This window comes from Lynx canadensis, chromosome D1, assembly GCF_007474595.2.
Source record: "Lynx canadensis isolate LIC74 chromosome D1, mLynCan4.pri.v2, whole genome shotgun sequence".
Classification (NCBI taxonomy): domain Eukaryota; kingdom Metazoa; phylum Chordata; class Mammalia; order Carnivora; family Felidae; genus Lynx; species Lynx canadensis.
Genome location: NC_044312.2, coordinates 83835511 through 83979689, shown reverse-complemented (window position 1 = coordinate 83979689; position 144179 = coordinate 83835511).

The following is a 144179-nucleotide window of genomic DNA, read 5'->3' as shown; positions in this document are numbered from 1 at the left end:
AGGCAATAATCACTTTGAGATTGGCCTTAACAACATATTTATGTATATGTCTCTTCAGGCAAAGCAAGTTTATTTTTATTTTAACAAAAATAAACTATTAGGATGATATCAAAATTAAAAGCTTTCGCACAGCAAAGGAAACTATCAGTAAAACAAAAAGGTAACCTAATGAATAGGAGAGGATATTTGCAAATGATATATGTAATAAGGGATTAACATTTGAAATTTATAATGAACTCATACCACTCAACACACACGCACACACTATTCAATTGAAACAATTAAAAAGTAGGCAGAAGACCTGAATAGACATTTTTCTAAAGAAACATGCAGATGGCCAACAGACACATAAAATGATGTTCAACCTCACTAATCATCAGAGCAATGCAAATCAAAACCACAATGAGGTATCACCTTACACCTGTGAGAATGACTAGACTAAAAAGCCAAGAAATAACAAGCGTTGGTGAAGATTGAAGAAAAGAGAACTCTTGTGCACAATTGGCAGATAGGAATATAAATTGGTGCAACCAATATGGAAAACAATATGGAGTTTCCTCAAAAAATTAAAAAATAGAATTGCCCTACATCCAGTAATTCCACTACTGTGTATTTAGTCCAAGAAAACAAAAACACTAATTCAAAAGATGTACATATCCCTGTGCTTATTGTAGTATTATTTACAGTAGCCAAGATATGGAAGTAACCTAACTGTCCATTGATAAATAAATGGATGAAAAATATATGGTGTGTATCTGTAGCTATGCATGTGTATGTATGTGTGTATATATAATTATATATATGTACATATATATAATATATATACATATATATACGTATATATACGTATATCCAATATATATACATATATATATATATATATATATATATATATATATATATATATTGGAATATTACTTGGTCATAAAAATAATGAGATCTTTCCATTTGCAATAACATAGATGGACCTAGAGGGCATGATGCTAAGTGAAACAAGTCACAGAAAGACAAATATCAAATGATTTCACTTATATGTGAAATTTATAAAACAAAGCAAACAAACAGATTTAAATACAGAAAACAAACTAGTGATTGGCAGAGGGAAGGTGAGTGGAAGGAAGGGTGAAATAGATAAAAGGGACTATGAGGTACGAACTTCTAGTTATAAAATAAATAAGTCACAGAGATGAAAAAGACAGCATAGAGAATATGACAATAATATTGGAATAACATTGCTATGATGACTACACTTATGGTGGGTGAAGTAATATACAGAATTATGAATCCATATGTTGTACACCTGAAACTAATGTAACATTGCATTTCAACTCTATAAAAAAGGAAGAAAACTATGACATACACTACAACAATGATGAACCCATTAGACTATGCCAAATGAAATAAACTAGTCACAAATGAACAAATACTGTATGATTCTACTCATGAAGTAATTAGAGTAGTCAAACTTACAGAGACAGAAAGTACAATGGCAGATTCCAGGAACTGAAAGCAGGAGGGAATGGGAAGTTGTTGTTTAATTGGTACATTTCAGTTTTGCCAGCTGAAAAAGTTCTGGAGATGGATGGTGGTGCTGGTTGCACAACAATGTGAATGCACTGATGCACTTAACTATACACTTGAAAATTATTAAAATGGGGCACCTAGGTGACTCAGTCATTAAGCATCTGACTTCAGCTCAGGCCCTGATCTCACAGCTCATGAGCTGGAATCCTGCTGCAGGTGAGCATGAGCCCCACTTTGGGTAAAACGCGAACCCTGGGTGAGTGGCGATTCTCTCTCTCTCTCTCTCTCTCTCTCTCTCTCTCTCTCCCTCTCTCTTTCTGTCTCTCTCTCTCCCCCTCTCTGTCTCTCTCTGTCTCTGTCTCTCTCTCTCTCTCCCCCTCATGGGATTCTCTCTCTTTCTCTTCCTTCACTCACTTGCACCTTCTCACTCAAAAAAAAATATTAAAATGCCAAAATTTGATATATATATATGTTATATAATTAAAAAAATAATACATAGAAACACCATGCATCAGGAGCGGTGTGCATACTTCCTGTGTGGTGGATATTTACACGTTTATCTCTAATATTATGAACACAGTCACACATATTTTTAGTATTATATATATCACATACTTCCAACATTAAATATAAATTCACATGAATAACATTTTACAGGTTAACATGTAGGACTTATAAATAAATCTCAAGTGTTTCATGCGTACAACCATACACCTAGTGGTACATCTATATTTTAATATATACTACATAATCTATTGTCAATGTATATTTATAATATATATTACTGAATATATACATTATATATATTATATGTAAGATATACACATACCATTTGCATACATCCATATAGATTTTTTATGTATATAAAATACATACAAATACATCCCCAGGACCAGCCTAGTCCTCTCACAAGGTGAATACACCACATATATGCATGCATGCATCTTAATACTTGAATATATAAAACCCAGTTCTGTATACACAGCTACATTTTCAGGGTTACATATAATATGCAACTCCAATGTTGTCCACACATATGTGCATACCTCTTCAGTGGTGCATATACACATATGAATGTTCAGAGTTGTTCACATATATGTAAACATATATATGAACATACACAGCCATGTGTAAATACATCCCTATATAGCCATAATTTTTTTAAATGCATGTGCATATACATCTCTCATATTATATGCATACACATACTAATGTTCACTACTACATACATACACAGGCATCTTCAGGGTTTTACACACACACACAGAAGAGTAATCTCATATACACAGAAAGAGAGAGGTTAGATCATGAAATCCTTTTCCTCTTGTGATTTGTGGTATCAGCCTTATTATTTTATAACCTTAACTTGTGTGTTATAATTTTTTTTGTCTTATGGTAAAGGGTTTTAATTTAATCAAAATCTTGGAGATTAAATAATTAAACCTGTCACCATCCATAGTTTTTATTGTTAATTAGTCATGGTGAGGTGCCATTGTCATAGGATGCAGGGTCCCTAAATTTAGCAGTGGAATATTACACTGATCACACACAAAAACAGCCTGGAGTCTCTAGGGATCAGCTGCACGTCAGCAAGTGCGTTGTGGTTGAATCCACCCTTCACCTATTAAAGGGGGTGCTCCTGGAGTTGTCAGCAACAATCTGCTTGTTCTCTGGCTGTGCATAGCAACAACAACAACAAAAAATCTGCCATGCTTAACCCCTTGAGAGTCCCATGATAGCAACTCGGAGGAGGATGATTCTCTTGATCAGCTCTGGGCTGCTTGCCTGCCTGCCTGGCTGAACTAGAGCTTATCTCCCCCAGAGAGACAGCTGCTTCTCTAACCAGAGCCACAGGCTCTCTCCCAACCCTTTCCGTATAGGTTGGAGAAAGGGAACCAGCCAAGTATGTTTCCTTCTCAGTGTGCCAGGTCAGACGCCTCTTTATGTTCCTCTTCTCAAAAAAAAAAAAAAAAAAAAAAAAAAAAAAAAAAAAAAAAAGGAAAAAAAGAAAAAAGGTAAAATACATAGCATGATACTTTCTAGCACTCCAGCTACCATATTCCTGTGTATACATATTCTGGGCCTGAAGGCAGATCTGATAAATATCAATATTAATTAACGCAGCCACAAGATTCCTCCTAATGCCTTTTCCTCCATTTGGTCTCACCCTTGAAGTGGCATCCTGCTGTGACTCAAAGAGTACTGGCCTTGGAGAAAAGTGCTTTTGGGGATTCAGAACCCAGCTTTGCCACTTAATTAGAATTATGATTTTCTCTTATTTTTTATTCTAGCTAAAATCTCAATTTCCTCATTTGTAAAAGAGGATTTTTTGAGCATGAATAAATTTCTACTGATTGCCCATTCTATTCCTTTTTCCCACCGCAGTGAGGTGGAAAAATGTCCTTCTTTGTTATTCTCTTATCTACTTCTTCCTTAAGGAGAATAAACTTGATTTTACCCCCTCACTGCTACCAGTACCATTGAGTAGTCAACAGAATACTTGGATGCATAGGGTCACTGGGAATAGTGACAATAGTTGAGTCATTAAGAGATGCAGGTGTCTTCTTTTATCTTACAAGTAATAAACAGTTAATGAAGGTGTTTAAATATTAAATGTTTCCAGGTACCACTAAGGAATTAACAATAGAAAGAGAACAAGGTTTTTCATGTTATTTTCTTCCATTCCTGTATGCTGGAAACAATGTGGGAGTGGTGACCAAGAGAAGACTGGAAGGGCACTGAAGTGAGAGGTAGTCTGGAAAGATGAAAGTAGCATTATTTTGCCTTTGTGTTTTCTCCTCTCATATTACTTTGTAGGCTTCCCTGATTTCAGGAGTCTGATGTCCTAGTACATTTCCTGGGTACTCAAAGTTCTATCATGCTTAATTTTACCATAGCAGCAACCACTTGTGTAAACTTTTCCCACTTCTCCTAGTGAAGTTGCTATCTACTGACCTGCTCTACCATCTCATGATAAAACCTATTAATGCTGCCATATGAATGATTGACAGTTGACAGATAATAAATACCATGTGTCAGGCACCATTCTAAGCACTGGAGCTACAACAGTAAGGTAATTAAGGTTCCTGAGCTCATGGAGTTTTCATTGTAGTCAGAAGAACATAGAATATAGAGAAATAAATGAACAAAATAATTCTAGAGAGTTGTAAGTTGCTTACAACTCAAGTTGTAAAATAGTAGTTAAAGTAAGTTAAAGTAAGTTAAGTAAGTTAAAATAGTAGAATGAGTATAGGTGAGAATGAAAGATAGAGGCTAGATAATGTAGAATTTATGGTCCCGTAGCCCATAGCAAGAATACTCATTTTATTCTAAATGACACTGGCATTCCACTGTAGGGTATAAGCATAGTGATGTGAACTAATTTGCATTTTCAAAAGATCACCTAAGGAGAGACTTTATGGTACATTGAGAGTAAGGGATTAGCATTAGATCTATCAAGAAGAAGGACAATTAAAAAAAAAAAAACAGATTCCTAATGGTGTCATAGACAAACGCATACACACACACACACACACACACACACACACACACACACACACACTCTCTCTCTCTCTCTCACACACACACACACGATAGCTATATGACACAGTGATTTATCTATGAATTAGTTGTTTGGAAGAAAGGAAGCCTTAGAACCACAGGAATTATATATGATAGCCAAATTTCTCCTGATTCCACTTATTGGAGATGTCCTACAGAAGGAAGATGCAAAAACAAACAAACAAACAAAAAACAACAACAAATTTCCTTCCTCCGGAGACCTCACTGCTTATCTCTGGTAAAGTTTTTCTTCCTTATCTTCATTATATGGTTCCATTACCCAAATGACCTAAGGGAGTTGGTTCATTTGCAGTGAATAGGAGAAGGTAGAAAACTGTGTCTATTCTTTTGGCTATTGTGTTTTCCTTCATCTGTTAACAATGTACATCTTATTCATGTACTGAAAGATAAGAGCAAAACAGAAATTGGGTGAGTATTGAAATATAAGAGACATATTTAATTTTATGTAAATTCAGCTTAAGTCTTCGAAGATGGTGGTGAGGAAATTGTATAAAATTTTCAAGAGCTGTTAAAGATTTCCTTCATTTTTTATATTGTGACTCATTCATTCATTGTGCAGTTGCATACTATGCTCTGAACTCTGGGCTGAACATGTATAGACAATTAGAATTCAGAGATGAACATGGCACAGGTTTTTTTTCTTTTTTTTTATGGGGATCATACTTTAGTGGGAATATGTGAGCGCAGATTAACCTTGACCAAAGATAGGTTTGCAACTTTGTGCCTTGCTCTTGAGAGTTAGTTTCTAAGCCCTTGGAATATTCTACCTGACAAAAGCATTTTTGTTTACATGGAGATCTTTGACCATGACAAATAGTCTATGTTAACCATGTGATTTATACATAATCAGCTCCACCTTTGGAGGGATTAGAGACTAAAGTCAGACATTCAGGTGGTCATCTGTGTCTATGAGGCTGACCCCCAATAAAAAGTCTGGACACCAAGGCTCAGATGAGGTTCTCTGATTGGCAATACTCTCTGCTGTGAGTAATAAATGCTGTTTACATAACTGTACTGGTAAAGGACAACTGGAAGCTCATGCCTGGAACTCTTTGGTACACTGTCCTGTCTGCTTCTTCCTATTGCTTATTTTAATCTGTAAAATAATTGTGTTGTAATAAACCCTAAGTCTGAGTATAAGGGATTTTCTGAGTTCTGTGAGACCTTTTAGCAAATCATTGAACCTGAAGTTGGTTTTGGAGACCTACTGAATTCTCAGATGAACATACATGAATGGCTGGTTACAGAGAAGTTATTAATAGAGCAAAAGATACATGCTTTAGGATCCAGAGGAAGTGCACATAACCTAGTCAGGATGGTCCAGGAAAAATTTGTTAGAACTAGAGAAGTATAAAGTGAATCTTAAATATGACTAAGAAAAAAGAAAAGATATTCTAGGCAGGAGAGAAAAATAAAACTGATGTGGGGGAGAGGTATGGAAAACTAGGGAGTTGCAAGTGGTTGTAGATAATTAGGTAAGTTGACAAGGGGTATAACAATAAATGATTGAAGAATGAGAGAAGATGATAGTAGAGATCTTTGACATCCTTTGCCCCATCAGTGATTGGAAGCTCTTATATGATGTTAAGAATGGAAGTAGTGTAGTCAGATTGTATTTCAGATAGATTATTCCCAGAGGCAGTGGGGAGTAAATACTTGAGACAAGGAGATCACTCAAGAGGATATTACAATATTTTACCCTACAATGATGAAGGTTTAAATAATCGCCATGGATATAGAAAGGAGGCAATGGAAAGCAACGTGTCTGAAATTCTAATTAGAGTTGGAGATTTATTTTAAAAAAGCCAAGTCTAAGGTGAAATCCAGATGTTGGACTTGGGCAATTTGTAGATGGTGATACCACTTCCTGAGGTAGAAATGCAGGAGGAAAAGCATTTTCAGGAGAAAAGTGTTCTGCTTTGGAAATGCTGAGTTTTCAGCTCCGGTGGAATCTCAAGTGTAAATGTGTAGTGGCACCTAAACATAAAGATGAGGAACTGAGACAAGTGGTTTAACCTGTACAGCATGCCAAAGGAAACTAATCTAAAAACTGTGAATTTTATTAAGTGTTTCAAAGGCATAATGAAATGATAGGTTTTTAGTATTACAAATCCAACATGTCTGTTAAAAATGGCTGTGGAGAGAGTAGAAATCAGTTTGTTATTTAAATGTGTGTTATAATTGTTGGTGATAAGGCAAATCTCAACTACATACTAACGAAGAAACTGGCAGATTTAAAAGAAAAATTCTACTCACAAGGGGACCAGATGATAAGGATGACTCAGGAAAGATTTATTCCCATAACTGGCAAAGCAAAACTCACACAGCCGTTTCTGCTGTTGCTGGACTAAGGCAGTCATCTTATTATCCTGTCCTATCTCCCTGAGAACCAATGAATTTTTCCCCGAAATTCTAGCAAATTCCCTTTTAGGGAGAGAGTGTGGTAGTGAAGAATTCTATATGGAGTCATAAGACTTGGGTTTTAGTATTAGCTGTCAGAACTGAAGTTTAAAGAAATGTAAGGCCTTTCTCTAAAAGTACCAGGGATTTATACCTTGTAGGAATTAAGCTTTGGGTCCTCAGTGAACAATTCTACCTGAATGAATAATTTAATCTAAAGAACCTAGAATGTATATTCTTCCCATGTCATGAATTCTACTTTTTTAATCTACGATTTGACCATGGCATTTCTTATCCAACTCCCATTTTGTACAGTTGGTACAAAATTTAATATGGGACTCCAGACAAACTCCACCTGATTTTAGGGGGACAAAGTCCAAACTCTGCCTCATCTCCCTTGCTTTACAACTCCCAGTCCAGTTCTGATAGCTCATAGAAGACTTACTTACCCTTTATGTGGTCCAGTTAGGATGCCAGTTCTAGCACTCCTTTCCTATGTGACCCTGGGTAAGTATCTTATCTCCTTTAAATATTTCTCATCTAAAAGATATTTGAAGCAGAACAACTACTGAAAAATTATCTCCATTAAATATTTCTCATCTAAAAGACAACTGAGGCAGAACAATTACTGAAATCTCTTCTTCCAGCCTGTCATTTTATGAGTCAAGGACAGAGGCAACGGCATTTGAATTGACTCTTTTTTTATATATATATATGAAATTTATTGACAAATTGGTTTCCATACAACACCCAGTGCTCATCCCAAAAGGTGCCCTCCTCAATACCCATCACCCACCCTCCCCTCCCTCCCACCCCCCATCAACCCTCACTTTGTTCTCAGTTTTTAACAGTCTCTTATGCTTTGGCTCTCTCCCACTCTAACGTCTTTTTTTTTTTTTCCTTCCCCTCCCCCATGGGTTCCTGTTAAGTTTCTCAGGATCCACATAAGAGTGAAACCATATGGTATCTGTCTTTCTCTGTATGGCTTATTTCACTTAGCATCACACTCTCCAGTTCCATCCACGTTGCTACAAAAGGCCATATTTCATTTTTTCTCATTGCCACGTAGTATTCCGTTGTGTATATAAACCACAATTTCTTTATCCATTCATCAGTTGATGGACATTTAGGCTCTTTCCATAATTTGGCTATTGTTGACAGTGCTGCTATGAACATTGGGGTACAAGTGCCCCTATGCATCAGTACTCCTGTATCCCTTGGGTAAATTCCTAGCAGTGCTATTGCTGGGTCATAGGGTAGATCTATTTTTAATTTTCTGAGGAACCTCCACACTGCTTTCCAGAGCGGCTGCACCAATTTGCATTCCCACCAACAGTGCAAGAGGGTTCCCGTTTCTCCACATCCTCTCCAGCATCTATAGTCTCCTGATTTGTTCATTTTGGCCACTCTGACTGGCGTGAGGTGATACCTGAGTGTGATTTGAATTGACTCTTAAAAGAACGATTGAATTTCATCACAGGGGAAAAGAAAACAATGAGTTTGAATGGAGATGGATTAGGTTGATAGGATAAATGATGATATGTACGTGAGAGTTAGAAAAACTGGATGACTGAACCTAGACAAAAGATGAGTATTAGGTGAATGGAGACAGAAGTGACATGGGACTTGGAACACTAACATTGCCAAAGATACAAATAAGTTACATAAATTCCCAACCAATCCGTGGTCAGAAGTCCAGGAGATCAAGGCTGGCTTCCAAGAGAACCCTTCTAAGATATTTCATATCAAATAAAGAATTATATGATCAAATAAGCCTAGGAAACAGGCATTCATTATCATCTTCCTGAAAATGCAGAAAGTACCTTAATGTATTTAAGACAGAGGATTTCTGCAGGGAGAAAACCATCAACTTGGTTTAGCCCAGCATTCTCACGTTATTCAGCTTTAGAATAATCCCTCTCTATTTATTTACATTTCATCAACTAACACGCTAGGGAATGTGCTATTTTAGTGTGATGGAGAAGGTATCTAAGGTTTAGGAGCTAGGGCATCAAAAATGTTGAGAAGCATCATCAGGTCTCAGGTGATAGGGCAGAGAAGGGTCAATGTCTAGCTGTTCAGAGCTTTTTCTCAAAGGCAAATTCTTAAAGGTGGGAACCACCCAAGTGAGGTTCTTCCAAAAAAAAAAAAGGCATATCTTTCTATACTCTTATTCCCTCAGTCTTTCCAGCTAAAGAAGTAGTGGCAGTTCAGGAGCCTGTAGATCAACAGAAAGTGGCTTCAGCTGTTTAAAGAAAGGACTTATTGAGTCTAAAGTGGCAAGAGGAGTCCAGATAACACATCTCAAGCCAACTTAGGTAGACCAAGAAGAGACACTGCTTTTTCAAAGTTTTGAAGTTTGCTCGCCTTTCTCTGTGCGATGCACTAACATAATAGGTTTGACTCACCAGGAGATGACGCATACAGCATGGGGAGTTTGAAAAGGCACTGCTTAACCTTGCTAGGAAATGCTGGTTTTAAGAACAGCTGGAATATTCCTTTCTGATCCTCGACCATCAGCCCAGCAAGGACGAGAGATGTTTTGATGAAGAACAAAAAAATAAAAAATACTTCATTGGGCAAATAAATCTAGTGAATATTGATAGCATTGAGAAAACAACTTGACTTAAAATAATCCTTTGTACGTAAGTAAAGGTGGCACCATAGCTGCAGGAATCTGCAGATGCATATTGTATGAAGAGACCATTTCAAAGTGTCTTTTTCCATTGACATTTTAAAGAAATATTTTTAATCTGCTCTTATAAAATCTAGTATTTATGCTTTATCACAACAACTGAAACAACAGGTTGAAGTTGTACATTATCAATCTGGTGACTCAAACGTATATAGGGTTCATTTCCATTTGTTGCATGAAGTGCATACAGTAAAAAACAGAGAATAATGACCTTTGTGGACAAGCACTGAGCTAATTATTAGGGAGGGGGAAGTGTAGATTATAAAAAAATAAACACACTGCCATAGAGTTATTGAACTCCTACTATGTATAAAGCACCTGAACAGATTGGAAGGAAATAAATTAGTAGAGAATTTAGTGTCTATGGTTTCAGTTAAAACCAATTTCTTCCAGAACCAGAAATCCACTTGGGCTAGTTCAAACAAGGAGGGTGGTTCATTGATGGGTACATGGAAGAAAGCCATATTACCCAAGGGCAGAAAGTAAGGTACAATACAGGCTTCTGAGAACTGGAAAACTATTAGGAACAAAACAACCACCCCTCTGTGTAGCCTCAGCTTCCTTATATGTACCTATTCCATAGTCTTTTTTGTCCTATACGATTGGCTGCTACATGACTTTGCCTTATAGTGGTACTGATTTCAGTCTTGGCTTCACACAAATGTTAAACTAGAGGGGAATGCATCACAGTCTCTCAGTTTAAATTCTCTCTTCAGAGAAAATTTGATGGTTGCTGAACAAAAGAATAGACACTTTGGGCAAGGTGTCTATCTCTCCAGAGAGCAAGAACTGAGTTGCGAGCTGTGGCTGTATGTAACATGTATGCCTTGTCCTTCTTTGTACTACAGAACGGCTAGTTTTTTTAAGAACAGGTGTGGAAGGAGCAGACCCACCGAATACGTCTATTATAACTATCCTTAGAAATCTTATACTGAGATAAGAAAAGAAGGCAAAAGATATCAAGGAAGCTATGTTACTAAATAATAGACAATAACATCTTCTGGGGTTCAGACATGAATTGAATCTTTGATTTGGAAAGAGGAATTCAAACAGAAGTGGACAAGTAACAAGGAGAGTATCTTGGACAAAAGAAATGGTATGAAAATAGTCATATAGATGGTAATGCATAAAGAGCCTTAAAGGGAGGCATTGGTTAATTTAAGGTAAAATATTAAAAAATATTTTTTCAGAACTTGTTCTGTTCTTGGCAATACAATGTGTGGATATGACATTCCAAATATTACGTTCAAAATATTTGTTGAGCATCTACTGGGCCAGGCACTATTTCAGGTGCTGTAAACACATTAACAAAAAGTTTTTGCCCCCATGGACCTTATTACATTTTAGTAGCTAGAGACAGAAAATTATAACTTTTTTTTCAAGTGATATTGAGAAGCATACAGTGATTAATTAAATAAATAATTAACTAAATTAACAAAAACATCAACTTTATTCATTTGAACTAGCTTTCTCCATGAAGCTAGCACCTTGATTACACTGAAAATCTGGGTGTGTATCGTCACATTTTCAAAGACTAAAGAAGATAATCTTTTCTGAAAATTGCTGCAAGAAAAAATCTAAGGAAAAACTTAAAAACTTTCCTAGGATTATGCCTATTCCTTGTCTCTCTCCTTCTCTTAAACCAAATGCTGTAGTCAGGAGAGTAGGGTTTCTCTCTCTGTAGTGTCTATGGTCACATGTGTATCTCTCAATTACATGTTGTGGCCTGGGAGGTTTTCCCGATTCATCTTATTTTACTAGCCTCTCTCAATATTGGAGTACTCCATTGCTCAGTCCTGGGACCCCATCTCATCTCAAGTTACATTCTCTTCACATATCATTCCATTTGAGGGCTTTAAATAATGTTTTCATGCGGTCGACTCCAAAATTTTTTATCTGTCCTTTTATGTGAGGCTTGTACCTCCTTTAACTCTCCTGGCTATTTTATGGACATCCTAAACTTGAGTCCAGAATTGTACCATTGAGACACCTGTTACTTCCTTTTGTCTTCCCTTTATAAATAAGCAGTCATACTTTCTACCCAAATAGCTAGACAAAATGAAGGATATAGCCTTCATTTCTACTTCACATCATCTTTCTCCAAGCCACAACCAATCTATTAGCAAGTCTTGTTCACTGTAACTTCAAAATATATCTTGAATTCATCTATTTCCATCTGTTTCCAATACACCATCTTATTCAAAGCCACAGTTCTCTCTCAAATGGAATATTGTTACAACTCTGATTGTTCTCTCTGCTTCTACTCTTATTCTTCTGTATTCCATGGTCTCACTATAGTCAGAGCAATCATCAGGTCATATCATTTCTCCATTTCTCCATTTCCAACTTGTCATGATCTTCTTGTGACACTCAGAACAAAATCCAAATCCTTTACTCTGGTTTGTGAAGCCTGACAGCATTTCTGTTAGGTATACAATGTTGATCAGAAAGGAACATCACAATATTGAAGAAGGAGAACACATCAACGTGCATTGGTAGAAATAAAATAAATAGGTAGATTCATGGAAAACTGTACTCTTCTACAACATATTATAAAGGAGCTGAAAAATAAGGAATTACATACAGTATGTTTACATCTTTCTCATCACAGAATGGAGGCTGACCAATTAAATCTAGGTTCTCTGCAAAGACTCAGCTTCTCATGCTCCACTTCATGTTGCCTTGGTGACAGAACACCTGTGTAATATTTATGCAATAGGTAGAAAAGCCACACTTACATTCAAGGTGCATCAAAGCATGGCCTATATAGGTACACCTTAGAGGAAGGTGTGTGGAAGAGTTTATAGAGGTTCTGCACCAGAAAGCAAAACAAAGCAAAACACAAAGAGAAAAATAATGTAATTTATAGGTTAACTGGGACTTTAACAGCACTCCCACTGACCTTAGTCATAGCACTATAAATAAAATAAATTTTTGTGAGCATTTCTGTTGCAATTCCACTCCTCTCTAATCTGTTGCTGAATGAAATTAAACCTTGGAAAGAATAAGTATGGAATCAACAATTTTGTTTATGAGTATGTATACCTTTCGGATTTCATTTCATACCCTTTTGAGAGTATCTATATCATTTATTTTCCAAATTAGGGCACTATTGAATGTAAAAAGGGGTCTACTGAAATTAGATGAAGATGACAGGAACAAACTGGGACTTTCCAACTAAAAATAGATGAAGATGAAGGAAGAAACTGGGACTTTCCAGAGGAAAATAGAATACCTGTATGATCCTCCAGTTATTCTTTGGTGACCATGTTCAAACCACACCAACTTTCTTCTGATTCTTCAAACCTATCACATTCATTCCTATCTTGAGTCATTGCAATAACTGTTCCTTTTACTTTGAATACTTTTCCTCCACATTATTATACAGAACAAAGCTCTTTTATATTTATGGCTCAGCTTAAAGCTCCCTTTTTAAGGTGGTCTTCACAGCCAGCCCAACTTAAAGTATATCAAGTCATACTTCAACACACCAATTTCTCCATTATATGCTTATCATACCTTGATTTTTTTTGTATTTCTTTTGTTTTTTGATAAATAAATCTCCAAACTATGAACTAGATTTCTTAAGGGTACCGTTCCAGCTATGAGAATAGTGGGCACTTAATTAGCATTTGTGGAATAAGCGTTTGTGAATGAATAAATGACATCAAGTAGTTTTCATGTTGGGTCATATTTAAAACAATAATTTGTAATTAGTGCATGATATTTACTTATTTATTTAATTTTTTAACTTTTTGTTGTTATTTTAGCAAAAAAAAGGAGAGCGAGTGCAAGTGGTAGAGAGGAACAGAGAGAGAATATTAAGCAGGCTTGACGTTCAGCATGGAGACTGACTCAGGCTCAATTCCATGTCTCTGGGATCATGACCTGAACCAAAATCAAGAGTCAGACACTCAATGGACTGAGCCCCCCAGGACCCCGTTTAGTTCATGATTTTTAGATCCAGTACTCACACTTATAATTTTATGTCACAAATCTCCATGGTCTTTTTGTTTTTGGAAGTTATTGGGGATTTTATTTGTTGCTGTTATTTCTGTTTTGCCTGAAATTGCCCTAGGTACTTTTTTTTTGTTTTGTTTTCAAGAAGAATTTGTTAAATTTCTTAGCCCTTGTGTTTTGTTTTGTTTTTGTTTTTGTTTTTTGTTTTTAAATTTCCTTCCAAGATGAAATAAAACTTAGTCAGGTACAAAAAATCACTAGGGGTTTTTCCATTGTATTCTGGAATTTAAATTTATGGAGATAAAGATTTTATTCTTTGGCAAACCCAATTTTCTTCCACGGTGTGTAATTCTCTTCACTGTCACTCCCATTCCTTGGCCTGATTGATTACAGGTGATTTTTTTTTTTAATTGTGGATCTTCAAAACATTATTCTTTAGGCCATTCCTAGGTATTTGTCTTAGTTTGGGGTCCTGTAACAGAATACCATATAAGACTGGGTGACTTGTATGCAGCACAATTTTATTTCCAGTTTATTCCAGTTTTGGAATCTGGGAAGCCTAAGATCAAATTCAGTGTCTGATGAGGGCCTGCTTTCTGGTTCACGGATAGCTACATTCTTGCTGTGTCCTCACATGGCAGAAGGAAAAGGGGAACCCCCTGGAATTTCTTTTGTAAGGGCACCAAGCCCATTCATGAGGGCTCCATCCTCATGATCTAATACCTTCCAAAAGCCCATCTCCAGACACCATCACAGTGGGGATTAGGATTTCAATAGATGAGTTGTGGGGAAGAGGCACTGACATTTAGTCTACAGCAGTGTTACTTATTAACCTCTCAGATAGCTGTGATTTAGAGATCACATTTTATTATTTAAAAATTTTAAAATATCATTGAAAAATTTCTGTGACTATCTTATATTCTCTTTTCTTGAAACACACATTTTTCATCTATTGAAATTCCACTGTTACTCCATTGCAACCTCTCTGCTATCTCAGAGCTGTTTCTTACCATTTGTTGTTTAGTTAGTATTTTCCCTCCTTATTTTGTGGGAGCTCCATAGATTTGTAATTCACATCGTTTTTTATTCTGCACTGTTGATTCTGGATATTATATTCCCTTCCTTCCTTCCTTCCTTCCTTCCTTCCTTCCTTCCTTCCTTCCTTCCTGCTTTCCTTCCTTCCTTCCTTCCTTTCCTTCCAGAGAAGTAGGGGAGTGCAGAGGGAGAGGAAGAAAGAATCTCAAGCAGGTTCTACATGAGGCTTGATTAGAAGACCCTGGGATCATGACCTGACTGAAATCAAGAGTCAGATGCTCAACCGACTGAGCCACCCAGGAGCCCCTGGGGCTTATTATTTTCTAATGCTCATTTTAATCCTGTGAGTGAATTTTTAGCTTCTTTATATTTCCTTTATAAATGTCTCTCCTATTTTATTACTTCCTGTGTTTAAGGTAACTCCTTTACTTTTAATCACATCGTATTTATCCAATTCTTAATTTTTTATTAAAATGTTGCTTTTTATTTATAACACGAAGATCATTTTTAAATATGTGTTTTCTGCAGTAAATATTTTTGAAAATATGCTCTTTCTTGTATCTCAGTGCTACCATAGTTTCTTGTAGTACAATATTCCAATCAAACCCGTGATAGCAATCTAATGGACTAAAATGATAGTAATGGAAACCAAAATAAAGATGGAAGATACAAGAAACCAAAGTAAAGATGGAAAAGAATAAAGACTAGTGACTTGGAAATCTCTGAACCTGTTGATTAACTTTTATGAGTTCACTGACAGTGTGGATATCTTCAAAACCGCTTTTCAGTGAAATTGCTTTATTTGCAATGTATGAGTGAAAAGAGTGAAGTTAAAAAAATTGAAAATGGAACAGAAGTCCCACAATTTTTGGAACAGTGGAGGACCAGAGAGGTAAAAGTTTGTGGATTCTTCTAAGATTTTTCCAATATCAAGTTTCCAGAGTCAGAGCAGAGTTCTTTGCTCCTGGTGGCCTCAACTTTATCAGCAAAGTAAAAGATGAGGTTAAATTCAAAAGAAAGTGGAAGTGGGAATGATATCTCAGTATCTAGAGAGTCTCCTGTGGGCTGTTTCCAGGAAGTTCAGGTAAGGCATTGCTTTAATTTTCATTTCAAGAACATATTCCTTAATTGATAACCAATACACTTTGCCCTGAATATTTTTTTCTTCAGCTTAAAATGCTTCACAACAGATGTCATATCATACCATAATATCCATGAACAAGTTTTAAAATTAATTTTATATATCTCCCCAATAACTGTGTGTAAGTTAAATATCTACCTCTTAAGTTGTTATAACCCTTAGCAGGTTATACATAATCCATAAATTATTTCATAATTTAGGTTGTACAAAACCTATTGTTGGTTTCATTAAATAATTCATCCAAACAGCATTCATTCAGCAAAAAACATAATGAGTGTTGTTCCTATCAGAGAATTCCTGTGTTAAGTGCCTTAGAGATGAAGAGATTGTTACCCTGAGGAGATCACAGCCCATTTTGGAAAGTAGTACAAGCATAACAAGACAGGACAGTGTAACTCTTAAACTGCAAGTAACGTATGAACAACAATTATATTCATCCCCATATTCCTACAACAATTTGTGCAGTGTCAGAAATATAACTAGTATTCTATAAATAGTGGCAGAATTTTGTTTTCTTTTGTTTAAGGAACTCATGTAAGCTCTTTGAGGATAGAGAATTAATTCTGTATTAGTCTCTTTATTTTTTCCCAACTAGTAAAAGGTTGGGCACATAGGAATTGCTTTTAAGGTATCTTATGGATTACATGATCTCATAGCATATGGAAAAACTGTCAGGTAAATACACCAATTAACATGAGCAAAAAATATTAAGAGAATTATTAGATATCTTCCCTTTGTTATGTTTAAATGTTAGGCTTGATATGAAGGCTTTAATCATTAAAGGAGTATTGTGGAAAAAGTAGAAAATACATGAAATAATTATCTTTGACATGTGAGAACTAAACACTACATTTCAATGAAAAGGCTTGATACTTTTTCCATTGCTAATTATGAAGATGGCTATTGGAATGGTGTTGATGGTGTTAATGATAAAGTAGGAAATGGCAGTAATGATTACTGTGATGTTAGGGTGGTGCTAGTGTTAAAATTAATAATGACAATTGTGTAGCAATGTGAACAACGATGAGGTCCTGCTGATGGATGATATTGGAGATAAGGCAAAGATGATTATGATGATAATACTACTGGGAAGATGATCAAATAATCAGGGATGATGTGAAGGTGATGTCCCTGGATGACAACAATAAGAAGGAGGAAGATGATGAATAAAGTCACTGCAAAGCTCTAGTACTTGGAAAGACAAAGTCAGCTGGACAACTGAGTTATTATTATTTTTTTTTAGCCAGTAGGTACTAATAAGTAATGGATAGAAAAATATCATCAAAGTCTTGAGATTAGAAAATCCTTGAGACTTCTGTATAGTCCGTGGATCCAAAAAATAATAAAATTGAATTACTTGATAAATAGTCAGGTTGTGAGCTGATAAATTAACTGTCAATGAAAATAAAAATAAACTGTTTCTGGAATGTTCACAATTTTGAACAATGATTCTCTGCACAAAGAATTTCAGAAATTTAGAAACACCTACAGTTAATTTAAATAACATTTTAGCTAGATTAATTGAGAAACTGAAAAGAAGTGACATACTGTTAGGTCTACCAATGTTTAAAAGTAAACCATTTAACAATATTAATCATCTTAAGTCATTATTTCAGGCAACTAAAATAATTTACAGGTATTTACCTTAAAAGTCAACTTAATGAATTAAAGAAAAGTACCATACAACTTCTTGAGCGCCTAACTATTCTTGGAATTGTTCAAGAGCTATACTTAGTAAAACTGCATCTTTGAAAGAGACCAACAATATTAATGTAAAATCAATCCTCTGCACTAAAATTGCTTCCATGAGAAACTACTGACATCATTCAATGACTGAATGCTTATACAGTACCTAGCAATGCTTTACTTAAGAATTATAGACATGAGTAAAAAGAACTCCTTGAGACAGATGAGAAAAACTGAGTGAAAGACAAGACATATACTATATATCATATTGAAGTGCTTTGGATTAGGAGTCAAATAAAATGGGTTTTGACTCTTATCAACAATAAGGCTGTTCATAAAAATTACTCAGTTTTCTTATTTAGGTAATGCATATAAAAATACTTGCTCTGCCTAATCATGAGGGCATAGGAGTTTCAAGTAAGATTACATATGAGCAAGTTCTTTATGCATTTTAAAATATTGCAATTTTTAGGAAAAACTGATAGAAGGTAATTGCTTTCTCCAAACTTTAACTTTATGAGGAAAAATAATCTTTAAATCTAGTATTTGTCTCTTTTTACTACTTTATTCTCACTGCCAAAGGGAAGCTGAAGTGACTTATTTGTTTCATAAATTTGGGATAAAAAAAAATTGGTCGGTCAGATCAGCTCTGTCCTTCATCTCAGGGGCAAATATTCACAATGAACATGAGTTCTCCACTTCTTCATGCTGTGAATTCTACCTGGGCAGATTGGGCATGTCTACCCCAGTACGGTGCTAACTGGGACTGGGTATAGAAATGCATGATTCTTGGGTCAAATGTTGACAAATGTACTTGCCATTGATTGAAGACAGATACTCAAACCCAGCTTCTATCAGTTATAAGGTGATCCTTTGATATCCATGTTTAATTTATGATGTTATCCTGATTTGGGGGTCTGAAAAAATCTCAAAATTCACCAGGAGTTATATTGTAATTAATATTATATAATAAATTAAAATTTTAACTCAAAAAATTCTACCTTGTATCTAAAATACATTACATAATTGCATAGTGTAGGTATCATGGTACAAATTACTCTACTCAGCTAAAACCACTGAATGTCTAATGAATAAATCAAGAATTCCCCTCTGAAAAAAGTAATTAGCCAATAGATTTTGATGGTAATCAGTTCTGTAGAAGATGAATGGTGACATCTATGTCATGTATTTGCCATCATTGGCATAGATAACAGGTACACTGTTAGGGTACTAAAAAAGAAATTGCCTTAAAATATGCATTCGTAGACTCTATGCAAATCAACACATCATACAAGACATCATATGACTCAAGTTATAAACAGGCTCCATCTGGAGATCTTTGAGCTTAGCAGGAAGGTCATTATTCTTCTTAAAGGACCCTTCCTCCTCACAAGTCCAGGCAAAGATTCACAAATCGACAGTAGTTTCCTGACCTTCCTACTGTGTGACCCAATGACTATGATAATCTTCAAAGTGGACTAGAATCCTGCAGGAAGAATTTACTGGGGACACAATTAAATTCGATGCAATAGAGCCAACTTAATTGTATTTCTCCCATGTTTCAAAAATAGCTCTGGGGAAATGGAGATAGGACACAGAATTAATACTAAAGAACCCACCAATCTAAGAAATTAGTCCAAAAAGGCAGCAAATACTTATAGTTAGTATAGTAAATGCAATAATAAGTATGCAGAAGCTATAATAGGGGCATAAAAAAGAATGATTTACTCTAAAGGGGTTCATATGACAAGAGAAAAGAAAAGCATTAGAAACCAAAGTAATAACAAGTACAAATGCTTTCAGTGGATAAAACAAAATGATGAGCCACACATATTTTTGATGTTTCTAAAATATAAAATGAAAGAATGGATTTGGAGAGAAAATCAGGGTCCAGGTTATGAAAGGTTTTGTCTACAATAATAAATGACTTGTAATGAGGCACAGACATTGGATGGGTTTCAAGCATAGTATTGGTATCATATTTCCATTTTAGAAAAATCATAGTTAAGGAAGAGTAGAGAATGGCATAAATGAGGTACAGACTGTACCCAGGAATGCCGGTTAAATGGTTGTTAAAATATTCCAGGTGAGAACATGCATGGCTGTTCATGTAGGAGATTAAACTGGAAGCCAGCTTTTGAGGCAAAATATAAATCTGGGGAAAAAGGTAATGAATTATGGGTAATGGATTTCTGCTCAAATGGCATCTCCATATACCCTCATTTCTACATACATACATACATACATACATACATACATACATAATGTGGTTTTTTTTTCCCATTTGTATTTTTTAAATGTGAATGATAAAGGAAAAGGACAAGTCACCTTATGATTCTTTGTGACAGGGCTAAGTCTGAGTTAGGAAACCAAACTGAACTAGAAGAAAAAGTAGTCAATGGAATATCATTGGAGTTCCACCACAAAGATTCAATGAATCAAACAACTGCAGTTCAAAAGTCACTTTGGGATTATCTGACCCATGACTTTTGATCATCTGACCTATAATTTTTCATCCTGACCCAGGACCTTTAGACATAGAATTTATCATAACATCAGAAAATGCCTAAAAATAATATCTCTATACAGAGTTTAGTTTCTGAATGAGCTCATGCTACTTTCTGTTCTGAATCAGATTTCCAGGTAGGCAACTCTACTCCACATTTTCCACCTTACCTCTGGAATTTGTTGCTATCTGCCAAAACATTTGCCCTCCTCTACTATTTGCATAGTAGTCATCCTCAAAGGGCCCTGAGTTGGCCTCATGTTAACTAGGGTTCATTACAAACCGTTAGCCAACCAGTCATGACACTCCTTAGTGTTGTTATGTTATTAAAATGTATAGATTATTATTTTAGGTTATTATAATAACTGTTATAATGATATATACTATTTTATTGATACAATATTTTGGGTTAGGCAGCTTTGATATAGATTTTTAAAAGCTTTATATTTAAAAGTTTAGATATGTGATATCTAAACAAATATATATATATATATATGTATATATATATATATATATATATATGCATAGATATAGCACTAAGTTTATGCTACATAATTTAATTCTTACAAAAACCCTATAAAGTAAGTGTGTGCTTTTGTCATTTGATCTATCAAAAAAGTGAAGCTCAGAGAAATAATTTACCTAAATTCAGCTAACAAGGGGCAGAGTTATAAATTAAGCCTGGTTTTGTCTGATGTCACACATAGCATTGCCTTATTCTTTCTTTTTCCTGAGAAACTGTTTTCCTGACAGTTTACTGCTGTCCAAAAACACCGAGCAATCAGAATACCTTTGATAAGTGTTACATCAAAAATGTTCCAAGAATGTGGCCAATATCCCAGCACTGTATATAAAGATATAACGTTGATATAACCTTTAGATAAAATGGTTTAGATTTAAACTTATCTGAAGTGAAGCACACACTGATTTTTTTTAGCTGTGTTATTTCAGGTAGTCAATACCACTGATTCTATTTTTCACATGTGAAATGAAAGCAGGAATATTTATCTTAGGGAAATGATGTGTGTGGGTGGGTGGGTGGCTGAGGAGCTAAGCATACTACCTGGCACATTTTATGTTATTATGAAAATTCATACAATCACTTGACTTGAAACTTTTCTCCAGTGAGTTTAAAAAAATAACACTAGAAACACTATGTTGAATTATATGAAAATAAACCATCTAAATTATTATAGTGTTTTATGCTACGCTGGCTATTACTTTGCATATGAATAATCTGTTCTAAGATATTCCAAGATTTAAACAAAAATAAGACAGTCTATTCCATGAACACTGTCGTATTTATCTGCATTTTTTCAAGGTTTTACAAACACTTTATAAATTTAGACATGCAATTTGTTGGCTTAAAACAGGTATCAGTAGCTATTGGATTATATGTTTTACATCATCCTTTATTTTCAGGACACTTTTTAAAAGAGTCGTATCATTAAATCATATTCCAATGGTGGGACAGGATTTTGAAAATATTCACTTTTTTCTCCAATAGCAGAGATAACTGGGAAAATACTAAGCACATCTATTTGTTCACAGAGAAATACTTGACTTTGCTATGAGATTTGCAACTAGGAATAAGGAATTTCAACTGAAAGAGCCCCTGGGAAGCTACAAAAAGGGTAAACATGACAGGGAAATGTGAGCAAAAGATTTTTCAGTAGTTGCAAGCTTTTTCAAACCATTTCAGAACATGATATATTTCCTTCTTCAGATTGGGATGTTTTGGAAATGTGAGTGGTCGGTTGGTCTCGCTCTCTCTCTCTCTCTCTCTCTCACACACACACACACACACACTTTTTTGCTCATTGCAAACTCTCCTTTTTGATATCAAATCTGTTCCAACTTCCTGTTATGGGAAATTGGGAATTGAGAACCAATGTATGGAAAATTCTGGCTATCAAAAAAAAGAAGCTACAAATGGCCCTAGAGCCTTCCCAGCCCACAATGCTCAAGATGAGCATAAACAGGAAAGTGGCTTAGATGACAACGACTGACTCACCCTGTGCGCCTGGGACTTGTTTTGCAGTTCACCTGGCAGGTGCAATTATGTCGGCAAAGAACGGGATGAAGAAATGACCTTTGAAGGCAGCTCTGGGGTGTGGGAGTTATGTGTGGAAACCTTATTAGACATCGGAAGCAGAGCTTCTGAAGTAATAGTCCAAGTGTAAAATAGCACCTCTGGATAATTGTAGCGTAATACAATAGTTTTGGCAGGAATATTTGAAAAGAGATACTGGATAAAATATGAATTGAAACTCACATTTATACAGGAAGTTCATTGAAGTTCCTGAGAGTTTTCCTATTTGAAATCCAAGAAATTTGGTTGGATTTTAATTAGGTACATTTATGCTAATTTGTATATTATTTGTATTATATCAGGGAACTCAAGTATTAGGTTGACTTAACACTAGTTGTCACATGTATGCTATACAAAGCACACTGGGCTAGGCAATATAGTAGTATAAAGGTAGATTCATTATTTATACATTATACTTCACCGACTTCCAAAATATATTTTGCAATAAATACAAGCATACCATTTCCTTAATAAAATAGAAATATATTAAACAAATTATACTGAAAGAAAGGAAATTATTTATACCAATATCCCAGCAATGTCAACATTGTTTTGAACATTAAATTTTACCCAGATCTGGCACATCTAAGGTAAAGAGTAAAACAGAAATGATAATATTTCCCGACAAGATGAAAAAAATACAAGTTTTTCAGTAAATACCAATTTTTTTTCAGATAATTAGTTCTTAAAAGATTTTACTACGTGTGGCCCCTTATACAAGAATAAGAACAAGAATAAATATTATCTACCCTCAAAGAAGATATAATATAGTGCCTGAATTGCATGGTATCTAAAAGTACAGGCTCTAACTGCTACATCACTTTCAGATTTTTTTTCTACATCTTATTGCTAAGTTACCTGTGGTAAATTCTAAACCTCAGTTTTCCCCTCTATAAAATGGGGTACTACTATCTTAAAATTTGTAGAATGCTTATAATGTGCTAGATTCTTTTCCTTTTTTAAAAATATAATTTATTGTCAAATTAGTTAACATATAGTGTGCTCTTGGTTTTGGGGGTAGATTCCCGTGATTCATTGCTTACATACAACACCCAGTGCTCATCCCAGCAAGTGCCTTCCTCAATGTCCATCACCCATTGCCCCCTCTCCTAGGTTCTCTTCTAAGTGTTTCCCATATATTATTTCATTTAATCTTCACATGACTGCCTGGTCAGAATTATTATTTATACTTATTTTAATGAGGAAACTGAGGTACAGCCTAATTAATTAACTAACACATATCACACAGCCAGCAAGGATTTCAGTAACGACTTCATGGAGTTATTGTGAAATTTAAATGTGATAATGGGAAATGTTCAATATGTGGTAAACATTCAATCTATGTTAACTGTGATCTTATTGTTGAAAAATAAAAATAAATCGACGTGAATTATAATGTGATACAATAATACAAGTGAACTATACATTCTGGTTCCAAATATACTGAAGGTAGTTAAGAAAGAGATTACACTGCTCATCATAGTACACAAGAAAGTGACAGAACTTGAGCTTTTTGTGAATTGGGTTGAATATTGAAAGACAAGGAAAGGTAGTTATTGTAGGGAAGGAAAACAGAATGACCAAGGCTCAAGGGTGAAAACTCACAGCAGGTTCTCCAGAGAAAGAACTGCAGAGAAATAAGGATTGAGAATGTGTCACATGTGTCACATGGACAGCACACATACAATGCAGAGACAACATAAATACAAAACACACATAGTACACATCTACTGCATAAACAACATATAGATCTCTCATACACACACAGCACATGCATTGCACAGATGTCACACACACAACACATATACTGCACACTCTACACATACATCACACAGATGTCCAACAGATGTAACACACACACACAACACATATAAGACACACATATCACACTTACATTCACACATATATACAACACACACAGTACCCATGCAACACAGTCCACGCATACATGACACACACCACACACACATCACATGTGCAAATACACAATACATTTCAGGGGAAAACCAGATGACCTCAAACATCAAATTAGAAGATTTACATGATTGGGGCTCCTGGGTGGCTCAGTTGGTTAAGGATCCGACTTTAGCTCAGGTCATGATCTCATGGTTCATGAGTCTGAGCCCTGCATGGGACTCTGTGCTGACAGCTCGGAGCCCAGAGCCTGCCTCAGATTCTGTGTCTCCTTCTCTCTCTGCCCCTCCCCTGGTAATGCTCTGTCTCTGTCTCTGTCTCTCTCAAAAATAAATAAGCATTAAAAAAATTTAGAAGATTTAAGTGATTCTGAGGTAATAAGGAGCCACTACAGTTTGAACAGGACTTGGCATAAGGCAGGGATAATCTAAGATTAATTTATTATAAAATATAATAAATATGAGTAGGAATTTGATAGGTGAGTACATGGATAGAAGGATAGTCACAGACTAAAGAGTATATATTTTCCAAAGCTTAGTCTGGAGCCTGCTGATGTCTGTTTTGCTTTCCTTTTCTTTGTTTTGTTAGTTTTGTTTTGCTCTTTTTTAACTCATGGTACTAATTACTTTCTCACCTAAAGTAGTTAGGGTTCCACAGGACACAGTTGACCTGCTAAATGAACAACTGAGGAAAAGTTAATAAAATGGCTATTTATTAAAGTGTGGATAGGGTTAGGGAATCAACAAGGAACCATGCAGTACTCTAGGCCGACCTACAACAGGAAACATATGCTATGTCTCAGGCCTCAATAATTAAAATGAATAGTTACTGGAACCTGCTGTGAGTAGCTATAGTTGAGCAGAGGACTGCACAAAGGAACCATGGTCCTCACAGAGGAACAGCTTCAAGCTGAAGCCATCTGTAAGGGAGAGGGCTGAGGGAGCCACGACCCCAGCTTCACCCCTCTCCCTCTCACCAATTTTGCTAGTGCCTTCTATTGGCTGAACCCATTCAGAAGCCAGACAAGAGGAGGCTGTGGAGGAAGTCCATAAAGATCAGTTTCTGGAACACAGAGCAGGGACAAAGAAGGTGAGGAATAGATCTGTAGGGGAAAACAGAAGGTTTGTAGCACAAAAATAAACCTCAAATTCAATTTGATGCCCAACTTTGGGGATGGCAACGGCCACCATGATTGTAGCAGGTATGTATGTATGTGTGTATGTATGTATGTATTAATAAAGAGGAGAGAGAGAGAGAGAGAGAGAGAGAGAGAAGAGAGAGAGAGAGAGAATGAATATCTTAAGCAAGCTCCATACTGGACTTTATCCCACAACCCTAGCATCATGACCTGAGCTGAAATCAAGAGTTGGACACTCAATAGACTGAGCCACCCAGGCACCCCAAGATGTAGCAGTTGTAAAGCTGGTATAGACCCTAAACTTCTCTAGTTTACTTTTTTTATGGTTTTACTGCTATCTAAGAAATAATAAAATCAATACTAGGTCCCCCCAAAAGTTACATAGCCTATCAGTCAAAATACAATTCAAGAAACAGAAACCCTAGATATTTACTGCAGAAAGAGATTTGTACAAAGACCTGGGTATTCACAAAGCTGGAAATTCTGGAGGAGAGGAAGTTCAGGAATAGTTATTGGACTACCAAATTCAAATATACACAGATGAGGCTTATACCCAGAGCCACCACCGCCACTGATTCCCAATACTCATGAAACAAATTTGCAATCCCAGCTGCTAGAACTGTCTCTCATGGCTCAAATTTCTTTGGTTTTTGCTTCTGGAATTCTAACTGAATAAAGGACTGGTAGCATCTAATTCCCATACAGAACTGTAACTACAAGAGACATTTAGAAAGGTAGTGCTTTGCTTTTCTAGACTCAGAAACATGAGATGCTTAGAAAGAGAATGGATGCTGAGTCCCTGTGTCCCATACCCCCGAATCACAGCTTGTATCAGGTAGAGCTAACTACCTATTCAGCTCCACAAATGGACTCAGATTCCAGGGTAAATAGAAGAAAACTAATACAATCACTATTAAAGTGATATTTCAAAGGGTTTCTACTTTAGGAGTATTTTAATTTATTGATAAAATGATGACTATAAAATCCCAAGATACAACGGTTGTAGAGAAAGCTTTCAGAAGATGCTATATTATACCCATAGAACCTTAGTTTCTGTACCAGAAAACCCAATGCAAAGACAATCACTAAGTGCTGTGAGAACACAGGTCACATCTATGTGTTGGGCATCTTAAGCTGAAATTTTCACACAATGCTATACACTTAATCTATGCTACAGAATTAATTCTTACAAAAAACCTATAAGTAAGAATGTGATTTTGTCACTTGATCTATCAGAAAAGTGAAGCTCAGAAAAATAAAGTAATTTACCTAAACTCACGCAACTAACATGGAACAGAGGTATAAATTAAGCCAGGTTTTGTCTGATGCCACACATAGCATTGTCTTATTTTTTTCTTATTCCTAAGAAACTTTGTTTTTCCTGTCAGTTTGCTGCTGTCCAAAAGCATTGATCAATCAGAACACCTGTGATAAGTGTTACATCAAAATGTTCCAAGAATATGACCAGTGTTGACATCAGTAAAGCACTTCTCTTTTCATGCTTATTTCCTATTGTATATACGACCCTATCCCAGTTTCCACTCCCCCTGCCAAGGTGCTTTCATTTTTATGAGATGGGATTCCCCTCTTTTTTTTTTTCCTTATAAGTGAGTAATTCAATATTGGTTTCAAATTTGAATGAGAATACTGTGAATCCTGTCCACACATTTCACTTTTAATTCTATTGTAAAGGATTGTGGAATTGGAAGTGAAAGAAATGATGTTGACAAATGTACGCATAAGAGCCTCAAGCAGTTGGACAGTCAGTCCCCTTCTGGGCAGAGTGGCAGATTAGGGGGGGTATTGGTAGAATAAGTACAAAGGAATTCAATAGAATTTTTTTTCCCATTGCACAATTCAGTCTCCAAAGCCAAGCCAGATAAGCCACCCACACTATTTAATATTTTCCATCTGTTCAACTTTACAACTTTGAAAACAATGACAACTGATGTATAAAAGTGTTTAATATATTAATATGAGATACAAGTAATTTAACAGTGGAGATGAAATTTAAAGCAATATTAGCAATACTTCTCAGCGACTGTATTAATTTTATTACTACTAACACTAAGGACAATTGCTTTCCCCGAGCCTCTAACTATTATTCTCTTTTATTATCTTTTTGTAAAATCTTGATGTCTTGCTTTCCTTTTTACAGTTTTATTGTTTATATGTCTTTTATTGTCAATCTTCTCAAAATGTTTAAAGAATGTTTAAAATTATGATTATTTATATATTTTTAATGTTTATTTATTTATTTTGAGGGAGAGAGAGAGAAGAAGGGAGAAAGAACAAGTGGAGGAGGGGCAGAGAGAGAAAATCCCAAGCAGGCTCCACAGCTGTCAGGGCAGAGCCTGGCATAGGACTCAAATTCATGAACATGAGATCATGACCTGAGCAGAAACCAAGAGTTGTTGTTTAACTGACTGAGCCACCCAAGCACCCCATGATTTATATTTTAAATGAGGATGATCTGTAAAGAAAATTTGGATAATAAATGTAGAGCTATGGTAGAGAAATATTAACTCCATAAATTTTAAACAGAAGTACTAATGTATAATGTCTCCTAAATTGAAAGTTATGTTAATACAATATTTTGTACTTACAGAAGTGAATATATCATTTAATACCTTTACTTTTTGAATAAACTTTAATTTTATAACAGTTTTAGATTTTCACACCAATCATAAAATAGTAGAAAGTTTTTGTATACTGACCTGTATCCAATCTCCTCTATTATTAATATCTTACATGAGTATAGTATTTTTGTTATGATAATTAAACGATATTGATGCACTTGTATTTCTTTGCCTTTATTTTATTTTTATTTTTAGAGATGAAGGGGGGAAGGCATGGGGTGGGGGAGAGAGAGAGAGAGAGAGAATATGAATCCTAAGCAGGCTCCATGCTCAGCGTGGAGCCCAACACAGGGCTCTATCCTATGACCCTGGGATCATGATCTGAGCTGAAATTAAGAGCTGGACGCTCAACTAACTGAGCCACCCAGGCACCCTATTTTATCTTATTTTATTTTATTTTATTTTATTTTATTTTATTTTTATTTTTATTTTTATTTTATATTTTATTTTATTCCAGTATAGTTAACCTACAGTCATATATGATATATATATAGCCTACGGGAATATGTTAGTTATATTATATTAGTGTTATATAATAGAGTGATTCAACAATTCCATACATTACTCAGTGCTCATCATTTAATTTTTAATCCTTATCAGTTATTTCATCCATCTCTCCCCCCCTGCCACCTCCCCTCTGGTAACTATCAGCTCATTCTCTATAGTCAAGAGTCTGTTTCTTAGTTTGTGTCTCTTTTTCCATTCCTTATTTTGTTTCTTAAATTCCACTTATGAGTGAAATCTTATGATATTTGTCTTTCTCTGAGTGACTTATTTTGTTTAGCATTATACTCTCTAGCTCCATCCATGTTGTTGCAAATGGCAAGATTTCATCCTTTCTATGACTGAACAATATTCCATTGTATGTATGTATATGTATATATACTGTTGGGCTTCTTTATCCATTGATCTATTGATAGAAACATGGGGCTCCTTCCATAGCTTGGTTACTGTAAATAATACTGCTATAAACATAGAGGCACATGTATCACCTTGAATAGGTATTTTTGCATACTATTTATTTATTTATTTATTTATTATTATTTATTTATTTATTATTATTTCTTGTAAATACCCAGTAGTGCATTACCAGACCATAGGGTAGTTTATTTTTAACTTTTTGTGGAACCTCCATACTGTGTTCCACAGTGGTTTGCACCAGTTTGTATTCCCAAGAATAGTGCACAAGTGTTCCTTTTCTCCACTTCCTCGCCAACATCTATCATTTGTGTTTTAATTTTAGCCATTCTGACAGGTGCAAGGTGATAATTCATTGTAGTTTTTCTTGTTGTGTTTCAAGTTTTTATTTAAATTCTAGATAAAATATAGTGTAATATTAGTTTCAGGAGTAGAAATTCAGTGTGATTTGTATTCCCTGATGATGAGTGATGTTGGTCATTTTTCCATGTGTCTGTTGGTCTCTGTATATCTTCTTTCTTTTATTTTTTTTAATACGAAATTTATTGTCAAATTGGTTTCCATACAACACCCAGTGCTCATCCAACAGGTGCCACTCCTCAATACACATCACCCACCCTTCCCACCCTCCCACCCCCCATCAACCTTCAGATTGTTCTCAGTTTTTAAGAATCTCTTATAGTTTGGCTCCCTCCCTCTAATTTTTTTCCTTCCCCTCCCCCACTGTCTTCTGTTAAGTTTCTCAGGATCCACATAAGAGTGAAAACACGTGGTATCTGTCTTTCTCTGTATGACTTATTTCACTTAGCATAACACTCTCTAGTTCCATCCACGTTGCCTCAAAAGGCCAGATTTCATTCTTTCTCATTGCCACGTAGTATTCATTGTGTATATAAACCCACATTTCTTTATCCATTCATCAGTTGATGGACATTTTAGGCTCTTTCCATAATTTGGCTATTGTTGAAAGTGCTGGTATAAACATGGGGTACAAGTGCCCCTAGGCATCAACACTCCTGTATCCCTTGGGTAAGTCCTAGCAGTGCCATTGCTTGGTCATAGGGTAGATCTATTTTTAATTTTTTGAGGAACTTTCACACTGTTTTCCAGAGTGGCTGCACCAGTTTACATTCCCACCAGCAGTGCAAGAGGTTCCTGTTTCTCCACATCCTCTCCAGCATCTATAGTCTCCTGATTTGTTCATTTTAGCCACTCTGACTGGCATGAGGTGGATCTGAGTGTGCTTTTGATTTGTATTTCCCTGATGAGGAGCGATGTTGAGCATCGTTTCATGTGCCTGTGGCCATCTGGATATCTTAGATCTGTATGCTGAAACTATAGAAATCTTATGAAGGAAATTGAAGAAGATATAAGAAATGGAAAAACATTCCATGCTTATGTATTGGAAGAATAAATATTGTTAAAATGTCAATACTACTTAAGCTATCTACACATTCAATGCACTCCCAATCAAAATCAATCAAAATTCCACCAGCATTCTTCTCGAAGCCAGAACAAGCAATCCTAAAATTTGTATGGAACCACAAAGACCCCGAATAGCCAAAGTAATATTGAGAAGAAGATAAAAGAGGGAGGCATCACAATCCCAGACTTTAGCCTCTACTACAAAGCTGTAATCATCAAGACAGCATGGTATTGGCACAAAACAGGACACATAGACCAATGGAATAGAATAGAGACTCCAGAATTGGACACACAAAAGTATGGCCAACTAATCTTTGACAAAGCGGGAAAGAATATCCAATGGAAAAAAAAAAAAAAACGAAGCTCTTTAACAAATGGTGCTGGGAGAACTGGACAGCAGTTCAACAGAAGTTTGAAACTAGACCACTTCTTACATCATTCACAAAAATAACTCAAATGGATAAAAGACTGAACGTATGTCTTCTTTAGAGAAATGTCTGTCCATGCCTTCTGCCCACTTTTAATTGGATTATTTGTTTTTGGATGTTGAGTTTTATAAGTTCTTTATATATTTTGATACTAACACTTTATTGGATATGTAATTTGCAATTATCATCTCCCAATCAGCAGGCTGCTTTTTGATTATTTATTATTTATTGTTTAAAGTTTTTGTTTAAATTCCAGTTAGTTAACATACAGTGTAATATTAGTTTCAGGCATACAAACATAGTAACTGAACATTTCCATACAACACCCAGTGCTCATAACAGCAAGTGCTTTCCTTAATGCCTATCACCTATTTAACCCATCCCCTCACCTGCCTCCTTTCTGATAATCATCAATTTGTTCTGTATAGTTAAAGTCTGTTTCTTAGTTTGCCTTTTAGTTTTGTTAACTGTTTTCTTCACTGTATAGAATTTTATTTTGATGTAGTCCCAATGGTTTATTTTTCCATTGCCTCAGGAGACATATCTAGAAAAATGTTGCTATGGCCTTGATGCTCTTGTATTAACTTAAAATATTTATTCAGATTTCCTGAGTTTTTTATTTAATGTCTTATTTCTGTTTGGGGATCCCATCCAGGATACCACATTACAGACAGATTATTAACTCTTGGCCATGAGTTAGTGTAGTTAATTTTTAGCCAAGAGAAATGATTAGTTTCTTTTGAGACCACATGGGAGTCAAATAGCAAAGTATTTTTATATATATAAAATACAACCTAGCTCTGTTGCCTCTAACTTTTCTGCGCTTTCTTTTGCTGGTTAAATCAAAATAAAGCTGGCCTCCACCCGTGTGACTTTCTTTAATTTACAGTTGAGGTTTTAGGGCATAGGTTCTCAACTCTATCTGTACACTAGTATTATGTGGGTAGCTTTGAAAAACATTAATGCCTAGGTTCTACCCTAGAGCAATTAAATGAAAATCCTTGAGTGAGCAATCCAGGAATGGCATCAGTATGTTTTACAGCCCCCCAGGTGATACCAGTGTGCAGCCAGGATTGAGAACTCCAGCTTTAGCGGTTGAGTATTCTCTCCTCAAGTTATATAACTACTCTGAGAATAAATATGAGTGAAGTTGACAGCTACTGGTTTGATCTTTTACAGCATTGGCTCTAAGTGTGGCAGAACTGGAAATTTCTCTGGCATCCACTGAGCAAGACAATGTGCATATTCAAAGGCATTGATCTAAGAGTTGGAGATACAGTTTTGTTCTATGTGGATGATTTGAATGTGTGTACCATAATCTCTCATGGTTATAGTTAAGTATTACAGGATTGGGGTAGATAGTGCCTCGTATGATATGGTAATTATAAGTTTGAACATTTCTAGCTTCATCATACTACTGCTAGCCTCATTATACTTACTGCAATTATTATTCCTGAAGGCGATAATGGGGCAGAGTTCTAACACTCAAACCAAATATACAGAAAAGGAAGGAGAGTATAGAACTACTCCTATTTTTTAAGCTAAATAAAAGTTCAATTTTATACCAACTACAATGACAATTAGAAGATCGTCTAGATGCATACATAAATTTCTAGGAGTGAAAATCTACATGTAATTTAATCCAAAGAGTTTAGTTTGTAATTACTTTTTTTAAATATTTTTTTTTTTTTACTTTTTAAAGTTTTTATTTATTTTTGAGACAGAGAGAGACAGAGCATGAGCAGGGAGGGGCAGAGAGAGGGAGACACAGAATCGAATCAGGCTCCAGGCTCTGAGCTGTCAGCACAGAGCCCGAGTGGGGCTCGAACTCACGGATTGTGAGATCATGACCTGAGCTGAAGTCGGACGCTTAACCTACTGAGCCACCCAGGTACCCCTGTAATTACTTCTTATTAGTGTACCCTCTTAGTTGATGGAGACTGAGAGTTAGTTATAATTACTCCAAGTGCTGGTTACCGTGTGTATATGTATGTATGTGTGTATGTTTGAAAATTAATACAGTAGAACGAAGGATTACTTATGTTCTCAACAGCTCATTGTGCTGAGGAGAGTTTTCAAGCATTCATGCAATATATTCCCGCTTTTTTAAAACATTAGGTTGTAAACATATATGTAACAGATAACATAAAAATATACATTCCTTTATAATAAATGTGGTGAAATTTGGGGAAATCTAGATCTTCAATCTGTCACAAATATAAGTAAGTCATGAGAAAATCAAGTTGTTATTAGAATCAGGGTGTGTGTTCTAAACACTATAAAATCACATCATCTACACAGTTAAATGAATTTTTCCTTTTGTTAGACACTGCATCAAGAGAATCCAATCACAGCATCAAAGAGTATGTATATATACTAATATACACACTCAATCACACACATTTATGCAGCTACTGGGATAAAAACGTGTTTTATAATTCTTTTTAATAAAAATAATAACCTTATAAGACAATTATGGTTAATATTTTACATATGAGGAAACTAAGCCAGAGAAGTGATATAAAACTTATCTGAGTTGTCAGAAGTAGCTTGATAACTGATTTTAATAGATTTTAACATTAATATCTCTGGACTCCAAAGCTCAGACAGTTAGTCACTATATATACTATTTTACTAACTTTTGAGTGAAAGGATAAACAATGCTAGTTATTGCCTTTTAATTTGAAAGTCAACACATTAGTTAGATGTTTTGTACTTAAGAATGAAGGATAGCCAAAGCTTATGGAATAGAGATGTTCCTTTAAGGAACGGAAACAAGTATATTAGTAGGGAAATATGGTTAATGGAGACTTGACTTATATTTGTATTTAATATAATACAAATTGTTTAATAATTTAATAATTTTAAATATTTTTTTAATAATTAAAAATAAAAATTTACACAAAATCAAAAGAAATATAAATTAACAACAATATATTAATTCTGAATAGTGAGAATATGAACATTTGCTATGCATTCTTTATACTTTTGTTTCCATTATAAGTGCCAGAAAAACATTCTAAATTTAAAATATGCAAAAATAGCTCATTCTGCTTATTAGTGACCAACCCTTTTCAAGTCTCAGACTTCCTTTCAAGGGAACCATGGCCCAGCGGCTTCAACTGACTCTTAGAAAGACCTTTATTCAGTGTCTTAATTCAGGAATGAAATGCAACAAATATCTACAAATAGAAGAAAATGAGAAGTGCCAATAACAATGACCTGGCACATGATTCCTATCTGCTTTTATTTCAAAACTCAAGATGTAGATTGGTTTATTTATTGTTTGTTGTGATTTTTCCTTCATTGCATTAAATGGAGTCTTTGGATTATTTTATGGAATAGGAAAATTGACTCCAAATTTGAAACAAACTCATCACTCTAGAAATTAAAATTCAAATTTTGAATTATAAACCAATTTGTGTATTGCTATCGTTTGGCCAAGGTTTCAAAGATATTTCCTGATATGCAGTTGTGAGTCAATGGGGATTCTGGTGTGGAAGGATAAATCTGGGCATGGTGGATATGCTGATGCAGAAGTAAGGTGGAAGTTGGTGATGTATGGCAGTGCTATGAAACTTTAGCCAGGAGGGACTGGCTGGTGACCAGATGATAGTGGGTGGGTGAGACAGAAGAGTAACTGTTTAAGTGCCAGAAACATGTTTGGCCAGAACTGTGGATAGCAACCCCCAGTTTTTATGATGGTTGAAACATTCTATCTTTTGTACTCAGGACCTGTTCTGGTCCAGTCCTCATATGAATGAAACTTTCCAATCATCTATTCCAAATTCTGATTTTAGTTTACCATTCAGAATAATAACACCTAATTGTGCCATGAGTATTATTTTGCCACTGTAGAGTCATCTTTGAGGACACAATTGAATATTCCCTTAGTGTAATAGTATAACCAGAGGAAACCCCAAGACACCTGTTAAGGTGTGGCAACAAGTTTTGACTTTCTACTTGCACTTAAGAGGACAGATTGAGCGAACTATTGAAATCTAGGCTGAAATAATGAGAAATGGATACCCCTATGGCATATAAAAGGAAAAAAAGCATTACTTCCTTTGATAATGTGAACTTAAGCCATCATTGAGTTGGCTTTTCGGTAATCTCTTTTGGAAATGGGGTCTTTCATAGGAGTAAATAGGTACATACACTGCATTTTCTCAATAAATATAGGAAGTAGGAAGGCTTTTAACCTCCTTAAAAGAAAACTTCTAAGTTAAATAAAATTTAAAATAATGATATGAGGAAATACATTCAAGAGAAATAAATGTGCACAGTATGTGCAACCTGAATTATCCCTATCAAGGTTGAAGTGTTGGAAATACCTGTGCTCTATTTTTTCCCCTCATCTTACTGCTTTCTGGCTTACTTACCATTCAGCTTTCTCTCTGTGGAACTATACTCCCTCCATATCAATGGATCAATTCCCAGTTTCTCTCTCAAGCACAGACATGCTTCTGATATTGTGTAGGATTTTACTTTAACTACTTGTAAATTCTGAGAAGTAGTCAGTAGCTCTGTCACACCATAAGCTGGTGCCCCTACATACTAATTTCTTACCACCCTCTCCTTTTCTCTATTCAGAAGCTAGAAATCCCAACATTTACTTTTATAGTCTCCTTTATGTTAAGTACATGTGACAGTGTAGGTAAAAGTAATTCTGTTGAGGAGGCTTCTGGGAAAGTTATCACTCTTCTAATAAAAAGTGGGCAAAGATTTGGCTACTAGTCTTTTTCTTTTTCTTTTTCTTTCAGCCAGAACACATATGTGATGCTTCAGGTTATAAACCATCTTAGAAAATTAGATAATGTGCTAAGGATGAGAAAACTGAATAAAATTCAGCTTTATGAGAAAACTGAAAATTTGTAACATCTCTGTATGCTTATTTTTCAAAAGTCCTAATATGTGAAAAATATACTTCTATTTAACACAGTGTGTTTTTGTTTTTGTTTTATTTGAAGCTCTGACATATTCCTACCTGATACAGTGACTAAAACTAATGATACAAATGTTAAAAGTGTTAGAGTACCTAAATGGCTCTAATGGTCTTTCAAGACAAATGGCAGACGCCCTTACCTCCTCCATCTCGTTGAACCATAATTAAAACACTCAGAAGGGAATGTGTAAAAGCTACAAGAATAGGATGAGTGGTAAAATACATAAGGCAATTTAAATAATTTCCGTAACTCTTGAAAAAAAACCAGAGTAGAAGAAGCTACATCTCCAACATCAAGTAAGTAGCAATACTCACACTGGTGGAAGCTAGTCTTTTAGCAGAATCTCATAGAGACTCCAAGCTTGAAGAAAGCAGACACAGACATCAATAATTGACTTTTAAATGGTATTCAGTGTAATGAATTAAGAACCATATATAGAATAGTTGAGTCAGATTGCCAACGATAGTTACTGTATGCATATAGAAAATCCTCTTCAAATATCTGAAATTTGTCCTAGCAAGTTGTCTGGATTGGAGACCAAAGATTAGCATTGAAAAACAAACAACAAACAAAAACACTCCTAGGTTGTATAGCTTAGGGTTGAGAATTAATCGTCTAGTGGGAAAGTGATAATGTATTATACATAATCTTATCGTATAACATATTATTGGTGGTGATAATTATCAGATGCTATAGGACCAGTGAGCAGACTCGCAGTAAAGGGAAGGTTCTCTGACATCTAAGACGCCTCCTGCTATACCACTCTCTCCTATTCTTCATGTGTTCATGTTATCCTCTCCTAAGTTGCAAAACGGATGGAAGATCATTAAAGTCACGCAAAGCAGAGATAGCATGGCATAGATAGACAACTACCAGGCATTGGGGTGTGGCTGGGGGCACATGGATATAAATGACATGACAGAAGCTCCTAGAGAAGTTCAGAGGCATTAGCTTATAAGCGATATATCTAAGGAACTGTGTAAGCATTTTATTCATAGGAGTGATATGATCGGGTCTGAATTTTAGAGAATAACGACGAGTATACAACATGAAAGATGGAGAGATCTGAGGGGACTTCTGCAAATGGCCCTTAAGAGAAATAAAATGGCCCAAAGTATGACAATTAGAGTGGAAGGTGGAGATGGATTCCAAACAATTTAGGAGACTTAGCCAGGCTTCATAACACAATGAAATGAGGACAGGGTGAAATAGATCACAAGGAAGCAGCAAACCTATTAGAGATTCTGAGAAGAAAAATATTTCAGTGAATGAATTTTGAGTTCAGTTTTAAAACATTGGAATTTGAGGGTCATCTGGGTGGTTCAGCTGGTTAAGCACTGACTTCAGCTCAGGTCATGGTCTCCCGGTTCATGGGTTCAAGCCCTGCATTGGGCTCTGTGCTGACAGCTTGGAGCTTGGAACCTTGTTCGGATTCGTGTCTCCCTCTCTCTCTGCCCCCTCCCTTGCTCGTGCTCTGCCTCTCTCTCTCTCCTTTCTCAAAAATAAATAAACATTTAAAAATATGTACAAACTTTGAATTTGAGATGATATATAGAAAAATCTTTTGAACTGATGTTCTGAATTCTCCTTTCTCTGGTTAAAAGGGATAATGGCTGTTATCTTCAGTCTCTACTTGCTATCAAGAAGAGAAATTATCTTTTGTCAATAAATTCAAGGAAGCTAATAGATGTTTTAGGAAATCTCCCAATTGCTTCATTTCCCCTTAACCTTAGATCATTATTTGATACATGATTCCACCTGCTGACCATAGAGTAGTGAGATTCACTTTTATAAATCACACAATCAATGTCTTCTCTTCTCTAAGCTGATCGCAAGCATAGGTCAACAAAGGTGCTTTGAGGTGTAAGCAGTTTAATCTTCCTCAGTGGTTCAACTATTCCTTTAGTTGTCATACTCCCTATTCTTTCCTTTTTTCCTTCCTTTTTAAAATTTTTCAATGTTTATTTATTTTTGAGAGAGAAGAGAGAGAGAGCGCATGAGCAGGGGAAGGGCAGAGAGAGAGAGGGAGACACAGAATCTGAAGCAAGCTCCCAGGTTCTGAGCTTTCAGCACAGAGTCTGATGTGGGTCTGGAACTTGCAAACCACAAATGAGCCAAAGTCAGACACTTAACTGACTGAGCCACCCAGCCTTCCCTTTTCGTTTCTTTCTTATTTTATTTTAAGTCCAATCAGTTAAACATGCAGTATTATATCAGTTTCAGGTATACAATAGAGTGATTCAAGAATCCCATACAACACCTGGTGTTCATCACAAGTGCACCCCTTAATCCCCATCACCTATTTCACCAATCCCAAATGAAATACCATCAGTTTGTTCTCTATAGTTAAGAGTTAATTTCTTGGTTTCTCTCTCTCTCTCTTTCTCCTCTCTCTCATTCTCTTCCTCTTTCCCTTTGCTCATTTGTTCACTAAATTCCAAATATGAGTGAAATCATATAGTATTTGTCTTTCTCAGACTGACTTATTTCATTTAGCATATACTCTAGCTCCATCCATGTCGTTACAAATGGCAAGATTTTATTCTTTCCTATGGCTGGATAATATTACATATGTAGATATCTATATCTATATCTATACATCTATATCTATATCTGTATCTATCTATCTATATTGATATCTAATCTATCTATAGATATCAGATATTCTTTATCCATTCATCTTTAATGGACACTTGGGCTGCTTCCATAATTTGGCTATTGTAGATAATGCTGTTATAAACATAGGAGTGCATGTATCCATGTATTATATCACATCAATAAGAGAAAGGATAAAAACTATATGATCATCTCAATAGACACAGAGAAAGTACTTGACAAAGTACAATATCCCTCAACAAAGTAAGTTTAGATTGAACACACTTCAGCATAATTTGGCCATATATGAAAAACCCACAGTAAACATCATACTCAATGGTAAAGAAATGAGAGCTTTTCCCCTATAATTAGAAACAAGACAAAGATGTCCATTCTCACCACTTTTATTCAACACAGTACTAGAAGTCCTAGCCATAACAGTTAGAAAATAAAAAGAAATAAAAGGCATCCAAATCAGTAGGGAATACGTAAAACTTTCACTATTTTCAGATGACATGATACCATATACAGAAACCACTAAAACCACCACCAAAAAGCTGATAAATAAATTCAGTAAAGTTGCAGAATACAAAAATCAATGTACAGAAATCTATTGCATTTCTATACAGTAGTAATGAAGCAACAGAAAGACAAATTAAGAGAACAATCCCATTTAAAATTGCACCAAAAATAAGATAAATAGGAATAAACCTAACCAAAGAGGTTAAAGACCTATATTATGACTTATAAAACACTATGGAAGAATAAACATTGTTAAAATGTCTATCGTGCCCAAAGAAATCTACAGATTTAGTGCAATCTCTATCAAAATACCTATTATTTCTTAAGAATTTAAAGCCAACTTTAAAATATAAACATCTCCTAGTATAGTGCAACTCATTAAGCCATCATTAAGCATTAATGTTTTGGGTACAAAAGAGTTTGCCACTTCAGTTTGAGAGCATATTCTGAGGTTTGGGGACTAGGGAAATAAGTATCTGTTCATCTGAATGGAGAACAAATATATATATTTATCTGTTAGAAAAGCATTTCAGCCAAAAGTAATGGAATTTCCTACTAATGATGGCTTAAACAATTGGGAGTTTATTGATCCTACATAGCAAGAAATGTGGAGGTAGGCAGCTGTTGGCATTGACTCAGCTGCTCAACAATTTAATCAAGAACCCTGGGGCCAGGGGCACCTGGGTGGCTCAGCTGGTTGAGAGTCTGACTCTTGGTTTTGGTTCAGGTCATGATCTTGTGGTTTATGGGATAGAGCCTCATGTCAGGCTCCTTGCTGACAGCGCAGAGCCTGCTTGAGATTCTCTCTCTGCCCCTTCACCCACTCATTTCTCTCTCTCTCAAAAATAAATAAATAAAACTAAAAAAAATTAAGAATCCCAGACCTATTGCTACATTTTCTCCTCTGTTCTTTGTGGGTTGGCTTTTCATCCTTGAGTTACTGCTCCACAGTCTCTAAGAAACATGACCACAGTCAAAAGCAGGAAGTGAGGCAAAGGGAGGGACAAGAGATGTAATTATGCTTTAGGGAAGAAAACATTTCCCAGAAACACATTTTTTTTCCTCTTACATTTTAATTGCCTAGAAGTGAGATTGTAGAAAAAAAAGAAGTTGAGATTGGGCCCCTCTTCACAAATATCAACAATTTTGGCCTAATATTTGAATAAAATATGGGTCTCCTAACAGGAAAATGAGGTAGGTGAAATTTCTGTTGGGTAAAAACAGGAGGTTTCACTTAGGTATCTGGATGTTCTGGAAGCAATGTAAGAAAAAATTTCCACCTACACAGGCTTTTGCCTCATTTTCTTTCATGCAAGGAAAAGGATGTATTTGGGTGGTAGGACCACAGAATGTAGTGTTTTGTTTTGTTTTGTTTTGTTTTCTACCTCAAGAGGGTAGGATTTAAGGGTTTAGAGGGACAGTGTTCTGATTTTCTTATAGGCATCAGTTTCTAAGATGTATATATTAAGTTTTTTTAATGTTTTATTTGTGAGAGAGAGAGAGATAGAGCATGAGGAGGGAAGGGGCAGAGAAAGAGGGAGGCATAGAATCTGAGGCAGGCTCCAAGCTCTGAGCTGTTGGCGCAAAGCCTGACACAGGGCTTGAACTCATGGACAATGAGATCATGACCTGACCTGAGCCAAAATAGGATGCTTAACCGACTGAGCCACCCAGGCACCCCATTAAGGTATATATTTTAAAATGTGTATTCTAGATATATATCATGGCAAATTCTGTTCTTCTTTCTTTGAAGCGTGGAAGATTAAGTGGCTAATCTAAATACAGTTCTTAAGAAGTAGATAGAGAGGATGGTGATTTGGAAAAGAAGATTTACTTTAAATGGACAGACTAATGGTGGCTTAAGAATCCAAAGAAGAAGCATACTTGGGAGCTTACAAACATATTCCTGCTCTTGCTGGGAGTGGGGGCATTCTGGTTGGGGGAGCAACAAAGTTCTCCTTCTATCTAATCCTAAAAACAGAAAGTCATAGAGGGCATAAAGTATGGGTGTCATTTGAACAGTGGCCTCTCTTGTTATAATCAGGGTGAGAAACCAGGAATGTCAGTACAGAGTGCAAGCTACTATTCAGAGTCTGAAAGAAACATGGCAGCTTATAGTGGTATTCTAAACCCTAGAGCGTGATTCAAGATATCTCATGTTGGACACTGCTACTCTGGCTCCTCACCCATGTTATTTATTTTCTCTGTGTCATTGGTCAACTATAGCTATGCTTAGAGGAAAATATATAGCCTTATATGCATATATTTAATAAAGAAAAGCTGAAGATCAATTATCTAGGTAACTATCTCAGGAACATAGAAGAATAGTTGGAAACTAAACCCAAATAAATCAGAGCAAAGAAATAACATGGATAAAGCATCAATTAATAAAACAAAATAAATGCACCATAGAGAAAACACAGAAAGCTTGTAATGGGTTCTTTGGAAATACTTTAAAATGACAAATTGCTCTTTATGTGGACAAGGAAGCTGTTTGTGTATTTCAGGCAACATAGAAGAGATTCACAAGATTTAAAATAGTTTTTCAACATCAGAGTCATGGGAATATTAACAATTCTTTGTAATATCTCAGTTTAGCACAGGAAAGAAAATATGGCCATGTTCCTGAATAGCTGAGTCTTACTTCTGGAATCTCAGTTTCCTTCTCTTTCTGATGTATCTTGTGTTTTTATTGTCAAATCATTTTAGAACATAATGTAGCCTGAGTCTAATGGGTCTGTTGTCTTCTGGACGTCTGCTCGTTACCTTACATGGTCAGAGTAGGGCAGAATATTAGATATAAATGAACATGTTACTTCATTGGAAAACAATGGAATCTGGGCAGAACATATACTTACTTTATTAAGACTCCATTCTCCCTCATGGCTGTGGTATTTGGCTTGTTAATATTCTAATACAAACAAAGGGAAGTGTTTAGGCTCCCAAATGAAGTTGGAGTGATAATGTCCTTAACAAAAAGGGTGAGAGTTTAGAGAAAGGAAGAAGAAAATGGATCTTGATGGAGGCTTTTGAGTTAACCTCAAATAGACTGACACTAGAAGGAAACTGGAATGCACTTTGGTCACAGGGAACAAAGCCAGTTAATGTCATATTCGTTATTGTCTTGAAAAATGCCCTTGACTCATAGAGCTTTATTAAATTCTTGATATAGTTGAAGATTAGCCATTTTTTGAAGAATTCTTTGTGAGTACATTTTGCACATAATGAATGAATGAATTTTCAGAGTGGGCCATTCTTGCCCCTTTAGGGTCAGCTAGCAGTCTTCAGATTTCGAACTTGCTGTGGCCTGTTAGAGGTAAGGTGGTGGCAGATAAAGACTGAGCCAAAACTCCAGTTATAAAGGGAGAATATCAACAACATGCCTTCAGGTAGAACAAGAAAATACTGTAAGGAACTTGATGCAGGATCTTGCCTTAAACATCTTTGTATCATATTGTAGAAGCCACACAATTTGTTTTTCTTTGAACTAAACTGAATTGAATTAAATTGGATTGAATTGAATGAGGCTCTGGATCATGAGAGACAGCCTGAAAGTAAAATCAGACCTTTGAAAATACACCAGGTGTGACATGAGCCTGGGAGGCGGGGGGGGGGGGTATTTGGAGGGGTAGTGACACAAACTGGCCCATGACCAAACTGCCTCTCTCCAAAAACAAAAACTAATGAAGGAAAAATGGATGGGATGAAAGGGAGAAACATAATATGCAGAAATCACATAAACAGAGATGAATAACATGTTAACTACCCTGTTCTCTAAACCCAGTGGCCCTGTACGTAGGTAGAGCTCAATAAACATTAGCTGCTTGTTTTTCCTACTCTAAAAAAAAAAAAAAAACATTAGTAAAAATAATTAGTTTAAATATATAATAATTGAGCCATACTATGGACCAGATTGTGCATACATGCCATATCTCAAATCTCACAAAAAAACTTATATCTACTTTTAGTATTTCTGTTTTACAAAAGGTTGAAGAATCTTAGAGAGATTGGAACTACCTTTCCAAAGTGGCACATGTAGGTGACGTGTTCTGAATGAAGGAATGAATGGTCAATAAACACATGATGTATGAGTTTATGATTCAATGTTCATGTGTGTGTGTGTGTGTGTGTGTGTGTGTGTGTGTGTAAATGTATTTCTTCTTTCAGCTCTCATTAGCTTTCTACTTGGCTCACTCTTCATTAGTTAACTATATTCGTTAGCACAAAAGTCTTTAGTAGTACTACTCTAATATTCTGAGAAATACTAAAACAAGTATCTCTGTAAAAAAGCCATTTAGCATATATTCTTGGAGTTAGACTAGCTTTAGTACTAGCTACACCACTTAATACTGTTGTAAACTTGGGCGAATTTCTTAGCTCCCACATGCTTCAGCTTCCCTACCTATAAAATGAGGATAAAAATAGCATTGACCTCAGCATTTTGTTTTGTTGTTTTTTTTTTTTTATGATGACTGAATGAGTTATTCTAAGTAATTACTTAGACAAAAAGATAGGAAGCACACTACATAAAAGTTAACTGTTTTTATCATTTCCCTAAATCTATTGTCTTGCAGAGCGAGGGTGTCCCAATTTTCTCCCAAGACACTCAGAAAATGTGCCATAGATGAGGAATGGGGAATGAGAGAGGAGAAACAAAAATATGAAACCAATAAGAGAGGTTAAGTTCTCCTGTTTGCAGTGACAGATTTGACATCTGACCCATGTTTCAGTTGAGAAAGACTTGACACTCTGGATTGGATTTGCCAGGGAACTAAACGTCCAATTCTCTCTCCAAAAGACACGCCCTGAAGTGTGAGAGAGCACATTTAAGGAACTACAGTGACATAGGTTCATTTCTCTTGGCACTAAGTAAGACAACAGCAATTTATGGGGAGAACAGAAATTTATTCAGACCCATGACTTTACATTACATTGTGTTTTCTCTCTTGGGGAGAAGTTTGGAATGCATAGCAGCTCTGTGATCCAAAGCAACTTGCTTGTCCCATAATATAATACAAAGTGGTAATAGTCAGGAGTCTTGAGAAATGAGTCAGAAGGAGATATTGCTCTTTTGGTTCCGAGTTGCGGAAGCTTTGCTGGCATCCACTGCCTGCAAAGATGCTTCTGTCCCAGATAGAAGTGAGATACATGAATGTGGGGGAGGACACAGAACACGGAAACACTTTGGAACTAATCTGATCAATTAATTCAATAAAGGATGCCATCTGACTATGGAGCTGTCCGGCAGGAAATGTGTAAAAGTCCCACAGTGAAAACATGATTTCTGTTAATCGCCTGCTTTCATCATGCAGGTCCCTCGAGGCAGCCACGCTGGCATACGAAAGGACCTGTCACTGGCTCCACTGCTGCCTAATGTCCTTCATGGGAGAAATCTGGGCCTCAGATTTACCTCGAATATGAAATACTATTAACTTCTCTATCCTCTTATTAATCCAATGTATGGCCAGGAGCCAGGATTTTCCAATATTCCCCCTTTTGTTGTCAGTTACTCCTTGGTTACTCAACATATGTATCTTTCCGTCTCTTCCTTTAAGAATGACCATAGTTAAAAACCAGAAAAAATACTGATGTTACCTTGGATACGGGCCACATTACTGTTCGTTACTTGCTTGAAAAGGAAAAAAAAATGCAAACAAGAATTATTCTTCATAAACTTGGTTTAATTCTTGCGAGCAAGTTTGTGAGTCATTTTATGAATGGCTCCCGCTTCAAATTAGGGCTCCTGTTTCCGCTTCCAATGAGCCTCTAGTATTACATCTAATATTGTTTCCTCTCAGCAATTGAAATGTACATCCCTGCTGGGTTGGTAAGAATAGAATTTCTTTCCGGAATTCTTTCTTCTTTCTGAATTGCTTCATTTTACTTCCCCCAAAACTAAAATAAAGTAATTTGTACCTAAAACTAGACAAAATTAACCTCATGACTTGTTCTGCTTTTAGTTTGAGACCTGACTGCTTGGCACAGAAGGCTGCTTTCACTCATGGCCCCACTTCTTCACCTCTCCTCACTTTCTTCAGGCAGGAAGAAAATGGCTTCCAGGGGTAGCAAATGGCCTCAGGCAACAGAAACTACTCAACGGGTTTTAGAACTCACTAAAGTGAAGGCTGATAAAAATGAAGGTTTTGGTGTCAGAGTCTATGCCCCCCCATACCACGGGTATCACCCTATTCCTTCGCTCCTGGTTGTGTGTTCACTGTCCTCAGGTCTATCTGCTCAGACTGGCAACTATGTAAGTCAGGCTTCTGAGTGCTCCAAGAACTATCTCACCTTCCTTTTGTGTTCTTGAGAATACAAGCCATAGCTAAAAGGACTGCTTCACTTTCCTTTCTTAAATGGTTACATCATGATGACAAAAACTATTTGTTGTAAATCTACCTTTCTTTGTACATGGCAGACCTTACTAATTAAGACTATACTCTTTCCTGCTGATACAGAATCCTCCTCAACATAATGTTTGGGGATGCTAGTACCAATTGATTAGCACTGTCATGCATGAAAAACACTCCCCTCCTCACCTCCCCCACAAACCCCTATATTCAACCTTCTGTAGGCTTGAAGAACCCAAGCCTTTCAACATTGTTTAGAGAGTGGATAAGAGTCAGAGAGCACAGATATTTGATAAGATGAACTATACCATGCCTGATGAACCTTTTGTCTCAACTTATGTTAAGCACTGGGTTGGTGGGTGGGGGGTGGGGGGAGTGGTGTGAAGAGGGAGGAAAAAGTTCCAGGTAAGTAACAATCGATAATTATTATCATGTATTCAATTTTAAAAATAAGTAACTAGTTGCTATGCCAACATAAGTTTTGATATTGTCACTAATTCAACCATTATCACAGGTACTAGGCGGGAAAAAGAAAGAATGCAAGAAAGACAGGCTATAATCAAGAAAGCAAAACCTTCCTAGAAATACCCCGCATGCTTCCACTTATATATCACTGGCCAGAACTGGGTCACATGACTGCCCCTAACTCCTAGGGAACCTGGGCAATACTGTTTTTAAAGCTAACACATAGGTATCCCTAACAATGGGAATTTCTGTTAGAAAAGAAAAAGAGAAGAGACTTGGGGACACAGTCACCTTTCATAATAATAACTATCTCTTTTTTCTTATAATTTATCAGAGACAAAATTGTATATTTGCTGTCTATGCTAATAGATTGTGAGTTCTGAGCTTATTGAGTATATGTTTGATTTTTACTGCCCATTTTACTTCCAGAAGTGCCTCAGTGTCTATAATAGGCACTCAAAACATATTTGTTAAAAAATGAATAAGCTTCTACCACACTTTCCTAGTTTAGGCAAGCAGTATCTCCTACTTGTTTTACTACATATCTGCCTAACATCTCAATTGGTCTTCTTGCTTTCACTCTATTTGCTGAGTGATCCCTCTAAAATGATCTGTAACATGGGGCGCCTGGGTGGCTCAGTCGGTTAAGTGCCCAACTTCAGCTCAGGTTACGATTTCATGGTTCGTGGGTTTGAGCTCCCTCCCACCCCCCCGCAGTCGGGCTCTGTGCTGACAGCTCAGAGCCTGAAGCCTGTTTCCAATTCTGTGTCCCTCTCTCACTCGTCCCTCCCCCACTCATGCTCTCTCTCTCTCAAGAATAAATAAAACATTAAAAAATTAAAAAATAAAATAAAATGATCTGTAACAAAGCTAAACCACTCAATAGTTTACCATTACCTTAAGGATAAAGCTCGGATTCCTGAGCATGATATACAAAGACCTTAATAACTTGATACTCATATATCTTTCTTGCCTCATCATTTACTTTTCCCTGCTTCTCACTGAATTTCTATAGTAACTATTTTTCAGTTCCTCAAAGAAGCCATACTCTTTTTTTTTTCACTTGAGGTATAATTTACATACACTAAAATTCACCCTTGTTTTTTATACAGTTTACACACTTTGACAAAATGAATAGAGTTATATGACTACACTATGATCAATATATAGAACATTTCTATCACCCTCCAAAATTCCCTCATGTCCAATCAACCTCTTCCTGGTAACCAATGGTCAGATTTCTGTACCTATGGTTTTCTTTTTTCCAGAAAAATATGTAGATAAAATCATGCAGCATGGAGCCTTTTGAGTCTGGATACTTTTATTTAGCATAACACTTTTGAAATTATTAATCCATATTGGAACATTTATTAGTAATGAGCTCTTGCTTATTCCTGAGTGGTCATCCATTGTGGATATACCACAGATTATCCATTCATCAATTAAAGAACATTAGTATTATTTCCAGTTTGGAGTTATTAGGAATAAAACCACTATAAACATTCACTTACAGGCTTTTGCATAATATAAATTATCATTTCACTTGGATTACTAGATTGTATGTTGAGTGTTATGTTTAAATTTATAAGAAACTGCTTTCTATACTTTTTCCAAAGTGACTCTACCAGTTTGCATTTCTACAATATTCTCTTTTAATTCTGGCCCTTTTGCTTGTCTTGCTATTATTTCATTCATCTACTTCACTCTACTCACTAATACTTACACTTTAGGCTTCATTTTGGTAATTACTTTCTTTGGGAAAGCCCTCCCTGCTCCCAGGTCTGGATTGATGTATCTCCTGTATTCTGTTATACTATTGTATATCTCATCAATTAATGTTGCATAATCTAAAAGAACACAAAAAAAGGCTATTTCAATCTCAATTTGAACTGAACTTGCAAGATCACAGATGCCAACTATCCCAGGATACAAAAGAATGTGCCACACTATATTAGTAGAATTTATAAAGGAGGTAGCCCATGTCTATTTTTTCAACTGTGGCTTAGCACTTATTGAAGAATATGTAAGAGAATTGATGTGACACATCAGGGAGATAAAATTTCCTTGGAAAAACAATATGTAATGAGGCTACAGACTCTGTTCTTTAGGGGGCAGAAAGAGAATGCCTCCATTCCCCATCAAGACAAGTGAGAGAAGAATCCAGAAGAGCAATTCAATAGCTTGATCTTTGTTCATTAAAATCTATGAAAGCACAGCAGATGCAGCTAGTGATGAATCCTTTACCAGAAAGGCCTAACATTGTGAGAGTTTTACTAGATGACCTCTGTGATGGTAAGGAAACAGGTGTGAGTCCATGGGAAAATTACGAATACCTAGAATTTTCAGGGCAAAGGATATGTGAAAATTTCTCTTGGACCAATTGGGGGCTATATAATAGCCTTCCTGCACCCATTTAAAAAAGAACCAACCTAAGTGTACTGCCTGAAAAGGTAATGAATAAGATTTCCAACAGAGTCTGTGTCAAGTGGATTGTCTCTAGTAGAGACACTGATTGTAGTAAGAGAAGTAAAGACAAAGATCCCCCAAAATGATGCTGGTTCACCCACAGATGTACTCTAAAGGAGATCAGATAGAGACCATTACTGCACCAGCAGAGAATGACCCTTCCTCTCGTTAATCTCATTTTCCTCACAGAAACACCATCAAACTAGAAGAGATAGAGAGATATCTATGGGGGTGGGGCCTGGGGGGGAGTGTGTAAATGTTAGGAAGATGAATTAGAGGAGAGGATATAAAAAATAATAAATAATTTATTTAGCCCTTATATTTTGACATTCAGCTTGTGGTCAATTATTTACTACTATAATTGATGACATGATACAAATAAACATTTTGATGTATAGATCTTCATCTATATTTCCTATCATTTTCTTAGACAATATTACTAGATGCGGAACAATTGGCACTCAAAGTCCTAACAGTTTTGAAAGTCTTGAACATAATTTTTAAATTATAGTCCAGAATGGTTTATGGTTTACATTCATAAGGGTATATTCCTTGATAAACCCTCACCAACAAAATTAATTTCAAGAAATATCTGTTAAATTGATTAATGCAAAGAGAAATATCATTGTTTTGTTGTATTGTTTATTTTCCACTATATTTTCTCTGACTAGCTTGTTGGTTAATATCTGCTAACATTGTTTCTAATCAGAAGACTATATTTTTACCTAGATGAGATAAATTAAGGCAAGGAATGTACTTTTTGATATTTCTTGGCCTCATCATGTCCTATGTATTTATTCCTGAGAAAAAATTGCATTTTCAAACATAAACAACTGTGTTATCCTATCAATCTTTCTTTAATGCATATTCTCCCTTCTTGCTCATCCAGAAAATCAATCCAACCAATTAATGTGTTGGAGAATGGAAAAAAAAAAAAAGATGATGCTTCTGTATGGCAGCCCTTCCTGTCACTTGGAAATGCATCTTAAATGTTTAGAGGAACATTAGCATGAGTGTATGAATGGACATCCCCAGAGAAAGAGAGGGAAGAGGAAGGAAGGAGAATATATAGATATTCATGTGGGTGAGTTGGAGGTAGAAGAAGTAGAACAATTGTTACTTAAATGCTTCTCCCATTTTAATTAAATTATGACATGCAGGGCACAGAAAGGAGGGAGAGCAAAGCTAAAAATTTTATTTCCTATTTTCTGAGATGGTTGATGAAAGTATACAATAAGAAACTACAGATCCCTTGAATTGATTGAAGAAATAGGAAATCAAATGAGTTTTCTTGGGGGAACCTAGACCATAATTGAGAAATAAGAAGGGGCATACCTCTCAGCAATCATTTCTTTTTTATAGGGTCTTGGTCAAATACTCTATTGCAAAAAACTTGGTCTCAGCTCAGAGACACAATGAGTCAAAAAGAAAATAAAAATAGTATTTTTTTAAAAAAATTTTAAACATTTATTTATTTTTGAGAGACAGAGAGAGACAGAGCATGAGCAGGGGAGGGGCAGGGAGAAAGGGAGACACAGAATCTGAAGCAGGCTCCAGGCTCCATACTGTCAGCACAGAGCCTGCTGCAGGCTCGAACTCACAAACTGCAAGATCATGACCTGAGCCGAAGTCAGACACTTAACTGACTAAGCCACCCAGGCGCCCCAAAATAAAAATAGTATTAACCACATTTATCTGGTGCTTACTGCCTTCCAGACATTAGTAAGCAATTGTTCCACATACACTCTCTTATTTAACCTTATGTCAGTCTCATGAGGTTAATATAATAATTATGTTAAGGTTATAGGAGAGGAAACTGAGGTTTAGAGATGGTGAGTTACTTATCCAATATCACACAACTAATAAGTGGCACAGGTGGCATTTACATTGAGAATATTTAAAATTCTAGAGCTCATGGTTCTAAACACTGGGCATATCATTTCGGCTTCAGTCTCACTCATCTAGCCTCAAGTTGCCCTTGTCCTTTCCAACCATACCAAGCCACCCTCCCAAACCCACCTTATTGGGACTCTTTCATATTTTGTTATTAACATGAGGGTCTAGTGTAAAAGGAAAACGTGGGGTTCCAGCTAGCATTGAAAATGACAATCTTTCCTTCCCATGAGGATGCCATCTCAAACTAGAGCAGATGAGTGATCCTGGAGATTCTGGAGATAACAACTACTATATCAGGAGATATGAGACATCTAAAAAAGTAAGAAATAGGATAAGCAAGAGGTCCATGCCAAGTCATCTGCTTAATAAGCCACGGCACTGGCAAGTAGAACTGGAGATGACTGCCTCCTTGCTTTACCCAGAGATGATGTAGGATATGTGCCAAAACTTGACTGCCAGAGGCAGACAGTCATGGTGAAATCTAGGCTTCCCTAACCCCAAACAAAGTGACCAAGTCACCAACTTTGGTGGAGGAAAGGAGCAGTAGGGGGAAAAGAACATGGCAGCAAAGGAGTGCCTGGGTGGCTCAGTCAGTTAGGCGTCAGACTTTGGCTCAGGTCATGATATCACGGTTTGTGGGTTTGAGCCCCGTGTTGGACTCTGTGCTGGCAGTGTGGAGCCTGGACCCTGCTTTGGATTCTGTCTGTCTGTCTCTCTCTCTCTCTCTCTCTCTCTCTCTCTCTCTCCACCCCTCCCCCACTCACACTCTGTCCCTCTCTGTCTCAAAAGGAAATAAACATTAAAAAAATTAAAGAAGAAATAAAAAAGAACATAGCAGCAGAGAATGAGTAACTAAGAACTCATCCCAGAAACAAGGTAGGGAGCAGGGCAATGTGTAAGCTAAGCCTCAAGTCTCCAGTGCTTCCTCCATTATCCTATTAGATTTCACTTATAAAACGTTAAGTCCAAAGATGAAATTATTAAGTATTTCAAATGCCAATTGCAAAGTGTTAAATCTCAAGCATAGGGTTCTTCTGAGTGCAGGGCTCTTCTGAGTACTAATTCCAGTGCAATTGCACTGCATGGCTGCACACATATGAAACTAGTCCTGGTTTCCATTCTCTGAGTTTAGTCAAGGAGGAAGGAGAGAGGGTGCCTTGTTTAAAGAGACTATATATTGATATTATATAGATTTCTTATTCTGATGACAATATAATTAAAAATTAGAAGTATGAGTTTAGATATATTCAGACATGGATTTGAGTTCCAACTCCTCTTACCAGATTGGGAAAAAAAAGTTTCAATCTCTCAAAATTAGGTCTTCTCTAGTAAAAGTGGCTTAAAGCACATCTTGAAATTTTGAGCAAATCAAAAATATAATTTAAGTAAAAGATTCAACAAAGAGCCTTACATATATTATTGCTGTTAATAAATGTTTGTAATTATTATTATTGATATTTGTGATATATTCAAATTTGGAACTTTAAACTATTAATAAAAATGTCTCCTAACTTGTGTATTATCATAGAGACACGCCTAAAACTCACAATAAATATAATCATTACACTAAATAATGTCTTGAGCAATAAGTAAGAACCAGGCACTTCCTAAGTATGTCATGTTCATTATTGTATCCTATACCCATAACAACTTCTCAAGGAAGTGCTGCCAAACCATTTTATAGATGAAGAAACTTAAGATGACAAGAGTTACACACATACCCAAGATTTAATATCTGATGTGAGAGTAAGATCCAATCTTCAGTCTTCCTGACCAAAAATCCTATGTTCTTAACCCCTGTGTCACATCGTCTAATTAGTGATTCTCAATCCTGGTTACACATTTAAAATGTTAAATACAAATACTGATGCTGAGAACCCAATCTAGATTATTTTAATTAGAATATTGAGGACTTAGAACTAGAGGTAAAAAAAAAATGTGTATCTATCTATTTAGATATCTATCAATTTAGATAGATAGATAGATAAACATAGATATAGATGATGTAGATATAGATATATTTCTGGTTCTCAATCCTCAATGGCTGCATATGAGAATCACCTGAAGCCCTTTAATATCTATATATCTATCTCTCTAGTAAGATTCAATCTAGATAATATTTATTTAGATAAATATCAACCTAGATAGATAGATAGATAGATAGATAGATATTAAGGGGCTTCAGGTGATTCTCATATGCAGCCATTGAGGATTGAGAACCAGAAATATATCTATATCATCTGTAAATATGTTTATCTATCTATAGGTATATAGATATAGATACAGATATAGATATATTAATGTGCTTCAGGTGATTCTCATGTACAGCCAAGGTTAAGAACCAATTGGTCTAGACAGTATAATGCACCTAGAAAGGTCTTACTTTTAATATAGTATCGTTAACTCATATTAGCAAACCATTCTGAATTCACGAAGGGAAATGGAAACTCCAATTTATTCTTTTTTTTTATCCCAAGAGTATTTTTAAGGCAAACAACAAAGAATATCCACTATAAGAAAGTAAAGTAATTCTTTTTGCACAGGAAGAAAGAGCTGTTATTGTCATGACCTTGAATAATCTTTTATAGAGGGGTGTGGGAGTATAATTTATTTTTTCAAACTCAGAGAAGTAAAAGCATCTGTGTATTGACCTGAAAGAATGTGTGGAAAACATAGGATGAGGATAAGAATTACTACACAATTTGGATCAGGAAATGTCAGGGTGGGCGGATGTGGGATGATGGAAAAGGAGTATGTCATGAATACTTCATAAGTGGGCCCCCGCCTCCTTCACATTTGTAAGTGTCATTTATAATAGGATGAATAATAGTGTTAAGATGTATGCTCTGTGATATGTCCCTTTATCCAAACAAATACAAGGCAGCCCAGATAAAACTATTATCCAAGGCCAGCACATGCAAACCAGAGATGTGATGTTGATGATTTAAGCTTCAGTCCCAACTGGAAGGTAATATTCCAGATAATTGCCTCAATTTCTTCACCTAATTCAGAAAAAAGAGGGTTTATAGACAACGTTATGAGTGTCCCAAATGTTCTACCCATTCATTTTACTCTCCAGTATACCTGACTAAAATCATAAAATCAAGGGTCTGATGTGTGCAAAGAGATACAGGTGATAGCTACAGATAGATGCTTCCATTAATTTAAAACAGATAAAAAACCTGACCAAATCATGTCAAAGGCCACCAAGCCAAATAAATCTCTACTATAAAACTGCCATTATTTTATAATTTTTACATGTCCAAATTAAGGAAAAGAACTGAAATAAGGAGTGTGTTAGGGAATTAAGGGCAAGACGTTGACTATAGATATTATGAAAAATTGACTAATTTGTTTTTGGAAAATAATATCTCCATTACATCGAACAACAGTATCAATTACATTGGAATTTTGCTCTATCAGCATTAAAAATGGAGCATAATTCATGACACCGTAGAAGGCATTGGTAAAAAGAACATAGGTTTTTGAGTTGTAATTGGCTGAATTCAATTTTGATTTTTCCACCACTAACAACAACATATTTCTGGACAAGTAGCTTAGTGCAGTTGAACCAATTTTCCTTATCTGTAAAATAGGAATAATGATCAACATTTAGGATTATTCTGAGGCTCATAGACAATATCCGTGAAGCAAGAAGTGTAATATACCTAGGATGTTGATTATTATTGTATTATATTCCTATTATTAGAAGTTAATCCACTCTTTTAATGTTTTACCAAAGGCCTGTGCTTTCATATCCTGGGACTTGGTCATGAATTGTCCATTTTCTCTTGGAAGAACAAACAATTTCTGGCGTAGAATGTAGCTCTGAAACTAAGCCTATACCTAACCAAGAAAGGACATGTGCTGGGGAAATTGGCCAAAATACAGAAGTCAAGAAAAAATTCTCACTGGCAGGTAAAGTCCAGTGCCCGCTATGGTAATAACTGGCAAAGTCATCTAAGTTATCAGTGACAGTCTTAAAACAATGAGATAGGTCAGTAGGCAGGAAAAACAATGCCTAGGAAGTCACCAGGGCTATTGGCTTACTGTATTATAGTTAAGGTAAGAGTTCAAAATCCAGGTTCTAGGCAGATGAACAAAACAGGTTCATAAGAATAAAAACCAAGGGAGGAGGTCAATTATAAAATCTCAGATATGACTTGGAATTCAAGCAATGAGACAACATCCCAATTTTCATTTTCAGCTAGAAGACTTGCTATAGAGACAGCAAAGATAACCTGAGGCAGAATTACTACTGTTACTATTACTATACAGGCATGATGTTTACTCTTCCTAACAAATCCAGAAGAAAAGATTTGGCATTGGAATTTCCATGATCAAAGAAACTGTAATTCAGTAAGGGCAAGTTAATTTTCCATGGTCAGATAAGCAGATAAATGAATTCCAGATCTGATATTCAAATCCAGATTCATCTGGCTTCAAAAGAATGGGCTGAACCAAGGCATAGCATGCTACTCCTGAAAGAAGAAAATAAAAAGCAAAAAACACTAAAACCCCCTATTTCAACTTACAGTGGTTCTGGCAACTAGAGAGAAGTTTGAACATGCATCTGATGACCAATGTGCTCTTGCAGTGGAAAACCAGATCCTAAGAGCCTGACAGGGTAAAACAGCTTGGTCTCTAACCCAAAGGACTTTAAAGTCCTGAAGCTGGAACTTTTTGATCAGATTGACAGGAGTCTTCATGATTTCCTATCTCTCACCATTGTTAGGAATCTCTAAAATCTTATGAACGCTAATGGAGTTCATATTTATATACTGTGAAATATGATAATATATAAATATGCAACTTAATCATCCTGGTCTGAAATTAAGCCCATACCTAACTAGGAAAGGACATGTGCTGGGGAAATTGGCCAAACTCCAGAAGTCAAGAAAAACTTCTCCTTGGTAGGTAAAGTCCAGTGCCCACTCTAGTCATAACTGGCAAAGTCACCTAAGTTTACAGTGACAGTCTTAAAGCAATATTTAATATGTTTCTCACCACAATATTTAAGACAGGAGTTGTCCTTGACTCAGTGATAGGGAAGACTCAAATACTGATAAATCCACCAGATTACTTCTTTTTCAGTACAAATTGTTTGCTATTATCCACGATGCCAAGGGTTTATTTTACTTAGCCTGCCTGGGATTTCTGAACTGTATTTAGAGAAACACTTTCTTCCTTACCTCATTGTAATTAATATTCCATGGTGCCTCTGGCTCTTCTTTGTGAGTTGTCTGAGGCATGTGCAAATGGCCAGAGGGAAAAAGCTAGGGACTCTTATTGTTCCACCCAGGAAATGTCAGGAAGGCACTTAATTTCCTTCTAGAGGAAGAGGAGCAAGTAAGAGAAATTTAAGCATTCTTCATTCCTGTGAAGTTTGTGGGGAGGAGTTTGAAGAGAGTGGAAAAAAGCCACCCTTACCTCCTTTCTGTAATTCTCCTGTTTAAAAATTCTTACTGGGATTTTAGAAGAGGTGATGAGGTAAGAAAACAAAACCTCTCACCTACTAAGCAGAAAATCTCTTGAGTGAATGCTAAGGGTAAATTCTGTAATTTTTTGTAATCATATTTTATGCTACAGGAACATTCACTTACTTTATTTACCATTCTCTTGTCTATTTTCATTGAGATGTTCTTGAAGGCATCAAAATAAAATGTAATTATTGTTATTTATGTGGGTGACACCAGGAAGAACTTTTCCCTTGGTAGCTCCCCCACCTCTTCCTATACTTCTGGTGGCCTAGGACACTTAAACAAACACATCTATTAAGATACTTAACTTTCAATCTCAGCAAAATATCTGCATGATGGAGAATCTGGTTCAATAGAAAAATTAAAGAGCAACAGCGAATACACTTTCTATGGTATATTAAGGGAGGTAAGACAGCACTTCCCAGCAAACAAATAATTTTACAGAGTAATTGACTCATAGTTTATTTCCTTTAGGAAAATATATTTTTCCCATTTAAAAACATATTGAAGATCATTATTCTCAGTGGTATCTAGCATTAGCAGGTAGACAATTTACAGGAGATGAATTCCCACTTTGGATGCTGTAGAGGGGTAAAGGGCTCTTGAATTTACCGAAATCATCACATGCACAAATGTACTGAATGCTATTTGTGTGTCCTTGTAGCTTATAAATTTAATGAGGGTGAGATCTGAAGAATAAAAAAAATATTTCCACTACAAAAATGAAAAAAATGTCGGAACGAAATCTAGGTTCATTGCACGCCTAAGATCCCAAGACCCAAACAACATTTTTCTTTCATAAGATCACATGGAGTAAAAATAAGTAAATGCTCATTAGGATCGTTGTTTAAAAGACATCAAAGGGATGCTGACAATCTCACCATTTCACTCCTCTGACTATCATCTGTTGTAGACATAATATGTTCTACTTTCAGGAAACCTGGGGCATCTTATAAATTGCTGGTACTCCTCATGGAATGTGGACCGTGTAGTTATTGGCCTTGAATTTATAAACTATGAATTAAGTGTCACTTGAATGGAAAATTATTTGAAGAAAGTACCCTATGATTCACTTCTAATGAATGCTTTCATACATCCCTGCAAATGTATTCACCCAAAGAAGTTCTCATAGAAGCAGGCCAAGAAACTTCTTTTCTGTGATATTTTATCTAGAAAATTTTAAAGTCAAATAATTCACTAAAGCTATGAAATTTCCTTTTATTTTTAAGTAGCACACATAGAAATTTCCTGTGCCTGGTTACAATCCTACCAGATAACCAACTGAAATTAAAATATTTTCCCAGCCCACAAAAGCATGTATTTTAAAAAATACAATGAGAATATTTGATAGAGACATAAAAGCATAAACGAAATGTTTTGCTATTCAACTACCTCCCTCTACTAGTATGTATCTTACCGCCTTTTAGAAAGTAAGTGCCACCCAGTACCTACTGAAGTAAACTTTCAGACTGATTATTTTTATGTTTCAAGGTTATGGTATTTTCCAATTAAAGAAAACCTGTCAATCTTGTATGTAATAGGGGTGCCTCAGTGGCTCACTCAGTTTAGTGTCCGACTTCAGCTCAGGTCATGATCTCATGGTTCATGGGTTTGAGCCCCACTTCAGGCTCTATGCTGACAGCTCAGAGCCCAGAGCCTGCTTCGGATTCTGTGTCTCCCTTTCTCTCTGTCCCTCCACTATTTGCGCTCTCTCTGTCTCTCAAAAATGAATAAATGTTAAAGAAAAAAATCTGTTTGTAATAAAGACTGAAAACAATTAAAAAAAAAAGTAAACTACATTTTTAGTTCCTAGTATCTACGACTCAGCTCAGTGTTGTTGGCTGATGGTTATGTAACACTATCAAGGACAGATTTTTGTGCTGCACCAGATTGGAACTTCCCTGTGAATAAGGATTAATCCAAAGACAAAGAGCCAATGGTAAATATTGACCAAAGTGTGTTGTGATCACCCTGTGTTAAGGAACAAATATTTGTGACAATTTTTTGTCATTTGGAAAATGAAATGGCATTTGGAGCATTTGGTTATAACTGCAGGTTTTCAAGTAAGATGTTAAGTGACTCAATTTAACATAGCAGCATTTGGGGTAGACAAAGGAATATGGATCTAAAAAATCTCCACATATAACAGACACTCTATATTTTTCTTAAATGGAGAAAAAGGGATAGAGAAGACAAGCATCCAGAATGATATCAAATGCCCTAGTTGGGGAGGCAGAATCAATGATTTTAAGAGAACAAGGTAGAGAATGATAGAAAAAGAGAAAGTCCGTTTTAAAGGTGCACAATCATAGATGTCTATAATTAAAAGTGGCTGCATCAAAGATGCAAATGATTAGAACTCTGGTGTAAAATCAAGTCTGGAATATAGTAAGAAGCACTATTTCCTTCCCCTATTCCTTCCTTTCTCTCTCTTGGGAAATTGATAGGACAGCTTCAAAGGATGAATCTAATACCCCTGAAGAAGGTGAACTTATGACTGTAGTTGCATAATGCCTAAGGGTCTCTGTTCTTATTTCAGTTAGATTAGGTCCTATGTTCAGCTCCATCATGCCCTGCTCTTCCTCTGGATTTCAAAAAAGCAGAGAATGCTCTCTGATCATATTTCCTCAACGACTATTGCAGGCAGGTATGTCTTTACAGTAAAGGCCAGAGAAGATTAGAATGTTTTATTGTTTTGAATCCTAAAGACCCAGCCACATAGTTTTATACCATTATTGTCATAGTCTGATAATTTTAAATGCTTTAATTCCAAATGGTTGAGTGGAAAGAGTACTGAATTAATACTGAACTATTTTTGTTCTCAGCAATTTTACTAATAAACTGTGCTATTACAGTTCTGTTTTAGTATTTTCTTTCACCTTTAATACTTTGACTGCTAGGCGCATAACTTTCTTTATCTTATTTAATTCTCACAATGGAATTGGTATCTTGTACTTTTTAAATCTGTACTTGGCTTAATTTTCTAGTTGCAGAATGGCTGTTTTTTAGTAGGTAAAATCTAAGGTAAAAACTTTCTAGTTCTAATATCATTAATATATAATATACACAGCTTGTAGACAGACGAAAATTAATGGGAAAAACACAAATTATATATACATTTTTATTAAGAAAAGTGTCTATGTTTGCAGTTTCTATGATAGAAAATGTGAAAGCTACTCACCAGCCTTGGGAAGAGAATTCTCACAGGACTTCATTTCTGGAAGATTTTTACTGTTGGAGGTAAGATTTTAGAAAACCTTTTAAAAAGAGGAAAGAAGGTAGACTTATAGTAAAAGATTATTCCAAGAATAACAAATGGGATGAGTGAGAATATAAGTGAGAAAGGACTCGTAGCAGATTAGAGTAGGTAGGAGGTGAGAATACAGAGAGAGAACACTGGTGTCTTTGCTCCTTCATACCTCTGTATAGCAATTAATCTAAAAATGCAAAAGAGTAGAGAATAGGAAGGAAGAGTGGCCAATTATTAGGAAATCTAGGAAAACCTGTGAATTTGGTTCTTTGAGTCTGGACAAAGAAGCAAAAACTTTATGGTCTTCACTAAGGTCAAGGAAATAGGTGGAGTCTAAAGGAAGAACTTGAGCCATGATCTGATTGGGAAACCAGAAGGAAGGCGCAGTAATAGAAGACATATAAAGTCCAAGGATTAAGGTACATTCACAACCTCACCTACAGAAAATATCAAGTAGGCTTGGAGGGCTGAGTTTCCATAGGATACTGGAGAAAGGAGCTCAGCTGTAGGAAGAAATACTCTTTTTTACAATAGGATGAAATTGGACTCAAAGTAAGTGGATTATAAGCAGCGGCTTTGGACCAGACAATTTGTGGCCAACTCTGCTACACCTGAGAGTTTGTTAAAAATGCAAATCTCAATCTGTACTCCAGACCTACTGATCTGCATCTACTTTGAGAAAAATTGTCCGAAAGTCTTATTTTTAGTTTTCTCATCTATAAGACATGACAGTGGCTTCCTTATAAGGTTGTTATAAGGATTAAATAAAATAACATCCCCAAAGTGTTTAGTAGATACTTGGCACAGTGGGTACTAATAATTGGAAGTTAATATATTAACATGAGCAATAGTATATACTGAAGAATTATTTTTTAATTAAAATAAATGTTGAAAAGACTAGCTAAATCCCCCTTCAGAGTTGAACATTTTAATTTCTTTTTTTAATGTTTATTTATTTTAAGGGAGAGTGAGCACAAGGGGGTGGGCAGAGAGAGGGAGAGACAGAATCCCAAGCAGGTTCCATGCTGTCAGTGCAGAGCCTGATGAGGGGCTCCAACCCACGAACTGTGAAATCATGACCTGAGCCAAAGTCAAGAGTTGGATGCTTAAATGACTGAGCCACCCAGATGCCCCTGAACATTTTAATTTCTAATCCATAAACATAATTTGACCTTGCAGATTATAGATTGCCTGCAATTTGACCTACTTTTAGTATAAAATGATCAGATGAGTGGATTTATTTGGCCAAATTTTGCTGAGAGATTATTATTACATGAGGTGCTGAATCATTTTCAGTATCAGTGACTAAGAAAGGGAATTGTGAACAGAGAAACCAATTGTCAGATTAACACAGTTCTAATATGCAATGCAAATATTATGCTACTGAAATAAAAGTGCAAAACTGCCCTTAATTACTCAAACCATCTCTCCCTAGGACATGAAAGGGTTTATTTTGTCACTTAGCTTTAATTTATTCCAACTGTTCTGATTGGGTTTGCAAATGGGTTCAAAAGAACTTTAGACCTGACAATGTTTTAATCAACCCCAAATCTTCTTTGCTCTTCCAGCTACAATTTATAGAATTGCTGCACTGTCTATTCCCGGTCCACATTTATGTCTACTTTCTCTTAATCATCTAGACCAAAGAGAGCATGATTCTGATAGCCTCACAGAGGAACACAGGGCTAACGTAATGATCAAAATGACGATGATGATGACGACGACAATGATGACGATGATGACGATGACTGTAGGAGTAACAACCTCCAATAGTTATGAAAGTTTAATTCCATCTCCTGGCTTGGAATACCATATTTTTTGGTATACGTCCATTTTTATCTTTAGTGGGAAGTCTCTCCTCTGAATTCCAGGGACATATATCCAATTGCCTACTCCACATCTCTAACTTGAATGTCTGTGGATCATTTCAAACCTCATCTAGACAAAGAACCGGTTTCTGTAAAACAGTGTCTCTCCTAGAGTCACTCCATCTTCATAAGTGGCATATACATTCTAAGTACCTTTACAGTCTTATTGTTTTTTTTTCCATACATTCCTTCCCATCCATCAGCAAACCCTGCTATCTCTGTCAGTCTGATATTAGTACCCATATCTTTCCCACTATGTAATTCTGCTTTTCGGGAGGAATTATTACTCATGTCTTTCGTGCCACTGAGATATCAAAATAGTTTTCTAATTTAGACATATATGGAACTCACTAAAGAATAAATGTGTTTACTAGTCACAATTCATAAAAGGAAAAATGAAACATAGAATATCTAAACAGCAATTAATTACAGGACAAATGGATGAAATTCATAATAATTCAGGCATCAAAAACTCCTTTTGGACCCAAAATGATGTGTGTATGCATGTGTTTTGAGTGTATACATGTGTGATAGTAGGGAAAAAAAGCATATAAGAGTATGGGTACTCAAGAACAGTTTCTAAGGCCAAGTCTTTATTATATACTTAATGCATGTCTAGTACTATGCATTAAGAAAATGGAAATACAAGGACGCCTGGGTGGCTCAGTCGGTTAAGCATCTGACTTCAGCTTAGGTCATGATCTCACAGTCCGTGAGTTCAAGCCCCATGTTGGGCCCTGTGCTCACAGCTCGGAGCCTGGAGTCTGCTTGGGATTCTATGTCTCCCTCTCTCTCTGCCCCTCCCCCACTCATGCTCTGTGTCTCTCACTCTCAAAAATGAATAAATGTTAAAAAGTTCTTTAAAAAAAGAAAATGGAAATGCAAAGATGAATAAGGACAAGACTACACCCTCAAGGAACTCTTATTCTAGGAACAGAGTCAAGGAAATAGTTTCAATAATAATTGACTCAAATGCCCACACTTACTGTATCCGTAATGATTCAGAGCACTATTCACCTGTTGGGAACAACCAAATGGATAAGGAAATAACTAAAATCTATATGGTAACTCAATCAACCCAACTACTACAAGCAATGCCAAACATCACAGGGCTTATTGTCTACCAAATTCCATAGCTGTTCATATTAAGAAAATGAAGAACGGAGGCTTATAAATGGCCAAAGTATTGTTTTTTTTAATCCCCACATATTTAATATAGCTTTGTTGTGCTAAAAAATGCCACCTCATGGTGAAAAGGTTTCCAGAACGGATGTTAAAGTCTCTATTAGGTTTATTTCCCAAGAGTGTCTGTGTATTTGGGTGATCCATCCTTTAAAGACATGAACATTGCACTGGGTTATTCTAGTAAATCAACTAAGCCACTGAGTGATATAGTGCTGGGAGCACTAATGTCCTTGTGAGCTTTAATTCAAGAATGACACAGAAAAGATGGAGCACCAGAACATAAGCCAAGCTTTAGAAGCTTTTCTCATACACTTAGTTGTGTTTTAAAATAAATTTATTATCACTGACAGGAAAATGCTTCTACTAAAATGCAATCATCATAGAAACTAAACACAGTCATAACCACAAACCACTGTTTACATTAACTAACCATTTATTCATCAAATATATTCAAAGGCCTACTATGGATTAGGTATTCTAACCCATAGATAGAAAGAAGGGATACAAAGCTGAAAAGATGTGGTCCCAGTTATCTAAAAGTGAATAGATTAGTGACAAACACACTCTTGAACAATCAATTAACACACAAAATACTTCCTTGGATGGATGTAAATATAAAGTGTTATAGTTGGGAGACTTGCCTCACAGATACCATGAAGCAGAGTTTAAAAAAATAGACAACAGTTAAGCCAGCAGACATGTGACAGAGTGGATGGTTTAGGAAAAGAGCAGAATTTGTAAAGGTCTAGGGTATTAGAAAATTTGCTTAGAGAGCAATTTCTGTGTTTCCTAACATCTGACATTCCTTTTAAACTGATGTTTAATTATGACATTTAGCAGAACTTTTAGTCATGGGATAATCAGAATGATTTGTCATGGTAAACAGGATGGAATGGATTCCTAGTCCCAGACTATGTAGTCATGGCTACAGATTCAGTAGTTGTATCCAATTTTCTATCACAGGTATTATAAGAGGCAATTCTTAGAAACATGATTTTCATTGTTTTTGTGGATTGTTGAATCTAAAGGACATAAAAGAACAATCTGGACTCAAATAAAATCTCGTAATAACTTACGTGAATTCTATTAACTGATTTTTTGTTTATTTATTAAGACCACAAACATCTACTGAGAGTTTACCAGATACCAACAACCATGCTAAACTCTGGAAATATACTCTGGAAATAAATAACATAGAGCCTCCACCCTCAAGACTCAAAGTCTAGTGGTATTTTCAGATACATTTAAAGAGATATGTATATAATAGTGTGATCAATGTAAAAAGAGAAGCAAATGAGTAACAGAAACATGGACAAAGGGGATCTAACAAGAATAGATAAATATGGGGATGGGGTGTAGCTTGTAAAATGTGACCAAGCTTTTGAATGTTTGGACTGATGCTCTAGGCTACAAAATAGCATAAACAAATATACAGAAGGGGTAAAATGTCAAGGATTGTTAGGGAAATTCCGTATAAAATTTGTTGTGCTGGACTACCAAGAAAGTCTGCTACAACCCACAATATAGATAATGACTTGAAATTTATTTACTGTTTCAGTGTTCTGTGTTCTTTTTGCCTTCACTGATAACCTCCTCTCAGCCAAGTAGCATGACTGCATTGTAAGCTGCTTTATAAGGCTCTGGGCTCTTTAACATGAAACAAAGAAGCAATGCTTTTTGATACAGTTGAACAGCTGCTGTTAAGAACAAGATTAACAAATGAGTCAAAATGTGCTGCTGAGGGTTAGTTAATGCATTATATCAGTGTTAATTAAGGTATTATTAAAAGGCTGACTGTTGCCTCTCATATTCATGGAATTTACACACACACTTCATTAATCTTTGCCCTCCCTGCGGGATAAGTCACTGCACCTGTTCATCTTCAAGAGCAGAAGTATTGCCTGCCAGATAGCTGGTGTGCAGCTCAAGACAGGCAATGGTGACATGTGGCAGATCAAAGAAAAAACACCCTGCTGTTTGATAGGGATTTTACTATTCCTTCATTTGATGATGCATGGAGGTCCTTTCTTATTGCTTGTTTGAGTGAAATTGTAAATTAAATTCTTTCTATCCATGATGCCCTCATCAATGTCAAATATGCATTTTTGTGCCACAGGTACATTCCTCAAGATTTAGAATTTAAAATACATGACAAGAGGACAATTATTGGAAGAATGTCTCTATTTTACACCATGGAAAACAGAAAACAGAACAGAAAACTGAACATAAAACAAAATAAAAAAGAGAAGTAAAATATTGATAGGGCAGACAAAGTCCAGTGTCATGTACAAAAGATTATTTGGAAGAATGGGAAATAGAATCTCTCTAGATACATGGAGGTAATATTTCAGAGCTTTGAGGGGTAAAGTAAATAAAAATAGCGGCAATAATGGTAGCTATTATTTATGGAAAACCTATTCTATCAGGCATATGTTATGAACTTGTTTCACCACTTAATCTCTGTTGATATTTATTTGAGGTCAAAATTATTCCCCATTTATAATGGAAGAAACCCAGACTCCAAAGAGTAAATGACTGTTCATTATTCCATTGCTAGTAAGAGGCAGAGTTGAATAAGTATAGATGGACCTACCTCCAGGGACTGTGTTCTTAGCCACTATCTTGAATTGTTTACATATTTGGGAGCACCCAGCTATCAGCAGAATTCTAATTCTATGACTTTTATTCAACACAAGGGACTAGGCTTTCAGGAATTGTAAACACCAATTATATAAGTTATTATGTTCCTGTGATGACTGCTTGGTTAGAAAATTTTTGCTAGAATAATGGATTTCAAGGTAGATTGGGAGGCAAAAGGATGATGGCTGTCAATCATGAAGAGTTTACAGGGAAAATATTTGAGCTCCCCAAACTCCAGAATCTGGTCTTCAACTTCTAGTCTTATATCCTTAACTTCTTATATCTGCTGAAAAGTGACTAGTCTTTTGAGATCAGAGGGACTCATTAAATTAAATCTACAAGAGACAACTATGCCCATTTAATAATGTCTAGTGTTAAATATAACTGGAAATCATCAGAATGGCTCATTTCAACTGAGCAGTATGTTCTTGTCCTGTAGGATAGTAATCAGGAAGACACATTATAATCAGAAGGCTGCTTTGGTCACAGAATCAGAGCAAAAAGGATTGAAAAATCTATCCATCTCCTCTAAAGAGATATACCTTCCAATTAGATTAGAATGCAAATGATCAGGGTACAAGACCTCTATCAATGAGAAACACCCTGACAAAAATCTTGCTTTTAGCTTTTACTCTGGCTCTATATTGGTCAGTCCACCCTTGGAAAAGTTGTAGCTTCCCGAAACACACTCAGATTCCACTTATATATTTCTGAAGTTACATTCTAGTTATTACAATTATACTTAAATGACTGCACATTTTCAAAGTATTATTAAGTATGTTCCTTCTACAGATATCATGCTCCATTCATTTCTAGACAAATTTTTAAAAAATTATCTCATGTACTTCCAATATGTTGGGAAATGGTCACTATGCGGACCACCATTATATGAGGTGATAGGGTGCATGGTGAGTGCTTTATGAGGCTTGTGATCAGCATTCATGAATTTTCTGTTGCTATTCTAGCATTATTTTCTACACTGGAGCCAGAGTAATCTTTCCAAATGGTATTCCATACACACAACTTTTCTGTTATATTTTCTGAAATATATGGTTTCCCTTCATGCTTATTATAGTCTCAAAAATCCTTAGTGTGAGTTAAATGCTCTGTAGTATTGGCCCCTACCAGCCATCTCTCTGACCAAGGTCCTTTGGTTCTTTGTGGTCCAACTACACTGACTGTCTCTTAATCACCTAAATGTACCAATGCATTTTCTATCAGAATTTTTTTTTTTTCTGAGAGAGAGAGAAAGATGAGAGAGCACAAGGGGGAGAAGGCAGAGGGAAAGAGAGAATCTTAAGCAGCCTGCATGCCCAGCATGGAACCCAATTCAGGGCTCAATCTTACAATCCTGAGATCATGACCTGAGCCAAAATCAAGAGTTGAATGATCAACTGACTGAGACACCAGGTGCCCCAGAAAATCTCTTTACATGCAGTTTACCTTACCTAAGGTTCTCTTTTTCCTTTTTGCCCATTTGATTCCTATTTATACTTTATATTTAGATCCCATTTCATTCCGTAGAGGAAAAGTTCTCTGACCTGCTGATGTGGGTCAGGATCCCCCATTATACACTCTTATATTACCAGGAACTTCTCCTTAATACGCTTGCTCTAATCTATAATTTATAGATATTCATATAGTTATCTGATCAATATCTGTTTCATCCACTACATGCTCCAAACTACACAAGGGTTCTATTTGAAAAGTAGCATATCACTGGTGACCAGCACAGTGATTGATGCATAGCAAGTCCTCCCGAACATTTATTGAGTAAATAAATGCAAGCCATGGCAGTTTTTCTGTAACTTACTTGGATTTTTTTCAAAACTGAACTATTAAAATATTTATATTATTATAAAATGACTTCATACTCATTATAAAAACTTCACCAATATAGAGAATAACCATCTGAAAAAAAAAAATCCTGCTTCTCTCCCATGTAAAAACTATTTCCAAATATCCTTCTAGTCTTTATTTTCTCTGTGATATATATATATATATATATATATATATATATGTGTGTGTGTACATATATATACACACACACACACACACATATATATAAAGTGATATATATATGGATATATATTTATATATATATATAAAGTGATATATATGGATATATATGGTTTTTACATGAATAAGACCATATTATTTGGACAGTCTCTTTTTCAATTGAACATGATGTGGAGAACTTCCAATGTCAATACATATAAATCAATCATATTTTTTGAAAACCATCTAGAATACCATCAAATGAATGTTAAAAATTGTTTTACCAGTTCCTAATTGATATACACTTAGCTTAATTCTAATTATAAATAATTCTTATCCTTATAGGCCCATTATATATACTTTTTTAAGCAATGCATTTACATAGATTCCTAACAATGACATTGCTGAACAAAGGAACACCTGTCTCAAATGTTGAAATAATTTTTTTCAGATCTCTTTCATAAAAATTTCATAATTTAAATACCCACTAGTAGAAGAATATCTTCATATTTAAGTTGAATACTTTCACAAATGGAAAGTTTTCCTTAAATCGTGAAATAAAGTTTCCATATTCCCCTAAACTTGGTATTCTTAGTCATGAGATAACTCACATAAAGAAAACATAATAATTATATATGAAAAGGTAACAGCATATGTCCTTTTGATTCTTGGGTAGATTCTTTAGAATGTGTTTATCGTCTCTGAGGTACCAACTGGACCCCTTTCTACACTTGTTGCCTCTCATTATGACTATTATAACAATCAAAACTTAAGTAATCACAGGGAGTTTCAGAAATACTTGCCATCTACCAAACATATTTATATCCCTTTCTCCTTTGTTTAGGAGCCTTCTATAAATTGCCATGGATATACAAAGCAATAAGATAGCTGTTGAAGTAATATGATGGGAAGAAGCCAATCAAGAATTATTTGAAGGAAAGAATAAAGAAAATTTTAAAAATGAATTTATCCATGACTTTGTTATGATGTAAAATGGCACTTTGTTGGGAAGTCAAAGTGTTAAAGACAGTAGAATTAGGGGTGCCTGGGTGGCTCAGTCAGTTAAACATCTGACTCTTGATTTTGGCTCAGGTCTTGATCTCACAATTTGTGGGATTGAGCCCTGTGTCAAGCTCCATGCTGATAGCACAGAGCTAGCTTGGGATTCTCTCTCTCCCTCTCTCTCTGTCCCTCCCCTCCCCCCATGTCTCAAAATAAATAAACTTAAAAAAAAGAAGAAGAAGAAGACAGTAGGGTTAACCAGCAGCTTCAGCTGATGAAAGCTTATGAATCCAAACCAGGCTGTCTTGCCATCTAACTAATTTTTCTGATCATAACCAAGTTGGGTTACAGGAAGATAGGATGACGACCAATGTGAAATAATGCAAGGAAAATAATTTCCCTAGTCTATCTTAAAATTCCAATGTCAAGGTTAACAGCATTATACTTCTTTACTAGAAGAAAGCTATCCCTCAATTCAAACTAAGCTTCTTGTACCTCAGACCTATTTTTACTTGATCAGTCTGAATAGAAAGAAAGCACAGCTGATCACATCTCTACTCAATAGCCATGACAACCCCTCCGACTTTGTAAGCCTCTGGCTGTTTCCACATGACATCAAGAAAACATTTCAAAAGTATTTGAAACACTTGAGGGGAAATGGTAATGTTATCAGGCCAAAGTTCTTCAATAACAGTGCCGCTGAAATTGTGATCCAGATAATTATTTGTTAGTTGATGTGTCCTGTGCATTGTACAATGTTTAGCAGTATTCCTGATACCAGTACTACCCCTCCATTTGTGACAGCTGAAAACATCTCCAGCCATCGCCAAATGTCCCCTGGAAGGCAAAACTCACCCACCCTCTATTGAGAACCATATCACTGTTTTAAAGAAGATTGCTCAGTTACAATTAACAAGGAACATGTACACATACCAGAAAGGGTCCTAACATCTTCAGTTTTTCAGTCAGATATACCAGATCTTAGATTCTAGTTGCCAATATATAGAAAAGTTCTTCATAGTTATTAGGCTCTTCCAAGGCTGAAAATTATATAGTTTTCTCTGAGAAGTTCATTGGGGTGTCATAGAGGTAGGCATCTTCCAACACATATTCACATGTAGACCCTGTTTCATTTGTATGCCTTATGCCAAGTAGAGTTCATGAGAAATAATCCCACAAATTTTGAGCAATCAACTCCTAGTCTACATTTAGAATTTTACATGTGTCCCCAGAGGCATGCAAACACAGATTTAAATCCACACAGCAGACATGGGATATTTAAAAATCAATTCATCAGCCTCTTGATTAATTTTCGTTGGCACTAAAAATATAAAGGCTCTGTATCTCCATATTAGCAGAGAAAGCAAGGGAGACAAACATTTGTTGGACTCCTACTATTTCACATGCTTTAAATACATTAACTTATTTAATCTTCATATCAGTGCTATTGAATTACTGTAATTATTCAGACTTCATTAGAAGATGAAGAAATTGAGACTTAGTAGGTTTAAGTAAATTAACCAAGATGAGACTGTTGGCAATGGCTAAGGTACATATCTTAGGTCTAACTGCAAACCCAACATTCTCTATGATATTATGGAGTCTATTTTCTTCAAAAACAAACAAAAAAAAGTCAATAACTTTCTTAAAGAATCCTATTTGTGGGGCGCCTGGGTGGCTCAGTCAGTTAAGCGTCTGACTTCGGCTCAGGTCATGATCTCGCGGTCCGTCAGCTCGAGCCCCGCGTCGGGCTCTGTGCTGACCGCTCAGAGCCTGGAGCCTATTTCAGATTCTGTGTCTCCCTTTCTCTCTGACCTTCTCCCGTTCATGCTCTGTCTCTCTCTGTCTCAAAAATAAATAAACGTTAAAAAAAATTTAAAATAAAAAAAAAGAATCCTATTTGTGAAGAAAGATATTACATGAGATAAAATAAAAATCACTCTTGCTTTTAAAAAATAGTTCTTAAAATATAAAAAGAACATTTACAGGTCTGAATGATATGATAATGAATACACATTTTAAGAATTGAAATTTAGAACCATTTAAAATAGAAAATGAATTCTTAGCCAAAATATGTGCTCCTAGAAAATAAAAAAAGAAACATAACCAAAAGGCATTGAAACTAAATCACTTCCTGAGCCATAATGAGCTTAGGTTTTTAATCAGACTAATGAGAAAAGATCTGTAATTCAGCATGGCTCATGAGTCATACCATAAAGTTTCTCCCTACAGTTTCATGGCAGCCCTTGATGTATCATTCATTAGGTACTGGAAAAGTAACATTTTCAAGAACACAATGAACTACAGACAGACAGGAAAAACAATGAAGGCGCAGCTCCTGGTCTTCTCTTCCAAACTGCCCTTTATTTCTTCAGTCAGTGTGATCTCATTCCCTCATCTCCGAGCTGTGATTATTACCTCTTGTCTATATTAATCTGATGAATTATTGGTGGGTTCAGAAATCATGCTCCTTAAGACCTATATAATAGAAGTGTGGGATGGTAGGGAACCTCCTGTGGGGTTGGGGTGGAGGTGGACACAATCAATTAGCACTCAGTTAGGTACTATGTCCCTTCCCAGGAGATCAAGAACAGATTTTTTAAATTCATTGATAACTATCTTTGTATAGTCTGTCCAGCATAACTCAAATTTCCTAAGTATGCATTATCTGAAGGTGGGAAAAGCATGGGTGTTGGTGGTCTGGATGTGAAAATTAATCACACATGAATAATTGCCTTGTAGCATAAAGACTAAGAAGATGCAACTAGGCACTAAAGCAAAAAAAAATCTATAAAATGCAGAAGACCACCTGGAAAGAGAATCAGGTTAAAGATACTTGAAAAATGAAAGATAGGGATAACAAACATATATCAGGAAAAGCACAGAGTCTCAAAATGGGGGTATGAAGTATTATCTGGGTCTGACAGTTCTAACCAAGTGATTTTGGAAAAAGTCTAAATTTCCCTAAACTTCAATTTTCCTATCTGTAAAATAGGGATGATGAGAATTCTGTTTCATAGGTTTGTGTAGATAATACAAAGCAATAATGCATCTAAAAGTTAATTTTACAGTTATGTTTTATATTTATAGCTATTGTTTTGTAATTAAATTATACTGAATAATAATCTTTTAAAAGGCCTGCCCAGTCCTAATTATTTAGTAGATTCTTAGCTATTCTACCAACTTCCTCATATTCTTTTTAAGCCAGGAAAGCAAAGGTCTTTTCATCCATACCTGTCTGATTCCTCAAGGAGTTCTAGTCCTTCATGTAGAATGTATTCCCCTAAGCTCTGGGTGGGTTTTCTTCTAGGCAGGCCTGGATAAAAGACAGCTGATCTATACCAGCATTTTGGCATCTGATCTGACCCCACATGCTTTCATTTCCCTTATTTAATTCCTTCCTGTCTTCCTTAAAAAATATATAAAATAAAATAAATATTTATTTATTTATGTATTTACTTATTTATGTATTTATTTATTTAATTTAGCAAACCCTTTAATTCCTTTAAGTGGCTGATGTGCCTATGTTCTTTCAGACGCCTACCTCCTTCCCTTGGTAACTGCCCAGGGCTGTAGGCTTAGCTGCAATTACAGCTATGGACATTAGGGGGCAGCAGAATGCAAAGGAGCATCACTGTACCCTAGGGAAAAAGTAGGCAAGTCCCGGTAAAACAGGAGTCTGATCCACTCTTGACTGCAAAGTCAAGAGTCCTGACTCCAAACCTATCTGTCATCCCAGGGAACAGTATGGGATGGGGACAGCCACTGAGGTCAGAAAACCTTGGGTTTTGAATGATCTTCCAACTATATGAATTCAGGAGACATACTTAATACGTCTGGGCCTTAGATTCTGTTACATAAGATGTTAAGATTATATCTTCCAAATAAGATTGTAATACCGTTTTTTTTTTAATTGCAAAACTACAAACAAGGTGCCTGAGTCATAGAAGTCATTTAATAAATATTATTTCCCTTACATATTTTTTTAAATGTCATACTTGTATTGGCATTTCCAAATTTCAGTTCAGGTCAGCCTAACTCAATAATCCACAGGCATACCTAAACACTCAGCTAGCTTATCAGCTATCCATAAGCCTGATACACCTTCCCTCACAATCTATAGTCTTTGAGCTTTGTCTACAGTTAACTCTCACCGTATTGTGACCTACCAAAAGAGAAGTCAGCTTTATAACAACCTTGGATCAGGTACACAATGAATAGTAAGAACATCAGTGTGATAAGCAGGCTTTAATATGGACCCCAGTGATTCCTATCTCTTGTTACTCAGGGCCTGAGGTCATGCCTTTCCATCAAGTAACTTGCTTCTAACTAACAGAAGATGGCAACATTAAGAGGATGTTACTTCTGGATTGTGTCATAAAAGACTGTGACTTTTGTCTTGCTAGCAGATTATCTCTCCCTCTCTTACTAGCCTTGATGAAACAAGAGACATGCCAGAGAGACTTCTGTGGCAAGGAACAGAGGGTGCTTCTTGTCAACAACTAACAAGGAACAAGGCTCTCAATCCTACAGACTTTATGGAACTGAATCCTTCCAACAGCCATATAAGTGAGCTTGGAAACAGGTATTTCCCTAGCTGACAACTCAGCACTGGCTAACACTTGGATTGCACCTTTATGAGAGACCTTGAAGCAGAAAACCCAGCAAAACTATGCCTAGATTCCTACCTCCCAAAAATTATATATAATGAATGTGTATTGTTTTAAGCTGCTAAATTTTGGAGTGGCTTCTTGCACAGCAATAAATAACTAACACAAGGAATGAAGAAAGATGAGATGAAATTAGAGACTATGTAGGGGCCACATCATGTAGGACCTGGCAAACTGTAGCAAAGATATTCATTTTTATTCTAAGCGCAATGGGAAACCACTGGGGATTTTTCAGCATAGGAAAGACATGATCTCAATTACATTTTGTAAATATTACACTGGTGGCTCTGAGGTGATTAAACTTTATAGGACCACTTTAATGATATTTTACATGTCTTCTTACCAAGATTAAAACTGTTTATTTTTTCTTCAGAGGAAATGGAAGCACACTCTTTCTGTACCATCTCTTTAATCATACTTATGAACAGGACAGCTTTGTTCCCCTTGGAATCATCTACTTCGAGATAAAAAAAAATTCCAGTCTGAGAAGTTTTCTTTTGTGTTATTTTTTTTTTTTGAGGTAAATCTAGATTCACATACAGTTGTAAGAAATAATACTGAGTGAGTGATCCCATATGCCCTTCATCCAGTTTCCCCCAGGGGTAACATCTTGAATAACTATAATAAAATATCACAACCAGGAAACTGGCATTGATGCAGTCCACTGACCTTATTCAGATTTTATAAGATTTGCATGCGTTCATTTGACTGTGTGTCTGTGTAGGTGTGTGTGTTTAGTTCCATGAAATTTTATCATGTAAGTTTTTGTAATCATCACCACAATTAAGATAAAGAATAGTCTCATCACTGCAAAGATCCTCTGTGCTACCCTTTTATAGCTACACCCACTTGCCTTCTCCCCACCCCCCACCCATCATCTTTGGCAAGCTATCCTCCTTTATAATTTTGTCATTTCATAAATGTTATAGAAAAAGAATCATATGGTTTGCAATCATTTGCAATTAGCTACACACACGCGCGCGCGCACACACACACACACACACACACACACACACACTCAGCATAATTCCCTTGAAATCCATTTAAGTTCTGGTGGTATCAGCTGTCTAATCTTTTTTTATTGCTAAACAGAATTCCATGGTTTAGATGTGCCATGATTTGTTTAATCATTCACATGCTGAAGGGCATGTGGGTTGCTTTTCAGTTGTTGACTATTACTAATAGAGCTGTTATAAACATTCCTGAGTAGAACTATATGTGAATGTAAGTCTTTCCTTCTCTGGAATAAATGACCTAAAATACAAATGCTGGGCCATATCATAGTTTCCTGTTTAGTCTTATAAGTCTTATAAGAAATTGCCAAATGATTTTCCAGAATGCCTGTACCATTTTACATTCTCACCAGCAGAGTATGATCCTGTTTTTCTGTATCCTCACCAGCACTTGGTATTATCAGTATTTTCTATTTTTTTGCCATTTTGATAGGCTTATAGGATATCTCCTTGTCATTTTAATTTCTATTTTTCTATTAGCTAATGATGTTAAACATCTTTTCATGTATTGGCCATTTGCATAACCTATTCAGTGAAATGTCTGTCATGTATTGTACCCATTATCTAATTGGATTCCAATTTTTTTAACTGTTCAGTTTTGAGTATTCCTTAAACTTGCCTAGACACAATTACTTTCAGATATGTGGTTTGCAAATATTTATACTAGTCTGTAGCTTTTGTTATCTTAACAGTTTCTTTCATATAACAAACATTTTAAATTTTGGTAAGATTACTTTATTGATTTTTCCCTTTAAGTGATACTTTTCTGTCAAGTCTAAGAACCCTGTCTAGCTTAAGATCCCAAAAATTATTTTCCATTTTTTTTCTAAATTTAAAAATTTTGTTTCTAAATGCTTTTTAGTTTTATGTTTTACATTTAAGTCCATGATCTACTGTGAATTAACTCTTACATAAGGTATAAGGTTTAAGTTGTTGTTAAGTTTTTGCCTGTGGATATCCAATTAATCCAACCAGCATCAGCATCATGTGTTGAAAAGTCTATCCTTCCTCAACTGAATTGAGCAACTGTTGGTGGATATCCATATGTAAAAAAATTCAGTTGGTGGATATCCATATGTAAAATTTTTAAAAATAATAAAAGAGAAGTTAGATTCCTACTTCATACCATATGTACAAATTAATTCAAAATAGATCATAAAACTAAATATAAGATTTAAAAGTATAAAAATATTAGAAGAAAACATAAGAGTAAATCCTCATAATCTTTGGTTGCCACTTAGATATGACATCAAAAGCATAATGAGCCAAAGAAAAAACTAGGCAAATTGGCCTTCATCAACACTGAAAATTTGTGCTTCAAACACACCATCAAGAAGTGAAAAGATAACCCATGGAATGGGAAAATATATTTGAAAATCATGCATCCCATAAGGGATTTGTAGCTAAAATATATAAAGAAGACGAATAACTCAACAGGAAAATAAATAACCCAATTTAAAAAGTAGACAGTTGATTTGAAAACACAGTTCTTCAAGGAACATATACAAATGGCAAATGAGCCCCCCCCCCCCGAACACACACACAAATTGCTCAAATTCATGAATCCTGGAAAAATGCCGCTCAAAACTATAGGAAAATATTACTTCACAATACTAAAATGGCTAAAATTAAAGGGACAGATATTAACAAGTGTTGATATGGATGTGGAGTAATCGGAACCTTCATTCATTGCTAGTGGAAATGTAAAATAATGCAGCCACTTTGGAAAACTACTTGATAGTTCATCAAAATACTTAGTATAGTTACCATATGGCCTAGCAATTCCACTCATAAGCATATATCCAAGAGAAATGAATGCATATGTTCACGTAAAAATGTGTACACAAATATTCAGAGCAGCATTATTCATAATAGCAAAAAAAAAAAAAAAAAAAAAAAGAGAAAGAAAAAAGCAAGCTGGAGCATGAGAACCAGAATACCAGAAAGTAGAAACAACCTCAAAAGATGAATGAATGAATATGTATAGTCACATAATGTTACATTTATATCAATAAAAGGAATGAAGTACTGGTAGTTGCTGTAAGATGGATAAACCTCGAAAACATAGTGCTAAGTGAAAGAAGCCAGTCCCCAAAATACCACATATTGGTTACTTCACTTACATGAAATGTCTAGCTTGGGCAGATCTATAGAGACAAAATGTAGATTAGGATTTTCGGGTATTGAGGAGAAAATAGTTAATGACTTCCAATGGATACAAAGTGTCTTTTAGGGGTGATGAAAATGTTTGTTCTAAAAATAGGTAGTGGTGATGGTTATATAACTATGTGACTATCCTAAAAGACACAGTTTTTTTTTTCTTTTCATTTTAAAAGGTTAACTTTTGTAGTAAACAAATTATTATCTAACTAAATATGTTACTTAAAAAAATAAAACCAAAAATACCAGTTGAGCATATTTATATGGATCTGTTTCTGGCTTTTCTATTCTATTCCATTGATTTGTCTATCCATGTTTTAGCCAATACCATTCTCTTTTGACTATTATTGCTATAAGCTAGAATGATTCCTCCCACTTTATCCTTCTATTTCAAAATTGTTTCAGCTATTCTAGGTCCTATGGATTTCCATATTAATTTTAGAATATTCTTGTCTACGTCTACAAAAATCCTGCCTGTGACTTTGATGGAAATTACATTTAAGCTATAAATATATAGATGGCTATATCATGTTGTATTTTCCAAATGCATTTGGCCCTGAACCCCCTTTTAAGCAGAATAACTAATATTATACAGAACATAATTTAGGAAATTTTCATTTAAGTAAATTTGCCAATAACAGACCCAAAACTATAAATGGAATTTGAAGATGTCTGTAATCTATATGTAACTTCTGAGGACTGCCACAAATCCAAATTTTATTACAGGCAACAGATGAGATGATTTATTTAAAATTATGATTTTTGGCTAGTTTGAATTTTATATTTTTTTAAATATACTTGACTCTTTAAGAAATTTATCAGTCTGTAATTTTGTGAACGTGCTAGAGGTCACTGATGAATAGAGGACTATGGCAGAAATTATGATTTATATGAGCAAGTCAACATTCCTAAGCTTGATCAGCAGAGTGTGATTAGAGAAATACTCTGTCTAAATTTAATAAATAATGAACAGCAAGTGAGAAAAATAAAAGAAAGCTGACAGAGGAATAATCAAAAGTTTGTTGGACAAGGAGCCAAGAGACATTTATTTATTGGCCTTATTTATTGGTCCTCTTCCTTGTTACTAACTAGATGTGTGAATTTAGGTCAGCTTCTTAATTTCCAAGAGTCACAGCTTCCTCCTACATATGATGAAATAGTCAGCATTTAGTGTCATTATGAGAATGACTTAGGAATTAGAAAGATTTAGGACTGAATCCTGACTCTGCTACTTCCTTACTCTGTGACCCTGGAAAAGTTACATGATCTCCTTAAGCTAGTGTACTCATAGGGTTCTTATGAGGATTAAATAAGATAATATATATAAAGTACTTAGTGAACTCAAAACACTGGGAGCTATTATCACGTAGAGACTGAATTCTTTAATGATCAAAAGTACTTGTTCTGGACTTAGACTATCTTGAGTTTAATCCCATATCTATCATTTATTACCCACAGAACTTCAGACAAATAAATATTTTGAGCCTCAATTACCTAACCTATAAAATGGAGATAATGAAGCTTCTATCTCTTAAACTTGCTGTGAAGATTAAAATAATGCATTCAGGTAGATGTTTCACCTGGAACCAGACACTTATTAAACAGGAAAGAAATGTTCAAGCTAACTATTATTAAAGATATTCAAGTAAAACTAGTCCCTATAAGCTAGTAGTATTAGGCCTACAATCTAGTTACTGAGTAGTCATCTTAGCTGTAAATCTTAATACACCTCAATTACTAAATAACTGAAGAAACAGACATAGAAAGACAGAGATGGCCAAATTAAGAGTCACCAATTTTCACCAGCCTCCCCTGTGCAAGATGTAGCAACAGACACTACCTGATCAATAAAGGACAAGCACATTTTAGTAATAGAACTTGAACTGTCACCTTTGTTAACCCTTGACCTTCATTTTTCTGCCAGACTGCATTTCTCACAGTTTATATCCCAGTTTTCCAATGTCTCATATTCCGACTTTTCCATACTGGTTGAAAAGTCTAGGTTTATGTGGTATCCCCAGAAATCACATGAGAGTGTTTGCATTTTTCTGGGAGCAATGGTCTTATTATTAGGTGCAGTAATGTTCACAGATGATGATGCTACAAATGCCGCATGGAATCTCCTGAGGCAGAATACTAAATCCTTTTCGGGACATGGGATTTTTCTCCTAAAGTTAAAATAATCTTTTTTCATTGTGACATTGAATTATTTATCTCAATATTAACTTGGTGGAAAAGCCCCCTGCACATGCACTGCATATCTTTTCTCCAGACTGGCTCATTATTATTATTATTATTATTATTATTATTCTAATTGGGACTTTAAGATCTAGGGATAATCCTTGTTAGAGAAATAAAAACATACTTCCAAATATAATTCTTCTGTTCAACTGTCCATCTACAGTTGTCAGAATACAGAATGCAGAGAAAAATTTGAATTTCTAATAAATAGCATTTTAAGTATACCACATATATTACAGAGGACATACATATTAATTTTTTTTAATCTGCAACTGAAATGTAACTGTGTCCTGAATTTTTATTTTCTAAAAATGGCAATCCTAGGATCCAGCAGACTAAACTCACTTAATACCTTTTTCTTTCACTATCTTTCAACTCTGAAAGTGTAGAGAATGTATCTTCTTTATGCAAAACTTTTCCCTAGTGTCCATCATAGAACCTGAAATATCATCGACACTTAATATGTACATATGGATAAAAATGAAATAGATGAAAAATTCTCCTTTAATCAAAGATGTTAGGTTTTCAGGAAACGAAATGTTTCTTTAGCTAGAAATTTAGATGCTATCAGATGATCCCATGGTTTTAGCATGAATCCTACAAAAAGTAAAAGAGAAAGAGCATGCCTGTCTAGTCACTCATATTTGGGAAAATCTCCTCTAGCAACCAGTGGGGTAGCATATGTCAAAGCCACAGAGCCCATAACACTTTTGTTAGTTTATGAAATAACTAATAACCCTATTGTTTTACACACATTTTCACCTTTTATCAACTATTCATGTATCCTTGACTCACTAGAACTTCTTTATTTCTTTTTTTTCATGTTAGCAAAATTCATGGTGGAGACCTAAAAGAATTTCTGACCATGAGTGGCAGTCTCAATTCATGTGAAAATTTTCAAAGTGTTATTTTCTAGAATGCTTTTTATCTTTAAAGGTTCAAGTAAGTCTTTGACTATATTGTTGGCCTTTTATTTTATTTTTTTTTAATTTCTTTTTCAACGTTTATTTATCTTTGGGACAGAGAGAGACAGAGCATGAACGGGGGAGGGGCAGAGAGAGAGGGAGACACAGAATGGGAAACAGGCTCCAGGCTCCGAGCCATCAGCCCAAAGCCCGACGCGGGGCTCGAACTCACGGACCGCGAGATCGTGACCTGGCTGAAGTCGGACGCTCAACCGACTGCGCCACCCAGGCGCCCCAATTGTTGGCCTTTTAAATTCACAAACAGTAATCAAAAAAAGAAGCAAACTTCTATAGCAAAATATTAGCTCTTGGCAAATGGGATGAAGGCAGAACATAGGGTGGGCAATTAGAAATAATAGGACCTGGGTTGTAGGAGTTCAAAAGGTATGGGTACTGGTGATACATATTGAGCACACCACATCTATTTGAGAGAGTGGACTGGGTCCTAGGCAAAGGGACTTATAAAAGAATATCAGAAGAAGCAATTTACAAGTAGGAGAAGCATACATTTATATTCCTTTGGGTGATGATCATCACAAAGTATATTACAAGAGGTGGTAAGTTATTTTTGTCAGATCAGAATTTATTCCCCTTATATCTCAAAGGAATATTCTGATTTTCCTTAAGTAAACTACCCTTCCTCCATTTCATGTTATCTTAGAATGCTGTCATTCAAAGCGTTCTGTTTTCCCAAACAAAATGTTCGTGTGAACAACCTAAATCAGATTCCCTGCCTCAAACCTGAATCTTATTTGTGTGACACAAAGGCTGAAAAGGATTTTAAATTCACTCGTCCCCACATAGTACACTGAAGAGAATATAAATTCCAACTACCCAGATCCAAGAGATGTTCCAGTTCCTGGGGTATCCTTCTAAAACATTCTTCTTTGCCTGAGTTAGCAAGAGTGTCTGTGAATCCATGAGTCCTAATTAATAGAAAAGTTATTAGTGTAGTGGGGATAAACTATGAGTATAGAGGGGACAGGAATTACCTCTAGCACAGCGGAATGGTATTAGCACTGTGTAGTATTAGCTCACTTGAAATTCCATGGGCTCTTTTAGTAAGAAGTAACCCTACTGCCAAGAAGCAGCCCCAGTAGCAGAAGCATTTGGGAAGCCACTATCTCTCATTTTCAAGTTCAAATGTCTGTAAACAGCTAGAACAAGAGAGGAATAAATATGGTGAATGTCACACAGTAGCTCGGATGATGTTACCTATTTATTTACAGAACTGTCTGGGGAGATGCTTTGAGTGGAGATTGAGTTAGATGTACCATAATATGGGTTTGATAGTTATTAAGCTATATTATCTAAGCTCCAAATCACTCTTATAGGGGGCTCCTGGTGAAGCATGTATGTTTTACCAGGTGGTTCTCTGTTAGGTTCTGCCAATAAATGGTACTAAAGGGACATTACAAAGATAAAGTGACTTATTCCTTCTTGTTCCTGAGTACCATAATCAGTTAGAATCCACATTTCTGATGTCTATCTGCAAGATCTACAAAGACTCTCCTGTAAGCTTCAAGGTTCTAAACATCACAGGGTCTTTTGTTTCTCCTTTCCCAGAACGGTGGCTGTTTCTGGAAGTTAGTATCTCTGTGCCACTTCTGAGTTCTCCTTTTGCCTTTCCAGTCCTTTAATGTCCATTTAACCAGTTCCTTACACTAAACTTTTGCTGCTAAAATAACTGATGTATACCTATTTCTTTGTTTGCACTCTTGCAATACTTGATATATATACAAAGTGGTCCCACCAAATAGACCCTCACAGAAAATTCTGATATTAATGTGGTTGTCTTGATCTTGAATACATACTGACGTTCTTGACAACCAGAAACCAGCTTCCAGTTACTCTTGTTTCTATTGTCATGTAATAAATTACCCCAAGACTTAATTTTATAAAACAACAATTTTATTTTATGATTTTTTGGGGGTCAGAAATTTAGGAAAGGCTCATATGGTTGATTCTTGCATGAAATGTCTCATGCGTTTTCAGTCAGATGTTAACTGAGGCTGCAGTAATCTGAAGGCTCAACTAGGCTTAATCTTAGATCAAGATTGACAAATGTTTTCCCCAAAGGGAAAAGTAGTAAATATTTTAGGTTTTGTGGCCCTGATGGTCTCTATTACAGCTATCCAATTCTTCCATTTTAGTATAAAAGTAGTTATATACAATGTGCAAATGAATGGATGTCTTTATTTATTCTAATAAGATAGTTTGAAAAATAGGCAGAGGGCTGATTTGGCCCGTGGACCACGGTTTGTTAATCCCCACTTTATATGGATCTGTCAGATGAATGGCAATGATTACTAGGTATGACCTGGGGTTTAATCTGGAATGCTGACAGGAACACCTGCACATGAATACACCATCACAGTCAGCTCAGAGTAGTCAAGAATTTTATTTGGGAAATGGCTCCCCTCATTTCAAAAGAACAAGATGAATGATCCTATTTCCATTTGGACTATGGAAAGCTAAAAATAACTTGCTCTCACTCAAACATCATCATCAACAACAACAATAACAACAACAACAAAAGCATAAATTAACAAAAGAATGGAAAAGAAATATTTGGGGGAAAAATGATGGCTAATAGCATCATTAAAAGTTAAGAACAGGAACAAAATCACAAAGCCAGAAAGCTCAGAAAACAGCAAGCAGGGTCAACAACAATAAAAAGACACCTATACATACTGCAATCAACCTGCAGAAAAACAGAGAAAAATATCTTGAAAATAGCCATAAAAAAGAAGACCTCACCTATGAGAGAACAAGGGTAAGAATTAAAGTGAAATTTTTATCAGAAGTCATGGAAACAAGAAGAGAATGAAGGAAAATACTTAGTTTTGAAAGAAAAAAATCTAGAATTCTGCACCAGCAAAAATTATCCCTTAAAAGTGGAAAAATAAATAAATGAACAAAGATTGTCTCAAATGAAAACAGTAGGAATTCATTATGAGCAGGGTTACTCTGCAAGAAATGTTAAAATAAGTTATTTTGGGAGAAGGAAAACAAAAGTTCTTTTGGGAGATCTACATAAAGAAAGGAAGAAGATCAAATTAGAAATAAAATAAGGTAAAATATTTTTTCTTGATCTAAAAATTAATGTATAAAATAATAATAACATTATGGGGGTTATTATAGCATAAGGATAAGTGAAATTAACAACAGGAATGTTACAAGGAAGGGATTGGAAATACTATAATACAATATCATAAAAGATCTACACTACCTGTGAATATAGTGTAACAACACAGTTACTGAAAGTGCACAGACTAGGAAAAAATGTACATTGAAAATTCTAGAGCAACCATTAAACTTTTTAAAAGAAGTATAACTGATATGGTAAAAGAAAAGATAATATGTAATAGTAAAATTCTCAGTTATAACTAGAGAAGGCAGAAAAGGAGATAAAAAAGCAAAACAATAATACACAAAACAAGCATAACAAATAAACAACAACAACAAAAAAACACACAAAGAACAAACACTACATATAGAAAGTGGTTAGCTACAACCATGGTTGATATTAATCCAACTATACTAATATTCACTTTAAATATGAATGGTATAAATACATCTATTAAAAGGCAGAGATTGGCAGATTAGACAAAACAGAAACAAAAAACAAGACCTAACCATATATTGTCTACAAGAAACTCAATTTTAAATTTTTTAAAGTAAGTCTTTTTTGTTTTGTTTTATAAACCCCTGTGATGAGGGCTGACTTTCAATAATTTGCAGCAAGGGAGCTGCTCTGATATGTACAAAACCCCAACACAGAAGCAGGTCATCACAAATTGCATTTAAATGTAATCAGATAGGTTAAATACAAAGAGACAGAAAAAGATACACCATGTTAATATTAACCAAAAGATCTTAAGAAAGCCAAAGGAACTATATTAATTTTCAACAAAACAGATTTCAGAACAAGAAAAAGTATATGGTTTAAAGAGGGGAATTACATTGTGATAAAAGGGGAAATCTGCCAAGGAAGTAACATAACAATCCTTAACATGTATGTCCCTAACAACCAAGTGTCATAATATGTGAGCCAAAAACTGATAGAACTGAAAGAAGGAAAAGACAAATCCACTACTACAGTTTGAGTCTTCAGCACTCCTCTTTAAGTAAATGATAGATCAATCTGGAAGAAAATCAGTAAGGACATATTTGACCTGAATAGCATTATCAATCAACTAGACCTAACTGATATTTATAAAATATTCCATTATAGAATATTCCTTTCAACAATAGCAGAATACACATTCTTCCCAAGCTTATGTGGAATATGAATGAATATAGAATAAATATCTCATTCTGGGCTAAAAACATACTTTAACAAATTTAAGATGATAAAGTCACACAAAGCATGGTCTCAGACCATAATACAATTAAACTAGAAATTAGTAACAAAAAGGTAGCTGAAACATACCCAAATATTTAGAGATTAAAGTTCTAAATTACCCTTGGATAAAAGTGAAAGCCACTCTGAAGAAGAAAAATATTTAAATGTTTTAAATGTAAAGAAAAAATAAAGATTGAACTTGTCAAAAGCTGCAGGATGTTGTGAATGTAGTACTTAAAGGTAAATTTATGCCACTAAGTGCATATTTTAGAAAAGAAGTGAGATCTAAAATCAATAATATACACTTATATTTTAGGACTAGTGAAGAAACAGCAACTTAAGTCTAAAACAAGAAAATAACTAATAAAAATTAGAAAATAAATCAATAAAAATAGTACAGAAATCATAAACAGATTTAAAAATAAAGAAAATCAATTAAACCAAAAATAGGTTCTTTGAAAATGTAAATATAACTGATAATCCTCTATACAGGTTGTCCAGAAAAAAAAAAAAAAAAGAGAGAAACACAAATCATCAACAACAAAATGAAAGAGGTACAATTATGACTGGCTCCATGGACATCAAAAATTAATAAAGGAATATAACAAACAACTCTATACCCACAAGTTTGATAATGAAATAGACCAATTCTTTAAACCCAAAAGCTACCAAAACTTGCACAAGGAGAAATTGATATGAGTAGGCCTATATCTACTAAAGAAATTGAATAAAAAATGAATACATCTTCAAAGAAGAACACACCTGAAATGTATAGTTTCTCTAGTAAATTCTAACAAATATTTACAAAGAAATAATTTTTTCCAGAAAATAAAAGTAGAAGTAACACTTTCCAACTCATATATAAGGCATTACCTGATACCCAGTCAGATAAAGATATTTACAAAAAAGGAAAAGTACAGATAGTATATCATGCCCATAGATGCAAAATTCTCAACCAAAGATCAGCGAATTGAATCCAACTATGTAGAAAAATATTATGCCATGACTAAGTAGAATTTATTCCAGGTATACAAGACTGGTTCAATATTCAAAAACCATCAATTAGATCCAAAAAAGAAAAAGCATATGATTGCATCGATTGACGCTGAAAAGCATATGGCAAACTACAATATTCATTCATGATAAAAACTCTGAGCAAACTAGAAATAGAGGAGAACATTCCAATTTAGTTAAAAAAAATCTAACTCCCCGCCCCCCGCAAAAAAACCCTACAGTTAACACCATATTTAATGCTTATTAATTAGTTATTTTAGGGAGAGGAGGAAATTCAAAGACATGAAACACTGGGGATTTTCTAGACTGTTGGAAATATTTTGTATGATCTATAGTGATGGATGCACAAAAGTATGTATTTATCAAAACTCATACTACTTGACAACACAAAGACTGAATTTTAATGTACACAAAATTTAACACCCATTTTCGAGATTAGAAAATCTCATGCTAGAATGCAGAATGTGACAAAACAATGTAACTATTAAAAATGTATGAGGGACGCCTGGGTGGCTCAGTCGGTTAAGCATCCGACTTCGGCTCAGGTCATGATCTTGCAGTTTGTGAGTTTAAGCCCCGCATCATTGGGCTCTGTGCTGACAACTGAAAGCCTGGAACCTGCTTCGGATTCTGTGTCTCCCTCTCTCTCTGTCCCTTCCCCACTTGTGCTCTGTCTCTCTTTGTCTCTCAAAAGTGAATACATGTAAAAAAAAGTTTTTTTTTTTTTAAATGTGTGAAATCATTTCACTGAAGGAGGTGGAGAAAAAAGATGATGATCTAAGTAATTTTGGAAGTATGCGCAGTCTGTAAGACTAAAGGCAAAAGGAAACGTACATAAGAACACTTCAGTCAATAAAGTTTTTCCCACAGAGGTATAGACCAACAATTATAATAATGCTTTAAATGTATATTTACATGTATGTATGGCACATGGTGGAAGCCAGGTTTACTACTGGATTGGATGGTTAAGAGACAAGCAAGAGGAAGAGGAGTCTATGTGAGTCATGTGACAATGAATTAGAATTGGAGACGTGAGGATGAATTTATGTTCAGTTTGATATAGATACCAGTGATTGCACAAGTAATTAAACATTAATAGACAAGTAAATATACATTTGTTAGCATAAATATTATATTTCTTTGGTCTGTCAACTGAGAGAGCCTGTAAGCAATAATATCTCAGTAGCAACAAGCACACTTAGCACTCAGACCTTTATTTCTAATAACATGTTCTCATGTAAGAACCAAGAGCTCCTTGGAGAAATGGCAGATCTGAACCTAGGGTAGGATATATACAAGATAAGCTTGCAATTACAGGAAGTTAGAACACACATGCACACACACACACACACACACACACACACACTGATGAGAATATGTTAAAGAAATATAGAAGACAACTGAAAGAATTGCCAATAGCCATAGCTAGAACACTTTGAGCAACAAAATAAATATTAAATAAGTACTCAATTTTTAATCCCAAACTGTACAATAGATACCCATATACTTATAAAAATACCCAATATTGATACCAACATATGATTGAATAAACAAACAGGGAAGAATGAACAAATCTCCCATGCAGAAGAATTTGAAGAATCAAATAATTTATGGAGATACTCTGCCCTCAGAGAGGTAGAACATAACTCTCTGAAACTTAAGTAGGCTGTGCATAGTCACTACATCCTTCCACAAAAGTACAGTAAAAAAGGGCAGAGAGAATCTTAACAGCATATAAATATGGCATACAGTATCTCGGTCATGTGATCAAGTTATTATCAACAATGTTAAGTCATGTTGATAGTAGGTATCCTGGATATGATGTAAAAAAAAAATGGCACTTTACCTCTCTATTCTTCTAAAATTGCATAACTCTGGTGAAGTCATGAAAAAAAACATCAGATAAATCCCAATTTGGGTACATTCTAAAAATACATGGTAAATATTCCTCAAGAGTTTCAAAGTCATCAACAACAAAGTAAATGTGAGAAACTGTCACAGCAAAGGGGAGCTGAAAAAGGCATTAAGATTAAATATAACATGGTATCCACAAAGGGATCTTGGAAGTGAAATGGACATTATATAAAAATTAAAGGAATCTCCAAAAAAAAGCATGAAATTTAATTATTAATAATATATGACTATATCAGTATTGTCTCATTACTTGTGACAAATTTATCATAAAATTTAAGATGTTAAAAATAGGGCAAGGCAGTCTGGGTGGCTCAGTTGGTTAAGCATCCAACTCTTGGTTTTGGCTCAGGTTATGAGGTCATGATCTCACATCTTGTGGGTTTAAGCCCCATATCAGGCTCTGTGCATTGAGATTCTCTCTCTCCCTCTCTCACTACCCTTCCCCCACTTATGCTCTCTCTCTCTCTCTCTCTCTCAAAAGAAATGAATAAACTTAAAACAAAAATAGGGCAAATTTAGTGTGGGGTATAACTCTCTGTACTATCTTTGCAACTTTATTTTAAAAAATAAAGCACAGACCAAATGACCACTTGGTAGAATACTATAATACATCATTATTAATTGTATAGTCCATCAAATTAAATGACCTTCAAGTTTCTTTGCATGATTTTCAGTTAACCCATATTCTCTATAGCTTGTCTTGATATTCAAATGCAGAAAAATATGGGAAATATATGCATATGCTAATTTCAAAATTAAAAAGAGATTATTAACAAATAAAAATAGTTAACAAAAATATCTGAATCAAAGAAATGAAGTCTAGAGACAATCCTGTGACCTGAATTCCTAAAGAGAGATGGAATTCATGAAGTGGCTCACTTGTGCCCACCACAAAGTTGCCATCAGGAAAGAAGAAATCAGCTAGAATTTTAATGAATTGTTAAAGGCCAAGTATAAGCTTGAGTTAGTTTAGAAAAATGAGGGATGGGAACTCCAGACACAAAGGAGTTTGTTTACACTCACCAGCTCTTTTCCTTAGGCTTCTACTTGGTCCTCACAACAAAGATTGGATGCAGGTCAAGAGACCTGAAAAAGTCCCCTTTGATGGTGCAAATCTGAAGAAGGTTACCTGACCAGCGACTGCTAAGGGAAAGGTACCTATCACATCTTCTTCCCTGGACCCTACCTTTCTACAAAAAAAAAAAAACAAAACAAAAAACAAAAAACAATCTTTATGTTCCATTGGGGCAGCAAATGCCCACACAAGACCAAGCACAGATATAAGACAGAGTTGGCTGCCATGCTGAGGAGAGGCAAATATATTAAAATATTCTACCTCCAGAAGCCTACATATATAGAACTAACCTAAAACTAAAGCTGGGGCCAGGACAACAGAGAAGTCCTGTCTTCCACCTTGAGAATATCCTACAATAGCCTACTGCTGAGGAAGGGACAAGAGCACAGAGAGGGATCTCTTCCAGCCTGAATATGCCAGGATGACTGAAAGCCAAGGATAAAGCACAATCACTGAGCAAATTCCTCTGTTGCTCCGACTCATATCTTAAGCACAGAAAACCAGTACCCACTTCAAGAGAACTTTGAAGCCCACAGTGCATGTGGGTTAATAACAACACCACAAAAACCCAAACCCAACTCAATTCCTCGAGTAGACTGATTCAACTTCCTACCCTAACAGCCTGAGCAAAGAAGAAAATATACCCATTTCCAGATGTAAATATTCTTCAGCTCAGTCTCTGCTGAGACACATTTTAAAAATAATAAAATCAACTAATTAATGAGACAAGCCAAGAATAAGATGTGTGTTTTTTTCCTGCCTAATTCTGAAGTCATGCAAGGACCACTTATGAAGCATTCTATTTGTTAAAAATAAGTCATTTAGCCTCGCCAAGATTAAAAAAAAAAATATTGAGACCTGGAACCAATTGGTCTTTAGCAAGAATGGCAAAGAATTGGTGAACATGTTTTCAAGCTACCCTACTTGCAAGCATCTTATAGAATCATAGTAAGAATTCCATTAGATGATATATCTAAATTTTAAGATATACATTAGATTATTAATAATGAGCTGGTATTGACACCATCACCACCACCACCATCATCATCATGCCAAGTTGATACCCACCAGCTATGAAATATACTTCTTATAGATATAGCACAATTGAGTTATTTTTCTCTAGTGCTTTACAATAATAAATTAATGGCAGCAATAGAAATAACAACTATTACTACTATAACAACAGCACTAAAATTATTGATTGAGGACTAAGCAATCACCACATAGTAACCCAAGTGGAGTATATGTTTCATGTATATTTCCCCCTGTTTTTACGCAATTTTGACTAGGGTCTGGCTTTCATAGATGGTGAAATATGATCATTTAATAGGTACATCTGTTGAAATATAAATAATCCAAGATTAGATAGGCCACCCATAAATTTATATTCATTATATCATTAAATATAAATCAAAAAGGAGAAATAACTTTTGCAATGCAGTATGGTATCCATGAAAGGCTACTCAGTTTCCTAAAGAGATTGATTTACTTCCATTTCTGAGTAACAATATAGCAATTGGTAAAAAAAACAAAAACAAAAAAAAAACAGGTTTTGTATTTCTAATTTATTTAATATTCTGTAATATTTATTAAACACAAGCAGAATGATTTCTATTGGTTTAACATCAGTTGAAAGAAATAATCTTGGTGTTCTATAATGCTGGTAGGCTATTTAAAAAAAATTGATTATCCTATAATTATCCTAAAATTATTATCCTGTTGATTACCCGCTAATAAAAAACATATAATCTAGTAATGCCACTATTAGCTATTTACCCAAAGGTAAAAAATTCATATATATATATATGCACCCCTAGGTTTATTGCAGCACTATTTACAATAGTGAAGATATGGAAATAACCCAAGAGTCCATTGATAGATGAATGGATGAAAAAGATATGATATATATGATACATATAGTTATGATATGATATATGTAATTCATACATATAATGGAATATTACTCAGCCATAAAAATGAATGAAATTTTGCCATTTGTGACATGTATGAACCTAGAGGGTATTTTGCTAAGTGAAGCAAGTCAGAGAAAGAAAAATACCATATGATTTCACATATATTTAGAATCTAAAAAAGTCTAAATGAATAAACAAATAAACAAGAAGCAGCATCAGACACATAAGTATAGAAAACAGATTGATGGCTACTTTGGGAAGGTGAGTAGAGGCATAGCCCAAATGAGTGGAGCTTAGTGGGAGATATAGACTTCCATATATGGAATATACAGTTGTCACTTTCACCATAGCATGTAACATATACACTATCATTGTGTTGTATAGCTGAAACTAACGCAACACCATGTGTCGGCTATACTTTCAAAAAAAGGGAAATAATTGACAAGATACTTCTTTATACTGCAAGTATATTTACATAGTTTTACTTAAAATAATTTTTTTCCCTTTACCTAAAAATATCTCTGAAGTCTTTGTTAAACTTCACTTGCAGAAATGGTATTATTTCTTTTGTACCCTTCTAGTTGTGACTGAAAATAGTGTGGATGACTTATCTTCCTTCTTCAGTTCATCACTTAGTGACACAGCATCCAGCTTTGTCTAAAGTGGCACCATCAAGAGGAGCATGGAGGGTGGCTTTTAAATCATATTTTTCTGGTTTTATTTTTATTTTTATACACTTTTTTCAGTTTTATTGAGATATAATTGACATGCAATATTGTATAAGTTTAAGGAGTACAACATAATGAATTGATATATGTATATATTGTAAAAAGATTATCACAATAAATATAGTCAATTGCCATCACCTCATATGGTTACACTTTTTTTTTCTTGTGATGAGAATGTTCAAGATCTACTCTCTTAGCAACTTTTAAATATTCAATGGAGTATTGTTAAGAACTTATTTATCTTAACACTGAAAATTTATACCTCTGGACACCTTCACTCACACCCACCTCTGGATATCACCATTCTGTGAGATTTTTCTTTTTCTTTTCTTTTTCTTTTTTCCTTCAGATTCTGCATATGGTAAGATCACATAATATTTGTCTTTGTCTGAAAAATCAGATTTGTTTCAATATAGACCTAACCACTTGTGCGCTCTATGACTTGGGGTAAATAGCTTAGTGTCTTTTTTCCTCAGCTATAAAATGGGTGTAACAATTCTACTTACTGATCAGGAATGTTGAGCTGATTAAAGATATATATTTGCAAAGTTCCTACTTTCTATGTAGTATAAAGGCATTCAAAAGGGATTAATTCTATTTTCTTTTTAATTTGTAACTGAATCTTCAGTGTATCTGCTACAAGAGAAGAAAGTTATATCTCTCTGATATCAATGTAGACTTCATACATGCATAGGTATAAACTATTTGCAAATACTCTCTATATAATTTTGCCAAATGAATATTCATGGCAATGCTGAATGGTATGTATCCTTTTCCTCATTTTATAGGTCAGTAAACTATGCTTCAGAGAGCATTAAATAACTTGTCTATGCACACCTAAGAAGTGCTAAATATTCGAAGTCGTGCTCCAGAATTTATGATGTGGAGTCCCCTAACCTGACCTTAAAATGCATTTAGCTAACCACTTTAACCTTTGCAGGTTGACTGGAAATTTAATTGCTCTTCCTTTGAGGCTGGAATCCAGAAAGCTTGTGGCTCTTTAGGTCTTCTCTACCTCACCACCCAGATTTCCTGCCACATTATGTGATGATGATCCTGCAAATTCTGTGAAGGTATCACCTTTCAGGGCCCCAGAAAGGAAGTAGAGAACATGTATCTTTTACTTTCCATCTCCATTCATTTGGAATATTTATTGACCCCATTACCTGGGAAACCCTTGGGTTATAGAAATTGGCAAGTTAGCACTTCTCAAGCACCCACTAACATCTGTATTGCAAACTGCCATTAGCTAATTTGACTATTCACAATTTTAAGGTTGTTTTTTCTTTGGTAATATAGAATTACCCTGATGATTAGAGATGGAGAAGTTCCCTATTTCCTACATGTACCCTTTACCATATTTTGTGACAATGTGAGCAAGTCTAGAATGAAATCTGCAACAGCTATGAACATTTCTTAGCAAACAGGTCTAAAGACAGTTAGCCAGTCTATTCTGCATGGTTGATACTTTCTGATTTTTGACCTGTTAATTCCCTAACAATCACCTTGACAAAAGGCTTATTATAAGGTAGAAACAGAAATTATTCCCAGGCAGAATCAGATATGCCTATAGTTATATCACACAGGATAGATTTGTACTAGTGAGCAAAAGGGGTAGAAACCTGGACAGTGTGGACTTTTATACCAAGGATACAGTTCTAAATTTTGGCTAGTGGGTTCACCAGTTTTTCATAATTTTTTAAAATTCCATTCATGTAAGAAGAGACATACCTATATAGTATTTGTAGCCATTTATATTGTGAATACTGTTTACTTCAACACAAAAGTCACTGCTAATATCACTTAGTCTAAGTCAAATTGCTAGTGCATTTTTAGAAGTTTTTGAAGTACTTGTTATGAAGTTTGGGAAACATGGGCCCTTGATTCAGTTTTTTTGTTTTTTGTTTTTTGTATTTTTAATTAACTGCCATTGATTGTAGACTACAAATAATTTACAAACACATCTATCTAGATCACTCTTATGGTTTTCCAAATTGCTGGGTTCATTGATCCATTAATTAGTAATGAAAACAACTTCATGTATCAAGAGCAACATTTAAATATATATTTCTATATTATAAGAAATGTGTGTATATATATAATATAATATAATATAATATAATATAATATAATATAATATGTACATTATATATGTAAGAATTCTTACATACATATGTAAGAAAATGTAATTAAATGTAAATTATATGTGTATCTGTGTGTCACATATGCATATGTGTGTTTTGTGTATGTGGATATATATACTAAATTTCAATGTATAATGTACTTCCAACATGCATTAGGTTAAAAAGTTTAAAAACTATTTATTTTTCCAAAAGTACTTTAAAATAAAGAACATACAACACAACCATACTCTATTGCTCTCTTACATAATACTTTCTTCTTTCTCTCTCTTCTAGTTCAGAAAGGATTTATCACTTTTAAAAGCAAAACAAAAAAAGACTTGTGAAGTATTCTCACAAAAATCTCCCCTCTATTAACAAAAGTCTCTGCTTTTGAACATTTAAAATGAAGGGTTTTTATCTTTTGTTCCACTCTGATCAAATTCTCTTAGACAATGGAGGTCTCATGTCTACCGATAAAAATAGGTAAAGTTATAGATTTTAAAAAGTTCATAGACAGAGGACTTACCAAAATCCCTCTGTGCAGAGCACCCCAGGACCCTTTGGCCTATGCTCACCTTGGCTTGAGCTGCTCTACCAAGGTACCCCTGTGCAGAGTACCACAGGATCCCTAGCCCATGCCACCTCAGTTTCAGGCATTCCACCAGGGCACTCCCTATGTGGAACAACCCAGCACACCCCATGTTGCACTCAGTTCAGCTTCAGTTGTTCTCCCAGAGTTTCTTGAGTATGGAGAGAACAGGACCACCCCAACACATGCCCATTTCATCTTTAGCTGTCCTGTTAGGGTACTACCAGAGCAGACAGCACCAGATCCTCTGACTTGCACCCACTTCATCTTTAGCTCTCCTGACAGAGTGTCCCCAGCATGAAGCGCCCTAAGACCCAGAGCCAGTGAAGCCACAGGTGCAGTCACACAACCAAAGTCACCAGGCACATACACCTACACAGGGGAAGACCATACACACAAGCATTCCTTCTAATTTAAGAGAAGTAGCTTCTCTAATGCATAGAAGCAAACACAGAAAGTCAGGCAAAATGATGAGATAGAGGAACATGCTCCAAATCACAGAACAAGACAAAACCTCAGAAAAAGAACTAAATGGAACAGAGATAAGCAATATGCTTGAGAAAGAGTTTAAAGTGATGATCATGAAGATGCTCACCAGAGTGGAGAGAAGAGTGGATAAACTCAGTGAGAACTTCAACAAAGAGATAGAAAATATTAAAAAAAAAAGAGCCATTCAGAGTTGAAGATTGTAATAGCTGAAATGAAAAATACACTAGAGGGAATCGACAGTAGATTAAAGGATGTAGAAAAATGGATCAGTGATCTGGAAGACAGGATAAGCACCCCTGCTGAACAGCAAAAAGAAAAAAAGAATTTAAAGGAATAAGGATAGGTTAAGGAACCTCTTGGACAACATTAAGCAAAGAATCATTCACATTATAGTCATCCCAAAAAGAGAAAGGAGAAAGGGGCAGAAACTTACGTGAAGAAATAATAATTGAAAACTTACCTAACCTGGGCAAGGAAACACACATCTAGTTTCAGGAAGTACAGAGAATCCCAAACAAGATGAACCTGAAGAGGCCCACACCAACACAGAGAATAATTAAAATTTCAAAGGCTAAAGAGAAAGAAAACTTTTAAAGTAGCAAGAGATAAGCAAAAAGTTATCTACAAAGAAAACCTCATAAGGCAATCTGCTGTTTTTCAGCAGAAAATTTGCAAGCCACAAGGGAGTGGCATGATATAGTTAAAGTGATTAATGAAATAAAACAAAACAAAATAAAAATTACAACAAAGAATATCCTGCAAGACTGTCATTCAGAATTGAAGAGATAAAAATTTTCCCCCAAAAAAGTTAAAGGAATTTATGAACAATCAACTGGTCTTACAAAAAATTTTGAAGGGGCTTGTTTATGTAGAAAAGAAGTGATGCTAAGTAAAATAAGTCAATCAGAGAAAGACAGATATCATATGTTTTCACTCATATGTGGAACTTGAGAAACTTAATGGAAGATCATGGGGGAAGGGAAGGGGAAAAATAGTTACAAACAAAGAGGGAGGGAGGCAAACCGTAAGAGACTCTTAAATACAGAGAACACACTGAGGGTTGATTGGGGGGTGGGTAGGGGAGAGGGGAAAATGGGTGATTGACATTGAGGAGGGCACTTGTTGAGATGAGCACTGGGTGTTGTATGTAAGCAATGAATCACTACCCCCAAAAGCAAGAGGACACTGTATACACGTATGGTAGCCAACATGACAATAAATTATATTACAGAAAGGAAGGAAGGAAGGAAGGAAGGAAGGAAGGAAGGAAGGAAGGAAGGAAGGAAGAAAAAAGAAAGAAGAAAATTATGAAAGAAAATAAAATTTATGAGTAAAAGCATACATACAGCAAAGCTAATATAGCAATCAGTTGCAAAGCCAATACAGCAATCAGTTATAAAGCTAGTAGGAAAGTTAAAAGACAAAAGTAGTCAAATCAGTTATACTTTAAAAGTTAGTAAAGGGAACTAACAAAATAAAAAGATGTAAAATATACCAACATATACATAAAATGTGGAGGGAGGTAAAAATGAAGTTCTTTTACAGTGTGTTTGAACCATCAACTTAATATAGACTGCTGTACACATAGAATGCTACATATCAACCACATAACCAAAAAGTGAAAACTATAATTGATACACAAAAAAATATACAGTTAGTCAATCATAACACTAAAGAGAATTAAAGAGAGAGAGCAAGATAAGAAAGGAACAGAAAACACCTGCAAAAACAACCACAAAGCGAGTAAAATGGCAGTAACTGTATACCTATAAATAATTACTTTAAATGTAAATGGTTTAAATGCTCTAATTAAAAGACATAGGGCAACATAATGGATAAAAAGCAAGAACCATCTATATGCTGCCCACAAAAGACACACTTCAGACTTAAAGACATATATAGACTGAAAGTGAAGGATGGAAAGAGATATTCCATACAAATGAAAAAAAAAAAAGCTGGGGAGCAATACTTAAACTAAATAACATTAAAACAAAGACTGTAGGGGCGCCTGGGTGGCGCAGTCGGTTAAGCGTCCGACTTCAGCCAGGTCACGATCTCACGGTCCGTGAGTTCGAGCCCCGCGTCAGGCTCTGGGCTGATGGCTCGGAGCCTGGAGCCTGTTTCCGATTCCGTGTCTCCCTCTCTCTCTGCCCCTCCCCCGTTCATGCTCTGTCTCTCTCTGTACCAAAAATAAATAAACGTTGAAAAAAAATTTAAAAAAAAAAAAAAAGAGGAAAAACAAAGACTGTAACAAGAAACAAAGATAAGCATTACATAATGATAAAGAATCAATCTAAAAAGAAGATATAACAATTGTAAATACCAATACAACCAATATCAGAGCACCTAAATACATAAATTAAAAATTAACAGAAATCAAAGGAGAAATTTGACAGTAATACAATAATAGTAGAGGATTTTAATACCCCACTTACATCAATGGATAGATCGTCCAGGCAGAAAATCAATAAGGAAACATTGTCTTTAAATGACACATTAGAACAGATGGACATAACAGATATATACATCCATCCCCAAACAACAGAAAACACATTCTTTTCAGTGTATATGAAACATTCTTCACTATCAATCACATGTTAGGACACAAAACATCTCTCAATAAATTTAAGAAAACAAATTATATCAAGTTTCTTTCCAACCACAACAGTATGAAACTAGAAACCACTCAAAAAATAAAAAATAAAAAAGCCTTTGAAAAAAAACACAAACACGTGGAGGCTAAAAAACATACTACTTAAATAACCAAATAGGTCACTGAAGAAATCAAAGAAGATATAAAAAATACATTTTGGAGACAAATGGCAATGAAAACACAATGGGAAAAACCTTTTGGACACAGAAAGGGCAGTTCTAGGAAAAAAAAATTTATAGCAATACAGGCCTACAAAAATAAACTAAAAAATCTCAAACAATCTAAACTTACACCAAAAACAAACAAATAAAAACAGAAGAAAGGAGGAAACAAAACACAAAGTTACAGAAGGATGAAAACAAAGATTAGAGTAGAAATAAATGAAGTAGAGACTAAAAAATGAAATAATAGAAAAGACCAATTAAACCAAAAGCTGGTTCCTTGAACAGATAGTCAAAATTGATAAGCCTTTATCCAGACTCATTAAGGAATAAAGAGAACCCACATAAATAAAATCAGAAACGAAAGAGGAGAAGTAACAACCGACACCATAGAAGTACAAAGGATTATAAGAGGCTACTGTGAAAAATTATATTCCAATGAATTGGATAACCTAAAAGAAATAGATAAATTCCTAAGAACATACAATCTTTCAAAACTTAATCAGGAAGAAATAGAAAATCAGAACAGACCAATTGCTGGTAACAAAATTGAATAGGTATTCAAGGAACATTCAACAAATAAGTCCAGAACCAGATGGATGCACAGGTGAATTCTATCAATCAGCTAATAAAGAGTTAATACCTATTTATTTCAAACTACTCTAAAAAAATAGAAGAAGAAAAGCTTCCAAATACATTCTATGAATGCCCTTATACTAAACCCAGAGACAAACACCACAAAAACAAACAAAACAAAACAAACAAAACAAAACAAAAAAACCACTATAGGCCAAGGCAAATATCCCTAATGAATGTAGATGAAAAACCCTCAACAAAATATTAGCAAACTGAATTCAACAATACATTAAAAGAGTCATTTGCCACAACCAAGTGGGATTTATCTTGGGATGCAAGGATGGTTCAGTATCAGCAATTCAATCAATGTGATAACCACATTAACATAATGAAGGATAAAAATTATATGATCATCTCAATAGATGCAGAAGAAGCATATGACAATATTAAATATCCATTTATGATAAAAGCTCTCAACAAAGAGGGACTAAAAGGAACATACTTCAACATAATAAACTCCACATAAGACAAACCCTCATCTAACATCATACTAAATGGTGAAAAACTAAGAGCTTTCCTTCTAAGATGAGGAACAAGACAAGAATGTCCACTCTCCCACTTCTATTCTACCTAGTACTGGAAGTCCTAACCACAGCAATTAGACAAGAAAAAGAAATAAAAGGCATTCAAATTGGTAAGAAAGAAGTTAAACTGACACCATTTGCAAAAGACATAAAACTGCATTAAAAATTTCCAAAAGGTGCTACAAAAAACTATTAGAATAAATGAATGCAGTGTAGCTTCTGGATACAAAATTAATATACAGAAATATGTTGCTTTCTACACACTAATAACAAGGTAGGAGAAAAAGAAGTTAAGAGAACAATTCCATTTATAATTGCACCAAAAAGAATACTTAGGAATAAACTTAATTAAGGCGGTCAAAAGACCTATACTCTGAAAACTATAAAACACTGATAAAACAAATTGAAGACACACACAAATGGAAAGATATTCAGTGTTCATGGATTGGAAGAATTAATATTGCTAGTGTCCACAACTACCCAAAGCAATATACACATACAGGGTAATCTCTATCAAAATACCAACAATATTTTTCTCATAACTAGAACAAAAAATACTAAAATTTGTATGGAACCACAAAAGATTCCAATTTTGAGAAAGAGAAACAAAGCTTGAGGTATCACAATCCCAGGTTTCAAGTTACACTAAAAAGCTATAATCAAAATAATATGGTAGTGGCACAAAAATAGATGCACAGATCAATGAAAGAGAATAGAGAGCCCAGAAATAAACCCACTTGTATGGCACAAAAGAGGCACAAATATACAATGGGGGAAAATATAGTGTCTTCAATAAAAAGTGCCAGAAAAAGTGGACTGCTATGTGTAAAAGAATGAAGCCAGATTATTTTCTTACACCATACCTAAAAATAAACTCAGAGTAGATTAAGACCTAAATGTGAGACCTGAAACCACAAAACTCCTAGAGAAAACATAAGCAGTTATCTCTCAGACATCAGCCTTAGCAACATTTTTCTAGCTGTATCTCCTCAGGCAAGGAAAACAAAAGCAAAAATGTTGAGAGTACACCAAAAGAAAAAAGCTTTGAATGGTGAAAGAATCCATCAACAAATCAAAAAGGTCACCTATGAAATGGGAGAAGATAGTTGCAAATGATATATCCAATAAGGGATTAATATTGAGAATATCTAAAGACCTTACACAACTTAACACCAAAAAATATCCAATTAAAAATGGGTAGAGGGCCTGAATAGACATTTTCCAAAGAAGAAATAGAGATGGCCAACAGACACTTGAAAAGATGTTCAACGTTACTATCAGGGAAGTTAAAATCAAAACCACAAGAATATCATCTTACATCTGTCCGAATGGCTAGTATTAAAAATATAAGATATAATAAGTGTTGGTGAGGGCATGGGGAAAAGGCAACCCTCATGCACTGTTGGTAAGAATGTAAATTGGTGCAACTACCATGGAGAGCAGTATGGAGGCTTCTCAAAAAATTAAACCTAGAATTACCATATCATCCAGTAATTTCACTACTAAGTATTTACCCAAAGGAAAAAAAAAGTGTTAATTCAAAAAGATATACAATTATATATTTATTGCAGCATTGTTTACAATATGGAGATATGGATATGAGCTATGGAAACAACATAACCGTCTACCAATAGATGAACGGATAAGAAGTGTGTATACACACACACACACACACACACACACACACACACACACACACACACTGGAATATTATTCGGCCATAAAAAATAATGAGATTTTGCCATTCACAACATGTGTAAACCTAAAGTATATGATTTTAAGTGAAAAATCAGTCAAGAAAGATAAATACCATGTAATTTCACTTATATGTAAAAACATAAAACATATTTCACTTCTATATGAAAAAATAAATGATCAAATAAACATAAAGCAGAAATAGACTCATAAATACAGACAATAAACTGATGGTTGCCAGAGGGGGTGGGGTTGGGCAAAATGAGTGAAGGGGAGTGGGAAATACAGGCTTCCAGATATGGGATGAATAAATCACAGGGATTAACGGCACCCCAGAGGGAATATAGTCAATGGTATTTTAATAGTGCTGTATGATGACAGATGGTAGTGATACTTGTGGTAAGCACAGCATCATATATACAGTTGTCACTATCACCATAACACATAACATATATGCTATCACTATGTTGTATACTTGAAATTAATGTGACATTGTGTATCAGCTATACCTCAATAAAAATAAATAATAAAGGAAGTTCATGGATAAAACAAGTAAGCACAGTTTAATATTCACATTATCATCTAAGTTAGCTAGAATAACACCATCCATGTAGGTAACAATTCCAGAAATATATGGTAGGTATGCATGTGAGGCTAGATTAAGAGAACACTCAGGAGTGGAGAAAAGGGAAAGATTTGGGTTGTATTAAAAACCGAAAATTGGTAGAATTAATCAGTTGGAGTAGGACAAGTTATGATAACTTTAAGATTTCTGACTTGAGGGACTACTTAGGAAGGAAATGTCATGAATGAGAAGAGAAACTGTATGTGTACTTGCATGTGTATGTTTGTTACAGAGGAATGAAAATTGAGATTATGTTCACTTTGAGGTATCTATGGAAAACACCACTGAAGATACCCAGCAAACAGCTGTCTCAATGAGTCTATAGACAGAGAAAAGTCTTAACTACAGATACATAGTTCAGTGTCATCAGCATATTGTTGAAGCTCTAGAAGCTAAGCAGATTTCTTAGAGCATGTTGATTTAGACGATCTGAAGGGTAGTGGTGCAACTTGAGACAACATAACATTTCAAGTATGAACAGAAGACCACTACCCTTTAAGAGAAAATGAAAAGGAATCATGAGATGACAGAGAAACAGAAAGAGAGAGAGAGCTTCCTTATGAATGAAAGGAAGACCATTTAAAGGAGAATGTATTCGACACTGCCACATATCACAGGGGGTCAAGTAATATAAGAACTGAAAACTTTTAGAATGGCAACAAGTATATTACGTGTTAATTTAGGAGGATTAGTTTTAGAGAACTGGTAAAGGAAGAAGTCTGATGGTCATAGAGTAAGGAGTGGGATCTTTGGTGAGATGGAAATAAGGCACTTTCGAAAAATGTGCCTGTGGAAGGGAGAGATAAATCAATAGGTGAAGAGGCCATAGGATCAAAAAAAAAAAAAAAGGCTGATGGCACCCTCTTTAATTTTATAGTTCCTGGTATATAATGCAGTGTTGTACACATTAAAAACTAAATAAAGTTTGGATTTCTGACTTACATATGTGTCAAATTTAATACCCAAAATATAACTTAAATTTAACAAGCTGATATTCCACTTCTAATCCTCTAATCCTTATTTACCACACCATCACTATATCAAATTATAGCAACAGCTTCCTTCCAGCTGATCAGTAAATCAAACACATGCATTGAAATCATCACTGACTTCTCCCTTTTTAATTTCTACCATACTTCACATCTCTAAAGATATTTTTTTCTGTACTTGCAAAATATAGGGAGAATCTTACCACCTCCACTTTGACTACCCTGTTCTGACTCACCACCATCTCTCTCTCTCTCTCTCTCTCTCTCTCTCTCTCTCTCTCTCTCTTTCTCTCTCTCTCTCTCTCTCTCTCTCCTGGTCTGCTGCAAATAGGTTCCAAACCTGCATTATTACAGTCTATTTTCAATCCACAACAGCCAAAGTATGCCTTATAAATTGTAAGTCATGCAATATCACAGATATGCACAAAGTTATCTAAGGGTCTCCCTTTTCTTGGTTTGAAATAAAAAATAGCTACGATGGACTACACAACTCTGCATTATGTGGGGCTTGCTTCTGTGTTGTCTGGCCTCACCTCCTGCTCATGCTGCCTCAGCCATGCCCACCCCCACATTGTTTTTTGAATGGCTAAGCAAAAAATCCCCTCAGAACCTTTGAACTGCTTACTGTCACTTCAGAGAATTTTCTTCTCCAAAGTATTTATAAAGCTCTCTCTCACTTCCTTCAAATCTTTGCTCAAATCTCACTTTAGCAAGGACTACCTTGACCACCTTATTTAAAAGTGCCAGATCTACCCAGTAATTTTGTTTTGTTCTCTGATGTGTTCTAAGTACTTAGGACAGTGCCAGGCACACAAAAGGTACTCATAAATATTTAATTATGGAATGAATATATGAATGTGCAAATTTAGTCTTTTCTGATCACTTCCAGCTTCCAGAAGAATACCAGTCAGTGTGGTACTGATACGATATGTATATATAGGTAGTTTGGAATATATTTATTTTGTAAAATAAACATAACTTTAAGTGCCAAGATGCCAAAACAGTGTCAACTTAGAAAATATCTTAAAATAATTACTGGGAACCAAAGGCTATTTCTGGAGAAAAGAATATTCACAGGAAGTCGAATCAATTCCAGTGCAGTAATGTACATCCCTTTCTCCTGCCCCAAAGGACTGTCTGACTCATCTTCATTCAAAGGAGTCCACAGCTTCAAGGAAAATCACTTTGTGTACTAGAGTAAAGCTGTAAGACCTACTCCATAGGACACCAGTCATACCGAGAGCCTATTATTATGTGCCATATTTCAGAACTTGAGTAGTTAATACTTTATTCAGCTAGGTGGATTTGGGAACTGAGAAAAAGTTTATATTCTGTTTTCCTTTTCCAATCTGGAACACTGCATTCATTCAGCATGGATAGGGTAGTCATAACATTTATCATTCAACTTTGGACATTTTTGTGATTGAAAAGGAACACTATTAATAATGATGTTGGTACAAACCAGGAAATGATCACCCTACTATGGGTATGAGGACTCCAGTGAAGTCATGGTATACAGGGTCCCAGTCACTGTCCTTTCATTTGCTCAATCATCAATTGATGTTATAGGACTTAGGGTATGAGCTGAAGTGGTTCAGAAGCATTAAAAAGCACTTAGAGAAACTGGAGCATTGGGCATTTTCTAACAGTTGTAGAAAAAGAACTTATACATTTTAGCAACTATACTGACTAAATGTTCTCCACGTGAATTTACTTTTCAGTTTGCCTGGAACTGTCCCATTTTTTGCCTATTATCACAGTGCAATTATTAACCACTCCCCTTTTATTTTCAATTTTTCACAGTTTGGAATATAAATTATTGCTATAATTTACTTATTTGAAAGACTGATAATTTATCAAAATCTGCAAATACTGGATCAATGGCAAATGTAACTTGGTGATCAAAAAAGAAACAATGCAGAGGCGGGGTTTCAAGATGCTGTACTAGATTGTACCCATGCGCTAGAGATTTAACTCTCCGCCCAAAGTTACGTAAATAATATGGTCCATTTCTCACCTCATTTCTGCTAAACTAATGTGGTCTTTGCTAACAGATGCATGCCACTTTCACTTCTATCTATTTTCTAACGTATATTACTAATTATTTATTGGTTTTTAAACTTTAAATCTTTTTTCTTTAAAGCCTAACTTCTAAATCCTAACATTGTCATAGAACTATAAAATCTCTGGGCCAGTTTTATAAATCCTTTTTGGCATTACTCAAACATTATTATGAACTGGAATACTTTTCCATGTTAAATTATAATCAAAATATATATTTACTTAATCAGTTCTATAAATAATAAAAATGGTTTGTACCCCTTTGCATAGCCTTCTAGGAACACCAGCACTAAATCATTTCTCTGTGTCTCAAGTGGACAACACCAAAGCCTTTCATCATGACTGTTATGTAATAACTACACAGTGTTGTCCCACCATTATTTCCCTCTTTTTTGATTTAAAAATTTCAAGTTTTTATTTACCTCACTTAAAATTCACTCCTTTAATCATATAGATTTTATTAAACTTTGTAGCCACATTACCTTAAAATTATATTATTGTTATTAATATTCTATATTTATAGAAATCGTATCATTTATATGCATATAATTACTCTTATTCATATTTTAATGAGGCTTGACATATGTACTTAAGTAAAAACATAAGAAAATTTATATTCATAGCCACAAGTTGTCACTAAATATTTTTATTATTTTGGACCAGCGAGCAAACATGTCTTTCCTACAAACCTCTGTGCTAAAGAGTCTTTTGAGTCAGACATTACAGTTGAATCCTGTCTCCATGTTTTACAAGTTATATAATATTGACCAAATTACTTAACCTATTTTGCTTTAGTTTCCTCTTTCTTAAAAGGGCAGAAATAATACTTACAGGGTTACAGTGAAGATTGAATTAGTCACTACATACAGTGGTCTGAGAAAGTTACCTGGCTCATAATAAGCATTTTATAAGTTTGATCTTAAAATACTTAAAGATGCAAAGTGGTATAGTATAATGTGAATGAAGTTAGTTAGCAATTTGAGGATAAGAATTTGGATTCACATCTTCACTTACTGGCTTTGTAGCACTGAGGATGTTAAATCTCTCAGAATTTCCTTCTTTCCCTTCCCTTCCTTCCCTTTCTTTCTTTTTCTTTTTGTCAATTAAATCACCAGAGTGATGATAGGAGAGTTAGTATCATTTAAAAAAAATATTAAGATCTTAATTTTCCAAACTGTGCTCTTAGAATCATAGGACTTAAAAGGTGTTGGAATTTCTTTAATATAATCCTCTGCAACAAAATCCTTCCAATTGCATGGCTTGATGGATCACTGACTCTCTGACCTGAAGGTTGAAAAGAATTCAGCCACTTCCCTCAAAAGTCAGTTTCAACAATGAAAACAGAATTGTCACATAACCAAGTTAGTGTTTTTTCAAATATTAGTTTGTGATACATCAATACTCCTAATGTCAATCTGGTGGATGGTCATCATAATAACAAAATAAAATACAGGAAAATACTTTTTACAGAGTACATACAATATAGTATAGGCAAGCATTTTCTTAGAAACTTGCATTTCTTTCATATTTACACATACACATGTGCATATGTGTGTGTCTATATATATGCCTATGACACTGTGTGCATGCATACATAAACATGGTAATTGGTCATGCCAATGTATGGGTAGTATGATATTATGCCCATGTGGTAATTGGTCACGATGTTAAATGTGTTATCTTATTCTGTGGGATGAGCCCAAGGTTTTAAAGAGAATATATTATCTTCTCCAACTTTTTTCTTCCCTGAATTTCCTTCTTTCCTCTTCCGACATTAAGGAAACAGTTCTTTGTTCACCGCTTCACAGGGTAGATGATATAACAAAATAGAACTCAAAAATAAATTCATAGTCTTTCTGATTTTCTGTTCCAAAAGCTGAAATCCTCAATATAATTTAGAAGACTGATGTGAGAAGTGACAAATAAGACCTTAAGTCAGAAACACAGGTAAGAAATTCTCTTCCAGCCTAAGATATGGGGAGGAAAAGAATGGGAAGAAGAATTGCATCAACTTCTCAGTAGCTTCCCTGGAAAGTAGTAATATCTGAGAGAGGAAATTGATTAGCTGAAGGAAATTGGATCATGAGGGATCACATAAAGAGCCTCAAGGCTCACTCAAAGGACACAGAAGCAGAGCCACACAGTAGTCACTGAATTGACCAGGGATGTAGACATTTTGGTGATTACCTGTGTATCTAGATATCTCTAAGAGCATATACTTTCTTTTGTTTCCTACAAAACCCTAGAAGTACACATGTACTCCTGAAAATCATAATACATTCCAAGAGGAAGTGAATTAGAATCCCTCCCAGCCTACCAGTGTAAGGGTTTGAAATAGAAGCTTTGTTGAGTTATAAATAAGAAAGTTACATATTTGTACACCTGTATTTCAGGATTGAGGATCTTCTCTGATTCATGACTTATGACTTATAAATTTGTTGTTATATTCTTAAGATATAGCTGGTCATTAGCTCCAGGATGAAAGGTAGAAGCTACAGGAAGGGTAGCAGAAAAACAAAACAAAACAAAACAGTGCTTAAAAAAAAAAGGCATTAGTATTCCTCCTGACCAGCTATTCTGTATAGTTTTTTTCAGTTAGTTCCTGGACCCAACTCTGGAAAATTATGTCTATTTTCTAGTAATGTAACTAAGGTATGCATAGTTCTAAGTCATGTGCAAGTGACCATCTTTGGATAGCACAAGACATAGGTAGCTCTTGCTTTTATTATGAAATGATGTAAGGGTTATAGCCTTTCTAGTAAAAAAAGGGAAAACAACTCACGTAAGGTCTATTTCTAATACCCTTATAATATGTTTGTTTTATCTTCTTCCCATAATCACCCAATTCTGGCTGGTAACAAAGGAAAGAAAATTTACTGCTCTCGTAGACTCAAAAGTCCTGAGTACAGAGTAATGATCTATAATGAGAATACACTCAACTGATCCAAATCATGGTCATTAAAGTCATCATGTATTAGTTTTAGCCAACTGAGAAATAGAAGTAACATTCTCCACAAGATCACCCTCATTTCTGACATCAAGTTTTGGGGTTTCCCAAAACAACCCTCAAGTTTGATAATTCACTAGAAGAACTCACAGAGCTCACTGAAAGCTATTATACTCATGGTTTATTAAAGGGAAGGGTTACAGGTTAAAATTAGCCAAAGAAGGGGATTCATAAGGTAGAGTCTTGGAGGGGTCCAAAAATGATCTGGATAGTCATGGATAGTGTTACTTCCTCCTGGCCATGGCATGTGGCAACACTGCACAGTTGTGCGAACCAGGGAAGTTCTCCCTAGCTTTCGATGTCCAGAGTTTTTACTACAGCTTGATGATATATCCTCTATATGGGAGAATTTTAGTCTTCAACCCCTCTTGGACCTCTGGGTGATGGTTGTCAGTTCTCCCAGAGATTGGAACTGAAAATTTGTATCTCAAAGCTCCTTTCATAAATCACATCATTAGATAGTCGGGTGGTGAAAGCTCTCAGGCAAATAAAGACACTCTATCAGAGAGAACATTCCAGGGAACTCAAGATTACCTCTTAGTAGTCGAGGATAAAAGCTAAACCTCCCTTTGAGTAAAGTGTATTATTCACTGCACAGGGCCACATATGGATCTTTGACCAGCTGTCCTAAGAACAAGAGTCTTTACTGGACTCAGCTGAATGACACTGATGAAGAGTAAGCCCACAATCTTTGGAGAAAAATAATTGCCTATGCTCTTCTCACTTTGATTGGTTATTCAAGCATGTTTTCTCCATGACAGAAATATTCCAGAAAGATCATGAAGACTATACACCAGGGGGCAATTTTCAATAACTGAATTTTAAAGCAACTTGCTAATGCTAAAATTCAAAAACTGAATAACACCCTGCAATCCAAGAAGCTATTTCAATAAAGAAAAACAGTGAAGCAGACAATTTCAATAGAATAGAATAAGTTGTGAAAGAGATGATTTATATCTGTGGAATCACAGAAGAGGGGAGCTTAATCCATCCTGGAGATTCAGGGAAATCTTTCCTCAAAACACCCTTGAAAAATAGTGTTTGGCAAAAAGAGAAAGTAACAGTAGTGGCAGCAGCAATGATGATGAAAGCAGTTGACAGTTACATAGAATTCTTATGTCAGACACTGTTCGAAGCCCTTTGAATACATTATTTAAATTATTAATTTAGAAGTAGAATAACTCATAAACTCATAAACTCATAAACTCTGAGCCTCTGCTCTCTCTAAATTCATGTCTTAAGGTAATATTTTCCGGGAAATGTCACCTTTTCTCAAAATGGAGCTGTGGGAGCTTATACACCCCTGATCCAAGAGGAGAGGATGCCACTTGGCTAGAGATATTACTCAACAAATGCATGTGAAAAAACGTAAAGTGTTTTTAAACTTCACTTGCATTGCAGCTATTCTACAAACCCAGAGAGATTTTCCTTAAGCAAGAACATGCCTTTTCTCCTTCCTCCTTCTCAGACTCCCCTCCCACCCACTATAAAGTAGGAAGCTGTGTTTGGAGGCAATGACAAATCCTGGAGCCTGCGTTTCACTCAACTTGCATGCAGTGCTCCCATTGAGGCCACTTAATCCGATTGACGTCAGCCGGCGCTCCGTGCACAGAATGTGCCACTCAGAATCTAGGGGAATCGATCATCCCTCAACTTACATTGCCATGACACCTACAGCCTCCAATTTATTTCAGGTTTGGAGCTTCTTTTTCTTTTCCTTCTCTCTCCTCTCCTACTAAAAGAAGTATATCTTTTCTTTTTCACAGGAAACACTTATTAGAGCTCAAGCTTTGTCATTGGAAAATTCAGACTATCACTTTGCTCTGTAATTAAGGTTTTCTGAGTAAAGCTGTTGCGGAGTGCGAGGCAGGGCTGATAAAAATTTCACACACCGCAGGTTAAACATTCACTGGGATGTGGCCATTAACAGACATAATTTTTTTTTTTCCTGAGGAAATAAATACTTGGTATAGAATTTCATCAATCCCATTAAGGAAGGGAAGGAAAAGGACATTAAGAAAGCATCTACTTTATGCTGGGCATATCACATATATGATCACATATAAGTTGTTTCTCAACCACTGTGATCCCCTGCCCCCTCTCCCTTCCCCTGGGGAAATTTGGTAATAGTTACATATATTGTTAGCTGTCATACTTACAGTGGGGTGGGTGCTAGCATCAGATGGGTAGAGACCAGTTATGCTGCTGAACATCCTGCAATGAATAGGATACCCACACACACAACAAAGAAATCCTCCACCTAAACTTTTAATAGTGCCAACATCAAGAAACTCTGAAACTGACTCTCATAAAGTCTTATGTGGTGAGTATAATATTCTCACTATACGGGTTACAGATGAGGCCAATGGAAGTGACTAAATGACTTGTGTGTTTACAAAGGTAGCAAGTGGCAGGATTTGAATCCAGACTGGTCCAGCTGCAAAAACAGAACCTTTCTGCATCATGCTGTACTGGACAAGCCATGATGATAAAGGAAATCATAACTCTGAAAGCCTTGTCTCTAGAGGCATTTGACTTTTTCATGTATAACAAACTCTTTTTTAAGAATTTAATTTCATAAGGATGGGAAGGCACCTCTCTGGTAATGAATTATGAAGAATTACTTGGCCTTTGAGAACTCCATGGTGTATACAGGCTGCATATATGTAAGATAATTTCACCTAACCCAAGAAAAAGTGTCTGTTCTGGCTGTATGTACTATATATTGCTAATCAGTATGCATGTATGTATGTATCTATGTACGTTTGCATGTGTGTGTTTGTATGTGTATTTATGTATAGATATAGATAGATATTTGTAAGTATATATATATATATATATATATATATGATTTATTCTTCTACTTTTTTCCCTTTCAAAACATAGACATGCATAAGTGACACTCTACCTTAACATGCCTAATATAATGGAGAAAATATGCAATATAATATACTAGCATAAGTGATATACTTAGGGCTATGAAACCAATAGCTGCTGACTTTCACACTGGAAGATTCATTCATTCATTAGTCATTCATTTAATAAATGGTTATTAAATTCTTGGTATAAAACCAATTACTCTAGCCAGACACATAGAAAATAATTACAAAAATCTGATAAATGCTAAGACAGAGGTGAGAACAAGATGGTGTAGTAACACAGAGGGAGAAACACTTAACTTTCTTTGGAGGTGATGGAGTATGTCTCCTGAGAATGGTCATATGTATAAGGTGAGGGACATATTGAGGATGGAGTTCACTAGGTGGAGTAGAGAGTGATGAGGGTGAAGGGGACAGAAAAGCCAAGCCATGAATCTTGTGGACTAAAAGTTTGAATTTTATTCTGAAAATCAATTGAAATCAATAAGAGTTTCAACATGAAAATAAGTAATCACATTTACATTTGAGAAAGATATTGTACCATTGGATTTAGAGAAGTCAGGGAGGGGGGGTAGAAAGACATACTTTGAGTTTATTATAGTAATCTGGATAAAAAAATGATAAAGAGCTCAACTAAGGCAAGAACAGTGAATATAGAAAGAAAAAATGGGTGATGGGCATTGAGGAGGGCCGTTGTTGGAATGAGCACTGGGTGTTGTATAGAAACTGATTTGACAATGAATTATATTAAAAAAAAGAAAGAAAAAGTCAGAATCAAAATAGAATTAGAGGTAGAATTTATAGGTCTTGGATATGGAAGTTAAGACAAAGGGAGCATTTCTCCCTTGGAGAATCAGAGTAGATAAAAAGTCATTTATATTAGGACAGAATTAACTTTAAGATACCTATGTTGAATAAATAATATTGTGGGCTAATAACAGAAACTCTGTTGGACACTTCATGTATCAATCATCACAAATATCTGGTGATGAAGATATTGATCTTTCTATTTTAGAGATGAAGGCTCAGAAAGCACCTGGACGGCTCAGTCAGTTAAGTGTCTGCCCCTTGATTTTGGCTCAGGTCATGATCCTAGGGTTGTGGGATCTAGCCCTGCAACAGGCTCCACACTGGACATGAAATGTGCTTGGGATTCTCTCTCTCTTTCACCCTCTGCTCCCCCACCCCGTTTGCTCTTTCTCTCAAAAAATAAAATAAAATAAAATAAAATAAAATAAAATAAAATAAAATAAAGATGAAGGCTCAAAGAGATGAATTTGTTTTATTTAATATGGTTTAAGTGCCAGGGCCAAAATGTTACTAAAATTCTAGATATCTTCAAGTCTATACTTGTTAACCACTATGCAAGACTTTCTCACTTTGTAAATTTGATGCTCAGGAGGACTTAAAATATACATATCAACTACAAATACAATTGTAGAGATACTGTTCCTATATGGGACAGTTAAATTATTTATGGAGAGCATTAATTAGGAATGAGTAACAAACAACCAGAGATTCAGAGGATTTAGGACAGAGTCATAGGAACACACGAATACTTAAGATGGGTTCTTCAAGAAGGTTGACCAAAAAGCAGTCAAAAAAGTGGGAAAAGAGGCAAGGGGAAGGTAGTGTCACAGATGCAAAGGGGGGCACTGTGAAAAGTGTTGCTAAGGAGTTAGATTTGTTTTGCACTAAGAAAATGCCTCATTGCACAGGCATAGTTAGGATCCCTACTGGGAAAACCTCAGTCAATTGATCCTGTTCCAGAGGAGGTGATGTCCATCCTCTGCTCTCATGCCACTATAACCATTCTAATCGAGGTCCTGTTTACTAGGTGAAATGATATTTGTGAAGTCACCAACCAACAGATTGGAGGCACTCAAAAATGGTATACTCTTCCTCTCCCTCTGCCCCAAATATTAGACTGCAACTCTGACAGCTAGGCACTTCAATATTAGCAGAGAAGAACACCAGAAACTCCAGCAATTTATTAAACATTAGCAAAACTATGCAAGTTAACTATTACTATTTCCACTGTACAGGTGTTGAAATTTACAGAGAAGTTACAAGCATTTTCTAAGGTCTCAGAGCTAGTAAGTGATTGACTACACTTTCGAATTCAGGTCTGTCTAGCACCAAAGTCACTGCTTCTTCCTCAGTTCACAAACTCCCTCTTTACGAAAGAGATACATCCTGACAAGATATCTGCAACCCCATGTGAATTGCAGGGTTATTCACAATAGACAAGGTATGGAGTGTCTCCCATTGAATTAATATAGTCATTTATTAAAGTTATTTATATCTAAATAACATATATATAGATATATGAATACTATTCATCCACACATAAAAAGGAAATTCTACAATTTGCAACAACATGGATGGACATTGAAGGTGTTACATTAAGTGAAATAAGTCACCAACAAAGACATATACTATATGATGTCACCAATAGATAGAATCTAAAATAACCTGAACTATAGAAACAGAGAACTGATAGGTAGTTGCCACAGACAAGAGTTTGGGGTGGGGTGGGGTGGGGAAATTGGATGAAGTGGTCAAAAAGGTACAAACTTCTATATACAATAAATGAGTTCTGGAGATGGACTATATAGCATGATGATTCTACAGGCATATATCACTTCAGTGTGTTTTGCTTTATTATGCTTCACAGATATGCATTATTTCCAAGTTGAAGATTTGTGGCAACCCTGTACTATAACAAACAAGTCTTCCAGTGCCATTTTTCCAACAACATTTGCTCATTTCATATCTCTGTGTCACACTTGGTAATTCTCACAACATTTCAAATTTTTTCATTGTTATTTTAGTTGTTATGGTGATCTTTGATCAATGATCTTTGATGTTGCCATTGTAATTGCTTGTGGAGACCACAAACCATGCCTATATAAGATGGTAAACTTAATGGACAAATGCTATGTGTTCTAATGGCTCCACCAACATAACAGCTCCTCTCTCTCTCTCTCTCTCTCTCTCCCCCCCCCCCCCCCCCGCTGGGTCTCTCTATTCCAAGATACAACAATATTGAAATTAAGCCAATTAATAATCCTACAATGGCCACTAATTGTTCAAGTGAAAGAAGTTGCATGTCTCTCACTCTAAATAAAAAACTAGAAATGTTAACCTTAGAGAAGAAAACATGTCAAAAGCTGAGAGGCCAAAAGCTAGGCCTCTTGTCCTAAACAGTAGCCAAGTGGTGAATGCAAAGGAAACATTCTTAAAGTAAATTAAAAGTGCTACTCCAATGAACACACAAATGATAAGAAAGCCAAAGAGTCTTATTGCTGGTATGGAGAAAGTTTTAAGGTCCGGAGAAATCAAACCAGTCACAATATTCCCTTAAGCCAAAGCCTAATCCAGAGCAAGGCCCTAACTCTCTTAAATTCTATGAAGGCTGAGAGAGGTGAGGAAGCTTTAGAAGGAAGTCTGAAGTTAGCTGAAGTTGGTTCTTGAGGCTTAAGGAAAGAAGCCATTTCCATGAGATAAAAGTACAAGGTTAATCAGCAAGTCCTGAGGTAGAAGCAGCAGAGTGTTATCCAGAAGATCTAGGTAAGATAATTAATAAAAGTGGCTACACTAAACAAGAGATTTTAAACATAGACAAAACAGCCTTACATTGAAAGATGCTACCTAAGACTTTCATAGCTAGAGAGAAGTCAATGCTTGTCTTCAAAGCTTCAAAGGACATGTTTGACTGTCTTGTTAGGGGCTAAAGCAGCTGGTGACTTTAAGTTGAAGATGATGTTCATTTACGATTCAAAAAAATCGTAGGGCCTTAAAGAATTATGCTAAATCTGTTCTGTTTATGCTCCCTAAGTTGGACAACAAAACCTGGGTGACATCACATCTGTTTACAATATGGTTTACTGAATATTTTAAGCCCACTATGGAGAACTACTGCTCAGAGAAAAAGATTCCTTTCAAAATATTACTGCTCATTGACAATGTACCTGGTCACCCAAGAGCTCCAATAGAGATGAATAAAAACATTGATTTTTTTTTTATGCCTCCTAACACAACATCCATTTCTCAGCCCATAGATCACGGAGTAACCTCAACTTTCACATCTTATTATTCAAGAAATACATTCATAAGGTTATAGCTGTTCTAGATGGTGATTCCTCTGATGGATCTGGGCAAAGGAAGTTGAAAACTTTTTGGAAGGAATTTACCACTCTAGATACATTCATGATTCATGGGAAGAAGTCAAAATATCAACATGAACAGAAATTTGGAAGCAGATGACTACAACCCTCATGGATGAGTTTGAGGAGTTCAAGACTTTAGTGGAGGAAGTAATCCCAGGTGTTGTAGAAATAACAACAGACGTAGAATTCAAAGTGGACCCTGAATATGTAACTGGATTGCTGCATTCTCATGATCAAACTTTAATATATGAGGAGTTGCTTCTTATGGGTGAGCAAAGAAAGTGGTTTCTTGAAATAAAATCTATTCCTGGTGAAGATGCTCTGAAGACTATTGAAATGACAACAATATTTAGAATATTACATGAACTTAAGTTGATAAAACACCAGTAGAGTTTAAGAGGACTGAGTGAGGACCAATAGAGTTAAAAGGACTCCCATTTTGAAAGAAGTTCAATAGGTAAAATGCTATCAAACAACACTACATGCTACAGAAAAATCATTCATTAAAGGAAGAGTCAATTTATGAGGCAAACTTCACTGTGGTCTTATTTTAAGAAACTGTCACAGCTCCCCAGCCTTCAGCAACCACCACCCCGATCAGTCAGCAGACAGCAACACTGGACCAAGAACATCCACCAGCAAAAAAGATGTTGTCTTGCCAAGAGCCCAGATAATGGTTAGTATTTTTTTTAGCAATAAAGTATAAGTTATATACATTGTGCTTATAGACATAATGGTACCATACACTTAATAGACTAGAGTTTAAATACAACTTCTATATAGGCACTGAGAAACCAAAAAAATCACTTGACTTACTTTATTGGAGTATTTGCTTTATCACAGTTGTCTGGAACTGAATCTGCAACATCTCTGAGATGTGCCTGTAGTTAACAATACTGTATTGTATATTTGAAAGCTGCTAAGATAGATCTTTATAGTCCTCATCAGAAATTTTAAAAAAATGTAACTATGTGAGGTGATGAATGTTAACTAAACTTATTGTGATAATCATTGCATAATATACATATATATTACATCATTGCATTACACACCTTACACTTACATAATGTTATATGTCAATTATGTCTTGATAAAACTGGAAAGAACTTTAAAAAGAAAGTGATATAATTTAACTTTCAAAACAAGTACCACTGGGGAAAAGAAAACACTGGTGTCACCAAGGGTTTGGAGACTCCAATCATATTGCTCCATTCTTCCATCATGGTCCCAAAGTTCAAACTCTAATTCTGAATGGGACTGGGTACTCTCTCTTCATTTAAAGCAGGGTTTCTCAATCTCAGCATGCCTGAAATTGAGGCAGTTATTTCTGTGCTGGGGTGGGGCAGGAGGGTGTTGTCATGTGCACCATAGAATGCATAAAGCATTTCTGACCTCCACCTACTAAATGCAAGTAGCACCCCCCTCCCGATTTTGACAAGCAAAAAGTGTTTCCAGATTTTGCCAAATGATACCTAGAAGACAAAAATGCTCACTGGTTGAGAACTATGGGGTTAGATGTGTACTACTCCCATTTTAAGAAGCAGTGTATAAGCTGAGCTCTGTGTTTGTGATCTTTCTATAGACTGCATCCACTTGCCCTCATACCCTTGTCTCTACCCTCTCTCTTAGGCCATCCAGCCATCCATGTCTCCCTGTAGTGGAATGGTCTCATTACAGGAGCTCAGTGAAAGGATCCAGAGCCCCTTCCCTGATCTGCTTGCTGAAACCTGTTCTGGATCTGGAGATCAATTCTGTGAAAATGAGCTTCCATGATTGTGTAGCATTTGGGTGGAAAGGGCCTCATAAATCACCTTATGGTTTCATGGGCCTTTGAGGGTGCTACTGGAAATGGCAGGGAATGTGACTCATCCTGCCGTGCTGCTGTAATATTAAAGAAAATAAATAACGGAACTAAGAAGGCATTGAGTGAGGAAATGAGGCATGGGTACGTGAGGCAGAGGTGATCCTACTGCACTGCATCTAAGTGAATATCACCCAATTACTGGGAAGCAGAACTTAGGAAAGGAACTGCCAAATCACAGTTTTCTGAATGAACTGCAGAGCATACAGTCAGATGGTAGTGAATTCCCCAGGCAAGCCTTTTCCTCTGAGCTCCCTGACTGAATAACAAGGAAGTACATGCAATTTGGCTGTCATGGTTTGTTCTCTGTCTTAAGTAATAATGGTAATAACCAGACTTTATGTTTGTGCAGTGTTTCCAAGTTTACAGAGCACTTTCCCAAATGTTATGTCATCCTGCTCACAAAGCAATCTTGTAGACACTCAGCCAGGAGGAAGAGAGTACTCTAGAAGGGGAATTTACACAGGTTTGAGATAGCAGAGCATGCTTATAAAAACACATCCTCTGGAATCTTACTGGTAAGAATAATAGCTCAGACCAGCTCTGGAACCATGAGCTTTAAACTGTCAAACTTCAGTGCTCTCCTCTGCACAAGAGGGATAATAGCATAGGTATAAAGTATTCAAATAAATCAGATGTATAATTGCTGAGTACAATACCTATCTTACCATGGACAAAAGACTCTTAACAATTGTGGAAGAAATCTTTAGCTCAGGGTGATCTGAAGATTATAAGCATATGAATAGCATTTTGTATTGTGTAGTAGTCAAGATTAGACTTTAGAGCCAAATGACCAAGGTTTGAATATCAGCTCTGCCACTTGAAACTGTGTCACTTGAAACAAGTTTCCTAACATTTTACATCAGTTTCCACAACCATAAAATGGGTGTTTTAAGGAGTAAGTAAGTTAGTACGTGAAATGCAGTGTCTTACTGTCTGAGTTGTTTGTACTTCAATACTTCCTTTTTCTGATACCTATTTTCATATTACTTCCACCTCAACTAATGTGGCTACTCAGAACTGACTTTAAGAGCTGTATTAAGGTAAATAACACTGGTTGCTATTAGCAATAAATTCCCAAATTTCAGTGGCTTAACACAACTAAATTCCAGTTCATGTCATATGCTAATACATGTAGAGTTAGTGAGTGAGTGAGTGAGTGTGTGTGTGTGTGTGTGTGGTGTGTGTGTTGGGGTTTACTCCATGCACAAATTTAGAGATCAAATCTCCTACCATGCTGTGTCTCTACCCTCTCGTAGGTCCTTAGATTCTCTACTTTTGGCAGATGAAGAAAGCATGGGGGATTAGGCATGGGGCTTTCTAAGGGTGAGAGGGCTTTTACTCTCATTCCATTGTACAGAACTCAATCATATGGCTGTACTTAACTCAAAGAATTCTGGGGAATGGAGTTTAGCCATGTGCCAAAGAAAAGGAGAGTTCATATACTAGAGAGTTCTAGAAATCTCTGCTACAAGTCCTGAGTTCAGGGAATCTTAGTCACCCAGCAGCAGGCTTTGTAAAGTGCTGCTCTAATAATGAGAGCCACGGAGCCACACTGCTCTCTGATCTATGCAGTCTCTCCATAGGCAGTATTCTGGCCTGACCGTGTGAGAGGGGCTTTATACTTATGCTGCAAGATGGGTGCTACCTTTGATTGGGGTCCAAGTCGAAAATAGCCTTCCTTCTGAATGGAAACATAGCTCTCTTGATGTATTCTAGGTGTTTAAGAGATCTACTGAGGGCATGACCCACGATGTAGAAATCCAGAGCCCTGTAAAAGACAGCTCATATGCTTTCAGAGGTTGAAAATTAGAGCAATGGGTTTTACCTTGTCACGGATACAAGGTCAAGGTGGACCTACAGGAAACAGCAGACAAATGGAAATGAGCTAAAAGCTAAAAAAGTATGATCAGAGACTGCAAGGCTACACACAAGTTTACAGCCTGGGGGAAATACACAGAGTAGAAAACTTTAAAAAACTGAGCACCTAAAAAGGTGCCTAAAAAGTACTGACATCAAAAGAGTATAAAAGAGTATATAAAGGAATGCACTGGTGGAGGCCCAGAGGAGATACCCTCAGGCAGGAAAAACAAAAACAAAACAAAACAAAACAAAAAAATACAAAACGGAGCAGTACAGAAGAGGGAGTTAAAGACATTGGTTTTGTGTTTTTAGGCCAAAGTGCAAATCCAGAGCTCAAATCCTACTAACTGTGACTCAGAAAAATTTTTAACATCTCTGCACTTCAGTTTTTCTGTCAGTAACTTGGAGAAAATAATAATTATCACTTATCTCTCAGAATTGCTGAGATGAAAACCTGACATAACATAGTGTATCTAGAAATGGGGTTTTCAATCCTGGCTTCATCTCAAATTCACCTTATTTTTTTACCTTATGATTTGGTTTGTTTTTGTTGCTATATATATGTATATATGTATATATGTATGTGCGTGTGTGTGTACATGGATGGATAGATAGATAGATAGATAGATAGAGGATTATTATTCAGTAGCTCTAGGTTGGGTCTCTGCATCTGTAGGTTTACCATAGCCCTATTTTCTCAGTTGACTACCACTATTCAATTATCAGGGATCAACAAAGGGCTGGATAATAAATGGTTCGGTCTTTGCATGTCATAGAGTCTATGTAACTCTTCAAATTTAGTATTTTAGTGTGAAGTCACCATAGATGATAACATAAATGCATGGGCATGGTTGTGTTCCAATAAACCTTTATTCATGGACACTGAATTTGAATTTCATGTAGTTTTGACATATCATAAAATACTACCTTCATTTGCTTTTTTTCATCTTTAAAAACGTAAAAAACAATTCTTAACTAATGAAGTGGTACTAAAAAATTCTTGCAATTTTTCCAACTCATGCAAGAGAGCAGAGGTTCCTGGACTTCGATATGCATCAGGATTATATAGGGGCCTTGTTAAAACCCAGATCATGGGGCACCACCTCTGTAAGTCTGTGATGTGGTAAATGATTTGCATTTCTAACACATTCCCATGTGATGCTGATGCTGCTGGTCTAAAGACTACATTTTGAGAATCATTGCTCTAGAGGAATGTCCAGACTACCTGTTCTTCAGATAGTCTCTCTTGAATATTATTTCCCATTCTGAGTCTTGGAAAACTATTTGTGGTTGAACATCTTATGTATACCCTTTAAGAAATGTCTGAAATGAAGATATTTTCTATTTCTTTAGCAGTTACTCCATAGTCAATAAACTTTGCTGGTTTAAAGCATGAGATGTGGAGCAAAATCAGCTTTGGCTTGAATCCTGGCCACCTCCCTCAGTTGTACAACCTTGAGTAAGTATTTATCTTCTCTGTATCTCAGTTGCCTCATATGTAAAATGAAGGCAATAAAAAATACGTATGTTGCAGACTGTTGTAAGGACTAAATGAGTATGAAAAGCTTTTAGACTAGTACCTAGCCTACTGTAAACATTTATTAAATGTTGATTATTATTGTGTCTATAGGTAAGTTATGGCAGTTAATATGTTTTAATAAGAACAGTGTCCTAAATTAAAGGTCCACACTGAGGTGAGCCAAGTGTATATATGCCAAAAAGCCAAGATCCTCTTTCTCCATAATTTCTGATCTATTATTGAATATGTAGACAATTAGTGATTCTATGCCCCCACATGCACAAGAAAATTTTAAATTGAACGTTTTTTTTTTAAAGCAAATATCGCCAAATCTTCAAGAAGTCATTCAAAATAAAATGTATAACGTACCCACAGGATAGCTGAAGTTAAAGTTTTAACTTTACTATTAATCCTTCAAGATAAATCAGTTACAAAATACATATCTAGGTTAAGTCTGCTGGCTTAAATAACTCATCACATAATTATTGCACATCAAGTGGTAGAGTTGTATGTGAAGCATTAGTGGTAAAGCAGGGTAGCCAAAGAGAGTGGTGTTGCCTTTGCACTCAGTGAACACAATCATTGAAGAAATAATCATTCAATTAATTCTTTACAACTGTAATTAAATATGAAGAAAAAGTGCAAAGTACCACGAAGAAATATCGCTGAAGGAATTATTCTAAGGTGATGGTCACAGAGAAGTCTTCCCTGAGCAAGACACATCTATTTAACCTGAGATTTGATGGCTTGTTAGAATTTCAGAGGCATTCACTAAAATGATTGTGATCTGGAAGTGTCTGACAGAAGTCTATAGAAAAATACTTAATTTTCTATCTGCTTGTGTGCACAGAAGAAAGGATCATAAATCTCTTCCATCAAATGTGTTAACAAGTAATTTATATACAAATAGAGGAAGAGGTTGGGAGGAGGAGTTGCCAAGAATATATTTATATATAATTCCACTGGAAATTATGTTGCCTGCTAAGAGACCATTTCTAACAAATCTGACACTTAAGGTGCTATTGATAAGCAAGTTCTGAACATGCATCTATTTCTATGGATCATTTGAACCATACATTTCAAGCAATAATCAATACCTTATGTTGTGATACAGACTCATGAAATGCTTATAAATCCTTCAAATAATGTGTGTGTATGTGTGTTTACCTATTTTTCCACAATGTGATAAAATACGCAGAAATTGATAAAGGAATAGACCTTAACATTAGCTCATTGGCTTCATTTTCTTGTAGGATATTGGCCTGAGAAACTTAGTTTATAGATATGTATGATAGGCAAAATAATGTTCCCCCAAAGATGTTTGCATCCTCATCATGAATCAGTGAATATGTTATGTTACATGGCAAAGGGGGGATTAAGGTTGCATGTGGACTTATATTTGCTAATTAGCTGATTTTAAGATCGGGAAATTATCCTGGATATCTGAGTGATCCCAATATGGAAGAGAGGCAGAAGAGTCAGTGTTTTGAGTAAGATGCTTTGAGAAGGACTAAGCCATCATTGCTGGATTTGAAGATAAGAGAAGGTCATGACCCAAGGAGTGCCAACAGCCTCTAGAAGTTGAAAAGACAAGAATATGGATTCTCTCTTAGAGCCCCCAAAAAGGATAACAACCTTGACGACACTGACTTAATCCAATGAGACTAATTTGGGATTTCTGACCTCAAAACTATGTCTATAAATATAGACATAGACATCCTTAAGTTATCACATCTAAAATAAAACTCCTGATCCCTAACTTTGTTTCTTTCCTAATTTTCTCCAGTTCACCTCAGGCCTAAACCTAAGAATGATGCTTGCCACTTCTCTTTTCCTGTCACTCCATCACAATTTTTTTTTGTTTTGTTTTGTTATTTAAGACTATATATCTGTCAAGGATTAACTATGTCCCACGTACTGTTCTTGGCTCTTCATGGAATCAGGAGCAAGACCATTGGTCCTACTTAAAAATGAATCTGAATATAACCACTCCTTATCTCTGCCTTAATCACACCATATCCAAAGTACCATTTCTCAACTAGAAACTTGCAAAACCGCCCTACTTACATCCTCATTCTATTCTTGGCCCCCGATAATCTATTTTCTATATGGAGGTCAGAATGATTAAAAACAGATCCTATATCTTGATAATCATAATTCTCATCATAATTCACATAATTATCCTGCTATGACAGTTTCTTATCCTAACCAAAAAACAAAAAACAAAAACAAAAACAAAAACAAAAACAACCCAGACTCTTTATTACAATCATGACTCTATACAGTCTTTCCCTCTATTTCTGATCTCATCTTTTACTATTCTCTTCCGTGCTCACACCACACCATTCACAGTGGCTTCCTTGCCCCTGGAACATGACTGGAATTTTCTCACTTCAAGACCATTTCCCCTTTGGCACTATGTTTCTTTTCTTTTTTTTTTAATCAGATCTTCACATGGTGCACTCACTTGCATCATACATGTTTCAACTTACTCTATACTCCTCAGCTGCAAAGTCTCTTCCTTTTATCAAATAGTTTGATAAAATTAAAGCATTTTAAATTTATAGTGCTTTATGAACAGACACAGTAGTTTAAAAAGTTTTATTACTTTGACATATCTTTTCCTTAGGGAACTCATGTTGACTCTTTCTGTTCTTAATGCTTGTTATGCATAACCTACTCTAGAGTTTTGTTAAAGTTTGACATCAGGTTTACCAGTCAGTCACACATTACGCCACTTTCTTCTGTTCTGCCTTTGATCAGTTGAGGCATCGGCCTGTCCAGTCATGTGGTAGTTCTTCAGTTAATAATTTCTCCAAAATTAAGCATTAATGACATTGAGATCTTAATGGAATGTTTATTCTTCACATTCTTGTGGAAAATATCTGGGGCTTTAAACTTGAGTGGCAACATTATGTTCTTAATATATTCTCATTGATAAAGGGTTATACTGAGGGACTTAAAAATAAGCCTATTTGAATAGAAACAGAACAACATATGCTCTTCAGATTCTTTGAAAGCCAACAGTGTTCTTTGGGATATTTAATTTTGCGTCAGTGGCTTGACCTTCGTAGGCCTGCCCTTGAGACTGTCTTGTGTCCCTGAGTGATATTATTACTATTATTGGTAAAAAGTTGTACATGTTGTATTTTTGGCTAAGCATATTTTGTGAGATTCTGAATTCCATTCAATTTCAGAGCATTTCAGAATTTCAAATTGTGATCTTAGTGTCAAAGTTAAAATTCTTTACATTTTTGAAATAGATGTAGGATATATGTAAACTTGAAGTTTATTCTTTAACATACTAATATATTGAAGTTGCAAAAACTTGTTCCTTCTACTAAAGGTTAAGATATTCTGTTGTCTATTCCTGTGATGCAGACATTCATCATGATGTCAACTAATTTTCAGATCTGGTAAACTACATTAATTTTTGTCTTCACTATAAAACTGGTGTCACCAGGGAGGCCACATCTGCTGGAGATTTCTCATCCCATTATAGCTGTCAATTCTCTCTTTATGATAATTATTATACCATTCATAGTTTAGCAAACTGTTTGTTTACACATTCAAAAAATATTTACTGAGTACTCAGGTTAGGGACTAGCTGGATGCCAGAAATACAGATATAAATAGTCATGTTGATATACAATTTGTAATGGTATGTAACGTAAAAACAGTTGTAGTAAGAGCATAAGAGTATCCTAAGAAATACTTGGATAGTAGGTAACCCTCAGAAAACTAATTTGTAGTGATGGAGATTACTTTGGTAGTAGGAAGAATCCCTATCTTTTTCAGAATAGATATTGATATTTCAGAATACGATATAAGGTGTTTCTCCTTCCATCATGGAGAATAAATTGGCTCTTATATTTTCAAAATGCATTACTGATTTATAGACATTACCTCATTAAAATAATCAATGAGGTAGATATCATCATTACTTCTTATTACCCAATTTTGTCCTATAGCAACCAAAGGAAGAAGATACTATCATTACTTATATTTTATACAGAATAAGAGCACAGAGGTTAATAGAAGTTAAATAGTTTGCTTTTGGCCACGTGCCTCTGAGCACTATACTATAGTTTCTCTTAATGAAGTTGAAACTAAAGAAGTTTTTCTTTCCATTGTAATCTCTTCAGATTATACCATACTCACAGAGCATAGAACTACCTCTCCATGGACCAAATCACAACTTACAAAGTCAGTAATTTTATTAGTGTTTTCCTTTAGCATGCAAATTTCATCTGTTCTGGACCTTAGAATTCCCTGACTTCATTTGTACAATCATACTTGTATCATCTTTATCCCATTGTCTTATTTTAAAATTTCCTTAAAAGCAGTGCCAGAAAAAACGGGCTGTTGTTCAGGTAGTTTATTTTGGGAAGTGATCCCAGAGAACAAGAGTGAGGGGTCAGGAGATGTGCAACAGGAAGGGAAAAAAATAGTCCAAAAAGTAAGTCACAAGGTGATCCTATTGTGGGCAATCAGGATTCAATCCTGCTAGAACTCTTTGGGGAGTCATATAATATGTACTTCACATTGTCTGCCAGGGAGCCCTGGGTGATTCAGTCAGTTAAGTGTCCAACTCTTGGTTTTGGCTCAGGTCATGATCTCAAGGTTTGTGAGTTCAAGCCCTGCACTGGGTTCTGCACTGACAGTGTGGAGCCTGCTTGGGATTCTCACTCCCTCTCCCCCTCTCTGCTCCTCCCCGGCTCACGCTGTCTCTCTCTCAAAATAAAAAAATAAACTTAAAAAAATTGTCTGCCTAAGAGGCAGAAGAGGTAAGGGTTAATCCACTGGGTTCTATTTCCCACCAGTTAAGAATTAACCCATAACTACCTCATATTTGTTTGCAAAAGCATTAAAATGGCTGAATGGAAGCCTGGAAGCAGTAAGTGAGAGGTATATAGTGCAATTGAGGTGAGATGCTATTAGTTTATACCTGTGCAAATCTGGATTCCACACCAAAGACTGGAATAAAAGGGTAAGCAGAGATAATATGAAGATGGATACAGAAGTCATCTAATATGTACATCTTTTGCCTTGAAATCTTACTTCATCTAAGCCTTTCCCTTGTAACCACATTAATTTCTTCAAATGTTTATTGACTATTATTTTCATTTCCATAACTTTTATAATAGAAAAAAATACTTAATTTTGAATGCTGCTTAAAAATGAGAATGTTTGACTTCTTTATTAATAGAAATGCTACTTAATTATTAGCCCATCCTCCATGGACCACCTTCTTTTTCATGGTCTGTTGACAGTGTGGCTGTTTAACAATAGTTATGAATTCTCACAGAGATGAGACGTAGAGGTATGCCATACTCTGTGGGCGTTTCCCTTGTGCCTGGAATATTTGTGATTCCCCACAGATAGAGATGCACAGAGTTACAATTAGCACATAAGATTCCATGTGTCCTTTCCATCTCAATTGAAAAATTCTCAGATCTCCTCATACCATACGTTTTGCTTGTTCTCTATAAATAGCAAAGTAAAGTTTATAATTTGGGATTTATCATTACCAAAACTAAAGTATTCACTTGGTTGTATTTTCTAAATATCTTAATCCCTCCATTCCTTACTGCCATTCAGTTGACAAATTGCTGTTGTATTTGTCCCATCAACACTTCACTAATCTTCCACTTCCTCTTTTTCAACTATCAGCTGTCAACTGTCAATTGATTACATTCTCTTTCTGGAACTATTAATAACAGCTTATCTTTACTCTGCATTTTAATTTTGCCTTTTATCAGTACATTTTTGGACATTGTTCCCCATTTCCTAGTTGCAATAAACAACTCCTGAGTTGAGCTGTCAAAGAATCCTCTTCCCTTCTCCTGGTAACTACATACCCATTATGTTAGTGAAATACTTCTCCCTCTCTACAACAGTTATTTCACATGCGAGCTAAAAATCATGACATCCCACTCTCATAGCCAAAGGGCAGATGTATGACCCACCTTGCACCAAAGGCAACATTCTGTCTCCAGAACAAAATATTGATGACTGTGATAGACGCAGGACTCAAGCCAGATCAATCTGGTCCTTACCTGCCCCGCCTCCCGAATGGAATTACCAGTGACTGGGACTTCATTTTCATGGTAAAAAGAGTCCTAAAAGATAAAAGCAACATGTAGAGAGAAGATGAGAAAGAATGGCAAGAGAATGATAGAGACTGAGAAGTTTTGATTCCAATTATGGGGATTTATTGGATCCTAAAATTAAACAACAAACAGGGTAAGAGTACAACCATCACTATCTGTTTATTTTTTACTTTTTAAAATCTTTATTTATTTTTGAGGAGACAGAAAGAGAGAGTGAGACACAGAATCCAAAGCAGGCTCCAGGCTCTGAGCTGTCAGCACAGAACCTGATGTGGGGCTGGAACTCACAAACCGCTAGATCATGACTGAGCCACCCAGGCACCTCTCGCTATTTCATAAATTACTTTAAATTGAATTTTTGTCACATGCAACCAGAGAACGGTGATCACATCAGCCAAATGATAAGTGTCAAAAATCTCTAAAAATTCCTAGCTCCTTTACCACACAGAATATGAAGTCACCAGTCAGAAGCCTTAACCTTCTGCTTTTACTTTGGAACAAAAAATAGTTTTCTTTATTCTAAGAACATATTAAGTTTTGGAAAATTAGAAAATCTTTTTATCCTTTGTGCCCTGGGTCATCTGTGCATATAGAAGAATAGGAATTTAAAAAAAAAAAAAGGAATATCATGTTTGGGGGCTGTCCTCTTCAGTTCCCCCAGGCATTACCTATCTTTCTCTCTCTCTCCCCAGAAATCCATCTTTGCAACAGAAGGGGCTCCCATTTCCCCTTCTTGTCTGGAAGAAACTGTTTAATATTTTCTTCTCCTTTAGGGGCAGTATTACTATTTTTTTCTGAGGCTATAAGTCTTATATTAATGGTGGAAGAACTTCAGAAAAACAAATTACTGAGAAGGGACCATTTGCAGATGACACATCACAAATATCATCTCACCACATTTGGGGATCAATTAATATGTTAATATTAATCCTACTGATTAACATAGAGAACAATGTTATCATTTCAAAACAACAATAAAAAAGCATTTAAAGGCATGAAATAATTACTTCTGGGTAAAAAAAAAGTAATATGGGGAAATGTCAGAATAGAGAGTTACTTCCTTGATATGATAAAGAATTTTTTTTAAACCAAATGCCAACATCATACTTAATGGTGAAATACTATAGTCATTCCCATTAAAATCAGGAACAAGACAAAGACATCATTATTTTTTAACGTTGTCTGGAAGTTCTGTCCAAAGTAATAAAGCATGAGACAGAAATAAGAGATATAACTATTGGAAATGAGACAAAATTAACATTATTTGCAGGTGGCCAAATCGTATATAAGAAAATGGTAGAGAATTGAGAGATAACCTTTTAGATTGAATTCATCTGAAGAACAGTGGTTATATTCTAGATTAATATAAAAATCAGATTAATATAAAAAATCAAGTACATCAGATGTACTTAAAATACAGTACCTGAAATATTAAAAAAAAACATTTCAATCAAATATCATAAAGCCAGAAGTATTCCACACTGAAAACACGCAAAACAATGTACTGTTCACACATATACACATGGAATTATTGTCTAGTTATATCATTATATAAACTTATATGAAAAAAATTATAAAATGCTTGAATTATTCTGGATAGACTAGGTTATACTTCAGTGACAAATAATCCCCCTAAATAACCTTGATTTCTCATTCATGTTTCATATCTTTGGTCAGTTGGAAGGGTGCTCTGTTCCATATGGTGCTCATTCAGGAACCCAAATATTGATATGCTCTGTACTGTGGCAAGGAGAAAGGAAGATAGAAATTGTTCAACAGAATTATGCACCATTTCTGCTTACATTTCATTGGCTAAAGTAAAGCATACGTTATGCCTAATCTCAAAATGGGAAGGTGGTGCGCAATACTAAGAAAATAAAAGCTAATAGCCTAATAGAAAACTGAGGAAAGACATGAGCAGATAATCCTGGAATTAGGCACACCTATGCTTTCTCTTCCTAGTAAAACTTCCTGTAAACAAAGAAATGTGAATTCAAGAATAGTTAATAATTAAAAAAAATTGTTTAATCTCTATAAATTTTTGAGTGAGAGAAAGAGAGACAAAGCACAAACAGGGGAGGGCAGAGAAAGAGGGAGATACAGAATACAAAGCAGGCCCCAGGCTCTGAACTGTCAGCGCAGAGCTGGATGCAGGGCTTGAACCCACGAACCATGAGATCATGACCTGAGCCCAAGTCAGACGCTTAACCAACTGAGCCATCCAGGAACCCCTAAGAATAGTTAATAATTTTTAAAAATATTTAATGTTAGTGAATTTACATAAAGCAAATACTCTTTCATACTTTCAGAAGTTAATTCATAAAACTTTTCTAGAAAGCAATTTGGCAAAACAAATCCAGAGATCTAAAAGTTGTAAATGCTTTAATTACGCTTCTTGGACTTCATCCTAAACACATAACAAAAAGGTAAACAATAATTCTATGCTAAAGGATTTTACTTTACTGCAATGTTACCTTAACAGTGCGCAGTTGAAAAGCATTCTAAATGTTAAATAATAAGGAATTACTTCAATAATTATCAATACAAACAATATATAACCACTGAGAATGATATTTTCATATTATTTTAATTAAATAAAATGCTTTCCTATTATTCAGTGCATGAATAGTGCATGAATCTTTAAATATATGTATAGCCATATATGCATATATTATCTATATATTTATATGTAATATGTAACATGTTATTTCTGTGTTGATATGATTATTTTTTCCTTTATATTTACATATTGTGTGCCTTAAATTTCCCTATCTTGCATATGCATTAATTTTAAAATAAAATGAAATTGGGTACATATAATATATAAGTAAATATATAAGAAGCATGGGGCGCCTGGGTGGCTCAGTCTGTTAAGTGTCCAACTCTTGAATTCGGCTCAGGTCATGATCTCATGGTTCATGAGTTCAAGCCCTGCATCAGGCTCTGTGCTGTCAGCGCAGAGCCTGCTTGGGATTCTCTGTCTCCCTCTCTCTCTCTCTGCCTGTCCCCTATTCTCTCTCTCTCTGTCTCTCTCAAAATAAATAAACATTTAAAAAAAGAAAATATATAAGAAGCATTTATATAGTTAATCCTATACCTGTATATGTGCTTATACTATATCAAGTATATGGATATTTGAAATAATATATGAAGACAGTTTCTAATATACTGAAAATTTGGTGCCCTGAGAAAATTATTTTAGTAGGTACTAGTCAGTAACCATTGCCATTCTCCGTATTGGTTGTTCCACCCATTTTTTAAAAAAAAAATTTTAATGTTTTTTTATTTATTTTTGAGACAGAGAGAGAGTATGAGCAGGGGAGGGGCAGAGAGATAGCGAGACACAGAATCTGAAGCAGGCTCCAGACTCTGAGCTGTCAGCACAGAGCCCCATGCGGGGCTCAAACTCATGAACTGTGAGATCATGACCTGAGCCGAAGTTGGACGCTCAACCAACTGAGTCATCCAGGCGCCCCTCACCTATTTTTTAAAAATTTAAATTCAAATTAGTTAATATACAGTGTAGTCTTGGCTTCAGGAGTAGAACCCAGTGATTCATCTCTTACATATAACACCCAGTGCTTAAATTCACACACTTTGAGCCCCATTGACTCACATTCACTCTATGTAACAGATTGGCATTCCACATCATTGTAAAGTCAATATTGTATTCACACAGGATTATCCATTAAATATGAAAGTTAATATCAATAAATCCTTTTGGGTATAATATTTCTATTCAATCTGGAATGTGAAAGGACTCCCAAAGTCATTCTATATTCTTACTTGCCTAATCTGGAAATCCTATGGTTCCCCCATTCCCCCTCTACCAGCACCTCCTTTTTTATTTCCCTGTAAAGATCTACTCATGTATTAAGACCTATATAAAATAACATACTTTGCATTCTTTCTTGAAATACACATACAATATTTGTTTTGTGTGTCACCACGTTCAATATTCTATATTTAAATGCCTGCATTATTTGTTAGTTGTTTATATGCTTACATATTCCAAAGTACTGTAAATTCTTTTTTAATTTTTTTAATTTTCTTAATGTTTGTTTATTTTTGATAGAGACAGAGTGTGAGTGGAGGGAAGGGGGGCAGAGAGAGAGGGAGACAGAAAATTCAAAGCAGGCTCCAGGCTCCGAGCTGTCAGCACAGAGCCCAACATGGGGCTTGAACCCACGAATGGTGAGATCATGACATGAGCTGAAGGCAGACACTTAACCGACTGAGCCATCCAGGTGCCCCACAAAGTACTGAAATTCTTAAAGATAACACAAATTACTCAGAAGGTAATTTGAGCATTTACGTTCTTCATGTAGACATTTGTAAATAGAAATGGCAACAGAATGTGGTGTATAAAAATCCTGACCTTTGACATCTGCCTAGATTCTATAATTCACAGTTCAGAACCTGTTTTGCTATTATACCACAGTGCTAGATTGAGAAAGAATTCTAAGACTCCATATTTGAATTTCTAACAAAAGTGCTCACATGTCTGCCTTACAGTTGCTTTAGTGTTTATTTGTTTATTTTTATCGAGAGAAAGCCTAGATGAAATTGATGACAACCAGTAGCAAATTCCAAAAAGTCAATAACAGCAAAACAACTCTTCAGTATCCTCAATCACAGTTTAATACTGCTTTTTTAAATGTTTAATTTCTGAATTGTTCATCATTTTCAAAGGTCAGAACATTCATACCAATAACAATGACAAGAACATAATAGAAGAATTTAATGAATGTGTTCTTTCAAATTTATTTGGCAATATGAATTAAAACTGGCTACATTTCTTGACAAAACATCTTAAATAATTAATACAATTTGATGATTAAGCTAGGAGACCTTGGAAAGAAAGTTCTACTTACCTACCTCAGAATTTAAATTTTAAAAGTTGTCTATTGAAATTAGCCATCCAGTGAGTGTGCAGCTGTGCGATGAACTAAATATTTGGGTTATACATACAGTCATGAAAACATCATTAGCAATTGTGCCCTCCTAACACAACAAGTGTTAAGGTAAATTTCCGTGTATGTGTGTAGGGTTAGTATGTGTGTAAAGTAGTGTACTTTACATGAAGCAGTAACATCTCAAATTCAGAGTTGAGTGGGAAATAGCAAAGTGCTGAGTGTGCCATTTTTCACCAAGTTCTATATTTGAAAGACTTTTCCCAATTGTTTAAATTCGATATCTCCACTTTATTTTTAAAACAGTTTCTTTTTTTTCCCTTCTCAGGCATATTCATCATAGTATACATCTAAGACATAAGGTGTAGAATGACAAAAATGGAAAGTACCCCAGTATCTGCTTTCCCCCGTATATTCTGTGGGAGCTACTTGTAAAAAAGAATTGTGTTTCCAGATGAATTTATCAAATACAAGATGAATTTATTAAATACAGTTTGTACTTTTCCTACCTTAAGATTCACAATGAAGATTACTGTATTAAAGATTCTGAGACAATGAAATAAAGAATCTAATTTAACTTTGATTAAACCAGAAATCCACTAAGATATTTAACAGACTTTTTATTACATGTTACCATTTAAAAAATTTTTAATGTTTGTTTATTTTTGAGAGAGAGAGACAGAGTACGAATGGGGGAGGGGCAGAGAGAGAGGGAGACAGAATCCTAAGCAGCTCCAGGCTCTGAGCTGTCAGCACAGAGCCCAATGTGGGGCAAGAACTCATAATCTGCCAGATCATGACCTGAGCCAAAGTTAGATGCTTAACTGACTGAGCCACCCAGGCACCCCACATGTCACCATTTTGATACTATTTAGGTTCTGTAGTTTATTTTTAAATTGACTCTATTTGTAAATATATCTATAAGGATTAAAGATTGCTCTAGTTATTTCCTCATTTTAACAAATTAAAGAACTCCACAGTCTTTTTTTTTACCAGTTAGGTAGAGCTAGATTACTTATGTTCACTAAATTAATTATCACTAACATAGATGGGAAAGATAATCCTCCTGTGACTGATATGACATAACTCTAAGTAAAAGAACTAGCATTTTTTTTCTAATAAACATAACAAATGTTGCTCCGCATAGGAAGCATACTGGATCTGTTGTGTACTGAATGCCTATATCTCTCCAAAATTCCTATGATGAAGCCTAAGTCCCCAGTATGAAGGTTTTAGAGATAGGGCTTTTGGGAGGTAATTACGCAATAAGGGTAAAGCCCTCACAAATGGCATTAGGACCCTTATATGAAGGGGCATGAGAGAGATGATCTCTCTCTCTCCACCACATGAGATAAAATGAGAAGACAGGCTATTTTCAAACCAGAAAAAAACTTTCATCAGATACCCGATCGGCTGCTGCCTAAATCTTTGACTCTAGCCTTCAGAACCGTGAGAAATGAATGTTGTTTAAGCCACCAACTTGTTATAGCAGTCCAAACTGACTAAGACAGTATCCTTAAGGTTATAAATCAAACAGTACCTTAGACAGAAATGTATTAATTATAAGGGGACAAAATTAAATTACATTTTATGAAATCCTAGCATGTAACTTTTTTTTTTTTTTTGAGAGAGAGAGAGAGAGATCATAAGCAGGGGAGGGGCAGAGGGAGAAGGAGAGAGAGAATCTTAAGCAGACTCCATCCCCAGTGCATGGCTCAATGCAGGGCTCAGTGTCACAACTGTGAGATCATGATCTGAGCCAAAATCAAGAGTCACTTAAGTGACTGAGCCACCCAGGTGCCCCATAACCATGTAACCATTTTTGAAACATCTCCTTACTTATCAATTCCTATCAGTTAAGAGCTCAGATCACCCATATGAAAAGAGTTTAAATCTTTCAATTTTCTTTATCAATTACCAATTCAGCTATATGACCTCATCTTTAGTTAACTTTTCTTGCCATAGCTGAATTACATAATAGGAAGCATATACATTCTTACTTTAATTTTTAAAATTTTTTTAAAGGTTTATTCATTTTTCAGAGACAGAGAGAGTGAGTGGGGGAGGGTCAGAGAGAGAGGGAGACACAGAATCCGAAGCAGGATCCAGACTCTGAGCTGTCAGCACACAGCCTGATGCAGGGCCAAACTCACAGACAGCGAGATCACGACCTGAGCTGAAGTCGGACGCTCAACCAACTGAGCCACTCAGGCGCCCCACATTCTTACTTTCTATAAATCCTTGTAACAGCCCACCAAAATTTATTAAGCACCTACTTTGTCCTTGACACACCATTAGATGCTGGGATATAATGTCAGTAAAACAGAGAGTCTCTCATTATGTAGCTTACAGTTCTGTGCAGAGCATGGAAAAATCAATAATTACACAAACAAAATAACTTTACAATTGTGATAAATGCTGTGAAGAAGAAATATATGGCTGTGAAAAAAATTCTAATAGGAGCTTAGAGCTATTCAAGGAGAGCAGGAAGTCTTCTCTGAGGAAACAGAATGAGCTGAGATGGGAAGAAAGAAAGGATACTAACCATAAAAAGGACAGTAGGAAGGAGGGACAGAGAAAAGAGGCTGCACAAAAGCCTCAGGGCAAAGGTAGCACAGTAATTTGGAGAAATGAAAAGAAGGCTAGGGAAGCCACTGCTTAGAGATTTGATTGCTCCATTGGAGAAGTAAGCAGGGGCCAGACCACAGAAAAGATCCTCTTAGGAGACGTCTGTGTCTTTATCCTAGGAAAACCCAAAGAAAGGCATATCCTGTTATTTTGAGGAAGGGTGTGAGATGGCCATGTTCACATTTCTAAAGTACACCATGTTTGCAATATAAATGAGAGACTAGAAGAAGGCAATGGTAAAAACTGTAAAATGTTGGTGAATTTGGGTATTTGTGAAGGACATAGGACTTACTTATCTCAAATGGCAAGATTTATTCTTCTTCATAAAGCAAGAAATAAGCTTAATATAAGGATAGAAAAAGATTTTGAAGATATTTTCCAGTTCTAAATTATTACAATTTTCTCATTTTACAAAGATATTCTACATGGTGGAACCAAAACCAAAAAGTAATTAATGTGACCATTCATACAACTTCTAGTTATGAAATGGACATAATTCTTATTTTTCAAAGAGGAAAATTTCTGTGAAGAATAAGAATTGTATATATTTTATAACATTCTTGTCAATATTAAAGGAACTTGTTTTTTTATAGAGTAGTGAAAAAAAAGGGATTATTATCAAAATCACTATTCAATCAAGAAATATAATTTCCCAGAACATGCCATCGATTCCATAGGAATACTGATCATGTGAAGATTTTTAATTAGTTTCAGTATTAGACTTAGGCCTACTATCATTATTTACACAGAAAGCATTTTGATACCAAAATATAACAGCCAATTCTCCTGAAAACTCTTCATAATTGAATTTTAGTGCTGTGTAAAATGTTATTTGTATAGTTTAAAATTCATATACCTACCGGGGTGCCTGGGTGGCTCAGTTGGTAGAGCGCCCAATTTCGGCTTAGGTCACACATGATCTTGCAGTTAGTGAGTTCAAGCTCTGCATCAGGCTCTGTGCTGACATTTCAGAGCCTGGAGCCTACTTTGGATTCTGTGTCCCCCTCTCCCACTCTTCCCCTCTCCTGCTCGTGCTGTTTCTGTCTCTCTCAAAAATAAATAAATATTAAAAACTTTTCAAAAGAAAAAAATACATATACCTAATGACTTCATTGGACTAGGATATAGGCAATTTACAGCAAAGTAATTATAATTTCTTTGGTCCTGTGATTGTAATTCCCCATAGAATTCTTAGAGCCTTCTTCTTCTTATCAGTTAATAGGCATAAGCCTTTCCTTCTAGCATATGAAGTCCAGTCAAAATACCACCTTTTTTCAGAAAAACCCTATCAAATATTAATACCCACTTATTATACCCTTACTATGTGCTTAGCACAGTAGTCTGCACACAAATGCAGAGAACAGGACCTCCAACTTTCAAGGGAGATCAGATACTAGTGGCAAAGAGAGGATGAAAGCAGGCTACAGTAGAACCCTGTGGCAAGTGAAACGCACGCAGAATGTGACTGGTGCGTAAAGGAGACACACTAAACTCACTTTAATAGAAGGCCATGCCTGAGCTGTCTGGAAGGACGAACAGGCACTAGGAAGGTGAGGGAGAGGAAGCTTTCCAACTAGAGAAAACAGTATGATGGAAGACCTGTCTTGATAAAGAGTTTGTTTTAATCAAAGAACTACAAAAAAAAAAAAAAGTGATGTGTGACTGGAGTATATGGGACATGTATCAAAAGGAAGGAAGATGGAATGGAGAAAGAGGCAGATCTGGAAGAGTTTGCAAGCCTTGTTGAATGAAGCACAGACTTTACCCTGAAAATTATGGGATGTTCCAAAAGGGTTAAACCATGATTAACTTTGTAGCTTCTCAGGGGGAAGTAGAGACCTTCTAAGGTGAAAATTTTGCCTCTATTTACTTATTGGTCAAATAATGTCACACCACACAGGAGCAGCACTTGTAATTATTGCCATTATTATCACATAACTCTTCAGATGGAAAAGCCTCATCTTTTCAACTTGAAGGTAAATTTTTGAGAATGAGAACAATATCTATGCTTTCTTGCATTCTCAATAAAATCTTGCATAGTGCCTTGCACACAATATGTATTTCCTAAGTATACATTTTTATTTTATCTGGAGAAGGTCTAACCTTATTCAGAATAAGGCTTCTGTGCTGATTCTGAGAAAGAAAATATAAAAATAGACATCTCAATATATTTTGATATAGGTAGCATGATGTAAATATCTTGATATTGATATTCATATATATATACTTATCTATGGGTTGGAGCTAACCTCATTAACTACTCATTATGCTGTATACTGACTACATATGGTATACATACATATGTGTATACAAGAAATATTATATATATTATAAAGTATCATAGATACTAGGCTAGGAAAGTATTGTTAAGATTGCTTTATACAGGGGTCCCTGGATGGCTCAGTCAATTAAGCGTCTGATTCTTGATGTTGGCTCAGGTTGTGATCTCACAGTTCATGAGTTCGAGCTTGTATTGAGCTCTATGCAAACAGTACAGAACCTGCTTGGGATTCTCTCTCCTTCTCTCTCTGCCCCCCCACCACTTGCGCTCTCTCTCAAATAATAAATAAACTTTTTTTTTTAAAGGATCATTTTAGGCATGCCTGCATGGCTCAGTTGGTTAAGCATCCAACTTTGGCTTAGTTTGTGGGTTCGGGCCCCACATGAGGCTCTGTGCTGACAGCTAAGAGCCTGGAACCTGATTCAGATTCTGTATCTCCCTCTCTCTGCCCCTCCCCCACTGGCGCTCTGTCTCTGTCTCCCTCTCTCTCAAAAAATAAATAAACATTAAAATGATTTTTAAGAGAAGATCATTTTATACCTTTTGTAAATGAGGAACCAGATTCAGAGAAGCCATGTAAAGTTCTGGAGTCGCATAGCTAGTATGCAATACCAGTAGCTAGTAAGTAGTTAGCTCAAAAAGTAAATCACCATAGTTGTTAGAGTCATAAAATAACTTAAAAAAATATTTATTTACTTTTGAGAAAGAGAAACAGAGTGCAAGAGGAAACAGAGAGAGGGAGACACAGAATCTGAAGCAGGCTCCAGGCTCTGAGCTGTCAGCATAGAGCCCGACGTGGGGCTTGAACCTATGAACCATGAGATCATGACCTAAGCCAAAGTCAGACACTTAACCAACTGGGCCACCCAGGTGTCCCAGAAAATAACATTTAATGGCAACAGCCCCAAATGGAAATGAATTCTAAAAAGCCTAAGTAGAAATAGTTTCTTTTGCTTTTGAGATTTTGAGACTAAAATAAACCTTTTTATTTATTTATTTATTTATAAAAAAAATTTTTTTACATTTATTTATTTTTGAGAGACAGAGTGAGACAAAGTGAGAGTGGGGGAGGGGCAGAGAGGGAGGGAGACACAGGACCGGAAGCAGGCTCCAGGCTCTGAGCTGTCAGCACAGAGCCCGACGCGAGGCTTGAACCCATAGACTGTGAGATCATGACCTGAGCTGAAGTCGGATGCTCAACCGACTGAGCCACCCAGGCACCCCTAGAATCAACCTTTTTAAATAAAATAGTAACAAAATATTATTTTCATTGCATTTAGATGTCCATGGAGATAAGTAATAATTTCTGGTCAACCAGGGAAAGACAAATACCATATAATTTCACACATATGTGGAATTTAGGAAACAAACAAAGGGGGAAAAGAGAAGGAGGAAAACCAAGAAATAAACTCTTAACTATAGAGAACAAACTGATGGTTACCTCAAGGGTGGTGGGTGGAGCAATAGGTAAAACAAGTAATGGGGATTCAGGAGTGAACTTGTGTTAAGCACCGGATGTTGTATAGAGGTGCTGAATCACTGAATTGCACACCTGAAACTAATACATTAGTTTGTCAGTGAAATTTAAATAAGAACTTTAAAAAGTTAAAAACAAAAAGAAAAATAACAACAAAAAGAATTACTATTCTTACAAGTCACCAAGATAAAGCATGCCTGTGTCCTTTACATTTCTAGAATCTTTCCACATTGAATCTTTGGGTGATCATAAGGAATTATTTGACACTATGCTTTGCTTTTGACTTTAGTTTCCAATCTTGGTATTGATTGGTACTTCAAGGAATCATAAGAACCTGTGACCAAGATTTTGGAATGATTTGTCTTATTCAAAGAGCCTAGACATAATTTTTATATAGATAATGGTAATATTATAGGAATTGCGATCATTCTTTGTATGCGATAGCTAGGCATGTAGCTAAATCCTCCACATGGTTATCTTATTTAATCTTTCAATAGTTCTAGGGTATCTATTAGTAATACTCTGAGTTTATAGATGAGGACATTAAATTTTAGAGAGCTACACAATTTGCTAAATATCATACAATGAGGAAATGGTCGAACTGGGATTTGAAAGAAGGGAGTCTGACTTCAGAGCATTCCTCATGGTTCTTTATGCTCTGACAAGAGAAGTAAGGTATTACAGGAATGTATGAATATAAGAAATACTCCATGATGTTTGAGAAATATCCAGGGATCCAATGTGAGTGAAGATACTTTGACAAAAGGAGAATATATTGTCTCCTTAAAGGATAAGAAGATCTTTCTTTCATGTTATTAAAGTCCTGGTTTATATAATTTAAAAAATATGCTAAAGCAATTCAAAGAGCTTGTTGAAGCAAAGATGATACTGGCCATGTCAGATTTTGTCCTCCTAAAGAATTAGGAAATCGAAAAAAAAAATCAGAATCCAGGAAACTAAATATATATATATATATATATATATATATATGTTATATAACATGTTTATATATATGTTTATAAACATATATATGTTTATATATATGTTTATAAACATATATAAACATATATATGTTTATAAACATATATATAAACATATATATGTTTATAAACATATATATAAACATATATATAAACATATATATGTTTATAAACATGTTATATAAACATATATATAAACATATATATGTTTATAAACATATATAAACATATATATGTTTATAAACATATATATAAACATACATGTTTATAAACATATATATAAACATATACATGTTTATAAACATATATATAAACATATATATGTTTATAAACATATATATAAACATATATATATAAACATATATGTTTATAAACATATATATAAACATATATATGTTTATAAACATATATATAAACATATATATAAATATATATATGTTTATAAACATATATATAAACATATATATAAACATATATATAAACATATATATGTTTATAAACATATATATGTTTATATATATGTGTTTATAAACATATATATGTTTATATATGTATATATATGTTTAGTTTATCAGAGTGTTTTTAATTCTTAAATTCTAGTACGGATGAAGAATAATTCAATTTTGTTATTGTTCTTGCCTCTTCCTCCTCTTTTTTTTTTTTTTAAGTTTTTTTTTTTTTTCAACGTTTATTTATTTTTGGGACAGAGAGAGACAGAGCATGAACAGGGAAGGGGCAGAGAGAGAGGGAGACACAGAATCGGAAACAGGCTCCAGGCTCTGAGCCATCAGCCCAGAGCCTGACGCGGGGCTCGAACTCACGGACTGTGAGAGCGTGACCTGGCTGAAGTCGGACGCTTAACCAGCGTGACCTGGCTGAAGTCGGACGCTTAACCGACTGCGCCACCCAGGCGCCCCGCCTCTTTCTCCTCTTAAATGGTCATTGTGTATTTATTCTGGTACCCTTTTCTAATCCAGAGCATAAAGTGAATATTCTGAACTGTTTTCTAAGACTTGTTTTCTCAACAGGTATTTTCCCTGTGATTCCATTAAACTCAGGAGTGCTTAGAAATCCCTCAGAAATGAACAATGAGGGGGCACCTGGGTGGTTCAGTCGGTTGAGCTACTGACTTTGGCTCAGGTCCTGATCTCACGGTTTGGGAGTTCGAGCCCCACGTCGGGCTCTGTGCTGACAGCTCAGAGCCTGGAGCCTGCTTTTGATTCTGTGTCTCCCTCTCTCTCTGCCCCTCTCCCTCTCATGCTCTGTCTCTGTCCTTCTCAGAAATAAAAAAAATTAAAAAAATTTTTAAAAAGAAATGAACAATGAAAAACCTTATTATGATAGCCTATCCTTATCACATCTTCACTGAGTGTTAAATAAAACTTAGTCTCAGTTATTGCTCCATTCAAATAATTAAATTCCCTCTTACTTAGAATAGCTGCTGATATAACAACTCTTGGTTGACCTCACATCTGGCATTTCTCTTCTGCTGCAGTTAGAACAATCCCATTTCATTAATTTACATATTACCTGTAGTCAGTGCAACTGAGGTTTAATTGCCCCATGACCTGTGTACATGTATCATAAAGGACAACTTCTTGTGTTTTGTAATCTGTACTGCCCAGACTCACAAATAAGGCAGAAGTGTTAAACAGAATCTGTTCTAAACAAAAGGAGGAGAAAGAGACTTTATGAATTGGGACTCTGAAAAAAATCAATTTATAAAGGGCAAGATGACAGTTGGGACAGAGGCCATGCTAAATTCTGACCTGCCATGTGATCATTGTAATGGAATATCTTCCTTAGCTTTTGGTTTCCAAACCCTTTCTCTAATTTGCCCTGGGATTTGTTTTTTGTTTTGTTGTTTTTTTTTTTTTTTTAAGATCATATGTTTCTATAACACAAACAGAACTTTCTTACGTGTATAGTTACCAAATCCAGAAATGTAAAATGTCCTACTTAATTGTGTTCTTAAAGGAGTATTTGAGTTTTGCTCACTGGAAGCTGATTATGGAGAAGTCCTAGTGTGTCAGGGATATAAACTGAAGGATTCAAGGGAATTGTTATTTCCATTCATTTGTATATTTAATACAGGACATTTAAAGTTGTAGTTTTGACTGTGTTTCAACTACTGTTGTGGCAATCCTCAAATCACTTCACAGAGAAGAGATAGAACTAATGATATAGTGGCCTTTCCGATAAAAATTATGAAATTTTGATATTGATCGCAATTATATCCATCAATTTCAATAGATAGTTTTTGGGAGGGTGAGGTGGGACAGAGGGAGACAAAGAGAGAAAATCTTAAACAGGCTCCACACCCAGTATGGCAGGCTCGATCTCATAACCTTGAGATCATGTCCTGAGCCAAAATCAAGAGTTGTACCTTTAACTGACTGAGCCACACAGGTGCCCCTAGATATATTTTTATTAAAAAATGGAGGTCTCCATTCCATGGAGAAAATCCTGTCTGGAGAATTTAACCAAAGCCTGGTGTTCACTGCCTTTGATCAGAAGGCTGATATAGAGGGTCAAATATGGCGGGTGGCGAGAAAACTTTAAGCACATTGGTTCATCTTGCATTTTTGGGACCACAGACACTGTGCTTCCCTATGATACGGGAATACTCCTAAATAGTACTATAAACACAAGCAAAACTAAGTACTTCCTAGAGGCAGAATATTTTATTGGTTACAAGCAGGAAGGTAGTAGGCTTAGATTCAACTTCTGACTCTAGTTCTTAATAGTTTGTATTCTTAGGATATTTAACTCATTTACCTTTTATAAAAGTGATGATAATAAAAGTATCCACATAGTAGATTTACTGTCAGGATTAAATGATAATATGCATATACAAGTATGAGACAGGGTCTCATGTATTGTAATGAATTTCAGGTGTAATTATTATAACAATTCAGAAGTGATCAGATAGCCATAACTCAGAAAATAATTGCAAGTATTTTCTTCCTTTTGGCATAGACAGACACACACACACACACACTAGACATACAAATACACATAACCTAAAGATTGAATTTGCTTACTCCAGACAAATAAATTTGGGAAAATCTTTGGTCAGATGCCTTGGTTATAAACATAAGGCAAACAGAAAGAAGAAAATATTGTTTGGGAAGTAGTTTGGGTTTTGCTTGCAAATTTTCAAAAAAAAATGTCATCAAACCAACATTCATCTCCAAAATTAAATTAGGTTAAAACTTTTCTAGCTGTACTACCTGCTCCCATTTTACTGAGGAAGGTTTTAGGATAACACTTTGGAAATGGTAACTCTCCCAAGGGGTCAGAAAGACTAGAAATACAATGTGTTAGCAATCATGTCAGAAAATCTAATTTCTTAATGGAAGTTTTCCAAAATGATTTGGAAAACCAGTAGTTAGCCATAGGGATTTGAATAAATGACCTAATTCTTTACAGAGTTTTTATTCTTCAGGTCATTATTTTTTTCTAAGTCTACCACTTCTCTCTGTTAATTCTCAATAAAAGCAGCTGATCTTTATCCAAATCTCCTCCAGCCACCCCCCAAACATCACTGCAAGGGAATGACAAAAGCTGCACTTTGAAGATTGAGTAGGATTTTTATTGGCAGAAAGAGGAAAAGGTGAGAAATCTCACCATGGCTATTGTTGATATGAACAGAAAACAGTGGCAAGTAGGGAGCATTTGTATAGAGAAATAGTGAAATAATGTTTAGGTTAAAATTTGCTGCATTTCCTGTTATCAACTCAACATCACCTACATTGCTTTCAGAGATTTGGAGTTAGGTGTCAATAAAGGCATTAATATGATATTTGGAAGGTACAAGACAAAGATAGTCCTTCAATCTTGGGAGCATCAGCAACCCCACATGGGCAAATGTTGAAATTCACAGTTGGTTTCAGGGCATATCCTGACAATTACTGTGAGTTAGCCTTTGTAAATTTAATAGATAACTTTGAGACCTACAATGGCTTCAGCAAGCTCTTAGAACCTCCCATTCTGATGATGTGAAGGAGGAGTTTTTCAGAAGCAGATCATGAGTCAATTCAAATGCAAGTAGTTTAGTAGATTAATAATACCAGCAAACTCCAATAAAGGAGTGGAGAAAACAATGAAGAGAAAGAAAACAATAAAGAGTGCACTAAATCATGTTTTCTTTGTGGGTTACTGCAGCTTAATTCTTTAATTCTGTTGAAAACTTTAGGAGTCTGTTTGGAACCTGTGCCTTGTAGTTAACCCGCCTGAGGAATAAAGGAATGAGGATATTTCTACACCAAATCCCATTTGTCATTGGTTGGCAGCTGCTCTTAAAAGAAAAAAAAAAATTGCAGTCATATTTGGCCTACCATAAGCTTGGGAAGAGTAGATTTGGTGTAATAGCAAGCTCTTGGGTGTTTGGAAGTCAGCTTTTGTTTATCATGGTAAGGCCAGAGGGGATATGGCTTTACCCTATGTATCAACATTCTATTTATCCTTAATGCCCATCTCAAAACATCTTTGTGAAATCATCTCTAATTTCCTATATTTGGCATTATGTCTTAGCTCTATTCCCAAAGCACTACTCTGAAGTGAAGACACACACTGCTTTATCTTCCAAGTAATTTAGCATAATCCTTGCATGAAATACTAATCTTGTTGAGTTGGAAGGATTTGATAAGGCAGGGAGTACAGTATCAAGATAAATGGACCCATGTTCTAATGCCATATCTTATACTTAATAACTGTATGTTTTAGATTGTCAATTTATATCTTTAAGCATCAACTTTTTAATTTATAAAATGGGAATGCTGATATGTATTGCAAAGCATTGTAATGATTAAAATTCCTTTCTTATGTCATATTTTTTTTGTTCTATAGTCTAGTAGGCAGAACTCAGATCAATGGGGAAAGGTAAAGAAAGGTAAAGAAAGGAGTCCCATCTATGATCAAGAAAGTTGAGCATAGGTCATGTTTACTATTCCTTTCAGCTCCAAAATTTTACAAAATAGCAATGCATATTCCCAGGCATCAGCCAGTCCTGCAGTAAAATTAGTGTCACTTAAATTAATGAACTTAAATGAAAAGCTTTAAAACAATTCCTTTGGCTCTAGTCTTAATATCAATTGTTGAGTTTTCATTCTTTCCTATTGTAAAAATTTTTTTGGCCACTTCTGGTATACATCCTCCCTGAAGTCTGAAGGTGAGGAATGTTACCTGTTTTGTTCACTACTGTGATTGTTAGCATTTAGAGCATTGCCTGGAATGTATTAGGTGTTCAATAAATGCTTGCTACTAAATGAAGGAGGAGAAAGTATGTGTATATGTGTGTCCAGATACTCAATACATATTTACATATGAACTCATTATACTCAATTGTAAACTAAATCTGCTTCCAACGGTATTATTGCTCCTTCTAAGGCAAAGATACCAGATCCTAAGCTCCTATTAAATTTACTAAAATCTTGAAGGATCCTTTGAAACTACACAACAATCTTCGAAAATGCTGTGGAAAGAGTTTCAGTCAAGTAGGCATTGCAGTCAGGATACCACCAAGAAATGTTACTGAGAGATATAATAATTTAGAGCAAGGGGAATGCAAATAGCAAATACACATAAAATGGGATTTTGGTATTGGGATATAAGGTTAGACAAGATAACCAAAGGTTCTTTGGATTCTAGCATTCTATTCTAAGCATATAATGTGCTTTAAAAATTCCTAGATGGACAGAATTTAATAAAGTAGATAAATGCAGTGAACAAATTATCCACCATGCTAATGAAAATCTAGTGACTTAAGCCTGTATTTAAGTTGTGTTCCTAAGAGTTGACAGTAGTGGTTAAGCAAAGAAGATTGAGTATTGGATATATCTTGGGTTATGTCTTGCTTCTGGCATTTGCTAGCTGAGATGTTTTGGGCCATGTAGTCACTCAAAGACTTGATTTTATAAGATGTAAATGATGAATAATGCCTACTTCACATAACTATTATAAAGATTAAAAGTTATAAAGTGTGTCAGTATTTCATACAACCTCCAAAACATAGAAATGCTCACCAATAGGTGGAGCATTTTGTTTTATTTTATTTATAATCAGAGAGACTTACAGGCGAAAATCCCATACAATAGATGATAATTTTGGCCATCAGAATGCTATCAAGGCATCTTCATGTGTGATTGACATCTTTTGATTCAGTAGACAAAATGAAACATATTCCTATAATTCCTTCTATTTCACAAAGTTAATTTTAACCCAGCAGATTAAAAAACAGATTTCCTTAATTAAAACAAAGCATTTAAGCTGGTGTCTGGCTCAGAGTAAGAATTCTGTTTCCTATCATCATTAAAATACTTTATATCATGTTTGATCTATCAAACACATATTGTTATTTCATTTTTTAAATTATTTTTAAATCACAATAAATATTTTATTTAATGTTAATGTAGTCCAGAATTTTCATCAGAAATGGATAACTTCCACATCTAAAATTATTACATTTCTTTTTCATTACAAATTTTTATTAAATTCTAGTTAGTTAACATACAGTCCAGTATTAATTTCAGGAGAATTCAGTGATTCATCACTTACATACAACACCCAGAGCTCCTCATAAGTGCCCTTGTTAATACCTATCACCCATCTAGCCTATCTCCCACCTACCTCCCTCCATCAACACTCAGTTTGTTTTCTATTGTTAAGAGTATCTTATGGATTGTTTCCCTTTTTTATTTTTATTGTTTCAGGTCTCACATTTAGGGATTTCACCCATTTTGAATTTATTTTTATGTATGGTCCAGTTTTCATTCTTCTACATGTTGCTGTCCAGTTTTTCCCAATACATTCGTTGAAGAGACTATCTTTCTTTCACTGGATATTCTTTCCTACATTGTTGAAGATTGGTTGACCATATAGTTGTGGCTCCATTTCTGGGTTTTCTATTCTGTTCCATTGAACTATGTGTCTGTTTTTGTGCCAGTACCATACTGTCTTGATGACTACAGCTTTGTAACATAGCTTGAAGTCCAGAACCATGATACCTCTAGCTTTATTTTCTTTTTTTTTTTCGAGATTGCTTTGGCTGTTCATGGTCTTTTGTGGTTCCATACAAATTTTTGGAATGTTGTCCTAGTTCTGTGAAAAATGCTGTTGGTATTTTATAGGAATTGCATTAAATGTGTAGATTGCTTTGGGTAGTATAGGCATTCTAGCTATGTTTCTTCTTCCAATCCATGAGCATGGAATGATTTCCCATTTCTTTGCGATGCCTTCAATTTCTTTCATTACTGTTTTATAGTTTTCAGAGTACAGGTCTTTCACCTCTTTGTTAGGTTTATTCCTAGGTATGTTATTATTTTGAGTGCAATTGTAACTGGGATTGTTTATTTAATTCTGATTCTTCAATATTGGTGTATAGAAATGCAACAGATTTCTGTGTTTTGAGTTTGTATTCTGTGACTTTACTGAGAGCTCTTCTTCTGTGGTCAGAAACAAGACAAGGATGTCCATTTTCACCATTATTATTTAACACAGTAGTGGAAGTCTTAGCCTCAGCAAATAGACAACAAAAGAAATAAAAGGCATCCAAAATTGGCAAGGAAGAAGTCAAACTTTCACCATTTGCAGACAACATGATACCATATATAGACCACCCAAAATACTCCACCAAAAATTGCTAGAACTAATACATGGATTCAGCAAAGTTGGAGGCATCATGATTATGGAATTTAAGCTATATTACAAAGCTGTAATAGTCAAAACAGTATGACACTGGCACAAAATCAGACACACAGTTCAATGGAACAGAACAGAAAATGGATAAAGAAGATGTGGTGTGTATATACAATTGAATATTACTCCACCATAAAAAACAATGAAATCTGCCATTTGCAATGACATGGATAGAGCTAGAGAGTATAATGCTAACTGAAATAGTCAGAGAAGACAAATACCATATGATTCATTTATATGTGGAATTTAAGAAACAAAACAGATGAGCAAAGGGTAAAAGAGACAGAGAGACAGAGAGACAGAGACAGAGACAGAGAGAAACTAAAGAACAGACCTCTAATTACAGAGAACAAATTGACGGTTACCAGAGGGGAGAGGGATGTGGGGTGGGGGGGGTGGGCAATGGGTGAAATAGGTGATGGAAAGTAAGGAGTGTGATGAGCACTGGGTGGTGTATAG